The 125,327-nt window shown below is 41.8% G+C and overlaps 17 protein-coding genes, 1 long non-coding RNA gene and 1 pseudogene across 23 annotated transcripts; 7 read left to right on the top strand and 12 right to left on the bottom strand.

The window, feature by feature from the left end:
- Nucleotides 1-16,130: 16,130 nt before the first annotated feature.
- LOC102713546 (basic leucine zipper 23-like) lies at nt 16,131-18,215 on the top strand. The gene has a single exon (XM_006654527.2). The coding sequence runs from the start codon at nt 17,205-17,207 to the stop codon at nt 17,871-17,873; it is 669 nt and encodes a 222-aa protein (XP_006654590.1). The 5' UTR covers nt 16,131-17,204; the 3' UTR covers nt 17,874-18,215.
- Nucleotides 18,216-22,656: 4,441 nt separating this feature from the next.
- Nucleotides 22,657-27,328, bottom strand: LOC102709848 (zinc finger protein 830). Its single transcript, XM_006655381.3, has 7 exons — nt 27,131-27,328; nt 26,495-26,594; nt 25,682-25,835; nt 24,459-24,906; nt 23,829-23,904; nt 23,675-23,721; nt 22,657-23,576 (listed from the first exon to the last, which is right to left on the bottom strand). Exons 1-7 carry the CDS (start codon nt 27,220-27,222, stop codon nt 23,393-23,395), a joined length of 1,101 nt encoding a protein of 366 aa, XP_006655444.1. The 5' UTR covers nt 27,223-27,328; the 3' UTR covers nt 22,657-23,392.
- Nucleotides 27,329-28,525: 1,197 nt separating this feature from the next.
- LOC107304198 (E3 ubiquitin-protein ligase RZF1-like) lies at nt 28,526-30,114 on the top strand. The gene is made up of 2 exons (XM_040524231.1): nt 28,526-28,692; nt 29,047-30,114. The coding sequence occupies exon 2, from the start codon at nt 29,059-29,061 to the stop codon at nt 29,941-29,943; it is 885 nt and encodes a 294-aa protein (XP_040380165.1). The 5' UTR covers nt 28,526-28,692; nt 29,047-29,058; the 3' UTR covers nt 29,944-30,114.
- Nucleotides 29,973-38,721, bottom strand: LOC102713273 (transcription elongation factor SPT6 homolog). Of its 2 annotated transcripts, none has more exons than XM_015837579.2 (17): nt 38,310-38,721; nt 38,067-38,183; nt 37,600-37,729; nt 37,442-37,526; nt 37,220-37,361; nt 36,991-37,123; nt 36,617-36,884; nt 36,352-36,540; nt 36,150-36,275; nt 35,673-36,059; nt 35,405-35,515; nt 34,333-35,127; nt 33,301-33,442; nt 32,042-33,207; nt 31,740-31,949; nt 31,100-31,541; nt 29,973-30,642 (listed from the first exon to the last, which is right to left on the bottom strand). In XM_015837579.2, exons 1-17 carry the CDS (start codon nt 38,341-38,343, stop codon nt 30,215-30,217), a joined length of 4,905 nt encoding a protein of 1,634 aa, XP_015693065.1. In that variant the 5' UTR covers nt 38,344-38,721; the 3' UTR covers nt 29,973-30,214. The 2 variants fall into 2 exon arrangements, with proteins under 2 accessions (XP_015693065.1, XP_006654589.1); XM_006654526.3 differs by having other exon boundaries at nt 29,973-30,639.
- Nucleotides 38,722-41,354: 2,633 nt separating this feature from the next.
- On the bottom strand, nt 41,355-42,422 carry LOC121054522. Its single transcript, XM_040524510.1, has one exon. It carries the CDS (start codon nt 42,079-42,081, stop codon nt 41,548-41,550), a length of 534 nt encoding a protein of 177 aa, XP_040380444.1. The 5' UTR covers nt 42,082-42,422; the 3' UTR covers nt 41,355-41,547.
- A 2,710-nt stretch (nt 42,423-45,132) lies between these two features.
- On the top strand, nt 45,133-46,214 carry LOC121054547 (EID1-like F-box protein 3). The gene has a single exon (XM_040524586.1). It carries the CDS (start codon nt 45,149-45,151, stop codon nt 46,100-46,102), a length of 954 nt encoding a protein of 317 aa, XP_040380520.1. The 5' UTR covers nt 45,133-45,148; the 3' UTR covers nt 46,103-46,214.
- Nucleotides 46,215-50,146: 3,932 nt separating this feature from the next.
- Nucleotides 50,147-52,177, bottom strand: LOC102709568 (probable sugar phosphate/phosphate translocator At4g32390). Its single transcript, XM_015837160.2, has 2 exons — nt 50,946-52,177; nt 50,147-50,580 (listed from the first exon to the last, which is right to left on the bottom strand). Exon 1 carries the CDS (start codon nt 52,045-52,047, stop codon nt 50,980-50,982), a length of 1,068 nt encoding a protein of 355 aa, XP_015692646.2. The 5' UTR covers nt 52,048-52,177; the 3' UTR covers nt 50,147-50,580; nt 50,946-50,979.
- A 6,963-nt stretch (nt 52,178-59,140) lies between these two features.
- On the top strand, nt 59,141-60,294 carry LOC102712811 (cysteine proteinase inhibitor-like). Of its 2 annotated transcripts, none has more exons than XM_006654525.3 (3): nt 59,141-59,464; nt 59,590-59,790; nt 60,026-60,294. In XM_006654525.3, exons 1-2 carry the CDS (start codon nt 59,189-59,191, stop codon nt 59,782-59,784), a joined length of 471 nt encoding a protein of 156 aa, XP_006654588.2. In that variant the 5' UTR covers nt 59,141-59,188; the 3' UTR covers nt 59,785-59,790; nt 60,026-60,294. The 2 variants fall into 2 exon arrangements, with proteins under 2 accessions (XP_006654588.2, XP_015693172.2); XM_015837686.2 differs by having other exon boundaries at nt 59,158-59,464; nt 59,590-59,785.
- Nucleotides 60,295-60,374: 80 nt separating this feature from the next.
- LOC102712536 (dr1-associated corepressor-like) lies at nt 60,375-64,739 on the bottom strand. 2 transcript variants are annotated; one of them, XM_015837685.2, is made up of 7 exons: nt 64,495-64,739; nt 63,920-63,998; nt 63,058-63,130; nt 61,884-61,977; nt 61,463-61,576; nt 61,329-61,377; nt 60,375-61,134 (listed from the first exon to the last, which is right to left on the bottom strand). In XM_015837685.2, the coding sequence occupies exons 2-7, from the start codon at nt 63,923-63,925 to the stop codon at nt 60,634-60,636; spliced, it is 837 nt and encodes a 278-aa protein (XP_015693171.1). In that variant the 5' UTR covers nt 63,926-63,998; nt 64,495-64,739; the 3' UTR covers nt 60,375-60,633. The 2 variants fall into 2 exon arrangements, with proteins under 2 accessions (XP_015693171.1, XP_006654586.1); XM_006654523.3 differs by lacking the exon at nt 63,920-63,998.
- A 675-nt stretch (nt 64,740-65,414) lies between these two features.
- Nucleotides 65,415-69,795, bottom strand: LOC102712257 (cytochrome P450 98A1). Its single transcript, XM_040524094.1, has 3 exons — nt 69,231-69,795; nt 66,879-67,273; nt 65,415-66,302 (listed from the first exon to the last, which is right to left on the bottom strand). The coding sequence occupies exons 1-3, from the start codon at nt 69,724-69,726 to the stop codon at nt 65,655-65,657; spliced, it is 1,539 nt and encodes a 512-aa protein (XP_040380028.1). The 5' UTR covers nt 69,727-69,795; the 3' UTR covers nt 65,415-65,654.
- A 6,715-nt stretch (nt 69,796-76,510) lies between these two features.
- LOC102711976 (WAT1-related protein At5g07050-like) lies at nt 76,511-78,593 on the bottom strand. The gene is made up of 5 exons (XM_006654521.3): nt 78,304-78,593; nt 78,122-78,184; nt 77,879-77,995; nt 77,355-77,781; nt 76,511-77,244 (listed from the first exon to the last, which is right to left on the bottom strand). Exons 1-5 carry the CDS (start codon nt 78,498-78,500, stop codon nt 76,825-76,827), a joined length of 1,224 nt encoding a protein of 407 aa, XP_006654584.1. The 5' UTR covers nt 78,501-78,593; the 3' UTR covers nt 76,511-76,824.
- An 8,437-nt stretch (nt 78,594-87,030) lies between these two features.
- Nucleotides 87,031-88,569, top strand: LOC102709283 (UDP-glycosyltransferase 87A2-like). The gene is made up of 2 exons (XM_040524714.1): nt 87,031-87,511; nt 87,649-88,569. Exons 1-2 carry the CDS (start codon nt 87,031-87,033, stop codon nt 88,560-88,562), a joined length of 1,395 nt encoding a protein of 464 aa, XP_040380648.1. The 3' UTR covers nt 88,563-88,569.
- Nucleotides 88,570-88,853: 284 nt separating this feature from the next.
- Nucleotides 88,854-92,027, bottom strand: LOC102711700 (cyclin-B1-5). Of its 2 annotated transcripts, none has more exons than XM_015837458.1 (9): nt 91,762-92,027; nt 91,213-91,333; nt 91,015-91,120; nt 90,688-90,918; nt 90,467-90,592; nt 90,129-90,377; nt 89,876-90,034; nt 89,570-89,748; nt 88,854-89,359 (listed from the first exon to the last, which is right to left on the bottom strand). In XM_015837458.1, the coding sequence occupies exons 1-9, from the start codon at nt 91,811-91,813 to the stop codon at nt 89,227-89,229; spliced, it is 1,356 nt and encodes a 451-aa protein (XP_015692944.1). In that variant the 5' UTR covers nt 91,814-92,027; the 3' UTR covers nt 88,854-89,226. The 2 variants fall into 2 exon arrangements, with proteins under 2 accessions (XP_015692944.1, XP_006654583.1); XM_006654520.2 differs by having other exon boundaries at nt 91,021-91,120.
- A 2,844-nt stretch (nt 92,028-94,871) lies between these two features.
- LOC107303451 lies at nt 94,872-96,711 on the bottom strand. The gene is made up of 2 exons (XM_015837434.2): nt 96,109-96,711; nt 94,872-95,414 (listed from the first exon to the last, which is right to left on the bottom strand). The coding sequence occupies exons 1-2, from the start codon at nt 96,675-96,677 to the stop codon at nt 95,306-95,308; spliced, it is 678 nt and encodes a 225-aa protein (XP_015692920.1). The 5' UTR covers nt 96,678-96,711; the 3' UTR covers nt 94,872-95,305.
- Nucleotides 96,712-99,323: 2,612 nt separating this feature from the next.
- Nucleotides 99,324-104,994, bottom strand: LOC102709001 (annotated as a pseudogene).
- Nucleotides 104,995-109,392: 4,398 nt separating this feature from the next.
- Nucleotides 109,393-113,089, bottom strand: LOC102708722 (cysteine-rich receptor-like protein kinase 15). Its single transcript, XM_015837157.2, has 7 exons — nt 112,213-113,089; nt 111,736-111,882; nt 111,260-111,390; nt 110,907-111,117; nt 110,582-110,819; nt 109,814-109,955; nt 109,393-109,719 (listed from the first exon to the last, which is right to left on the bottom strand). Exons 1-7 carry the CDS (start codon nt 113,087-113,089, stop codon nt 109,393-109,395), a joined length of 2,073 nt encoding a protein of 690 aa, XP_015692643.2.
- Nucleotides 113,090-114,196: 1,107 nt separating this feature from the next.
- On the top strand, nt 114,197-115,595 carry LOC107304302. Its single transcript, XR_001550387.1, has 3 exons — nt 114,197-114,392; nt 114,935-115,188; nt 115,283-115,595. It is a non-coding gene; the product is annotated as an uncharacterized LOC107304302 (long non-coding RNA).
- A 358-nt stretch (nt 115,596-115,953) lies between these two features.
- LOC102708443 (transcription factor HBP-1b(c38)-like) lies at nt 115,954-119,590 on the bottom strand. Of its 2 annotated transcripts, none has more exons than XM_015837724.2 (9): nt 119,451-119,590; nt 118,470-118,661; nt 118,254-118,328; nt 118,124-118,183; nt 117,922-117,999; nt 117,796-117,847; nt 117,300-117,594; nt 117,005-117,200; nt 115,954-116,733 (listed from the first exon to the last, which is right to left on the bottom strand). In XM_015837724.2, exons 2-9 carry the CDS (start codon nt 118,533-118,535, stop codon nt 116,551-116,553), a joined length of 1,005 nt encoding a protein of 334 aa, XP_015693210.1. In that variant the 5' UTR covers nt 118,536-118,661; nt 119,451-119,590; the 3' UTR covers nt 115,954-116,550. The 2 variants fall into 2 exon arrangements, with proteins under 2 accessions (XP_015693210.1, XP_006655440.1); XM_006655377.3 differs by having other exon boundaries at nt 117,005-117,247; nt 117,323-117,594.
- Nucleotides 119,591-122,212: 2,622 nt separating this feature from the next.
- LOC102708159 (calcium-dependent protein kinase 14) lies at nt 122,213-124,974 on the top strand. The gene is made up of 8 exons (XM_006655376.3): nt 122,213-122,950; nt 123,030-123,173; nt 123,280-123,432; nt 123,575-123,690; nt 123,785-123,952; nt 124,049-124,176; nt 124,296-124,395; nt 124,491-124,974. The coding sequence occupies exons 1-8, from the start codon at nt 122,290-122,292 to the stop codon at nt 124,581-124,583; spliced, it is 1,563 nt and encodes a 520-aa protein (XP_006655439.3). The 5' UTR covers nt 122,213-122,289; the 3' UTR covers nt 124,584-124,974.
- The last annotated feature ends 353 nt before the right edge of the window (nt 124,975-125,327 follow it).

The raw sequence follows: 125,327 nt of genomic DNA, 5'->3' as shown, positions 1-125,327 counted from the left end.
GAGGAGCCCGTAAGTTAGCTAGACTATATATATATATATAACAAAATTAACATTGTTTAGGAAACGTGCACACAGATAAAAAGATGGAAAAGTTTGCCCAGGTTTCACTTACGAGCGCGCCCTTGTTCCCAAAGGCTTTATTTTCTATCTACTTCACATATACTTATACAAATATACACATATTAAAAATGATCTTTACTTTTTCAAATTTTAATGCGTTGTCATATTTTTTAAAATCTCAATACATTTATCTTCTATTTCACCAAACTCAAATACAATAATTAATTAAAAATAAAGCCATTCAGGAAGAAACAGTAGAATTCTTTTTACACTTAAGTAATACTCGCTCCTATCACTTTTATACGATGTTTACGATATAAAACTAATGAATAATTTAGTGTAACTTTGTTGTCTAAAACATAAAATAATATTGACTAGAGGGAGTAAGTGGCTACTTTTTTTAAAAAATAGGCAATAGTTAATAAAATTTGTGCCGTGTGTGTTGGTAAAACTAGCTAGTAAACGATAAAAGACGAAAGATCATCTATTGTTTTATACTATTTAATGATGTAAACGATAAAATTAGTTATTATAAAGTTAAAAATCTATTTAGAAAGGTGGAATGATGACCTTATGTATAGATTTTTTTAGAGAGAGATATACGGAAGATGGCCAGTAGATGAAGGGAAGAGAGATTTTAATATTTGTTTAGTTTTTATTGCTACTGCTGGATGACACTACTGTCCATCTTAATATCTACTTCCACAATGTAGAAAACTAGCTAATATGGCTCCTTACTACCCACTATTTTTTTCGCATTGTGGGTGCCATAAGATTCCGTTACATCGGTTTCACGTTATACATTTTTTGTCCTATCTGAATTCTTATACGTACTAATGAATTAAACATACTTATATCTATCTATATATATATATATATATATATATATATATATATATATATATATATATATATATATATATATATTGATGAATCTAAACAGAATCAGAAATTCGGAACATCTTATAACATTATAAAATAGAAGAAGTAATTCTAAACTAAAACCAAAGAATAACACTATGACTTTTTTTGAAGAAATGTACTTGAGGACTAATATAAATATTAAGGTTTACATCGTTTCACAGTTATAACTGCTTATAAGCCAAATTTATTTTAAAACTTGATTTTGTGGGTTTCCATCATGGTTTATTTCAAAGGTTTTTATGCTTTTAAGTTGCTATAGACATATTTATAAAAGTTTTACTTTCAAATTATTTTCGTTTGCAAAAACATGGTTTCTTTTTTTCCTTCTAAAAAGCGAAACAATGGGATATTGGAGAAATTTGGGAACCAATTTAAACTCCGAAGGGGATGTTCTCTCGTCTAATACATGTCATTTAATTAGTTATTAATTTTTTTTAAAAAAATAAAAATATAGATTAATATTAGATATATCCCTCTACAAAATACAAGTTTAAATATGACATCTGTAAATTATAAAAAATAACTAATATAGTTGTAAATATGTGTATACTATTCATAATTTAATTTGTTATTTTTGTTACAAATTGTAGAAGTCATATTTAAATTTTGTATGTTTATGGGGTGATATATCTCATATTAATACATCTTTACAAGTTTTTCAAACTTTATTATGTAATAAATAAAGTTATGTCCATTCGAGAGTTTAAAATCCATTCCTGATAAATATTCTCATGATTTTGAAGTTGCACACTCAGTGGTGAATCGCACATCAGACTTCTAGTTAAAAACTTCAAATTAAGATGTGTGTTTTATATGTTGCGCCAGTGAATCATGAGATAATTTCACTGTCAGGTCAAGTTCGCGAGCAATATAATGAGCTGACTTGCTCAGATTTTGGCGTTCTTTGTGTTACTGTTTTTCCTACTAAATTTACACGCTTCTAGCATATATGCTCAGATATATAAACTAGAAATGTCTAAATTTTAAAACATAATGAGTACATTGTTCTATGGTTACCATTGGTTTGGAATGAGATAACTAAGGCGTTAACGCTGTTTTTGAATTTTCTGATCGACTTGACCTGCTAATAGTTTTCATGACTTCTGCCATCGACTGGTCTTTCCTAATTCCTATATGTGCAGTACGCCATTTGAGCCTCTGAGGGTATTAAAAGGATATAAAAAGACACGGCGAGGAAACTTCATTTAAAGAAGCCGGTAATTATTTATAGTCCATATAAATATACCGATATAAAAAAGACAGAGAACCAAACACGTTCGTTTAAGGTCTTATTTAAAATGCTCCCTTCATCTTAGCTGGTTACTAGTCAGAAAGCACGAGGCTGCAGAGTCCTTCGATGCAAGTCAACCTGTGATTAGTCTTTAACATGCATATAAATAGCAGACGGGGCCTTAGCACCTTAAGTAATTAACTTCGGGGAGCTGCAACTTCTCTAAAAGTTATAGGTCCTTCCAAACTACTCTTAACTTATGTGGTTATTGAATTTGGAATGATAAACTTCAGAAAATGAAAAACAGAAGTCAATGTGAGAAGTTATCTTTCCATCGGTTGTTTCTTGAAATCTTAAACTTATTATGATATGTTGTTTCTGAGCGCCGCTATATGTACGATACTATTGTATGATCCGCGTACAATAACGTCCACATAGCACGGCGCGCGCTGCTTCCATCTGCGGCTCAGCGCCGTATGCGTTTGTACATGGTTCGTACGAATACCATCGTTGTATAGTTATTTTCGTTGTTTTTGAAGAACTTGGCCATACCACCGCCCTAGGAGCCTCACATGTTTTTCACGGGATCCTTTCCACACCTGGGTCATACTCATAGACAATTATCACTATTGTGATACTCTCCATTTCCTTTCATAATACTTATTGTTTTGTTTTAGACAACAATACGGTCTTATAAATATATTCTAGTTATGATTATTATAAAAATAATTGTTTGTTTATGTTAAAGTTCTTTTATTATATATATACATGTTATAGTTTTTTATTAAATGTTTTAGAATATATTAATATTTAAAGTTTTAAAAGTTATACCCATCCCAAAACGGTAAGAACTACATGAGTATTATTTTTCGCTGAAGTCCAATTCCTAACACACACCAATGCCAACCCAAGGCAACACCGCAGCAGCAACATCAAGCCGACTAATAATATAGCCAGTATTTAGCCGGTTTGGCCCAGTATTATACTTTCTCTCAATAGCTCTTTGATCCAACAACAAGCACAGTAAAATATACTTGCACCTATTTTTATCATATGCTTTATGTTTTAAGCCAAAATTTAAAATTTTAGCATTAAATTTGAAATTTGTTTTAGGGTTTTTTATTTTATTTTATTTTCTAGTCTTATTTTTTATATCGCTAAGAACACGTATATAAATTTTATTCATAAATTATTTTTATTTGTAAATATGTCCTTTCGCTTATTCGTGGAATAAGCGAAAGATGGACACCTCTCCATTGGTCCCATAAAATATCAAATTCTGGGATGAATCTAAATTCTCAGTTTTTCAACCAGAAGTTGATTTTTACTAGAATGGAGGGAATATTGCAGATAAATAAAACATACATAAGCATTTTGGTATAAACTACTCCATCTGTTATTAAATATAACCATTCTAATATTTAAATATTGTTCCATACAATAAACATTTCTTACACTAGTCATATTACTATTTTCAATGATCTTTCTATTTCATCCATGTATCATTTTATATTTATTTATTCATTACTTATTAAAATATATTATAGTCTTTTTCTTCTTTAACATTCATCCTCACTTAGACTTACTTATATTAGAAGCAAAACGGTACTAAACATGATAACACGTGGAGAAGAACAATGCCATCCTTCCTGTTCGTCGTAAGACCGCGGTGGTGGCTGGCGAGGAAAGCCGAAGCGGGCAGGAGGGAGCCACGATGGCCGACCTCATAAAGCTCCCCCATCAGCCGCGGCGGCCCAAAAGGCAAAAGGTAACATGTGGAGCTAGAGCTACGTCGCCACCATGATCTCTTGCATTCTTGGTCAACTACGGCTGTGGTCTATCATCGCATGCTATTGTCAGTTCATATTACATAAGAGCAACACTAGTAATATATAGTAAGTCGGCTATAAGGACAAGTACAATAAGGACTAATCAGCTTACTATAAGCCAGTCCAAGCCATCACAAGCTGAGCTGGAGGAAAGAGAAAAGAAGTGAGAGAAGGTAGTGGGCGCTCATGCAATTGACAGCCTAGCACGAGCAACAAGATGCATGGAGTAAGCATACAGCCGATGCAGTAGTCGATGCGGTCGATAAGCGAACCTTTTGTGGGGCCTTTTGCATCCCGTGCTCCATGTCTCTTTTTCCCATCTAAAAATCGCCAGGATGCCAAGCGTTGGCGGCAAATCCCCACTGCGCAGGAAGAAATCGCGCCAAAGCATATCCTCAAAACACTGAATCCTCTTTTGCATACTCCAAATCCCCTCCTTGTGTCAATCTGCTCGTAGCATGGGTCGGTCAAAACGAGAAGTTGCGCCGCCGCCTCAAGCCTTGCTGGGATCCTTCGCACCTGGTATGTGGTTGGCCACTCCGGCGATGCAGGCTTCCTTTGCCGTTGGTGCCTGGCGAGGTGCTGCGCCGCCGCAGCCAGCGCATGCAGCGTCGTCATATGCATACGACGCTAGTGCTTCTGCTCCTCACTTGGTCCAAATGAAGCAAGGTCTGGATCATAGTGCCATGGAGGATTCTTCGTCAGATCTACACGAGTGGTATGCCTTCGATTTTTGTCTGGTGTCGCATTATTATTTTTCTTTTTGGCAAGTTGCAAGCACCTCAGCGCTTATTGATTATTTGGTCGTTGCTTCCTTCTTGATTAGCAAACTAAACATTTTGACTAATTAAATTTGATTCTTGTCGTATTCTAATTCCCTCCCTGTAGATCTGACATGCTTTTAGCAATTTAGCACATCTCCTATTTTCTCAATATGTGTATATATGCTTTTAGGAATTTAGCACATCTCCTGCTATTTTCTCAATACGTATTTTAATTTCCCCATATTGATCTGATATGTTTTTATCAATTTTTTGTTAGCAAGAACTACGCATAGATATAGACTGAATATCAATAACTGTTACTACATAGGTTAGTGACCAATCAAATTAGCATACAGATACATAAGAGCTGTTTTTTGCAACAGAATTATTTGACGATAGGTTACTGTATGTATAGATTAAGAATAAAAATTGTGGAAAACATGATCGTTACTGGGGAGATGTTATCACTGAATATAATAGCACTACACTGAAAAATAGGACGAGGCAAGAAAAACAAATCAAAGATCGTTTTCATAAAATTAAGAAAAATGTTGGGCGTTTCTGTTGTGCTTGGGCGTTTCGTTGATGTACGGATCGCTGCAATGGACTGAGTTATTTTGTCAAACTATGGACTAGTTTATGTCAATCTTATTTTGTCAACCTAAATTATTCTCAAAGTTGATTGCTCGGTAATTACTTTATTATTTACATGGAAATGAATTGTGAGAATATTAGACATGTTGTTCATAAATTTTTCTGTCACGGGATGGTCGCTGGATTTGTTTGTTTATAGCAGTCTCTAACTGACCAGCTCACACCACAGGTGATCCTACATAAACTCCACGGTTATCTTTTAAGCATTAAATACATCATGCTTAGGAGACGGCATAGAGACAACCTATATTATCTTATTGTAAGGCTTGTTTTTAAGCTGGCTCTATACGACGTGGAGATTACTAATAGCTAGCTGTTTACTCTGTTATTGCACTTGCCCTAAGACTTTTCATAACTTTCTCTTCGTCAACTCATATAATAGTTAACTCTTCATCATTAATACATGACCCACTTGTTAATCTGACTGAGTCTCTTGGTTCTTATGTCCAAGTCGGTTGTAAGCTTAGAGCAAGTTAAATAGTATAGCCATCTACTAGCTTCAATTCATTTATAATCAATCTAATAGTCAATTCATACAATAGCTAGCTACAAAACATATACTATCATGTCGCATATGTCACACACATACTCTTGCAGTCCGTGCTGTAGCTGACTACAAATTTATAGTTCACTGCTCTTCTCTCTCATCTCCTACCTCCTTAAATATGTTTATAGCTCTTAAATATGTTTACATCTGACTTATAGCCTGCTATTATACTGCTCTTATGGGTTCGTTTCTCTTCTCATCTCTCCTCCTGCTATTATACTGCTCTTATAGTTCGTTTCTCTTCTCATCTCTTCTTCACCTTAACATTTTAGTCGACATACAACATGCTATTATACTTGCTCTAAGAGGGAGGGCGACGGTGAAGAAGAAAGAAATGGTCCCATTAGCATATAGGCCAACATATTTTTTTTATTGCCGATTAGATGCAATGTCAGTGAAACAACTACTTATTCTGCCGGAGAACCTAATTTAACCTGATTTTATAATTTAGAGTGTCAAGATTTTCGGTATTGAGATTCAGGGGTATGTCGTAGACTTCTCCATCAACAAAACAACATAGGTTACATAGCCAAAACGGACGAAAAGTAGCCCATCATCATGGCTACTAACTAGGCCGAGATAGACGTTCACTCCACCAGATGGGCCACCCAGTCTCAAGCCTTTCCGGGAGAATCGATTCCACCGCCCGCGGAACCGGTCCGTGTGACCGGGTCCCACGAGGCAAGGTTCCCGCAAGCTGTCACCCCCAGAAAACGTGCGGACCATATGATCCACGAGTGGTTTAACGGTCGGCAAATCAACCGCACCCACAAGGTACAGGCGAGGCGACCGGGCCCCCGCGCGAAACTCCCGTGAACCCGAGAAGTTTCTCGGTCCACGCCGCGACCGGATATCTCTCCGCGTCGGACTCTTGCCGTGGCCGACCCGAACACCGATTCCTCCCCCCGCTTTCCGCCGCCCACCCGTCCCGCTGTCCATGGGCCCCACACGGGTTGCTTAAACCGGCGGCCAAACAGATTCGAGGAGGAGGAGGAGCCGTGTCCGGTAAGGAAACCGAGAAGCCGAAGCCGAGTTGGCGCCAGGGTCGCGCTGCCCCCCACCGCCTCTCGCCCTCCCCTATATTAGGCGGCGCCCAGGCGACGCTTTCCCCCACCTCGCGTCCGCCCGGTCCTCTTCTCCGCGTTCTCGTCTCGTCTGGCCGGCGTGGCGCGTCGTCGCGTTTGCTTCTCTTCCCGATTCGGCGTTTTCTATGATCCTATCTCGATTCGATTCGAGTTGTTTTTTCTCTTGATTGATTCGTTCGTCGCGTTGATTTGGATCGTCGTCGTTTGTCTTTCCGCTTTGTGAGCCCGCAGATCTCCGATTAGCGCGAGTGGCGCGGGGAGGCCCATCTGTGTTCGGTTTTTCTCCCGGTGATTTCGATCTCCCGATCCTGGTTTCGATTCCTGTCTTCTACCCTTGCCCTTGTTCGTCCTCCCGGCGTGTTGATTGCAGGGTTTGTTTTGATCTGGATCCGGAACTGGAGGTTCCCGTGGCGTCGTGTTGACGAAGGGGGAAATCGAGGAAGGTCAGTGTCCCGTCCGTGGTCTGATTGTTTGATTTGTCACTTTGGGGGTTCAGTGGTTTCAGATTTGATTGGTTGCTAACCTTCAATCGATGGATGGATGGATGATCATCGGTTCTATCATTGCTGACGCGAGGTGGATTCGAGACCTTGGCTTGATTGTTATTTGTTACAACTGATCTGGCTTTTGCGGTATTGTATTTGCATCCTCTAGATGCAGGAGGGAGAGGGTTGCCGTTGAGATGAATTGGAGCGGTGGAGGTTTGCTTGTTCTGTTTCAGGGTTCATGGTTTCTTTGGTGGTTCATGATGAATCGGAGTGGTGGTGTTGGAGGTTTGCCTTTTAGTTTGGTTCATGGTTGCTCTGAATTACGCTGACGCAAAATTTGTGATGCCGTGACAACCCTTGTTGGATCTACTTTGGTCAGATCTCCCAAGACGTGCGGATTTCTTAGTGGTTTGCAGTACGGGAGATTTTAACCAGATGACAGTGCTTTGTTTAGATTTTGAACCTGTTCGATTTGATTTAGTTATGCGCATACTTCAATCTATGTCTGAAAAAGTCTGATATGGGCGGTTGGTTCTTCCTTCAGAAATTGGAGCTGAGCAGCTCACGACGAGTTATATTGCTGCATCCTACATCAATTGGAATTATAAAGGCCGCTGGCAGTTTGGTTTTGTGATAAAAGAGATCTTCCTGGCTTCTTTGCTAATTGAAGTTCTTATACCTGAGTTTTCCATGTTCGCCGTCAGTAATTCTTATTTCTTGCAGATATCCCAACGAATATGGAATTTACAATCTAGATCCGCTTCCGTCTATGCTTATCTGTGCAATAGCTCCAGACAGGCTTTACCCTTCCACCAAGTTTTTTAATGCATCAATTTTAATTTTAATTAATGCTCTCCTCCGAAATAAATAGTCTCTTCCTCACTGCAGGTCTATTATCCTATGGCCAATCTGACTCACTTCGAGTGAAATCTTTTGTCAACACCCTTTTATCTTTAATTCATATTTTTACAAGTTAAAATACTTGCAAATTTGAATTTCTTCTGGAATAAATGGTCTCTTGCTCATGCAGGTCTAGTTTTTTGCGAGGCCAATATGATGTAGAGTGAAAATCTTTAAACCACTACCTTTTTCTCTTCAATTAATCATTAGATGTTAAATCATCACAAATGTATAATTTGAGTATTCGGATTGATCTGCAGAGATGTTGCGTAGGAGTTCTGGAGCTTCATGATAGATGAAACTACGGGAGAATCCTACAACCAGAAAATATTTTCTTTGTTTTCTGTTTTGATCATCAGAATAGCTTCCTATGACGTGTAGCTTTGATTTTGTTCTTCTGTGCCTTTTGCTTTCCTGTGTTCGTCGCAGATTCCTTAATTTTCTCCCCCATCCAACGAGGGTGTTCTCTAGAGAGGCTGCTGATTTGTTCGGTTCGTATTCTCACTGTATTTAGATCGTTCAATGCCTATGTTCCTGCCTGCATGATGGTCGCAGGGTTGACCTGTTAATTGGAGCTCTGGATATCTTTGGAAGGGGCAGTAGTCTCATCGTGCAAGGTCTGGATTGATATGTAGAATTGTAGATTATGTTACCTGGTTTTGGTGAATTTCAGAGTATATGCATTCCTGTGTGATCTTCCTGGACCCATTGTCCCGTAAGGATGGATTCAAGACGCGGGTTGGTTCTTGTTTGTGGTAAAGTGTTTATGTTCTTGTTTAGATGATGCAGAAGGGTGACTCGTAGAGTAGGTTTGCTTGGTGTTGATGGTTATTTTGATGCTATGGTGATATATTTTGAAGTTTGCAATATAGCTATGGCAAACCCTGATTAGATGTTTTGTTCTGCTTGGTTCTGTGCAAGTTAGGGGCTGAAGCTTGACTGGGGTAATGATCATTCAACTGGAAAAAGATCCATGAAGCCAATAATACCTTGCCCGCTCATTTCATTTTAGTATGGACAGTACAGCTCACTTTCTTTTCAGTGATGCTTAATTTTCATTTGTTCTTCAGCAACTGGAGTTCTGCTTGTTGGAGTTGCTATTTCGGAGCCAAACACGGCACTGACAATCATCTGCAACTTTCCAGACATGGCTTTTGTATGCCTTATGCAATGGCATATATAGCTCAGTGCAAAATCCCTCTCTTCCCACCATGGCATAATCCATTTCGATGTTTAAGCAGCTCTTACCTGAATACACTGGCCTCAGAATATATATTCTGCTCATTTCAGGTCTAGTTTTGGTCATTTGCAAGGACAATCCAGTGCTGGATGAGATCTTCTGAACCACCAGCCTTTTCCCCTCTAACTCGTTATTAAAAGTTAGATACTCATAAAGACAGAACTTGAATACTCTAATCAACTGGCAGGGACGGGAGGGTCCTAGAGTGTTGTGGAGGTCCGAGATAAACAAGACTCTGGGAGATCCTACAACTAGATTTAGTGCTCTCTTGCCTTGCTTTCTTGCGTTACTCTTTTGGTTGACAAGGTAGCCTATGTCTATATTTGATTGTGTTGCTCCTTTTTGTACATGCAGATTTTTTTCCCATATGGGAGAGGGTATTTACTCGAGACAGTTGAATCATCTGGTCTGTGGCCATTTTGTGGTGTGGTCTGTTAGCTGTAGTTACGGTGCCTATGTTGTTCTTGTTCGCATGAATGCAGGGTTTGTCTCTGAGAAGGCACTAGGATCATCGGACAAGGTCTGGTCGCTACATAGATTCTGTCAACCTAGATTTTATTATGATTTCAGTTTTGGATTCTCTACATTGTCTTATGGCTAGCGTTTTGAGGGAGTCCTTTACCTAATGGCTAGCGATTAAGGCCATTAATATAAGGTGGATTCCATACCCTTGGTTTATTAATTTTTTTTTTTAAAAGCTGATCTTGCTTGTCGTATGTGTTTCCGTGCTCCTTTAGATGATGCAGAAGGGTGGATGTGGATTCGGATTGAGAGTGAGGTTTGCTTCTGGTTCAAGGTCCTTTTGATATCTCACTGGTTATGAAGTCTGTTCTTATCGAATAGTGGTGCCATCCTAGATTGGATTTTTTGTTCAAACGTCTGCAAGTTAAGGTTTGGAGTACATGGAAGTTTTGTTGGATTGAAGATTAAAAACAATGAACCTTTTATCTGGATTTCTACGTGTGCACGGTTTACTCTGTACAGCAATACTTATCCATTTGTTTACCAGCAATTAGAACTATATATGAATTGCCGGAGTAGCTATTTTGAACCACTCTTGGAGTTCCTTTGTGATTAACAAATTTTGTTAATTTGTTGATAGCCTTTGTTAGTTGATCCTTTTCGGACATCGGTTTTATATATGTCCTGTGTTGATTCAGTGCAGACATTTGGAGATACTGAGTGTAAAATCATTGTTTGTGTGGACATGTGTTGAGCTGCTAAATTCTAAACTCGGCCTATTCCTCTTATTGTTTATGCTTGTATGTGCAATTTAAGCATCTTTCTGCGCATCTTTATTTGATGACCTTGCAAGAAATCCTGCGGAGTAGAACCTGTTTGCAGATTGTTTACTATCTTGTATGTTGCAAACTTAAATCTTCAATTTGATCTGCAGAGGATAGAGGTCCAACATTCCTCCAAGGCTGTCCGGTAACTTGAAACTAGATGAAGTCGAGCATAGTGCGGCCTTCCTAAACTGAATGGAGATAAAATCTACTTTTTTGACACTCCTGATAACTTGAATTAATGCACTCCTGATTACCATTTAGATGGTTTCCACTTTCCAGCAGTTCAACCATCATAAAACACGAGGATATACAATTCTGGATAATTCCTTTTGCCGGTAATATTTTCATGGCTTATTTTCTAGCCATCTAAATGGTTTGAATAAATTCCTGAAAAGGTTCTTCGTGCTTTCTCAATCTAATGATCTTTCAACACTATAAGATTTGAAATCGTTGTCAGTAGCTTCCACGGTCTGAAACCCCAGGCTTAACATGTTTAACATAGAGATTGGTAGGGTAACAATCTGGCTAACTGCAACTCTTGGATTCAGTACTCAATACAACAATGGCATGTGATCCTCCCATTTATCTTGCTATTAACTTCTATATTACTTCTAGTCAGGCCATTGATTTTCTCTTGATGAATACCTACCTCTTGACAGTTGTGGCTACTTTCATTAGTTTCATTTTTGGGTATCAGTCATTTGACTTTCCTTATGGAAAAAGGATTCTATTTACTAGGTAATCTTCCTCTTCCAAGTTTATTTATCTATCTGATGGTTTCGGTTTTCTCTACCCAACTAATACCTTTGCAAATGGTCATTATCATGATTTGTTTTCTTCATCTTCATTGATTCTCTCTCTACCCTTCGATATGAAAAGCCTTTTGGAATGCAGTGAATTTCATTTGATTACATCCTATAACAGAACTAAATTAAATTGTAGTCCAGAATGGTCTCATCATACTTGAAGATGTCAATCTGGTACTCCTATAAGCTAAGGTCAGTATCGTACATATTGGATGATTTTGACAAATTACCTCCTAGTTCCAGCATTCCAACAGCCAGGATATTATGTTTGAAACAACTATCTAGAAAGTACAAATAGAAGTGCATTTATACTCAGTATTTCTGGATTTTTAGTTATGGAATTTATAGAAATCAAGCACATTTTGACAGCTTTGGCATCTGATCCAATAAGACAGGCTCCTAATAAACTAGGGATTAACTGAAATAATGGCATGTCGACCCAATTAACTTTTGGTACGTATTGTATTGATTCGTAGAGTTTGAAGATCTAGCTACCTGCTAATGGTTCGTGCTAACAATGTCAGATGGAGTATTGAGTCATTGTTATTAGTAGTATGGGTTTTCCTGCTTCAATCTTTGGGGAGCATGCAATTGTCGTCAATTGATTTTACCTGGCATTTGGACAAAAACACTGGTTCTTTGGCATCTTACAGCATTATTAAACTTTTTTACACTGGTGCTGGAAAAATTCTACCAATATCTTCTGATTCCTGAAGCATAGTCAAAGCTGATTTATAAACTATAATGCAGTCTGCTGAAGTCATTCTCTTCAATGTTCATATTTAGCAAGCAGCAAGCAACAATTTAGGAAATCCTTAATTAGTGGCCGATCAACGATCTTTTGATATGGGTCGTTAATTACCAAAATCTGATCACTAAGAAGCTTGGAAAGAATCTTTTGAACAATTTGTCTGGTTCACTCATCTTCAACTATCTCTGCATATATCAGCTGCCTGACAATAATCTTGTTGCTCGTTTGTTTGTGTTTCAACTTGTCCTAGTACAAAGTAATCGGTGTTTCCTTGGTTATATCGTCCCTTTGCTCAGTTGATACATGCAAGGTAAACTAACTGTTCATGAGTACTGCGATAGGAGACCCTTGAACTGAATGTGCCTCATGTTGGCCCTCGTTTCCCAAGTTGGCATATGTGTTTTGATTCGATTGCGTGATATATGGGAACACTTGATTGCATTTGCAGCCACTTCTTGCATATAATACTGCTTTTACAGTAGTTAAACGATGATCTGACTCAATTTTAGAGTGGAAGATGACAAAAAATGAGCATAAAACTTCTGTTCTCTTGGATATATGTTATAACTTTCCTGTGCCAACTTATGTTGTGAGCTGATACTTCTGAAACTGTGGTTTCTTTCATCACCGGAACTTCATTGATGTGGAACTAGATTATTTGATCTTTGCTGACATTCATTTTGTTAGCTTGTCAACTGTTTAACCAGCAACAAAATTCCTGGAGATTGCATATTTTCAAACTCTTCATTTTGGGTGGAACGAAGTGTGAGTTCCATGTTTCTTCCGAATGCCTCAACATCCTGGATCTTTTTACACACATCTACATCCTTAGGCCGTAAAAACTAAATGTTGATGCACCTCCAGTTGGTTCTCACTTTTGTCGTACACTGAGGTAGTGTATTTTCATCAATGATCATGCTATGGCTGGCTTATTTCTTAATGCAATTTGTGTTCATAAAAATAATTTACATTTTATTGTCGCGTTGATCTGTTTTGCGGTTGTGTTCTTTTCCTACTTTTTGTGTGGTTATGTGTTTTTTCCTACTTGATCGTTTGCTTGTTTTGTTTTGCTTTGCGTTGCTTTGCTTTTGCTTTTTTTTTTTTTTTTGCTGTTTAACACTGCCATTGCCGGTCCCAAGCCCGGATGAAAAAATGTGGAGGGGACTGCAAGTAGCTTGATTTGGTGTCAGATTTGAATTTCTGAACAGGTCGCAGTGGAATCCATACAATTTTTACAAACTGACTTTGCCATCTAAGTAGAGGTTGTTGACCTTTGAGAACTGATAATGTACAGCATGCTGCTGGGTTTTTGATCTTCTACTAGTGTAGAGGTTTCTAGTCTAATTCTGTGGATGTTTAGACAATAATTTAAAGTATTAAATATAGTCTAATAAAAAAACTAATTTTATAAATGAGAGCTAATCCACGAGATGAATTTTTTAAGTCTAATTAATTTATAATTAGTAAATGTTTACTGTAACATTACATAGGCTAATAATAGATTAATTAGGCTAATTAGATTTGTCTCGCGAATTAGTCCAAGATTATGAATGAGTTTTATTAATAGTCTGTATTTAATACTTTAAATTAGTATCCAACTATCTGATGTGATATGGGCTAAAAAGTTTAGCCCCATTTAAACCACCCATAGTTGGCTGCTATTTTCTTGACTGTTCATATCAGCTTCTATCGTTGGTTTGGTTTATTCGGGTGTAGTTAGATTGCTTTCAAGGACTTGTAATGTTAGGCGGCTGCAGGCTATGGTACAGGTAATTCTGATGAAACAGCTTATGATAGGAAAACTCAGGATTTTCGGTTGAGGTATCCTTCCATCGGTATTAACCTTCTGCACTTCTCCTAAACTAAATTGCACCATACAAGAATGGCTCCGTTTCAGAGCTAATTGTCTATTGACAGATCTGAAGACCCACAAGCCAAAATTTAAAATTTTAATCTTAAATTTAGAGTTGTTTTTAGGGTTTTATACTGTAAAATTTTTATATACATATACTTAATGATCTTATTTGTAAATATGCAGTTTGAATAAGCCAATCAATCACCCCGTATTGAGCTTGAGCAGCTGCTAATTCAGATGCAGGAATGGCTTTTTAAAGGAAACAGAGCTTTTGTGCCCTCATGGTTTCATAGCCTTTGATGAAATACAAATGTTTCTGTCTCATTAATTGCAGCATATTTGCAGGATTGATCCCTTTCTCCACGGTCAGAAATACATACGCGGGGCGATTGTTTCAAAAAATCAAACGATATATTTATAAATAAAAAAATAATTTTAAATAAACTTTTATATAGGTATTTTTAGCGATGTAAAAGGCAAAGTTGAAAAATAAACTTCAATAAAAATCCCTAAAATTAACTCTAAATTTAAGATTAAAAATTTAAATTTTGGTTTATAAGCATAGACGAAAACGAAAAAGACGTGTCAGAGAGCCAAAATACAGTATAGTTTAATTAACATTCCGTGCTACTCCATCCGATTTCAAATATAGCTAATCGGTTCTTTTCAAAATACAGCCAGGTTCTTTTATATGTGGACGGAGGTACTAATGTAAGTTGTTCAAAATTTATAGATATTTTCTAACCATAGTCTCCAATTTTGCTCTTACTAAATGCTATGTCCATTCTAAAATATAAACATTTCTAGTGTACTACTTATCTCCCAGTTATTCTTTGGTTTATTAAGGTTTTATTTGTTTCTACTTAGAAATTTTGTGATTATTAGAAGTAATTTGAGATAACCAAACATGTTTTTGACAGATTATTTTATTATAATGTAGAGATCAGATTACTAGATGCTCTTCAGATAATTAGGTTGATAAAAACTCACTCCTCTTTGGAACTTTAGAGTAATTATTCATCTTACCATTGATTACCTACTTTAGCTTAATACTACCCCGTTTTATATTGTAAGTCTTTATAGGCTTGTCTAAATTCATGTATTGATAAATATATATAATTTATATATGTGTCTAGATTTATTACTATCCTTATAAATTTAGGCAATACTCTAAGAGCACAGTAGTATTTTCTCTCACCTTAATCACTTCTAAATAAGCAAGAAACAATTTATATTTAGAATAGTAAATAATACCTCACTCTGTACATGTGCATCGCTAGAATCTTGCTATGATCTCTATATTTGTGAACCTCTCTATATTTGTGAACCAGTTTTGAGATTTCTACTATTCTTATCTTTTCGTTTATACTTATATTTATAAGTCAAAATTAAATTTTTAACCTTAAATTTAAAGTTGATTGGAGTTTTTCTACTAAAGTTTATTTTTTAACCTTGGCTTTAAATCGCTAAGGGTATATATATAAAATTTTAATTTATAAATTATTTTTCGTTTGTAAATATGTCGTTTGACTTTTTTTACGTAGAACACCCAAACAATCACTAGTTATTCTCCCATTTTGCCTTTTCAAATAAAGGGTTCATCCTTTTTCAAAATAAATTTGAGCCAAGGGCAGAGCCAGTCCCGTGACTCAATAGGAATTTAACGTTATTAGATGAAAAATACAATCTTTTTTAGGAAATACTTTGCGTCGTTAGATTTGTTTATGCTCAATTATCTAAGCTGATTCATGCACTCAAGTGTAAACCAACTTACAACATGTAGCGGTGGATAATTCAACTTTGAGTTGTCAGCAATTTTACTGCACACACGCAACCTTATAGTGTCATGGTCAACTAGGCAACAATATTGTAAGGGGCAGAAAGGTCCAAGTGGCAGTTGAGACAAACAACTGGTGCAATTACTTAAAAAATTAAAAAGAGAAGATCTAATAAGATGCAACTGTGCAGTACTTAAACTAGAAAAAGAAAAGTTCTAAAATAAGGGGAAACCAGGGTAATCAAACAAAACGAAACAAAACAAAACCCCTCCTCTCCCACCCCCAGTGGCAAAGAACTAGGATCCTCTCCCAACTTTGATCTCGCCCCACTCCCAACCATCCAATCAACGTCGCTATCCTCCTCTCTCACGGCTCCTTTCCAAGATTCTGCCCCCCAGATCGCCAGAGCAAAGATCGGTGGCGAGAAGAGGAGGGGGAGAAGAGGAAGAAAGGGGCGGAAAGGGAAGGAAAGCGAAGGGAGCAAAAGGAGAGCCTTTTCTTTCTCTTTCTTTCTTTACCCTCCCTGCAAGAGGCAGCTCGGCGTTGCGAATTGGTCGGATTCCGTCGCTCGCCGTCCTCAAGATGAGGTTTTGATGCCCCGATTCCGGCCTTTTTTTTTTCCTCTGGCTATTTCAGCACCCCGGAGCTCCCCTGATCAGGGCTTCACCTGTGCCATCTTTGCTGCTGCCTCCTCTTTGATCTTCGTTGCTGCGCCCACTCCTTTTCAGTTTTAGCTGGTAGCTCGCCAGTTTTTGCAGGGGTTTTGCAGATTTCTGTTGTTCAGTGGTGAGGTTTGCTGTCCAGATGGAGATTAGATTTCCTTAGTTGATCATGTAGCCTGCTTGCTCAATCCCCGTCAGTTAATCCAGTTTACCTCTAACTGGCATCCTTTGAATAAACAAGTTCTTGATTCCTTCTCTTCTCTTGCAATTGCAACTTTTTGTGTGCAAATTGTCCATTGACCATACAAAAGAAGAGATTGTTCTTGGCACATTCGGCGGCAATGGACGATGTGCCGAGCCAATTGCTCTTCTCCCATCCAGAGGTGCCTGACAGCTTCGATGACTTCTTGAACAACATCACAACCTGCACCCACACCCACACCTGCAACCCTGCCGGTCCATCGGCGGCAACGCACACCCACACCTGCCTGCACACGCACACGCAGCTCTATGCCAGCGGCGAAGAAGACATGAAAGAGGACCTGGCGAAGCCCCGGAGACCGTTGGGGAACAGGGAGGCAGTGCGCAAGTATCGGGAGAAGAAGAAGGCACATGCAGCTTTCTTGGAGGAGGAGGTCAAGAAGCTCCGTGCTACCAACCAGCAGCTACTGAGGCGGCTGCAGGGCCATGCTGCGCTCGAGGCTGAGGTGATCAGGCTAAGGAGCATCCTACTTGATGTCCGGGGCAAGATTGATATGGAGATCGGCACATTCCCTTTCCAGAAGCAGTGCAGTGTTGGCTCTGTGGCATGCACTGATCCAAGTATGTGCTTAAATGGAAATTCTGAGGCTGGAGGAATCTGGGAGGAGTGCTCTAGACCAGTGGGTGCAGATCGTATGATCGACAAAGATGGTAGCATGTCACAAGAAATTGATATCCCAGGACCAGTGCATTCCATTTCCATGGGTGTTGTCGGAAGCTTGGTGACTTCTGCTTCTCTGTCTGAGTGAATGCTTTCAAAGGCCTGTTTCAGTTGTTTGGCAATTTTTCAATCCATGCCATGCCAGGTTCTTCTTACTTCAGGGGTAAACAATTTTTGTCAGTCATACTCACAGGGAATAAAAGGGTAACAATGAGTAGGAACTGATCTGGTGCCTTTTATGTTCTAATGATACTCCTTGTGTAAGCTTTCTTTAGATAATGACTCCTCTTGTAAGTATTCACTCTGTATATACTACAGAATACTTGGATATATATAGCACTGCAAGAATCTGTGCTTGATAATGTTCTTGAAAATTGTAATACCAGTATGTAAATGAAGTATACTTCAGTTCTGATATGAATCTGTTAGTATTCAAATTGACTTGCTTTCTGATAAAATGTTTTGCTTCCTGTTAATTTCAGTCACTGTTACTGTTGATAACTTTACTATAGAACCAACTTTGTTTATCATTTTTTTCATGGTACTCATGTAATACTTGTATAATAGCACCAGAAGAAGCTAATATTTAGTTGTAATACCACATGTAAATGTAGTGTGCTTTGGCTTTTGATTCGGAATTGTTATTACTCAGCTGCTGACTATTACTGATAAAATGCGCTGCCTCAGTTAGTTGCAGATGCTGTTTGCTGAAATAGTTCAATGCAGAGATGATTCTGGCCAAACCAGTCCTCTCCACTGCAAGGTTTTTCTTTATTCAGTAATTGCTTTGCAACTATGGAAATATAGTTAAGAGTTTAATTATGCTGTTTATCCTGCAGAAGAATATAAAGGATGCGGTCACCCAATGGTGCTGAAATGCTGAGGACTGAGTGAAAGCCTTCTAATGACGTGGGAATATTTGCCATGGTTGTGGTTTGTACATCTGTACAAAGTGTTCATTATTCAATATTTATTTCTAGGTCAACTTGAATTTCACATCTAACAAAATTATGCTTCAACTAATCAGATAAGATATCAGTCTCAAGCAAAAGGCTTAATATTCTGTGCACTCATCTGCTTTTAGATTTACATGGAAAGAGCGAACATATTAGTCCTTAATACTTCAACACTTAGCTGCTACTCTCTCTCCAAACTGTAATCTGACTAGTCTAAGATGCGCACTTATTTTCAGCTATTTAATTCTGGATTTAGAATGCTAGATAGTTATTTGTGAAGATCCAGGTTAAACATTTGCAGAGCTGATAGCTTCAAGAGAATAACCAAGGAAATTAAATTCTATATTTTCTCATGTAAAAGATGCTCTGAAATTAATTCCATTGGTAGTTCATGTAATATTTGGTACAGATGAATCGTGCCATGTAGGAATAGTAGAGATATTGTTCAGGAATTTATCGAAAGAGGTAAATTCTGATATTAAAATTTGGAGGAACAAAACCATTTTTTTAGAAACAGGAAAGAGACTGGGAAGCTAGCATCTCAAGCTTTTTAGCTTTGCATGCTATTCTGACGGTGATGCAATAGATCATCGGGGAGAGGCACTATTCTGGTTTACTCTTTGCTAGTTAGCACAGGGACTGCATTTTGATTGGGCATCTTTCCCTGGCAGAAGCCAATACCAAAAGCAAGAGGGAATGATTTGACCTGAGAATTGGCACTGTAGTACTCTATTGAATGATGTTATATCAACAGTTGCTGGTACAAGATAATGATCTAATCATCTAGAATTATTGGCAATAGCTATTCCCTTCCATACATAGCATCCTTCCAACAGATGCTATTATTTCCTATTAAGTACTCTTATGTGGCAAAAAATATATATGTTTTGTTGTTGTCAGTTGTCATTACATCAGAAATATTTTTCAGAAGTAGCGTATTTCTGTTGTAGCAATTTCTTTTATTTCGGATCACCATCAAAAGACAATTTAATAAAGGAATTGTTTCGTGAAAGCAAAGTCTGAATTGGACATTTGTTTAATTGCTTTAGCATGTGTATCGTGATTAGCACAAACATTATGTTAATTGTCATCTCCATCATTGACGGTTTCGGAAATTGTAGATTGAATTGTTGGTTACCCACTCTCTTTGACCACGGACACAGAGGCACCACAAAAAAAAATGTATCTAACTTTCTACGGTTCACGCTTAGTTTTTATTTGTTCAACACAAGTCCTTTCATTCTCATTTGTGACCATAGTTTAATGCATGATTACCCCCCAAAAAATGCACATACCGTTTTCAGCTCCAATCATGATTTTTTTTTAAATTAAAGAAAACTATGTGCTATTCAGGCAATTGGCATATCCTGACGTAATTTTGTATGAACAAATCTCCAATAAATCACCCAGATAAATTCAAAATTGACTCCATATCCGAGCAAGGCCAGGGGAAGCAATTGCCGTTAAGTCATGATGCATGTTATCTCAAGGTGAATAGATCAACCTCTGTGTCATTACAGGATTGCATACCGAGTTACTGTACTAACCATTAAGAAGTGTTGAAATGAAAATAATCAGAGGCACAAATCTAACAAGAAACATGAACATTTTCAAAGGATTATTAAGCCATTGACTTCTAAGTCCAATTAATTATTGTTTTGGGAAATGAGCTTGGCATGTTATCATTTGGCCACGTTTCTTATCGTCTAGAGGTGAGCATGAGGCATCCAGAACGTCATCCTATGCACAATGCAAATGCTAATGTTCCTTTGGGGATCTCTGTTCCTACAGGAACTGGACTGTTTTCTGCGAAAAAAATCTTGTTGCAAACATTTATTTTGGGTGGCCTGTGGCTGTGAGCACTACCATGGGAAAATGAAGCCGGATAGCTCAGCCTTGTCAAATGCTTTGTTTTTTTTCTGAACATGTCAAACTGCTCTGCTGAATGCTGATGGGCCCTGTTTAGTTCTCGAATTTTTTTTCAAAAACATCACATTGAATCTTTGATATATAAATAAAGCATTAAATATATATTAATATTAAAACTAATTACGTAGTTATGGAGAAAATCACGAGACGAATCTATTGAGTCTAATTAGGACATGATTAGCCATAAGTGCTACAGTAACCAACATGTGTTAATGATGAATTAATTAGTCTCAAAGGATTTGTTTCGTAGTTTTCAAGCAAAATCTAAAATTTATTTTATAATTAGACTACGTTTAATACTTCAAATATGAGTTCATCACGATAGTCATCACCTGTGTTTTACACAGTGTTCTTGTTGTGAATAGTTAATTAAAACAGTGAAAAATACTACATGATGTACTTAGTATTGCTGGCCTATAAATAAACTAGACCCCAAGGCCGTGTTCTCCATCATCCGTAAGTTAAGTAACCTCACTTGTTTTTCACGCGTATATTTCTCGAACTGATAAGTGGTGTATTTTTGTAAAAAAATTATAGAAAAATTGTTTAAAAAATTATATTAATTTATTTTAAATAAACTAATTATGTAATAATCTATTACTACGTTTTTTCGCGCTAGGTAATTTAACTTACCACCTCCTTTATCGAACGCGGCCTAAGAGTGGTCCCAACGCATACCCCGTGAGCTAAAGTTTATCTTGTCCATATTATCAAAACACTACAATTTCACTTATGGGATCCTCTTTTTTGCTTTTTTTTGGAAAATGTCAAATGACATATATGCAAACGAAAAAATGTGAATAAAATTTTTATGTATATGTCCGTAGCAATCTAAAAGTTAAGGCTGAAAAATAAACTAACCCTAAAATCGAGGTTGAAAATTTAAATTTTGGCTTATAAGCATAAGCAATTGTTTTAGAGAATTATAAGTAATTGTTTTAGAGAAGGGTATTCTTTTACCTGGCCTCTGTATCCAATTGAATAAATGCAATGCTTTTTACATTGTTAAATTAGGAACTAATTCATGCTCCTATCAAGATTTGAACTCAGGACCTTGAGTGCTTTTTTAAATTGGGGACTAAAAAGATATTTGAACTTAGGACCTTATGTGCTACTTAGGTCTTAGGTCACTATAATCACCAGGCTAAATGTCATTTCGCAATCCATAGTGTTTATATTATATCCATCTTTCAGTATTCAACCCTATTTCAATCATTATAATGTGTGTCTTCGTTGAATGATGTTAAGGCTAGATTTCATACAAGACCACGTCTTGCACTCTCTCCATATTAATTGCAGGGTCCTTTATTTCTTTTCACATGACTTTTTTTTAGGATTAAGGATCCTTTGGATTTGCCACTATTCACACGTTGTTCAAAGGAATTATAGAGGGAAAGTGTTGCATTCCCATGAAAACACACGAATTTCATAGGATTTCAAACATCCAAATACAACCTCTTTTTTTTCCACTAGCTGAGCATAGGATGGATCCAGTTCACATGTAGTCTCATGTAAACCCAACGGTTAGATCATCCAAGATATTGTTCAACCAAAACCTACTGCACTTGTGCTATAGCTTAGGTACTGTAGCTTCATATCTGAACCATTTATTATAAAAAAAAATAGATGGCAAAGATTATATGCAATTCTTATCTTAGTATCTAGTGGTTCTATGTGATCTTAGTCCGGAGAGCATAGAGGATGAATCATGCAATATTGTTGTGTTTCCTATGTGCAATCCGATCTTATTCTTGCTTTTTTTTTTACCCTTAGATTTTTATCCTATGTAATATATTACTTTCTCCATTTTATAATATGAAATTATCTTAGATTTATATATATATTAATAAATTTATACATATATATATATATAGATTATATACATCTATTAATGAATAAATCTATACAGGAAAAAAATCTTACTGGTTACAATATGAATCAGAGGTAGACCAAATAGCACCTCATGTTTTATCTCATGTAGACTGTAGTATGTTATTTAATGTGATATGGGAGTGCCCTAACGGCCTAAACTGCCCAGATGGCCGTGATACTCTGCGGATAGGTCTCATACCTCATTAGTAAATCAGAGACAGAAAATTGCATGAGTATTGTTCTTGCTCATCTACTTTACTTCATGTGTTTTTACCTATAAAGATTGGCAACGGTATTTCTAGACTCAACATTTTGCTAGATTCTGTCGCCAACACAGGGCAAAGCACCAAGCAAACCACAGAACGTCGGCACACTAGTGCAGTGACTTGATTAAACTTTTGCAAAGGCCAGCACGTAGCAACGTTGGCCCTGTCCTTCACCATCACATAAAGATACAAACAACGTCGGCGCTGCCGGATGAGCAAAGGGGAGAAAAAGGGTAAGAAACCCTGTAGATATGTGTAGTAGTTGAAGCATGATGGAAGGCAGTCAATCTTCACAGCCAAAGGAGTCCAGCAGGGATGCAGTCCTTCGTAAGCATACACCTTCAGAAAAGATTGTGATAGATGACATTATACACATTGGCTTGTTCTCCAGAACTACTCTCATCGTGTTAGTCCATAATTAGCTCGAGCATTTCAGATAAAAGACAAGATGTAACTGAAAAAATCTTCTCCTCCAGCAGAAACATAAAGGGGCTGGGATCTCGTTGTCACTGATGCACAATGGTGGATGCTAACAGATCTATGTTAACATCGTCGGTGGGTAACCAATCACAGAAATCTTTACATCATTTCAAATGCTGTGCTCTCCAATCAACAGCAAAATCTGTGCTGTCGTCTTCCTCGTCACTAGATGAGTCGCTGCTTGACAACATGTCCATACCAACAGGTTTGCTGTTTGCTTTAGCGGTCCGTGCGGCTTTTGACTCGGTTAGCTGTTTCTTCAGCATATCCACCCGCTGCCTGTACTCCCTGTGTACAATATAAATGGACTTAGGAAATAAAAAAAAGAACTTCACTTCGCTAAGCATGAACGTTCAAAAATAGCAAGTTGTGGCAAAGGATCGTACTCTTGCTCTAAAGTCAAGTACTCCTCTCTCTCAGCAGCAGCATCAATCTACAGTTCACATGCTTATATCAGCAATGCAGAACTAATACTTGCACAAGATACGCAAAGATTTCTTTATGTGTAACTAGATAATAATAAATAGGTTGAAGTCTAACCTCCTCCTCTTCAAGGCGGTCATCAACTTCCTGTAGGTCCTCCTGAATTTCCTTCTCAAATTCTTTGTATGCATCGCTGAGAAACATATTTTTATAATGTATTTCATGCCAAAATTTCAGTTAACAAAATAAACTGAATAACATATTATCTTTAACTCATAATGTAATGCAACAATTTAGCAGGAAGAGTATGCTCTAAAAGGAAAACAACAAAAGTTCAGGAGTAATTGAGTTCACATAAACAGAAGCATATGACCATTACCCCTCTGAGCCTCATGCAGGTTTGAACCTGACAGGTGATAAGTGCATAAAGGGTGTGAAAGTAACAATGACAAGGCTATAAATCAGCTTTGGTCATTTTGTTAAATTCTGCTGACATTCTTTCATAAAATTGGTTCTCTGATAAGCTTGCCAAGATAATAACCATCACCCTTTACGTATTTAAAATAATATTCAGAAATTTTTATTATGAAAGAAATTCAAACTTGTCATTTTAAAAGGAATACTACTATTCTTCCTTAAGGGTATCATATGTGAAAATAATGATCATGTAAATGAGTGTCTGCAAGAGCTCTACGTAAGCATATACTCAATAAATGCAATGCATTTGCAAGCAGATGAAAACCTTACTTGATATCAATTTTCGGCGGTTCGATACCACGAGCACGGAGATCTGCATCTTTGTTATCGAAGAATCCTTCTGGCAGTGATCCTTTTACTTCAGAACTTTCCGTACTCTTTGCGGATTTAGACAATTGGCTAGGTTCACTGGGTTGCATGACATTGTTATTTTTGTTGCTATCAAAGAACCCAGCAGGTACACCTTTTGCCTGCATGTGATTTGAGATGGAAGCGTTCCCAGGTGCACTATTCAACTCAGTAGGAGCTGGATCTTCGTCTTCATCATTATAGTCAAAAAAGTTCCCTGGAAGAATTCCTTTGACATTGGCATTGGCTTGACTTTCTTTCTTTGGTATTTTCTCAAAATTGACAGATGGCTTAGTTTTGCTGGCTTCTTTGGTTTTCGGTTGAACATCAGCCACCTCCCGACGCACAGACCTTCCTTCCGAACCAGCACCTAGTCATATATGGTGTTACATTAAGGAATTCATGTACAGAAATATATTTTTGGATTGCTAAATGGATGCTTCAGTTGTTACTGTAACATATATAAATAGTGCTAGTATGAAGATCTTGATAAAATAGGCATCTAATAAATATTATGTACATTCAGGTAATATAGTACCCTACAGAGAGTCGCATGACATAGATATTTGTTTCTTTCCTCTTCAGATATTACAATATGCTGTGTATCGAACGAAAATGTACAATTTCAAATTCTAACACCGTTTCTCACACAAATAATAACATTTGACAGGTTTTAACCATTATCAGATGTACTAAGGAATGTAAAGTCTAAGGTGCAATCTTCTTTTCTTAGTTAACTGAAACAAATTAAGTAGTTTTATCGCAATTTGATGGAGTTAGATCTGTTCAAAATTTGCTCACAAAAACAAAGAACAACATGATAATACTATCCTCTTTGTTTAAGAATAAAAAAACCGAACTCATTGCATTAAATTAAAGTTTTAGAATACAAAGATCTAAACAACCAAATGGTATACGAGCATTGCACCAATCATTGACCAAAATGTTAAATCAGATTCATGATTAATACGGTTCTAGATCCTATAAAATGAGAATTCAATGATAGATCAGCATCCATAGAGAGATTGCAAATAACAGGATATAAGCAATGCCTACAAAGTATAAACAAGGTTGTTCCAGTTGCTTTGTCACTGTATCTTTAAATTTAACGCAGACAAATAGGAGGAAGTGTTCATTACTCTCACCATCACTATGCCTTTTCATTCCCTGGTTTTCAAAAAAGTTGGCAGGCAGTGTGGAAGATTTTGCTTTCTGAGACTCTGCAGGTTGCTCGTGATTGACCTTATTCCCACGAGATCCTGCACCTGCTGCAGCTTTAGCAGCGGCGGCAACTTTTGCCTGTACCATAAAAATGACAAAAATACAAGCTCAGGTAAGAAAATTTGCACCAGCATCTCAATAACGAAGATCCTTCAAATTCAGGGAATGGCCATTGATCTGAAAATAGGTATGAAGTCATAGAATATTCACTTTCCTTGGTTCAGTAAAACTAGACTCTCATGTCTGGAGTTTCAACAAAGAAATTCTGTATGAAACACCATGGTTGTCGGCAATATTAGTCACACACTGATTTGACCGTTTTGATAGTATCAAAAGGACCAGATTAAGCTAAACTTAGTAGAAGAAAAAAAAAAGCCACATAGGTATTATACTGCCATAACCACCAACAGACCACAACACGTATGAAATTAAGACCATCTTCCGTGCTAATAAAAAATTTTGTCCAACAGGTATTTCAACTCCATAGTTATTATATAAATATATACGGCAGCATACTCAACAGAAATGTATAAATCTGCAGTTACACTGTTGAATTTATATATGTATTTGTGTTTCCATTAGTATACACATTCATTATCCATTTTTTAAATAGATGAAATTTCATTTCACATGGGATAAGATAGTAAGTGAAGTGATGTATCATGTGTAACTTCCTTCAAATGTCCATCCAAGCATAGATTATTCAGAATGAACATGTTTTTGTGTCCTCTATTTACCTCATGATGTTTCCGTGAAACTTGGTGTGCGGGCCAAAGTGCTTCAGATTTCAGAGTTACGTTGCAGATTCTGCAGATGGGCTGATCAAATTCATTGTACCTGCAGCAATGATTCACCTGGCTATTAGAATTGTGCTTTAAAATCCGCATTTTCATTGTGTTGCTATCTACACTGCCTTTAGTCATTACCGTTCATGATATTCGGAATTGGATTAAACCTAGCAACAATGCTGTCGGGAACGTTCCAGCTGAACAAGATGTAAAGGTACTATGTAAATTGTGATTGGAGCCATAGTAAAACAAGTTTTTCCATGGCTCTCTGTAAATTGCCAATTCGACAGAAAACCGGAACACAATAGTTATGGTATACCAGCAATGTCCTTCCAATCTACTCGAGGATACGCAAACAGGTTGAAGCCATCAAATCTGTGCCGGGTATGTGAAAAGCATTCAAAATTTCAAAGGGTTACATCAAGCAATCGCGCGAGGTTTGGCAGTGGGAGCTTAGCGGTAGGATCCAGAGACAAAACTAGCACACAACTCTACAACCCGCGAGAGAGGAGCGGAGGTATACAGAGACGGGGAGAGCCGGAGAAGAGCGAGGCAAGGGAATGGGGGGAGATAGAGGGGAGATACCTGACGAGCGAGGGGTCGATGCGCCTCTCCTGCTTCTCCTTGGCCTCGCGCTCCCGCAGCTTCGCCCGGAACAACGCCTTCCTCTGATCCATGGCGGCGCGAGAAAGGATCCACCACGCCCCCCCCCCCAACCTCGAGCCCGCCGCCCTGCCTCCTGCCTGCGTCCGTGAAGGTCGCGGCGGCTTCTTCTACCCCCACCTCCGGCGGCCGCGAAGACGGCGTCTTCTTCCTTCTCCTCCTCTAGAACCTTCCTCCGAGCAACGACGGGAGAGACGAAGAGCGAGCGGGGCTCACGTCACGGCCTCGGCGGCGGTGGGCCTGCGAATGGCGGCGTGGCGACGCGGCCCACGTCGATTCACGCCCGAGTGGGCTACGCCGCGGCCCGCAACTCCGTGGACGAGGCCGCGGCTGCGTGAGCCGCCAGCCCAAGACCCCAAGAAACTCTGGGTAGGCCACGCGGGGAGGATCGATGGCCCTCCTATGTTTTTTTTTTCCTTCCTCTCTCAACTAAAAGCAATTGTTTTGCCTCTCGGCAGCTGCCAGTTGCGACGTGCCAATACGGTCTATACAATCAAGAAAAAGATGGTTTTCTGAAAGGACCACTTGTTTTTACCTGGTTTTTCTAAATACATGATTTTTGCGTGACGTGTGATGGATGGACGACACCATTTTAAGTAAAATATGAAAATAGTATGATCAAAATTGTTACTAACAAAAACTTGTAAAATAATGCTAGTTTAACTTTCATCGACAAGAAGCAATTTTCTAGAGAGGCATTTATCGAGAAGAATTTGATGATCAAAGATTTGTTTCGTTAACTTTTTTTAATAAAACAAGAGCCATCATATTCTTTGCAGAAGATAGAGCTATTTACTTACCACCTCCATCTTTAAAAAAATCATTTCTAGCTCCTCTTGTTTATCCAATGAATACTTCAAATTATTTCATTGGAGTTTTGGGATTTTAAAAAGTAAAGAACAATAATACCGGAGTTTGAAAAGACGAAAGACATTATAGTTTATAACTTTTGAGGCCACCTACGATTACACGTCCACTCAATGTGTGGCAGTACAAAATGATTAATTAGTCCGTAAGTAGGGGCGGATCCACACAAGATCCCACTTAAATTTAATACTTAGTGTATTACTAATATGTAATTAAAAAATTTAGCGCACTAACAATTAAAATAATAAGGTACTATTCGATTTTTGGACTGGGTCCGCCCCTGTCTGTAAGCACCCATGGAGCATGACACAGGACGCATAACAGAAGGCAATTCTCAAAGTATTTTGGTCTGGGAGGAGCCAATACGTCCCTCTTAAAGCATGGCCAGCGACAGTGAGCGCTGCTTAGCGACATGTTAACCACACGAGTAGTAGCGAGGGCCTAGAACGATCCGATCGGACTCCAAAAAAGAATGGACAGATATCAGCATCACGGTCACTGTCAGTCCCACATCGGCCGCTTTCAGCGGGCAACCACGCCACACCATTCATTCTCCCAAACCTCCCAACCCATCCTTGATTCCTTTCCCCCCCAGTTTATCCCCCCTCCTCCTCAAGGTACGCTCGGGTTCTTGATTCTTTTTTACTACTCAGTTTAGTTGATTGCTACTAAATCGCTGTTGGCTGATGAGAGATTTTTAGTTTGATTTTCGAATCAGTTTTTCTGAATTTTTTTCCTAGTTTGGGCTTGCTCGGTTAATCCCTGTCCCTGTGGGAGGTTTAGAAGATGATAAGATGAAACAGACAAATGCAAGGAGTGATCAAATATACTTCTTTTTTTTTGCTTTTTTGCTGATTTGCTGGGTTAACTAAAGCTACTGCGTTAGTAGCTTGTATTTGTCGGTGAAACTACGGCAAATCATGAGCTTTTGCTGCTGCCTTGTGCTAAGATTCGTCTAAGTTTTGTCGCAGGAATCAAGCGAGATGTCGAACAGAGCCACCCACTGGTGCTACGTGTGCCGGCGGCCGGTTCGCATCGGCGGCGCCGGCCAAGGCGTCGTCACCTGCCCAAGCTGCAACGACGGCTTCGTCCAAGAGATGAGCGAGACGGGTCGGAGGGCGACGAGCAGCACGCTCGGGTTCGTCGGCGGGCCAGAGGACGACGTCGTCGACTTCCTCGGCCGGCGAGCCCGGATGATGGAGGCGATCTCCACCTTCATGGCAACGATGGGCGAGCACGACGTCCATGGCGGGCACGGCGGCGCCGGTCCCGTCGTGATACTCGGCGGCGGCGGCGGCGGCGGCGTCGTGCTGCCTACGCACGCGGGACTCGGCGCCCTCTTCAGGGGAGGCCGCCGTCCCAGCCTGGAGGCACTCCTCGAGCGGCTGCATCAGCAGCAGCAGCTGGGGAACAGCAGCCATGGCCCTCCTCCGGCCTCGCCGTCGGCGATCGACGCCATGCCCGCGGTGACGATCAGCCGCCGGCACCTCCACGCCGAGCCGCGGTGCCCGGTTTGCCAGGACGTGTTCGAGCTCGGCGCCGAGGCGCGGGAGATGCCTTGCAGCCACCTCTACCACGCCGCCTGCATCGTGCCATGGCTGGTCCAGCACAACTCCTGCCCCGTCTGCCGCCACCCGCTGCCGGCGCCGTCGCCGTCAGGTTCAACGACGGCGACCGCTTCTGACGGAGCTACCGGCGGCGAGAGGCGAACCAGGCGTGGGTCGCGGACGTTGCTCCGGCCATTTGGACCGTCTAGCTCTAGCTCTAGCAGGTCCCACTCTCACGAGTGCGAGGAGAGCTCGAGCGACATGACGGTCTATGAAGATCCTGGTCAAGTTAGCCGCATCCGATGGCATTACAACCACTGAGCCGATTCCAGTCTGAGTGGGGCTCTGGGTGGATGTGAATTTGTGATAGAAATGAAGCAACAAAAGTGTGAAACTTACGCTGTACATGCATTCAAAAATAAGGCCGTCCAAAAGTGTTAAGAAAGCAGCGGCATGTAGTGGCAGGATTACTGGTTTACTACGGTACCCAAATAGTGACAATTTTCTCCCCGTGAGGCGCAGTTAGCAGATAAGGAACAGGGTCCAGAAAACCAAAAACAACATTTCATCTTAACTGTTCTTGGGCTAACGTTCATGCAGCCCAGCCACCGCCGCCGCCGGAAGATCCCCACCCGCTTCCACCGTCCGGCGCTGGGACAGTCTTTTTACCACCGCCCCATCCTGATGCGTCGTTGGAGCCACCGGCAGGTGTTCCCCAGCCTGCACCGCCGCCACTATCACGGTTGTTGTCACCACCCCACCCAGCAGCATCCCCACCTCCAGATCCTCCATCCCCGCCGCCACCGCCTCCCCATGAGGAACCACCACCTGTGCCACCTGAGCCCCATCCACCTCCGCCACTCCCAATGTTATCAGTCCATCCCCCACTGTTGCCGCCACCGCCACCGTCGCTGCTCCAACCTCCACCACCATCATCACCGCCAAAGTTGCCTCGACCACGACCACCACGACCACGTCCACGACCACCAGAGTTGTTCCTTGAATCAAACCTGCCTCCTGCTTTAGAGAAAATATACCCAAAGGGAGATCGTGACTACTTTAAGGATCCATCAACATATAAGTAACAAATCATAGCCCATGCGGCCATGCCATGGATTAATAAATCTATGATCCAATGGTAACTGGACGTTGTTTAGTAGCCTCAAGGTTATTTTTTTTCAGATTTTGTGCAAAGCTCACTGACATTAACGATTTGAGAATAACAAAGAGTCTCAAACAAAACATGAAATAAATTCACCTCAAAACCACGTAAACAAACAGGAGCAACCCCCCCTAAAAAAGCCCAAATAAAACTAGTGCTTCCTTTTTTTTATCTTTTGAAGTAAATGGTTTTAATAATACTGGCGCATGCAACAGAGCGTGAATAGTATCCCACCCTAAAGATGCATAATGATGACCTGCCAATAGCATGCAGTAAAACTGGATAATAACATGGCAAAGTACGTTAAAAACTAACCTGATCTTCCAGAGAAAGGTCTATCCCTGTCGTTACCATCTCCAGCTCCACCACCAGAACCCCAACCTGAACTTTTCATAGGTACCATTGCAGCAACATTTCGCATTGATGGACCAGAATCAGGTGGTGGTTTGTCAATATGCTTCTGGAAATAGGACACTAGACGATCAATATTGTCAAAGTCCCTCTTCCGAAATCTATAGCCCTTTGGGTATAGCCCAACATACTCATGATGTGGATTTGTACTCCTAATGTAAGACAAAATAAATGTGCCTGGATGCTCATGAGATATGCCAAAACAATACACTATTCTCATAGGATTCTCTGCTTTCTCTGCCCTTAACAAATCATCAACCTCACTTTTTAAACCCTTCCTGAATTTGCGGTACGAGAGCATGCTCTTCAGGTGCCCTACCAAAGGATCCACGTACCTATCTATAACCTACACATATGCCAAAAGAAAATATCAGTAGTTAGCTAAAAGTAAAAGAATGACTACTTAAATGCTAATAACAAACATAAAAAAACACAGGGTAACCATGCCGACATGCAAAACAAGTACAGGAAGAATCACCATTTATAGATATTGAATAAGACCATAATAACAATGATAATAATAATAAATATCATGTGCACCAACCTCATCAAGATCTTCAAAAGTTTCATTATCAATTGTCAATGTTTTTCCAAGCCGAAGCAAGCTTGTAATATCTTTATGATCCTTCCCACCTTCAGTTATCTCCTTGTGCGCAAAGACGCCATCAAAAATTTTCAGAGTAAGTGTCAGAAATGACGGCCCCCTAGAACTAGGCCGAATGACCTTCTCACCAGGTTCTTTGTCAGATAAGAACTGTTTCAAGAGAGTTGATATAAGATCTTATGACAGAGCAAATGAAATAAACAGAGGGGGAACATGATGTGATTGATAAGAACATGACTAACCTGCATAGCTTCTTCGGCTGTCAAGTTCTGAAAGTGAGGATGGACAATCATTCGGGGCTTGAAATGTTTCTTTGCCAGTTCTTTTTGTTTCCGAATCTTATCTTGTTCATTCTGAGAACTCATGTCTTGTTCATGATAGTATGGATCATGGTTACCTCTGGAAAATGGTCTTCTCCTCATTTCACTGGCCTTGCATGTTAAGTAAACCATGAACCTGTTTTTATTCACATTCTTAATTTTGCCCGTTAATACATCACCTTCATGTAACTGCAGCGTTTCTAGATCAAAGCCCTCATCAGAATAGTTGTCAGCCATAACTATGGCTTTCAGACCAGAGTCGAAGGTGCAAATGATTCGGTTATCTTGTATACTACGAACAGTGACTTGAACAATCCTTCCATCTGATATGGTGTCCTCAGTTTCCCCAGAAAGCATCCAGAATTCCTCATCTGGAGTTGGTTCTGCATAGGGGGTCCTCCAATCAGAAAAACCGCACCGCAGTTCCAACTTTATATCTTTCAGTGTTTCCTCTTTATGGAACTCTTCTGGCATACTCTTCATGTACTCACGAATGTCGAGCGATTCCAGCATACGTGGATTTTCTCTTACATGCTCAATTGCCATCTCTTGTTCATCATCATCCATCTCATTTGCTTCATGTGGTGCTTCCTCAGCATAGACATCCTTTGCCAAAGTTTTCGCTAATGCATATGACTCAGGATGTATCCTTGTATCCTCAAGTAGATCAATGATTTGAGCACTAGCTGCAGCTCCACCACTACGGCGAACACGTAAAAAGCCAGATGCATTCATGAATACTTTCCTGCCCAGAGGTTTTACAAGATCTTTGCGACTAAAAATGGATCCTTCACGTAGCAATTCTTTCTGTAAAGCTGAAGCTTTACGTGGCCCCAAACCAGCAACAAATTGTAGAGTTGAAAAATGCCACTCATGGCTAGCAGCAAGATTAACATCGAAGCCTATTTGATTTGTTGCATCAACCATAACTTGCTCAACAACTTCATATTTCTCATCAGGAGTAAGGAACTGTTCAAGGGGGTGCAGTTTCCATGAAAGTATCTCTTTTCCAGGTCCACAGAGTGTTGCAACCATAGCCAATGGATTCTGCAGGTACCGACCAAGTGCCACAGCCCGTTTCACAATACCTATAAATATTTAATACAAACCACGAGTGTTGAGTATTCATAAGGTACCTGACCAGAAAACACTAACAGTAAATCAACATATTGCTACTGTACCTGACTGGCCAGGTAGTTGATCTGAAGATATCCGTGAGTTCTCGTACAAACGAGGCACAGACTCGTCGCCATAAACAATGCTAAAGTTCTCCATTTGTGGGTTCACATCTCTTGGATGATCTTCCACGATTTTAAAAATAACCTATGCAATGATGGATATTAGTTTAAAACCAAGCAATCAGGTTATCGCACTACATCATTAACTTATAAAAAGTACTATTGTCCTCATGAATGGCCAGTGGGCATAACTAAAGACTCAACCAATCACAAGCATTTGGATGTCATTAACCACAATGGCTGATCTCATGAGTAGGGGTGGCCATTTGGCCATTTTGGTTAATTCGATTTTGGTCTTCTATCTTCAACTAAATTTCGGTCATTCAAAACTCTTAAGAAAAATTGAGGACCAAAAAATTCGGTATCGGTCATGGATGAAAATCAGTAAGAGGTTTCATATATGGAAAAAAACCATAGAAATATTCAACGATTTTATAGCACAAAAATCACAAAAATTGCAAGCATGCCCTAATGAAGACTCATATTGGGTTGCATGCCTAGGAGTAGGGTTGTGAAAATTAGAGTTTAATACTATTGGATCTAGTGGATTTGAGGTTGCATTTGGGCAATTTTGGTTAACTCAGCGAAGGGGACTAACCGCAATGACTGAACAAAATTCAGTCCTTCAGTATCTAAGACCGAATTGATGACTGAATTCAGAGTCTCAGTCCCAGTCTTATTGGTTCGGTCTTTTTTCTGATCACACCTACTCATGAGACAGCATCCAACAGCAAGGTGAGCTTGCGGCGTTCTAGTTATAGCAAAGGCTGAAAAAATTCTCTGCAGATGGTCATGAATGTTGCTCCTAGTGACATACCAACCAACCAATATAAAAAGGTTAAAACAACACATTTTGCTGGGCCGGTGGGCCCTAATTAGAAACTTTATGAGCATATAACTCTGTAGATGACAATTAAACTTATGACCTGATTTGGAAAAAGAAATTGCAAAATGAACAGAATCAAAAAAAAATACCTCATAAATGTCATCCTTGAGTTGCCTGCAATTATAGTTTGATGCTCCTACACATACGACATGAGGCTGATGATCAGTCATAAACTTCAAAACTCGCTGCTGGTCATTCTTCTTCCGTTGCTGCTCGGCAACACCTTGAGATCTAACACTGATAGAACCCGCATATAGAACATCAACCAATTCTCCAGATGCGTCTAACATTACAAAAGTGGTTGCTGGCTTCCCAGGACCCCAGCAACAGGCCATAACCCTCAACTCCGATTCATCATCCAGATCAATGTCAGAATCCTTCTTGTCCGCATCCTTTTTCTTCCAAGGAGCCACAGAGACCTTGTCCCACAATTGCTTCCCATATTCCATATTAAGCCAAATTTTGGCTTTCGCTGTCAACAGAGATCGAGCTTCTTTTTCCATTGATGGAAGAAGGAAATTGAAGAATGCATCATCCAGTATCATCTTCCGTTGCTCATCCCATAATTGTGCAGATTTGCTGACACAGTCACTTAAGTAATTTTCACGAGCCTCAGACATGAGCTCTTTCTTTGCACTTTCTGGCAGTTTTATCGTAACTTTGAGGAGCTTTTCTTCCTCTGCTTTCTGAATAAGAAGCCATTGTGCATCAACAAACTTGTTTAATGGCTTGTCACGCAGCCATTTAACACCTGATAGTTGATGATAGGGATCTATGATCAAATTGCCTTCAGGTGTAGGGCATGTTGAGACCACAGCTTTGTTCATGAAGATGCTCCGGATATGCTTTCTTACAATAGGCTCACACCCAATCTCAACTGCTGCCTGGTAAGACGGAGATAAAAGGTAGAACAGTTCATATTGGTGAGATGAAATGAAGTAGCTAACTTAAATGAGGTTTCTACCCTGATAATTTATTAGGGATAAAGTAATGTTATAAAATATACTCCCTCCGTTTCGCAATGTAAGACTTTCTAGCATTGTCTAGATTCATATGGATGCCAACAAATCTAGACATATATATGAATAATATGCATTCATCAATAAATGAATTTAGACAAGGCTAGAAAGTCTTACAATATGAAACAGAGGTAGTACATACCATGTGTCTGGCACCCCTAAGAACATCTTGTGGTGTTTCAAACATTGCACATGTGAAATTTGCAGCAACCTCTTCAGGAGATTCTTTCCCACTATCAAGTTCTCCTGCTTCCTGAAAGACAGATGGAGATAATGTGTGAAAAATTCTACCTTTTAGTACTATAATTTTATCAGTGCATAAAGATATGAACAACAATGGATTGCTTGCACTGTCCACATGTCAGAAGTTTAAAGAAAGGCAATGCAAGGTGCCAGCTTAGTGAACTTACAGGTATCTTCGTTAATGTGAGATGGTGACCTAACTGCTCAGCACTCCGACCAAATTGATTTGCAACCTCCCATAACCCTGCCTTGTGACAAATACTGTACAATGATTTCCTTTTTGGCCGCTTAAATTGGCCTTCTTCTTCAATTTCTCCAGGAGGGAAATGCAGATTGAATTTTGCATCAACATCTTCCACCTCTTTCTCAGATTTTGCGTCCTTCAATGCTTCAATAATGGAGCTATAAAGTTGCTGGTTTAGTGTCTGCCGTGTCACATCATCTATTCTTTGATTCTCATCATCGAATCTTTTTTCATAGTACATCTCCAAAGCATTCTTGCGCTTCTGAAGCAGCAGCCACTTTTTGTCTAAAGTCTGAACAGCCCAAAGCAACTAAAAGGAAGGCATCAGTGGAGTCAATACCTATATAACGTTTATAAATTAATGGTCAGGAACAACCTATGCTTAGTAATAGATACTTACCTTGTGCCACCTCATTTTGCGAGCATATTCTTCATCACCCTGTTCTTCATTGCCATGTTCATTGCCATCAAGATCTTTTAACAGACTTGGGCAAGTTTCCTTCCTATACATAGCGATGAAGGGAATCTGGCAGGTAACAATAGTTATGTAAGAAAAAATAAGCATAAAAAACCAAGCAGAGAACTTGTATACATTTACATACTTCAAATTTGTTGACATGTAACATGGTCAAGACACTTGCAATGTCCTTCTGATCAATGTCCTTGTTCACATGCTCATTGCTAAAAAATGACAAAAACCCTTCACCAGTTAGTTGGCTATGTATCCATACACTTTCTTCCTCTACCATTGTGGTGTCTGTTGGAGGAAACCCAGTTAGCTCTTCAGACAGCTGCCAAGAGGAGCAACAAATCAGACATGCACTACAACTAAATCGAGGATGCCAATGAAGAGTCTCAAATTGGTACCTGCATCCTCTCAGGTACATCGTTCTCTCTTATTTGTTCATCTTTTGGTGTCATATACTTCTCAGCAAGAATAAATGGCTCAAACTCGTCTTCAAGCCTGTTTCCTCTCAACTCACCAGAATTAGCAGCATCCCTCTCGAGCTCTTGCTTTCTCAGTGCTAATAGTTCATCAACATCACCAAATATATCATGAGCCTCTTGCAAGGCAGATGATGATACCCCTGAAGCTGAAGCTGGTCGTCGTGGTTTTCCTTTACCCTTCTTCCTTCTACAATTCCAAACAGTACTTGTATGTAACACTAACAAACAAAATCCAGTATAATTCCAGAGAGATATAGAACAATTTGGCACAAATGTGAAAAATAAGTCCATACTTTACAACTTGACCATTTGCGTCAATTTCATCTTCATCCACAATGAAGCCGGCCATTTCATCTTCAGGATCACCATCCTCATCTTCATCTGCCTGCTGATCATCCTCAACAATGTCTTCCTCGATAGGCGTGTCTGAGGAAATTGCATAGCAGCAAATAAGAAAATTAGATATTTTGTTCCTGCAGTCTCACATAAGCCATAGAGAAGTATATTTTCAGATGCAGATACCTTGATGGTCACCAAATAAGGAGTACTGAACTCTTTCCTCAGCAGTACGCCTTTTTCCTGAGCCATCATCATCAGAGAAGCCAGAGCGCTCATCCATTTCAGATTCTCTTCCTGCCTTCTTCAGGCGCTTAAATTTGTTTCCCTGCAGTAAATTAAAAGATCCATAATTCAGAAGCATGCTAAGAAAAGCTCATGACAGGACCAACATATCTTTGAGCATACAGGCTTGGGACGTTGAATGCCAGTGATGTTATTATCCTGAAGCAACTCATAGTCATCCTCATCAAGCATGAACCCTTCTGATTCCCTGGGCACAGAAAATGTGTTTCAGTAACTTCTAAATAAGACAAGATAATTTCCACTGAGAAATCAAAATTAACCTTTTCTTCTTCTTTTTTCTTTTCTTTTTCCGTCTCTCATCATCACTTTCCCTCTCTTCATCCTCCTCCTCCTCCTCATCTGCATCATCAACTATGAAGCCATCCTTCTCATATTCGTCCTGACCTTCATCTGCACCGAAGCAGTTTTAACCCATTACCACCTAGCTAGCTCGAACCATCACAAGGTACTCAAACAGAAAAGAGCTACATAAAAAAAATAAACTACCCTGTCACGAAATTTTAATCCATTACTTAAGCGCACAAACAGGAATAGGATATTGAAATAGACCATTTCTGTAAACATGATGCAATGATAAAACATGTGCAGCATTCAATACATGAAAGTAGCGATCCAAATCAGTGGGGGGAAAGCACTGCAGTACAGCAGAATACATATATCCGAAATAGTAGCTGCCAGCTAGTAGGGATGAAAACTATCGTAATGAAGAACGTAGGAAAAATCTAACCTTCTTCATCCTCCTCGTCATCATCGTCGTCCCGATCGTCCATATCGTCCCTTCCCCTCCGCGAAGGCCGCGGATTCTCCTCCTCCTCCTCCTCCTCCTCCTCGACCTCGATTTCATCTGCCAGCGTTCGAACAGACGACCAATTTCTCCATTAGCAAACGCACACGAACCTCCGCTGGGAGAACCAATCAAACCGAAACCTCAAACCGAAACCGCAGAAAGCAGGTGAAGAGATCGCAATACCTTCCTCGTCAGAGAGCACCGTGCGACCAGCCATTGTACTCGAGGCGGCGGAAACCCTAGAACGCGAGAGCGGTTATGCCGAGGGTCTATCACAGCTGAGGGGGGCGCCTCCTTATATAGGCATAGCGGGACGCCAGGAGCCGCAAGGTCGCACCACGCGTGGGGGCGGCGAAATCTAGGGTTCCGCGGACGATCCTGCCGGCCCCCGAGCCGACGCCGCCGGCGACGACGAGGGAGGTAGGGTGGGCGATGCGGTGCTCCCCGGCGCTCCCTGCGGCCGCCTCCACCCGCCGGCGAGGAGGCGAATCCGGCGGCCTGTGAGGGAAGCCGCGGCGAACCCTAGGCTGGGACGGCGGCGACGGTGGGTCGTCGGGAACTTGGGGATGGCGGCGAGGAGTGTGTGCTGTGTCTGTGTGAGTGCGAATGAGGAGCTGCTGGTATAAGAAGAGATTTAGGTTTTTTTTACTTAACTCCCTAACAGTTTTCATATTTGTGTAGGTAAGTAGAAGTTTCCTTCAATAACGGTACACTCAAGGGTCAGATAAACATTTTGCATTCCACTGGGGTGGAAATATAGAATACGTGAAAATTGTGATTTTTTTTCCATCTGAAACGAAACAACTGGAGTAATTGCTTTCGCGACCAAAAAAAGATGTTTAACTAGCGTTTAGACATTGGCATGAATTTTAGAACAGAGATCGGGTGCTGAATTATACATTTTGGTTTATGGATTAAGTGAGATGGGTTGTACCATCCTTATTTTGCAGGATGGGTTACTTTCATGGTTACAGAGATGGGTTAAATTTGATTTTTTTTTGAAGGGGATGAGATAGGATAAAGTGAACTTATCACTTGTTTGATTCGATGGATAAATATGGAATGGTTGGATATAATTATCTCTCTATATTGAGTTGGTGAGGCTATCTCTCATATCCAAAATGAAATATTGAATACTATGATTAATATATGAATAATTTAAAATAATGAAATGTATAGTTATATATTTAAAATATTTTAAATAATATTAATAAAATAAAATAAACATTTCATAATACATATCACATCTGCATATGCGGTGTAATAAGTTTGATCTCAATTTGTAAGATATATTCGTCCCACCGTTTTGGTGCTGAGAGGAATATTTTTCTTCTAGATCCAACCATCCCGCTCATTCACCAACCAAACAGGGTCAGGGTTTGGTTTTTTCATGGAAAATACCAAATGTTATATTTAAAAACAGAAACAATTTACGAATAAAACTTGTATATACATATTTTTAGTTATCTAAAAAGCAAGATTGGAAAATAATTTTTGATGAAAAAAACCTAAAAATCAACTTCAAATTTAAAGTTAAAAATTTAAATTTGTTTATAAGTATAAGTAGAAACGAAAAGAAAAGATGGAAGTCATGGTTATTCTGCATATTCCTCTTATCTATGATTAAGTATATTTATGATAGTACCTTATTGCTAAGAGTATCTCAAATAAATGTTTAAAGTTGACTCTTAAAACTGAATTTTGGCAATTATGCTAGAGCACACGTCTTCAATAGAAAAATTAACTTTTTGGCATTTTTACATGTTAGTGACAACAAATTTGATACTTTCTTTTCACGAGCGTTGTAAAACGGATTAAACTCTTTTCGTAAAGAGTGTTAAAAATTTAAATGCCCTGTCCCCGACAGATTCACAAGTCTACTCCTAATATCTACACATATATAAAATTAAATCTTTCGTATTCTAGATTTATATATTCTCAATACACTTTATTTAGATTTGGGGAGGACATATTGGCAATATCTATGACTGATATTGAGGATACATGCGGAACAACCACCGCTAACATCTTAAAATTTAAAATTTTAACCTTATATTTAGAGTTGATTTTGATGTTTTTCACCATATGTATTTTTAGCCTTTGTTTTTAAATCAATAAAAATATATATAAATTTTTATTCATAAATTATTTTTATTTATAGATATATATGTTGACAATAGACCCTTGCACACAAGGGCCAAGACGAGTTCCGAGAGGCCTGCTGGACCTACCCGCGTGTTAGCGCAAGCCACGCTACCCGTGGCCCTGGGCCGTGGCCATCTCTCGACCGGTGCGCGCGAGCCGCTAGGCACATGTCCTACATGATTTCCCAGCCACAAACCAAAGCCTACACAGCTCCCTGTTATGAGAACCTATAGGTTGTACCTCCGAGAGCAAGTTCAAGCGGTACACCTATCTAATAGTTTTAATCTATCTACAGTTAGTCTAATAATTAATTTATATAATAGTTGCTTATAAAACATATACTATCATGTCTCACATATTATGTCTTAGAGTCTATGCTGCAGCTGCCTACAAATCTGTAGCTCACTGCTTTTTTTCTCATTTCTTATATATTTAAAATATGTTTATATACTATTGTACATGTTTTAAGCTGCATTCGGCATGAGTAGTATTGGGGTTAGTTATATGACGCGGAAAACATAATAATATATTACACATGATTAATTAATTATTAGTTATAAAAATATAAAATAGATTAATATATATTTTTAAATATTTTTTTATAGATTTTTTAAAGAAACATTTTTTAGCAGTTAGGAAACGTGGATGTGAAAATCGAGCGAATATGAGGATAGGGAGAGAAGAGTCGAACTCTGCCTACATTGTATATAAAGAGGAGAGGAAGAGAAAACATGGATCGATCAACCGTCCTACCCTCCGTCCGTATTGCATTCGTTATCGTCGTGAATTGTGCGTTCACATTCAATGATCGTATGACTCCACCAGAGAAGAGTCGTTTATGAGATGAGGAGAGAGGAGCACAGAGAAAGCTAGAGGGTGTGGAGTGAGGGTGCAGGGCGTTTTGTATGCATTTTTAGCACAGTGAGATCTCTCATACGTCGATTTTTTATTCCAAATTACCTTCCAAGTTCCCAGCTGCATATAAAGTTAGTGCTATATATTTTCCCGAGAAGAAACCTTTGTGGCTGCAAGTTGCAGAAATGAACCGCTGTTATCTAAGTACTCATTGCTAGTTTACACCAGCAAAAAAATCACTTTTATTTGCTAATCTTGTCATGATGAACGAATTACGAATTGTACAACACAACACTAATATGAATCATATGATGAGATACAAAACAAAGCTTTTTATATAGATAAAAAAAAACAAACCCCTATCAAATTACGATTACAGCGTGAAACGATGAAGCGAAGTCGCACCGAGTCAAAGCCAAAGTCACTCGATTGGCTTTGCTTCGCTTGGGTACAATCCAAGCAAGTGTGAATTCCCGTCGCTGCCCTCCTCCTCAGCTGTTGTTTCGTCCCCATCGCCGTCGCCGGCGGCTACCTCCACCACATCCTTCGACGGAGCGTCCACCGGAGGAGCGGGAGGCTTCGGCTGGAAGACCGCGAGGTCGTCGGCGGGGTTGAAGGACCCGAATCTGGGCGTCGTCTCCACCCCGGAGAAGCTGCGCGCGTGGAACGAGAACCTGAACGGCGACGACCCTCCGTCGCGCCCGCCGCCCGCGCCGGCGGCGTCGCCCTCTTCGCTGCCGCCGCCCGCCTCCGCGGACGCGCGTTGCACGCCCTCGAGCGCCGCCACGCACGCGCGCCGCCGCTTCGGCTCCGGCTGCGGCTCCTCCTCCTCCTCCTCCTCCTCGTCTGCTGGCGCGCGCTTCTCGGCCTGCGCGGAAGGCCTCGCCGGCGCCGAGGCAGGGGCGGGCTCCTCAGCCTGCGCCACCGCCACCGCCTCCTCCGCCGCCGTCGCCATCTCCAGGGATCCGATCGCCTCCCTCGCGGATCGGGGGACTAGTAGCAGCTCCCCAGAAATTGCGCGCCTCGCCTCCTTCCTCCTAGTGGGGGGCCAACACACAAGCTCGCTCACATGGCCTACTGGCCTCCGCCTCTCCTCTCGTCTCGTGGGGTGGTGGTGGTGGCTTGGCTGACGTCAAGGCAAGACGTCACGCACGAGCTCGCCTCGCCGCCGACTCGCCGTGCGTGCGCTGCCGTCAACACCGCACGCCCGCGCCGCTATCACGATGGCCGATGGGTTTGCCATGTGCTGCGTCCTTGTCCCATTGAATCCAACGATAGCACTGCTCCTTGGCTTGGACAACGCAAAGCTTCTGCTTAATTGGCCAAATAACTGGGCCGTATTCACAGTGGACTATGAAGTTGGCCTACTTCCAGTTTCAGGCCGGAAAAGATGAGCTGTTCACGCACGCGAGCATCAGAGTACTATTATCATACCAGATAATACAAGTTTAACCCTTGTTCGAATAACTTGAATTTTCCATCTTGCTGATGCTGCGACAGTTGAATTTCGAATTCTATACGTATCACGCGAGAGGCGAGACAAACTCAGGAGAAAGACAAGAAAAATCAACTCCATCTTTTTACTCTGTTTATTCTTATAAGATAAAATTTAAATCTTTCAACCTTAAATTTAAATTTTATTTTAGGAATTTCACTAAAATTTGTTTTCCTAATATTATCTTTTAAATCACTAAATACGTATATAAATTTTTTATTTATAATATGTCGTGTGGTAATCATTCCACTACCAGTAAATACATGCGGGCTCAAGTGCTCAACCTTCCCTGTTCGGTTGCGCTTACACGGTCTCTCCGCACACTTCCTCGCAACAAACTCAGGCCCTGTTTACTTCCTAAATCCCCCCCCCCCCCTTCCAAAGATCACATCGAAGATTTTTACATCTAAATAAAACATTAAATATACATAAATATTAAAACTAATTACTCAGTTATAGGAGAAATTGTCTGACGAATATTTTAAGCCTAATTGGAACATAATTAACCATAAGTGCTATATTAACCAACGTGTGTTAATGGTGGATTAATTAGACTCAGAAAGATTCGTCTCGCGGTTTTCAGACAAAATCTAAAATTTATTTTATAATTAGACTACGTTTAATATTTCAAATGTGTGTCAAAAACTTCATGTGATATTTTTGCTAAAAATTTTTGCAAATCTCATCGAAAGGTTTGTTCTCTATCCTGGTGGCCAAGCATGTGCACCATCTGAGCCTGATGGCAACCTGCACGCTGTAGCTACCGGCAGGCCGGCAGCACATCGCATTACCACTTTGGGAAGCGTGGCGTCCGGCATGTCCGAACACCAGCGACACGTTCAGGATCAGGAACCTTTTCCTAGCGTGCCAATCGCCCAACGCAACGTGTTTTTGTCCTCCAGTGTCACATTTTTCGCTTAAAATAAATATAAGTAAAATACTTTATTAATAACTATTTTTTAAAAACTTATATATATACTTATTGATCTAAAATTAATGTAAAAAATAAATTACGATAAAAATCTATAAATTAACTCTAAAGTTAATTTAATTTTCAACGTATAAGCATAACCAAAATCATGATATCATCTCTCCCGGTAACTCATCACTTCGTAAGATGTCAGCTTTAATTTGTGTTTGACCAATTCAAAATCGAGAGAGATTTTGACATGAAAATAACCTCACAAAAATTCGAGATTAGTTAGACATTTTTTTCAGAACAGTTCAATCAAACTTCTAAACTATTAGGTTAAGAGAAAACGTTTAAACTTTTTTCGCAGACATGCCCATCAAAGTGACGACTGCTCCAAAGTGCAGGATGAGATTAGCCGAAAAAGATAAAGGCAAATCACACATTAAGCAAACGCTACACACAACACGTGTTCGGCCCGGATCTCCCCATGCCCCGTCACAACGGCCCATCAGGGCCCCTCAAATCTCTCCCCACTCGCGGGGGCACTCCACGTGTCCCGCAACCGACGCCAGCCCGCCACGTTCCCCGGAGATATTTCCGCCGGAGCGGGTCCCACTCCTGCTCCGCCGGAGCACACGTGTCGGCCTCGCCGGCGCGCCTGACCGTTCGGAAACCGGAACAGCACCGGTCGGTCAGAGAGAGAGAGAGACCGAGAAAACCCGAAACGACCCGAATTATTACCGGCCACGCGACACGTGTCCCCGAGACCGAGCCACGTGGCGCGGCGCCGGGCGACGCGAGCGGCCGTAGTGCGGGGCGCCGCGGCTAGCCGGACCGCACCTAGGGACACGTGTCCACCTTCCCCGTCGTCGAAGGGCGGCATCGTTTTTGTAGTAACAACAGATGCGTCGAAGCAAACCACGCGTGACGCAACACGGATCGGATGGATAGACGCTGGTGAGAAGATATTTTTGTGCCGGACCAGTGTACTACCCACCTGCCAGCAGCACTGCAGCGGCAGCGGCTTTGAGCCCCATCACTTTAAACCAGATTTTAAATTTGACATAGATTTGGAGGTTTAATTGTATTTTGTTTCCAGGCTCTGCTTTTGGATCACCAATATATATATTTTATTTGTTAAGGTATCCCTTGACTTTTCTCTGGCTACCATTTTGATTCCTCTTGGTGGCAGGATTAGCGACTGATTAGAGTTTAAATTTTAAATTTAAAGTTGACTTTAGGGTTTTCGCCGTAGTTTATTATTTCTCTTACTATCCGATAATCAGATTGTTACGAACAATATAAAATATTTATTTATAAATTATTTTTACAAACATACTGCTACTTGTTTTTTCACCCAAAAAAGCGCAACAACAACCCCCTTGGTCTTGGGGAGTTGCTAATTATTGGGGATTGGCTCCGAGTGGTCCATTTGGCGCGTGGGCGGCGCGACACGACGGCCGGGTCAGGGGACCGGGTGCGTGCGCCCGAGCCGACCGCGACGCCGCACGAGGATAAAACCGGTTCGTCTTTGGGTAGTCGCAGGCCGGGAACGCCGTCTCGTGTCGAGCCGGGTACGCAAAATTGTTGGCCACGCGCCGCGGGAGAGGAGTGATGAGGCGGCTGAGCGGGAGCTGCAATGCGGGGGAGGAGGCGGCGGTGGCCGGAGAGTGGGGTGGCGGCGGTGGTGGAGGTGGTGGCAATGCGGGGAGGGCGAGGGGGGTGAACGCCGGGATCATGGACGAGAAGGTGCTGGTGCTGGTGTTCCGGGCGATCAACTGGGACCCGCAGGCGCTGTGCGCGGTGGCGAGGGTGAGCCGGCGGCTGAGGGCGGTGGCAGAGCGGGTGCTGTGGCGGGAGCTCTGCGCGTCGAGGGCGCCGAGGGTGGTGGCGGCGCTGTCGGGGCCCACCGCGGCGGTGGCGGCGGCGGCGGGGCGCATCGGGGGAGGGTGGCCGGCGCTGGCGAAGCTGCTCTTCTTCTGCTGCGGCGCGGCGGGGGCGGCGGCTGTGCCGGTGCCGGGGCACTTCGCGCCCGTGTCCCGCTTCTCCAAGACGTCCGGCCGGAGCTTCCTGTCGCGGCGGTGCGCGGGGGACCTGCTGTACGTGTCCGACCCGTGCGAGCACGCGGTGGCCGGCGCCGGCGCCGGCGCCGACGACGACGTCGTGGTGGGCGCGTACCGCGGCGTGTTCCGCGGGTTCATGCGGTCGCGGACGCGCGCGTTCCTCGTCGGCCACCGCGCCCCGCTCGAGCCGCGCGTCCGCTGCCCCTACTGCGGCGCCCGCGTCTGGAGCATGACCGCCGCGGGCCTCGCCCCGCGCAGCGCCTGCCGCCGCCTCGGCGCCGACGACGGCCGCCTCGAGTACTTCGTCTGCGTCAGCGGCCACCTCCACGGCAGCTGCTGGCTCGCCCGCCTCTCCTCCTCCAGCGACGACTCCGACTCCGACTCCAACCACAGCGACGACGAGACATTCGCCGCCGCCGACGTGAGCCTGCAACTCCCGACGGCCGGCCACGTCTCAGCCCGCCGGTTCCGAGGCAGGCCGGCGGCCGGCCATGTAAATAATTAGCCGTAGCTTTTTTCTAATCTCATTTTTTGCACTAGTGACACTGTTCACGCAGCTCAGCTGCGCTGTGGCTCGCGCCTTTTCTTTGCGCCTTTCGCTGCTTCACTTCACATGCCGGAGCGCAGATGCAACTCAAAACTGTTGATTAGTCCCTAATCGCGTAGTGGGCTCGGCGTGCGAGCGGATGGGGGGGCATCGGCTTTTGCCCGAGACGATCTGACCATCTATCTGATCCCCCGCGTGATGCCGGCATGGCGCAGCAGCGTGGATGGGAGACGACGTGCCTGCACGGCTGCGCAATGCTTCAGCCTTCGATGCAGACGAGTCCCACTCGATCGGTGATAGTTTTGTTTTCCTTGGAAAAAATTAAGTAATTAAATTTTATACCTGTAAATAAAAATAGTATATATATATATATATTTTAGCGATTTAAAAGGCAAGACTGTTAAATAAACTCCGGTAAAAAAACTCTAAAATCATTACTAAATAAGATTTAACATTTAAATTTTAGCTTATAAGAAGGACGGCAAATGGCATTTCGGAAGGTCCGTTGGAGGCTAAATTTTCACCCCAATCGTTAAAATTTGGTTTGGAGATTTAAGTAGTCATTTTTGTTGGGCATGCTGGGATTGGCACATCAATTTGGCTCGAGATTTGTCGGTCGGGCCACATGAATGGATTGGGATGGTGTTATGGAAAGGGATTAAGGATGCAGGCCACTCCTTCCAAAAAAAGAGATGTCACGTCTGATAAAGCTACATTCCTCACAGTGCACAGTGTCTTAGGTGGGTTTCATAAAAATATATTTTTTTTCTGTCACTTGACCGTCCCTCCCGACCTCCCCTCTCTCTTTTCCTCGGCGGCGGGGCGAGCTCGGCAGCGGCGGCGCGAGCTCCTCGGCGGCGGGCGAGCTCTGCAGCGGTGGCGGAATCCTCGGGCAGGGCGCGGCGGTTGGGGGCGCCGGATCTCGGTGGCGATGACGCTCTCGGGCGAGGCGCGGGAGCTCAGCAGTGAGGGATCTCGGTGGGCGGGACGCGGCGGAGCTCGCGGGCGCAGCAGTCGGGGGCGCTGGATCTCGGCGGCGACGGCGCTCTCGGGCGGGGCGGGGCACGGCGGAGCTCGCCGGCACCGGATCTCGACAGCGCGGCGCCCTCCGGCATCTTGCTCTCGTCGTCGAGCTTGGTGTCGGTGGATCCGAGCTCGAGCGGCGGCGGCACAACCTCGGTGACGATCTCGAGGCATTTCTCTTCTCCCTTCTACTTTTTTGGTTTCACTGAGAAAGTCTGACAGAGCCACCAGCTCCTGCAGAGGGGACGCGCCCCTCCCAAGGCCACAGTCCACAGCCATCTGTCATGCGTGCTCCGATATGATGGGCTAGAGCCACACGGCACGTCGGAGCATAGTGCATGCTCTACCACGCTCTGTACTTGGCATTACTGTGGGTCTGTGATGATTGATGACACAGCTTTAAGTAATTTGTCCACTTGTCTAGTACTAGCCGTGCTGCACATTTGCACCAAGGTGGTTGCGCAGGTACCCGACCGTCTGTATGCCTCTCAACAACGAGCAGCTGCTGCCAATACGGAAATGATATGTGCTGCTACTCCACACTGCAAGTGTTGGAACCATGCAGGAACGCTGAGGGTCAAGGCTATCGCTCATTTAGGCCTTGTTTGTTTCTATTTTTTTTTTCAAAAGCATCACATTAAATCTTTGGACACCTAAATAAAACATTAAATATAGATAAACCAAAAAACTAATTGTATAGTTACGGAAGAAATCTTGAGACGAATCTTTTGAGCCTAATTAAAAAGTGATTAGCCATAAGTGCTACAGTAATCAATATGTGCTAATGACGGATTAATTAGGCTCAAAAATTTCGTCTCGCGGCTTTCAGCCGGAATCTGAAATTTGTTTTGTAATTAGACTACGTTTAATACTTTAAATTTGTATCTGAAAACTTGATGTGATGTTTTTTCAAATTGTTTTTGCAAACTAAACACCACCTTAGCATAAGACAAGAATTTGACTCGCACAACGATTTGTAACGGTAAAACTAGTTCGCTGACTGAATAAAGTATCGGTCGATTTGCCTTGTGTTCAGAGGGATTATTGAAAAAAGTTTTAGAATATAATCGCTCCGTTTCGTATTATACTTTTAACTTTGACTTTTAGTAACTAAAAACCTGTATATAAAAGTTTTATTTATAAATTATTTTTATTTGTAATATATCTTTTCGCTTATTTACTTTCAAAAGCCAAGAGATGAACATGTATGTTTGATTCGTTAGAATCCATATTAACTTAGAGAAACTAGAAAGTCTTTATTTTATAAAATGAATGTAACACTTAATTTTATTTTCCTTATGCTTTGAATAAATATGTACTACCTCCATCTCACAGAAACTTTATTTTTTAATTATGTGTTCAACGTTTGACCATCCGTCATATTAAAAAATATAGAAAACTTTAACAAATTAGTCACGCATAAAGTATTATTTATGTTTTATCATCTAATAATAATAAAAACATTAATCACAAAAAAATTTAAATAAGACGAAGAGTCAAACATTATATTCAAAAAACTAAAAAATAAACCTATTTTGACACGGAAGAAGTATTAGATAAATTTAAAGAATACACATATTCCACGACACAAAAATAATGCTCTGTGTCTGAGGATTCGATGACACAAAAATAATGCTCTGTGTCCGAGGATTCGATATGATAGGTGAACGCGAAAATTTTTAGAAACTAAACAGGGCCTCTGTCAAATTAGCCACTCATCTGCATGAGTAAAGAATTCACTCTGTCAAATTAGCCACTCATCTGCATGAGTAAAGAATTCACTCGTGTAACAATTTAACAGTAAAACTAGCTCACGTACGAATAACTTTTCTGTCGCTTACATTCTGCTCGAAGGGATAGAGCATAGAGTAGCACAACCTAGCTTGCACATGCCATTCCATATGGTCCCGTCCACAGGCATGACAAAAATCACAGCAATTGCGTAGTGTCCAAACAAGAATACAAGAGATTTGCCGCTAAACAATCTCGTGTGCTTTGGAAACAACAAACATGATCAAACAAATGACCAGCAGTTCACTGTTCATTCTCGCTGTCTCACGCAACCCGAATTATCAATAGCTGTGTTGCTTCAGGTAACCATGGTTTCACAAAATTACACGACTCCTAAACTAGGAAATAAAGAAACAAGTAAACGACATTACAGATCCCCATGATTGTATTTACTACAAGCATTGAGTTAGCAACACACAACCAAACATGCTTCCACAGTTGACGCACCAAATCAAGGTCAATGTCCAAGACAAGCATGTGCCAGAATCCCAACACTCTTAAAAATGTCAAAACACATTTGATCGTCATTCTAAACCAAGCAACAAAGTATTTGTGAATATGGAGAGCAACTGGCTTCATTTATGAAGACAAGATCCCACCATCACACCAAATTGCGGCAAGAATTTATTAGCTCAGAAGTGATTTAAACCATGGCACAGCATACAATCAATGCAACAACGCTTAATATGTTCACAAACCTGTCTATATGTTCGTGGGTCAAATATACTGAAAGGTACAATAATGGAAGATACTAAGATTTCATTATTCCCAGAGCTATTGTAGGTTGTAATGAATGAGGAACTACAGCACAGTTAATCAGTGTAGCTTATACAGTTGCTACAATGCTCAAGTAACAAGCAAATGACAATGTGACCCTATTCTTCCAATGATATGGTTCTGAACGTAAGTATACCGTGAGTGATGATGAATACTAATCAATAAGACCACCAATCGTCTAGTGACACTATCAACACGCTAACAACATACTAACGAAAGCCATCTATGAAACGATCAAGAAATACTCCCTCCTTCCGTTTTAGTTTATAAGATATTTTGGTTTCCCTAGATTCATCTATTAATCAATGTATATGTTCTATATATATGTCTAGATTCATTAATATCCATATGAATCTAAGAAAAGACAAAACATCTTATAACCTAAAACTGAGGTAATAGTTTTGACTCATTGATGCATCAAGTTGATAAACCATTCAAATTTAGAAGGTAGAAGTACACAGCAGAGGATTAAACTATAACAGTAAGCTCATTATATATAGAAGATAACCACCAAACTAACAATATGTAGAAGTACACTTTTAGTTCCCTAGGCTACTCGAACAAATAAATTTTAGGCAATGAGCGAGAGAGGCAACAAGGCTGCCTTTCTGTGGAACAAAAATAGCTGAATAAATATAAATAATAACAGGGTAACATGAAAGTTTCCTCTAGTCCTCCAGGAAGTAGGTGCAAGTGCAAGTATTTCCTAAACCAATAAATTCTCCTGATTTGCCCTTCCGATCCAACTAAAGTTAAATAAGTGAAAGAACAAACTCGCGTCCACCTCCACGAAAGCAACCGTAGACCAACCAAACTACAGTCTTTTGCACTTTGCACCAGATACCCTGCACAACATCCAACATAATTAGAACAAAGCATACATACTGAGGGAAGTGAACAAAAGTCGAGTACTTTAGCAATGTCTCACGCAACATTACACCATCCGGGCCCTAGCCATCTCAGTTGAAACAAAGTGGATATAGTGATAATATGGACTAGAAGGGCTAACGCAACAAAGTATTTCAGATAGTAGATGCTTACACTTCTCTAGCAGGTCGATAAATTATAAAGATGGCACATTTTCATCTATTAAATGTAAATATCACTATTTTCTCCGAAATCTATTGCTCTCCTACCACGAATCAAGGTAAAGAACGAACGCATTCTGAATACAATTGACAAAGATGATACAATGGGATATCAAACCAACCAATTTGTGTGTGCCAGGATCAGATCTGGTGGCTCTATGCCTGGTTGTCGCTCTTGCGATCACCGTGGCCATCGCGTTCCTGCAACAGCGAGCCAGCCTCCTCATCAGCCTGGATAATCTTCTTCTGCGCCTCCTTTGCCTTGAGCGCCTGCAGCTTGACGTGGTTGTAGTATGCCACACCCAAGAAGGCGATCCCATAGCCGAAAAGGTTGATCGGGGTGACCGTGTCCCGGATCACGGACCATGAGAAGGCAATCAGCAACCAGTCCTTGACCACTCCGGCGACGTTCATGGTGAGCGCGGAGGTCTTGCCGACGAGCAAGAAAACCGCGAGATTCAGAGCGAAGGCGCAGAGCGAGTTGGTCCCGAACACGAAGAAGTCCGGGCGGAACGTGCCGACGGCGCGCAGCCTGGGCAGCTCGACGAACACCCATGGCACGAGCAGGAAGCCGAGGCAGCAGGGCGCGACGTAGTAGAGCGAGGTGATGGGGTTGAGCGAGATGCCCTTGGAGGTGAGCAGGATCTGGATGAGCACGAGCCGCGTGGCCTCGAAGGCGACGGCGGCGAGCTGCAGCGCGACGCCCCGCACGTCGAAGCGCGCCTCCCCGTAGGCGGCGATGGCGACGCCGAAGGAGATGGACAGCATGTTGAGCATGGAGGAGGACCGGAAGGTCTCCTTCTTGAAGAGCACCCCGATGGAGTACACCGCGACGGGCATGAGCGCCTTGAGCATCTGGATGAAGGACACCGAGAGGTAGATGTAGGCCGAGTTGGAGAACCACAGCGACATGGCGTAGAGCGCCCCGATGGGGACGACGGACGACGTGTACAGCTGCGGCGTCATGGCCGGCGACGACGGCGGCTCCACGACGCGCAGCACGCGGACCAGCCCCACGGCGAGCGAGGAGCAGAACGCCATGTGCACCATGGTGAGGGAGATCGGGAAGGGCCAGTTGTACATCTTGGGGTCGAGGATGTACTTGTTGTAGACGATGACGGCGAAGGACAGGAAGATCCACACCCCGACGTAGCAGTACGACAGGAGCACCTTCCGCAGCACCGACTCCGACATGCCGCCGCCGCCGCCCCCGCCGCCGGCCATGGCTGCTGCTGCTGCTCCCCCGCCGCCGCGCGGTGTGGCCGTGGATCTGGATCCGGAGGCGGCGAGGCGAGGCGAGGCGCGGGTGCGGGAGGAGGAGGGGGAGGCGCAGGCGGATCTGATGATTTGGGGGAAGGGAGGGAGGAGGTGGGGATGGGGTGCGTGCGGGGTTTAGGTGTGGGGGTGGACTGGGTGCGGTGGCCACGTGGAAAACCGACTGGTTTTCCTTGGGATTTTTTTTAGTTCGGCTTGACGGGGACGCTTTTGACTTGTCTTTTGTTCTTTCTTTTTATTTTTTCCCCTTGAAATCGCTTAACTCGTTGTTGTGTGGCTTGTGTCAATAGATTGCGCCGTGAATGTGCAACCTAATTTTAATTTTTTTTGTTTATTATTTTTAATCTTAAATTTATAGTTGATTTTGAGTTTTTTATTAAAGTTTATTTTCTAATATTGCTGATCGCTATGAATATATATATATATATAATTTATAAATTATTTTTTGCTTGTAAATATGTCATTTGGTTTTTGCACGATCACCCCACCAACTATGCTTTCTTTCCGTATACTTGCTTATATATATAATATATAGAGAGAGACATTTTAAAATATATATATATTATTTAACCGTTCGAAAAGTAGAAAAAATTAATAAATAATCCGGCTTAAAACAATACAGTAAATCATGGCATGTTACTACGTTTTTTATAACTATCTTACCATGGGCACACGTCGGCCTACAGTTAATCGGTAGTCGATTCTAGTTTTATTTTTGAGGTACTCGGCAACAGATGTACACGGACCAACCCGTATCCATGACCGTCCATCTTACATGATTTTTAGAAAATAACGTTGCAAAATGTATTATATCCATGTAAGTTTTTTTTGGAAGATTTTTGGAAGATTTCTATTTTTAGAAAATCACACGAAGCAGTTTAACTTTCACGGGCATTTGAGCCCATCTTTTCATTTTTTTATACTTATAAACCAAAATTTAAATTCTCAACTTTAAATTTAAAGTTGATATTGAAGTTTTTATTATAATTTATTTTTCTAATCTTGATTTTTAGACTACTAAGAAAATACATATAAAATATTTATTTATAAATTATTTTTTTATTTATAAATATACCGTTTTGAATCACAGCTTTTTCTGCATCGTAAACTTGGCATTGTGCATTTAGGATGGCTTCGCATGTACTGTTACACATCAACAGCTCATATCAGGTTACTGTTACACGTGAGCAACTCATAATAGGTTATACATAAATGTGTGGTAAGTACAAACCAATAAGCATGCTTTGGCAGCATGCAAACAAGCTGGCTTGTGCCAAATTGGTATGAACAGATCATTGAAAAAATGGCAGCAATACAAGTGGTAACAAAATAATTTCCTACTTTGGTTAAACCAGAAGATTTCGGTTGTTGGTCAAGCCCCTAGAGAAACAATGCCATGATGAATTGTGATTATGGATGCATTCTTTTCCTCATTTATTCTGAGATCTTTTTTCTACACCCACATCTTCCGAACTGTTAAATGTACACTGTTTTCTACACAAAATTTTTATATATAGAAATTTATCATCTCATATTTTTAGAATAGTTTGTTAGCATAGTAGTAGCTATTTTTTTTACATCATTAAATAACTAACACAAAAATCAGATAATATTTCTTTTTTATCTTCAGCTGAAAAATAACACAACCTATATGTATTACTCCCATTCTTGTTTGATGGCATCTTGCCATAACCAAGTAATATACATGGCTTTATTTCCAAAGAAAAATGCTGCTTAATTAAGAAGGCTGTCCATTTTGCCTCTATTTTTTTAAAAAAAACACTGATTAACTTGACGGCGTTAGTCAATGGGACTAAGCGTGTAATAGTTGTAAAACCATGAAGTTTCATATCTGGACCTAAAAATGTTGCAACTAAAGCAACCAAGCACCACTTCGGCACAATAATGATGTTTTCCTTCAACCTCACGGTCTTTTCACCTAATATCAATTTCAGTGTGTGTGTGTGTCAATATTTATATTCACAAGATATAAACAGCGAAGTTATTACTAGTAAATGGTATAGTCAACGTAGGGTTAAAACCTCAAGTAAAATATAGTACCAAACTAACGATTCTCTTTGATCGCATTCATATGAATGGTTGATGAGAGCATTTAGTATTGTCATATTCGTATTCTGCAGGAGAATCTTGTGTTGTAAACTTCCAAAAATTCTATCGGCCTTGTAGGCCGAGAAAAACTGAACAAATACTCGTAACATGTATAAATATTTCGGCAGTATAGATTATTTTACCCCTGCAAGTCAATATTACAGATAGATGTTTGTTTCAGTCCAACAAAAAATAACAAAAAGTATCTCGAGATACCAGTAACTCGCGGTACCAAATTTTTTCTGATCGTTCGATCTAACCGTGCACATTCTACTCAACTAGATTCAATGGTGAGAAATGATTTGGTACCTCGAGAATACTGATATCTCGAGGTACTTTTTGTTGGATCAGAGCAAATCTCCTACCGATAACATTGTAGTGTATGAAAAGTCAAAACAACATCAGTTTTCACGACGAATCGGTCAGTCATTCACGAGTCGGTGGATCTCTGCTTAGTTTTTTAAGCTTTTAGGCCCTGATTAACTGTAGAATATGTCAAAGGTTCAGAACACAATGGTATGGTTGTGTCTGAATGTAGTGATAGCAACCAGTAGTAGCTCACACACACTACTCTTACCAGTAATTGGAGCAAAAAGAAAAATATTCTCATGTACTCTACTAACTACACTATTAGGCCTAACTCTTATCAACCAATGAATTGCTAACTACTAACTTTCATACAGCTTGGTTTCATTTACATCTCCAAAAACTCTCCTTTTTTTTGGAAGAGTCCAAAAACTCTCCTTCATTCGAGTAAGAACAAAGCAGTAAGGACAACTCTTTCTCTGTCACGAGAACGACTCAAATGAGAGCTGCACCAATGATCAAGAAGCTGATTGGTGAACAGTTTAATTAACTAACGTGCTTATAGCAGTTTATTGTAACTACTGCGTTGAAACATTATCATGCTAGTAGTTTGCTGCTGCTAGCTGCCGGGAGGGAAAAAAAGGACAGAAATCAGGGCGAAATTCTGCACCGACTCGTTACGCTAGCGGTTTGGCATTGATGGAGATGTATCCCTTGCTTGGAGTTGGAGCTGTTTTCGTGGGCTCTCTGCCTGGTTATCCGGGCAAAAAGTGATATAATACGTAAACGATAAAAATTACGTGTTTTTATAGTGATATAATAAGTAAACGATAAAATTAATTAATAAAAATTTAAAATATAGTTTATAAATACGAGACAACAAAGTTATATACATATAATGTTTTAAAAATACATCGTTTAGTATTTTCTGAAAAACCGGTCACAAAAATCAATGAATAATCGAGCTAACGAAAACACACGCTTTGACGCGTTCGGGGGAGGCTAGGACAGCCTGACACGATGGTTTCCGGGCAGAGTGGTATTGCCGCACCTAACCCTTTTCCAGCAAATGGCAAGGTTCCTACAGTATGTAGAGAGGGACTATCTACCCGCCCTGTGAATATGAATATGATCGCTCCTCTTCTTTCTTATGATGGTGAGATTAGCTATCTTCTCAAAACCATCCTCTTCAGCGGCCCCGGCCGTTATATACTGTGGTTTATACATGGCTCCTTAAACACGTTGTTTCCATGTTCCATTTCATCACCATGTGCACGCTACCTCTAACAGTGTCACATTCACCGGTTGGCCAGCCATCCCGCTGAGCCCTGAAAATTAAGATGCGGATGGAATAATCATATGCGGAACAGAGTCAGAGGACTCGTTTGCAAGTGACCACGGACGAAAAATTTTTCATCTTTTTTCCGGTGCATGCTTCCCGTATAGCTAAATAGTATATTTTTTTAAAAAATATATGAAAGTTATTAAAAAATCAGATTAATTCATTTTTATGTTTATAAAAGCTAATACTTAATTAATCATACGCTAATAACTTTTTTTAAGATGCGCTGATTAGATAAGATGGTACCATCCAGTGCAAATGAGCTTATAGAGTCTATATAAAAAAGATTGTCATTGGTAGCATCCAGAGACAAAAAATACTTTGCTTGTAGAAGCCCCCAAATCTTGTATACAGTATCACAATATTATGGCTTTGCGGAAAACTGAAAGATTATCTACTTTCATAAGAGCTATTTAATAATATAAATGATAAAATTAACTATTACCAAGTTAAAAATCTACTCTATCAAGATCAAATGATGAACTTTTCTATATAACTTTTTCAAAGAAAATATACAACTTAATTGTTTAGGAAGTACGCGTAAAAGAAGAGGAAAAATCTAAGGTGTATATATATATATATATATGTTCCTAGCAATCTTAAATATAATTCTAGAAATAAAGTACGATGGAAAAAATCCAAAGTTAATTTTAAATTTAAGGTTAAAATTTTAAATTTTAGTTTATAAGTATAAGGTAAAGAAAAAAAGTAGACGTAAAGAAAATCCAGTGGAAGTATGCTGCCTATTAACTCCATCCCAAAATAAGATCATTTTTGTTTTTCCGTGTCCAATATTTGACCATTTGTCTTATTTGAAAAAAATTTACGATTAATATTTTTGTTCTTACTAAATAATAAAACATAAATAGTATTTTATGCGTGGCTATTTTAAAAGTTTTTATACAAATTTTTTAAATAAAATGAATGGTCAAATGTTGGATACGAAAAAACGAAAAATAATCTATTTCAGGACGAAGGTAGTACGCAATATGTGCCACATCATGGTCCATTCGTCGCAAAAAGCCGTAAACTGAAGCCAAAAGCCGCTCGAACCAATTCCGCCGGAGTGCGTGCTATGGTTGGTGCCGAGTCAAAGCGATTTCCTCCTCCCAGCCAGCTACACACACTTGCCGTGCCCAACCCTGCAACTCAAAGCGGAAGAGGCCGCACAAGACCCGCGTTTCTAGCTGGAGCTTTCCATAAACACGTAAAACAAAAAAAACATAATTTATATATACTTAATCAAATATAATTTTCATAATCTTGAACTATGAATTTAGTTATTTATTAACTATCTTATATATATTTTTTTCCCATCAAATATACCGTTTAACTTAGTGGAGAAGACTTTAGAATACGACCGTTCTCACTTGTCACACCCATATTTTCGTTTCTACCTATATTTGTAAGGAAAAAATTAAAATTTTAACCTTATATTTTGAGTCTTACATTTTAAATTAATTTTGATATTTTTATCCCAAAATTTATTATTCATTATGATTTTTTAGATCGTTAATAATATATATATATATTTTATTGATAAATATATAGTTTGACTTTTTTTTTTCCGGGTAATCTTCCCCTCTGCTTGCTCCCGCGAGAGGGCAGTGCAATGCTGCAAGACGCGTGCCGTTGTCCCGGAGGCAGAACAGAATCGAAGGGGAGGGAACCCACGCCACGACGCGGTTTGGTGGGATGGCCCGGTCGAGACCTGCGACCCGGAGTAGTAGTAGTAGTAGTAGTAGTGGTGCCCGGGCGCGTGATGGCGACGTCGTCGTCTGCTCCACGCGACGCGAAGCCGGAAATGGTTGGTGAGCAGTAGCAGCAGCCGCAGCCAAGTGGGGACGGCGTGGTGGCAATTCACAAGAGAGAGAGAGAGAGAGAGAGAGAGAGAGAGAGGTCGACGTGACGACGTCGTCGTGGGCATCCACTTCCCACCCTTGACTAGCAGCAGCACATGATGATGAGATGGCGTCGTGCGTGCGCTCGCTGAATGAATCGTTGGTGTTTGGGTCCACGAACCACTCTATGCGAGTCTGGTATACGGGCTGGGCCAAGCTGCCTCGCGGGCTCGCTCGCAGCTCGTACGTAAAGGGGGGCCGGCCTGGCTGGGCCTGCCGCTTGCTTGTTGGGCTCGATTGACCGCATTCAGTCGATGCTCAACCCGAACGATACGCTCAACATGGTTACTGCTGCAAAGCAAGGAAATGGAAACTACACCTGAAATCCAACTAACCTTGCACTCGAGAGAGGCTGGATGGCAACGATGGAGACAAAGCATTACCAACTTCAGCTGGATGTTATGGCTGGCATTTGACAAGATGGTGGCCTCATCGGCGCCGTGCACGAGGTCACCAGTTTTTCATGCGCCAACCCTCCTTCAAGATTTGCTTCACGTCGATGAAGACATTATTGGCGAAGGCAACATATGGCTTGCCAGCGTCATAAGCTTCCATGAGCATGAGCATGAGAGTGAAGGCGAGCTTGCCCTCGTTGGTTGCAACGCAGTTCAGAACGTCATGGAGGGAGAACATGACGGCGAGGAAGGGTGCGATGATTGCCAACGAAAACCAGCGAGATCAACCTCCAGTGATGACAGCTAGATTCGTCAAATTCAAGCGGCATTAAGTAATCAGATAATATTTCACCCATTGTCATCGTCAATTACGCAGACAGGTAGTCTGGTAGTACAATGCTCTACCTGTAGCGCGCCTGTCCCAATTTAGGCCCTGTTTAGTTTAAAAAAATTTTCGCCCAAAAACATTACATTAGATTTTTGGACATCTAAATAGAGTATCAAACATAAATAAATCGAAAAACTAATTGTACAGTTATGTGAGGAATCATGAGACGAATCTTTTGAGCCTAATTAGTAGTCTAAATAGAGTATCAAACATAGATAAATCGAAAAACTAATTATACAGTTATGTGAGAAATCATGAGACGAATCTTTTGAGTCTAATTAGTACATGATTAGCCATAAGTGCTATAGTAACCTATATGTACTAATGACGGATTAATTAGGCTCAAAAGATTCGTCTTGTGGTTTCCATGCCAACCGTAAAATTCATTTTTTCATTCTTATCAAAAAATTTCTTTCGACGTCAGATCGAATGTCTGATATGACACATAAAAATTTCCATTTCACCTGCTAAACGCAGCTAGATTCGTCGGCACCCTGCCTTCCATGTTAAGCATCCGACGCATCGTCGTCAAAGCGACGTGGCGAGATCAATGCGGAGAGGAAAGGAAAAGAAACCCAATGTCCCAATCCTCCTCTCTGCCCGTTCGCTATAAAGAAAGGGTCTCGCTCGTCGCCCACTTGATTAGCATATGCGCGCATCTCGTGTCGCGGAATCGGTGCTCGCTGCTGCTGGTGTCGGTCGTCGTCGTCCCTCGCCTCGTCTCCCCGCCGTCTCCGCCGGTCGCGGCTCAGCGACCGCCCGCCGGACCGTCGCGGCGATGTCCGAGGAGGCTGGCCAGCCGCAGCACGAGCGGCCGCACGGGCCGATGGTGGGCGGCATCTTCGACGCCCCCGCCGGGCACGAGAACGACCTCCGCACCATCGACCTCGCCCGCTTCGCCGTCGACGAGCACAACAGCAAGGCCGTAAGACCGCCAAACCTAAAAAACCTTTTGAAAATTGTGAAGATTAGCCATCATACCCAGATCGCCTCGTGAAAGAAATTGTGACGGATGATTTGAATCTCTCCCCTCCGTGCGTGAATGCGCAGAACGCGGCGCTGGAGTTCGAGAGGGTGGTGAAGGTGAGGCAGCAGGTGGTGGGCGGATTCATGCACTACTTCACCATCGAGGCGAAGGAGGCCGGCGGCGCCAAGAAGCTGTACGAGGCCAAGGTGTGGGAGAGGGCGTGGGAGAACTTCAAGCAGCTCCAGGATTTCAAGCCCGTCGAACACACCGACGCCTAATGTAGTGTAAAACAAAAACACCAAATCAACACACTTCCTTCTCGACCATTTCTTGTTTCCCAGAAGCGACGAAATCGCAAAACCGCACAGCATAATCACTCTGCCTTTTTGCAAATTGCAGTGGCTCATCATCACTGTCAGGAGACCGATCATTTACACTTCTTTTCGACCATTTCTTGTTCTTGTAGTGGCTCATCATCATTGTCAGGAGACTGATCATTCCAGTGCTCATGATTTTCAGGTGCATATACCGTCGTCTGGTTACTGAAGCATGTGGCTTGCGATCTAGTATTGGCCTCGCTGGATAGGTGTGATATGATGAATAAGACATGCTGCTTACTACCAGATGTAATACACATGATTCCAGTTATGTAATGCACTGTGTTACTAGTATTTTTGCGTTCTGGTTGGTGCCCCTTGGCAATTGCTTGCTTCAATGTTGTAATCAGCGCTTGCATCTGTATCTTTCACCTTTGTGAGAATGAAAGAAACTGGCTGCAAGTTCACTGTCACGGTTAAATACATACAGCATCCTGAGAAAAATCGCACCGGGAATTCAGCAATACAATACCAAACAGGTAGACAATAGCCAATGAAACAGAAGCATTGCAACCTATCATAAACTGGGGATCAGATTGGATGTACAACTGATGAATCTATCAACATAGTTGCTAGCTATCGATCGATAAACTTCTGTAACATCCTAAACTACTGCAGCTTCAACAGGCACACATATTATACAAGAGCAGCTACAGAGTTAACCTGGGCTAACATGATGTACAATAGACAAAAAGAGTCATGTCTACCTTTCAGCTTCTTATCCTAAAAGGGAAGCTAGCTTGCAGGTTATCATTCTTCATTGTCATAATCCTCATCCTCCTCTAACCTATGGTTTGAGGACAAGGCAAACTGAACAGGGTCCATGTTTATCTCAGGCAGCTGCCATCCCAGTAAATCTTTGGTCTTTGCCTCTTCCTTCACCTCTGAAACAGGTGGTCCTGAAGAGGCTGTAAGGACACCCACTGCCGGAGCTGAAGGTTGGACCTCTGGTGGCGCTGAATCCTCATCATCATAGTCAGTTAGATCTATATTTAAGTCAATGTTCCTTAGAGAAGCCCTTGCATTGCTTAATGGGGTAACCTCCTTTGCTTCATTTGCTTCTGTACCATCAACTGAAACATCTACCTTAAGCTCGACAGGCTTACTAAATTCGCCTGGAGGAAACTCATGATTCTCCTCAAATTTTTCATAAGCGGATAGAATCTCCCTCTCAGATCCACGCCCACCACGGCGGCCTCTTCCCCGACCCCTTCCACGCCCTCTACCATTATTTGTGTGGTTTGCTGCCTCCTACATGCACACACAGCATTATTAGCAAATGAGATGAAAATCAAAGGTGATCATGTTTTAATTATATATGAACTGAATGACCGCGGCAAAGAATTCTTTAAATTCTTGATACAAATACTAAGCATGCAAAAGGGGCATAGGAATCGAGAAATGCGCAAAATCCACATTAAGGTAAAGAGAATGGAGAAACTAACATTTCTTGTCCGCTTTGATTCCTCCTCACTGTCATCTTCAGCAGTTTTCCTGATGAAATACACTCATTAAAGTTCAATGAATAAAAGTTTGTTTGAATATATTAGACACTAATAAACCAAAGTTTTTACTTTACCTCCTTTTGCCAAGTTTATCATCAACACCAGCATCAGATGTACCCATGTCTGGAACTTTGCTGACGACATCCCTCAGGAAATCATAAACATTATAACTATGTATACATTGTTTCCTGAAAATGCCAAAAAATACTGAATTAATATTGTATCTCCTATAGCTCCATTGGTTCAGCAAAAAAATCCATTCTAGGATTTCTAGACTACACGATGTACAGGAATAACAGACTATATGATTAATGACAGTAGCACATAACTCAGAAAACTTGCAAAAGCACTTCACGAGAATGATACTTCCAAAGAAAGAAGAGAAGTGGATAATTTGAAATAACAATGTATGATTAACAAAAAGAAAAACTAATGACATGGAAATATAGCTCCATTGGTTCAGCAAAAAAAACATGGAAGGTAAAGGGAACTTACAAATGAGAAGAACTCACAGTCTTGACCCCTCTTTGCACTGTAATGCCATATGTCCTATTACACAAGTCTTGCAGAAACAGCTCCAATGCTTTCGCTGCAATAGTGAACATCAAAGACATATGTGAAAGTCTGAAAGATCAATGCATGCATTGATAAAACAAATCATATAATAGATCAAATCGAATCAGATAGAAAACATGTTTGTCAACATGTCAAAGTGAAGAATATACTTAGCTACAGATCAAGCCAAATCTTATGGCAATGTTTAAAAGGCACAATCAATTGAAGAAAACAAAAGCATACATAGCAGAAGAGAAAATAAAGCTCTCAATTGCAAATAAGTAAAATAAGTCTATACCTTCCAATGGACATATCCATATCATTTTACTTAATCTATGCCTTGCCATAAAGGCAAGTATCTGTAATTTCTCCACTGGTTTTACTGTTCTTTAATGGTGCACATCTCCCACTCCTAGTTTTCTGCCAAATCTCTCACCCCGGCCATACCTTACCAAATTTAACCCCCATCTTATCTAACTGTGATTCTTAATCCAACGAACAATGCTAACCCAGTTGGTCCCCAACTTCTACCACCATGACTAACCAAAAGATTGCCAGATGCAATCAGGGGATAAAAGAAAAAAAACGTCCACGCACACATTAGTATAGCCTCTGGTCGATTCTAATAGGGCAGAGATGTAGACTAATAGTGCACCTGACATGGAATGTGAGATTAAAAGGAGAATAGGCTTACATGATTAATGATGATGCACAGGGCATAAGGCTGTTTAAAACATCTACAAATGCACTCAGTTTCAGTATGTTATTTCACCAGCCCAAAGGTTTCACGTTCACAATCCAGATTTAACATCCCTTGCAGTATTAATCAACACTAATGGCCAGTTTTGATCTGTCTTTCCTGACAGTATAATAAATAAATGGTGCTTTGCAGTCAGCATGTTTTTAAGTTTCAAACTGAAAAGATGTTCTGTTACGTAGACTCCCAAGGCGCATATGTTTTGGCCTTTAAAATATAAGCTAATAACTCTTAATGGAAGAAAGGAGTGCAGTCTGTAGTGAAAATAACTATGATCCTCTCAACTGAACACTCATAAGTTACAGAAAGCTAAATAGCTATACATAAGAAAATACTCTAAAGAGAAGGAAAACTCACACACTAGAACAGGTACAGCTAAAGCAATCTTGCCAACATCTTCATCCGCTTGCATGATTTTCTTTATCCGAGGCTGCAACAATGACAGATTACACAAAAGAACAATGTCGTCAGAAAGAACACTTGTAGTAATACAGAATCTGATCCATGCAATTTTTAAAGTTATAACAAAAATATATTTAGACCATGTCAACCTTAAAGGTTTGTTATATAAGATTATAAGGATTGGTCCTAGTATATTTTAAAAAGGATTCTGCATGCCCTTGTAAGAGCAAAGGTTAATTAAGAAGGCATCTCCTCATGAAAGAATTTAAGGCCTTAAGCATACAGAGATTTAGCTACCACTTGTTGTACAGCAAAACTGCAGTGGTATAGTTGTTCATGATAACACTATGCAATAATGCAATACACCATGAACATAAACAGTGTACGATTATTCTTTATTTATAGTAGAAAGTCCTACATTCGTCATAGACAAAATGAGGGAACAGCCACCTAAGGAAAAATATAATGCATCAAATATCTGAATGTAAGCAATTAATTTAGATTGTCATATCAAGTGTGAAACAAGAGTTACATGATTGGTGGTCCGTACTAATAGCAGAACCGCAAAACACGCATTGAAATTTCTTTACTAATAACAGTGACGATTAGATTGGCAATAATAAATCATGAATAATGTATTATTTGGTAAACTGTTAATGCATATCGGCAACTAAACAAATTTTACCTATTAAGCTCAGGAGCATAACCTAGATATTTAATCATCACAGGTGGAACCACATGCAACAGACTCTATTAGAACCCATGCAAATATGCAACAAATTAACCGAAAATTTCTCAGGATAAGCAAATCAGGCACCCTCATCCATGAGGACTAGTACAAGTACTGGATCCAGGAATCTTCAGATACCCAGTAGCTACCTCTACATCATACTTTTCTGCATCATAGTTACCAATAAGGCATTAATCAGAGCACAGAATTTAAATATGTGCATCGGACAATCCAATTTCATTACAAAATCACACCTACCCCAATCCGCAGTTTCATTACCTTCCTCACTAAAGCTATTGTTGAAACAAAATAATCTAATCATGCTCACAAACACACAGGGAAAAACTGGCAAAATTCAACAGCAACAAAAAAAATCCTGATACGTGGATGGGCGAGGCCCACCAAAAGAGATAAAATGCCAGACATGAATCGTAATTACATTGCGCATCAAATTATTAGCAAAACCTATCCACCGAAAACACAGGCATGCATGCATCAAACACATGATATCAGGCACACAAAATAAAAACAGAAAAATAAAAAAATTAAAGAAAAAACATACCAATCATGCCCGCAAAATCTATACGCGCATGCAGGATCTACGCCCGAGCAACAATACAGTAACTTCCAGGAAAAAAAATCGCACAAAGCATGAACCCTACCGCGGGGAAGCGGGTGTCCAGCTTCTTCCTCATGGCGTCGACCCAGCGCCGGAATCACCACCCAACGGCGAACAAGAGCCTCCCCCGGTGGGGGAACACCACCGCGCGCGGATGCGAGCTCGATCGATGCGGGGGCCGGAGCGGGGGAGGGACATCGGATCGGAGAAGAAAACCACGCCACATTAAATAGCGAATCGAATCGATTTCTCATTTTGGGGATTAGGGTTTCCGTTACTAGGATTTTTAACCCTTTTTTACGCAAATAAAATAAATAAATAAATAAAAGAAACACAAGTTTTTTTTCGACCCTCCCTGAATCGCTCGGCCAGTGACGGAACCCCGGCCGAATCGGGCAAAGCGACGGAACCCCACCCACCCACCCAGAGTCGGTCTAGCCTAGACCCGGTGCATGCACCGAGGCCGCCCCGCCCGACGGTCTACACCGGCCTATGCCGATGGACCGGGTCCACGGACGCGTCGTGCGGTGACCTCAGCGCGCGGATCTAAAAGGGGAGGGTGTGGGCCCCACGTAAGTTAGACTTCCCGAACCCCCCCCCTCCCCCGCGTTGCGCGTTCCGGTACACGTCAGCCGTCGGTTCTATCTATCCGGAGAGGGTGTGGGTCCCACGTTCTGGGCTATTCCCGTTTGGTGTGAGGGGAGAGAGGGGGAGAGGCGTGAGGGCGTTGGCGTCTCTATCCGCCGTCCGTTTCCCCGGGGCTCCGGATGGATCCGACGGCTGGGAGCGCGTCGCGGGGCGTGCCTGCCTCTTTGGGGGCTTTTGCTTTATCTGGGGGAGTTTTTGGTGTAACAACCGCGGACGATTTGGGCGTGCCTTGAGATAAGGTCGCCCCCACGTCACATTATCATCATAATTTTATTTATCTTTGTTTCTAACGAAAAAATGGAAAGGAAAATAGAATGCAGATTAAATCAAAGTGATTATTGCTGTGTTAACTGTGTAAGAGAATTCTATCTGGACAAGACACCTTAAGTACGTGGGCATATTGTACAAATTACAAAACGATATGCTCGTTGACAACTTTACGCAGTTAACTCCTCAAATTTTACAACAATAACATGAGCTATAGTGGGGGTGAAAGCAGCAGGTCTGTAACCGTATAACCAGCAGAAGCAGCAAGTGATGTGCTACTGTTTCACTTCAAATGTCGGCGGGGAACCTCTTGTACAGCTGCGGGTTGTCGAGGCGAGGCTTGGCGATGGTCTGCAGCGGCGTGTTCATGAACGTGACGACGCCGGCGGACTCCATAATGTCGACGTCCACCGGCCGGGTGCCCGCCGGGAGGGACCAGTCGAACTGGTGGACGAGGTGGCCGACCATGGAGGCGACGAGGTTGATGCCGAGCTGCGCGCCGGGGCAGACGCGGCGGCCGGCGCCGAACGGCAGCACCCGGAAGTCGTTGCCCTTGATATCGACGGTCTCCTCCAGGAAGCGCTCCGGCCTGAACTCCAGCGGGTTGCTCCACAGCTTGGGGTCCCGGGCGATCGCCCACACGTTCACCATCACGTTGGCGCCCCTGGGGATGTTGTAGCCGCCGATCTTGACGTCCGTGCCGGCCTTGTGGGGGAGCATGAGCGGCGTCGGCGGGTGCAGCCGGAGCGACTCCTTGACGACGGCGTTCAGGTAGGGGAGGCTCTGGAAGTCGGTCTCCGACATGACGCGGTCGCGCCCCACGACACGGTCCAGCTCCTCCTGCAGCTTCTTCTGCGCCCTGGGGTTCCTGACCAGCTCCGCCATCGTCCACTCGACCGATATCACTGTTGTGTCCATTCCAGCAGTGATCATGTCCTGAACATGAGGAACGAATCAGAGGTGGTGAGAATTCACGAACACAATTACACAATCGAGTTAGCAGGACTGGAATTTCAGGTACAGCGCAATTATTAGACAGTGAGTTTTTCCACTCCTTTTGTGGTCTTCATTTCCTAGTCTGAATAAACTTGAAAAGAAAATTATCCACGTGGAATGGAAGATAGGGAAATGCACTACTCAATGAAAGCTTCTAGTTGTCGCCACTAGCTAAGTGGTCTTGAGCTTTCCAATTTTCTCGCGTTTTTAGTAGGTGGGTGATTGCAACCATAAAACACAACCAAACTTCCAACTAGAAAGTAAACATTAACTTTTCTAAATCCCACCAGATTTCACCAACTTTAAGATAATGACATGCCACACAAACTATGTACCAAATCTGGCTAGAGTAAAAATAATATTCTATGACCTTGAAATATGATATCTAACATGTGTGCAAAGAATGCAAGAACTGGGAGGGCATCGATATTAACAGGATATCTTATCTGAAAAAGGATAACAAAAGGAACTTAAGAAGATAGATAATAATCAGCGAGAAAGGAACATCCAACATACCCATAGAAGTCCAATAACTGTGTCGTCACTAAGGTCATACTGTTCTCTGAGAGTGAACAGAGCATCCACGAAGTGCTGCTTGGCACCGCTCTCTTTGAGGGCCTTCGCATGCTCTTCTATGATCTTCTTGGTCAGCCGATCCCTTCTCTCATTGTGGGTCTTGTAAAGCTCCTCATTAAGTGGACACAACCATCTCAAATACCAAATGTACTCAGAAACAGAAAGAGATGCACCAATCTTGATTCCATTGTTGACAATAGTCTTAAACTCACGCCCTTGTTCATTAATTTCACCATTTGCATTCATGAACCGCTTACCAAAAGCTAGCCTTGTTATATTGTTGAAGGCCACCATAGCAAGGTGATTCTTCACTAAGATTGGCTTATTTTCACTCCCTGAAAATAGCATATGATAAATGACTAATTAGTTAAAATTTTCATTCCATTGCGAAATGATTCTAAATGTGGTTAGGTAACTACTGTTCTGTTATTGTATGCCATGCACAGTATACTTTTTCCCCCCTTTTTCTTGAGTTCGACCACCATGGCTTTTGGACAAGAGGATAAAAATTGAATAGCTTTGCTAACTTATGTTAATATGCTGTAACACATCAGCTAGTGGATTGATCTGCAATTGACATATATAGAAAATATGGGTACATAAACCACGGATTCTTCTATGAAAACAGCAGAACATAAAACAAACAAACAACAGAATACAGTGTCCACTCAATGAAGAACAGAGTTTGTTGGTACCCATGTAAAGCAGTGCATTTATTTTTCTAAACATTCTAGCTTAATTCTCCTAAACTAAATTCAAAAACACAAGAGGACTACATTGAAACAGCAACACAAGTTGAACATAAAATTGAATGCGAAGTCAGATATAAATTGGAAAAAGTCGCTGATAGGCTGTGTCACTGCAGTTGAGACAGAGGGGTGTAGCACATAAGGAAAGCTTATTAATTTTAGTCCGTGAAACTCCAATGCTATAAAAATTGATGAATATTTCAAAAGAAAAGAAAAAACTAATATTGTCAACCGGTTCAAGCAAGGTTGTTGCCAAACAGGTTCTTGTGTTTGTCAAACTGGTAAAACATAAAAGCAAAAGAGAATGCTTGCCATACCAGTAAGAAGCCTAAATAGCATAGTATTGTTTCAACTAGCAAGATGTCACATTACTGCAAATACAGTACTTCATATGAGGGGCTAAACTAGCATGCTAACAATAGCAGAGAACAGAGCAAACATATGTAGAAAAAAGAAAATCACATGGTTTAAGTCCACTAGGGCTGCGTTCGGTTCCTCCCAATAAGTTAACTTATCCGTCTCGTTTTCCGCGTGCACGCTTCCCGAACTGCTAAACGGTGTATTTTTTGCAAATGATTTCTATAGGAAAGTTATTTTAAAAATCATATTAATATATTTTATATTTTTTAATATTTAATAATTAATTAATCATGTACTAATCAATTATTACGTTTTCCGCGCCAGGGTAAGTTAACTTACCGGCCATCCAAACGAACGCGGCCTAGGGAGATTAGAAATGCCTTAATGAACAATAATGCAGAAAACACTAAACTATCTTCACGTAAAGCTTAAATGGCATGGGAAATCAAGATTACCAACCCCGCGTATAATGAAATTCATAGAAACCCACATTACTAGTATAGCTTTACCAATTACCAAGATATGTTGACATGAACTATGGCTCATAAAAAATAAACCCCATGGACAATGTCTCTCAGCAGTCAGTGTTACAAATGACCAGACGTGATCACTATTGGTTTCATGGTACCGACATTTCAGTTTAGCTTTCCTGGCTCTCTAGCAACGTGCTCACCATGTGGTCCGTCTCAGAGAAATGCACCCACTCGAGGCAATTCAACTCATCTTATTAGTTTATTCTTCCACCAGATCGGCAAAGAGCTAGCCTACCATACCAGTAATGTGACATTTTCTCTGGATCCACTACCAAAGTGCCCAATCCACACAGCCTACGAAATGGCAGACCACAAATTGGCATTACCCTCAAGGACCGATGCAAACTGAACACATGACACCGGCAAACAACTATGCATTGCTGATGATCCAGGCAAGTAGGCAACACAGGTTAGCTGAGGGAGTCAACACACGAGAGAACAATTCGTCACCGGAGACAACCCACCAAACACAAGGACACCACAACCACCACCAACCAAACTGATACCTTAGGAACAAAAATACCACCCGTTTGCACCAAGCACCCTCTCCTTGCTTAGAATTACGGAACCCTAAATTCCTAGTGGCCAGGGAGTGAAACATGTGAAAGGGGGGGGGGGGGGGGGGGCGATCTCGCTGTGAGCTTGCTTACCTGGCTCGGTGACGGCGCGGTGGACGGACTCGACCATGGCGGTGACCTCGTCCTCGCGGATGGGGCGCAGGGCCTCGAGGCGCTTGGGGGAGAAGAGCTCGAGGTTGCAGAGCTTGCGCACCTTGATGTAGTGCGGGCCGTAGTCCGCCCAGATCAGGTCCATCCCGTTGCGGCTGAAGCGCTGCGTGGAGCGGTTCCGGGGACGGTTGGCGAGCTGCTGGTCGTTCTCCTTGAGCACCTCCTTGGCCAGCTCCAACGTCGACACCACCACGTTGAGCGACGACCCGAACCACACCGACACGATGGGGCCGTACCTCTCCGCCCACTCCTGGAAGCACCGGCACCGCACGGGCTTGATCTGCCGCAGGTTCCCCACCATGGGCCACGGCCGCGGCCCCGGCGGGATGCGCCCCAGCCGCAGCCGGTCCAGCAGCGCCAGCGAGATCGGGATCGCCACCAGCGCCAGCGCGAACGGCAGCAGCGACACGACGTCCATGGCGGCGACGGCGGCGCTGACGGTGATGCTCCGGCGAGCCCGCCTCCCTCTGCTCTTTGCGGGGGTTGGTGGTGGAAGCGGCGTCGCGAGCTCCGCCAAATTTATACTCGCCGGAAAGCTACGGATTTCGGGAGGGGGGCAAGTTGGCGGTAGGTGGGTGGGCCCCACACACTGACCTTTCCCATTCTCTTCTCTCTCGTTTCCACTGCGATTTTTCTCCCGTTTCTTTTTTTTTTCTTATTGAGAATTATAAATGGGTGGATTACTAGCGGTGTCAGAGAAAAACAATGTGTTTGGGGCATACTTTAATATTATTTAGTGTTTACTAGTGTTATTTTTTAAATAAAACATGGGGTTAGTTGTGTGTTAGTGACTTAGTGCAAAGTGCTTGGGTGAAGTGGGGAGCCAGGTCCAGACTGTTCAAGCTGTTATTGCTTAAATTCTAACAAGACCAAGGAAGGGTTCACCAACCACTGGGGGTTGATACCAGGTGCTGCTGCTGGTTTGGAAGCTTGGAGTGGACTTGAATCTCAAATACTGTTGACCAAAGCCATTTTTTCACTCCAAAATGCCAAAATTTTGCAAAATAAATAAATAAAATCGAATGACTACTTTTTTGTGGAGAGAGAAGGATTATTTTTCCTCAATCTTGGTATCAACCCAATATATCCAATATTTTTTAATTAGAAGCTTAGCTCAACTTAAAAAACTTAATATCTCAAATAACCTAATCTAAAATTCCCGCTCACGGGCTACGTGTCCTTATACTGGAACGACTCCTTTACAAGATTTGTGTTGATTTGCGTGAAATAACTAGTTTAGTACTCTAATTGGAAGTAGAAACCATGCAAATTTTGCAGAAGTTTGGATCATACTCTACCGTAAAACTTCCATAGTTTAAACTGTGTTTTTTTCCATTGCATACAGTTGGTACGTTGGTTTGGTGTTTGGTGAGAGATGGGTCGTGGTGCGGTACTGTGGGCCTGATTCCTGTGGGGCCACCGGATCTACGGCCTGGTTTCCCAGTTGGTGCATGGTCTGTACTCTCCTTTTGATCGCATGGTATTCGAAACACAAACAAAGATAGAAAAAAGAGCTAGGATTAAGTGTCTTGCATCCTGAAATTCTATAGATAAAAATACATAAAAAACCGTAGAGATAGCTATTTTAATAGAGCACAGGAAAAATATATGAAAACGATTTTTTCCCCAAGAGGATGAATATCTTGTTAGATATCATCTGGATTGCTGTGATTTAAGTTAATCCTAAAATCCTTCAAAGAAATTAAAAGAGCCATTTCTTTGTTTTAGCAAACTTGTATAGGAATTGTTTTTTTTAAGGAATATAATTCTCCAAAATTTCTCATCTGGAGGGTCGCAAGGACACGTGGCGTCTTGTTTGACCTTACCCTGTTCGTGGACGTACGGTATCGCACGATGACACACGTGCAAGACAACCAGAGACACCACGAGGACACACACGTGTAATTTACGACGAAGAAAGTTTTTTTTATAGGAGTTTGTTACTTTTTTGGGATTATTATCTAGGAGTTTATTGTAAAAATCGCCGGATTTCGCGCAGAAGCTTCTGAATTTGAAACTGGGCCCCTCCAAAAACCGGGTTTCCAGTCTCCTGGCCCACTTGTGGATTCAAACGGTAGCATTAACCATGGGCCACTTATGTGGCCCAAACAAAACATGGGCCTCCGATCTTCTTGGCCACTTCTGTGGATTCAAAGGTAATATTAACCATGGGCCACTTAAGTGGCCTAGTCACAACCTAGAGATCCTAACAATCAAGAAAATGTTTGAAAATTTTCCATTAGTATTTTTCAATTGTAGTATCAATGTTATTTATCAGTACCGAGGACTGGGTGCCTCTTGAGAGTTACTGCTTGGTGAACGATATGTTAATGATGTTTGTTTATGTCACTTTAGATAATAAATGATTTATACAATAAAATTTATAAGTAAAACAATATATAATTCAAGAATCTATACCAATAAATTTGACTAGGGTTCTCAAAATTATCAGCCTAGTGAGCCTACCGTGCTTCTAGGTGTGCATGCTACGTATTGATTACGTGTAAGTCAAGAGTGATTGTCCATCTTTTTTATGGAAAAATCTAAATAGCATATTTGTAAATGAAATATAATTTATGAATAAATTCTTATATATGTATTCTTATCAATTTAAAATGTAAGACTGAAAAATAAACTTCGATAAAAATACCTAAAATTAACTCTAAATTTAAGATTAAAAATTTAAAATATAATTTTTAAGGATAAGCAGAAACGAAAAAACTGATAGACTATGTGTCGTGCACATGTTGACGTTAACCGGTGCCAACAAGAGAGAATCCAACCCCAAATTCTGATCGAACTTTAACAGTTGGTAGCTGGTGTTCTTCGTAGAGTTAATGGGGCATGCGTATTTAAGTTTTTGTCCACGACATTTAATAATTTATCATTCACTTGTTGTTTAGGACCTAACTAACTATAAAGTGATAATTTTGTTAAACGTTATACTAAGTTCAGTCTCGATGCATGTTTCATAAGATATCATACATATTAAATAAGGTGTCACATCAGTAACATTGCTGATTTGGCAGGATCATTAAATGAGTGAGTTTTATGAGATGAGAAACTCATCTGGCTCGATTATCTAGTTTACAGTCTTGATAATCATAATATAAAACTATGTATTGAAACTGATCTAAGAGTAGCAAATCTTTCGTGTCTTTTTCTTTTCACCGGGACGGTGGGAGAGTTTTGAGATGCTCATTTCATATCTACAACAACAAACATATCTAACTCTGGCTTCAGACCCCATAATCGACACGATACCTTATCTGCCAAACCCAAATTAACCCCGGAGCCATGACATCACAGCCCCTTCCCAAGATTCCATGCTAACTGCTATGCTCTGAATTTTAAGCCTTGAGGGGATGTTCCTTATCTATTCCCTGCTATTTAAATAATTATTAAAAGAATTAGTTTTTCAAAGATAGATTAATGTAAAATATATCACTATACAAACATGTAAGCTTAAATATGACTTTTACAATCCATAACAGAAATAACAAATATGATTGCGAGTATACGTATATTATTCAGAGTTCAATTTATTATCTTTGTTATGAATTATAGAAGTCATATTTGAACTTGCATGTTTTTTATGATATATCTTTATAATTTTTTTAAAATTTTTTGATAACTATTTAAATAGTATGTATTAGATGAGAAGACATCCTCTCGAAGGTTTAGAATACTTTTCCATCCATCTAGGTCACTTGCATGAACTCTTGCCGCCATTGGCCTAGGCTAGCCACCACTCACTAGCTGCAAGCTGCTTTCCATACTACTCGTTGCCTTTTCCTCCACTGCAATTGAATCTGCAAGATGTCAATGCCAAAGTTTGCAACCCCAACTCACACGGTCACAGCCTTAATCCTTTTTGTTATTATTATGTTTTAAGTTTTTGATAAATATTGTTTTACCATTTGAATCTCTTCTATCATGTCACCTCTCCTGACGTGATAAAAGATTATCACGTCAAGCTAGCTTGTCTTGCACACCAACTACTTCGTGTGGCTGCGTTGCCCTGTCACGCCAGACGGAGTGACATCGTCAAAAGATTTAGACGGTGAAAACATTTACCAAGAAGGTTTAGTAATAAAATTATTTACTAAAAAATTTAAAAAATAAAAAATCCCACGGTCTCACGCTCACTCACTCATTGCCAGCAAAAGAAGAGAGCAATCTGGCGCCTTGCTGCCGTAACGGCATCTCATTCTCCCACACAAATATACACTTCGCTTTTTGTATTTTTAGGCAGAAAAAAAGGCATAAAGCTGGCTTTTAGTACCTGTGCCAAGCTAAATGCTGTGTTGTCTCGGTGCTGTCTGAGTAGGGAGACCTGAATAAGCAGCAACTTGCCGTCGTCGAGCGAGCAATTCTTGCCCAGTTGCCACACACGGCATAAATAATTTTTCGGGCTTCTTTTTTCTAGAAAAAAGTACTGATCGGTGATGTGGGGATCGATCATTAGTTCATTACTCAGGTGTCATCGGCGTGATTATTTGGCTTATTCAAAAAAAAACATATATCATATTTATAAATAAAAAATAATTTATGAATATATTTTTTATATATGTAATCTTAGCGATCTAAAAGTCCAAAGCTAAAAAAATACAATAAACCCCAAAATCGACTTAAATTTAAAGTAAAAAAATTAAATTTTAGCTTATAAGTATAAAAAGAAACGAAAAGACATGCTGGTTGCACGCACACCTCGCTACTAAAGCGATGTTCTTCTCATCGTCTCAGATAAGTATGCAGTTCGATGCTGTGTTGAACTGATGATATGGGGAGGCATGCATATCTACCTGATGCAGGTTGTAGCAGATGCAGCCGTGTAGATTCGTCGTGCAAAAGGAGTTTTTAGGATTTGGTGAAAAGCTTTCATCGCTGACAAACGGATGCATTGCTTTTGCTATGTGCGCCTGCCAGGAAACCACTAATTGCGCATGAAAACACCCTAATCCCTTGGATTTCGTTTATGCTTATAAGCTAAAATTTAAATTTTCAGTCTTAAATTTAAAATTAATTTTAAGGTTGTTTCATCGTAGTTTAATTTTTAGGCTTACTTTTAGATCACTTAGAACACATACATAAAAAATTATTTATTTATTATTTTTCATTCGTAAATATATCTCGTTTGTTTTTTTCTTCAAAAAGCAAAAGGACGAGGCCATTTCTCCAGATTCTGTAAAGTTGGTTAGTGGTTTCCCTGCAGGTGCTTTGTTCATCAGCAAACATGTCATGGTGGGAGAGGGATTTTACATTTTGGAATGCAAAAATGGGACAAACATTTAGGACGTGTAGAACGAAAAATTGTGAGATTTGAAGTGGTTTTCACTGAACTTGAACAGAATTTTGCTTGCTTGAAACGGACTCCAAATTTTCGGCCATAGGGATACCTTACAAAGACCCACTGGTAGACATGAAATTTGATGAATTTTGTAATTCCTAATTTGGCATGTTGATCACTTCAACATGTTGAGAGATGATTAATCTAGTGATATAGTGCTTATGATCTTCTCATTATAAGAGTTGGCAACTTGCGTATTTCTCCCTCTCAGACTCATGATAGAGTTCGAGGGCCATTTTGATTTTGCACAGAAATTAGTATGAATAGTACAATTTTTTTTTCTAATTGTGCTTAGTGTGATCCAATACAGAAGGGGTGAAAATTCACTGCGTCATGTCACTTTATAGTTTATACTAGTACATGCATATCAGGAAGTCAGCAACAAGCTATTGGCAATGTGGCATGAGTCACTAGAAAGAGAACTAATAATGCATTTTTAGCTAAAGAAGTATGCAAGTGTTGTTAGAAAGAGTGAGCAAAAGGATAACTAGATGGAGTTATGTGTGCTAAAGAGGTAGCATATCAGGAAGAAAAATACATCTCTTGGCAATAACAATAGAAAAAATTGCTAAGAAGGGGTATCATACTGTTCAATTATTTTGCCACAACTTTCTTCTTGCTACAAGATAAGGGCAGTATTCTAATCACATTTTTTATTTGAAGATTTTATTATTTGAGCTAGCTTGAGTCTTTTAGAAGCAGATAGTCTAGTCCTTACTTATCCATGAACATCATCATATGATCTTTTCTTCAGTAGTTGTTCACAAGTCGTTCTATCCCTTTGATGGACAAGTCAATTCATGCCATCTAGGGTTGTATTCGATCCTATCGTATTAGTATTCACTCCGTATTTATTTTTGAAAATATTCGATTTCGTTTTCATATCCGAGTTTCTGTTTTCAATTTCGATTCCAAAAAATATAAAAACGAACATGATATAGCTAGTTTTCGATCTGTTTTTATCCCTAATACCATCTATCTCATGATTAGCTAATCAATAATGGTGGTAAGTCCTTAAAAACTTCTTTTTGTAAATCCTTTAATAAAAGATGTGGTAAACAATATTTCTGTCCTTTTACTACCCTTTATCTAACCTCACAAGTAGTCCTAGTGTCCTACATCCATGGTTCTCTGATTAATTGTTCTAGCCTTCAAGCTATAAAGTGATTGCTCAAGTTACCAGAAAGCAACAATTTGGCACTAAATTCTTAGTGGAATCTGAATCTAAGCCCATCAGACAAATTCCTGGGTGACGCCATGCGTGCATTTGTACAAGCAGTATGGTAACAGTGATGTGGAGATGTTTAAAGGATCTTTCAGTTAGTGAATATTTTGTGGCAAGTATGGGCTTTTTGCAGTGCACTTATATAACTGCGGCACTCAAACTCTGCCTTATTTGTACAATAATGATTAGCCATTCAGTCTTATCCAGTTGGGTGCAGCAATGAAACCACCAAACAGATATAGACACAAGAGTTGGAACTGCAAAGACCCAAAGGCAAACATTAGAAATCATGTCTATATCCAAAGAAAAATTTATAGTCCTTAAGTAAGTATAGAGTGGTGTGAAATCATGTCTATATCTTAAAGAAATATAATTATGTCATCTTCAAAAAAGTATCTCTAAATATTAAAATTCATACTCAAAATTACTGAGTTCCTGTATATGAGGATGCGAGCCAAGCCTATGCTGGCTACCAAATATGCCTATGGTATCTCTCGGTAGTTTAGGTATAGAAGATATCAAATTTTACATGAAAAAATCCTGAAGGACTCTTGCATCCAAACAAATGCATTTGCGAGCAGAAAGAGTAAAGAAAAAGTGTTGACAACAAAACACACTCCTGATGAACAGATGATGAAGCTAGCATAGCAGCTTTGATCAAACATGATACAAAAAGCAGAGATGTCACCATTCTGAACAAGTGACAAGGTGACAAATACTTATGTTTTTTTTTTCAGGGAATCAAACAGTAACAAGTCCTCAAAAATTTCCTACCAAAAAGCTCCATTTCCAAACGAGTCCTTAGTGCCACCGTCCTCCTAGTGCGCGCGCAGTAGACGAACAGTTCAGATATATCTTAAGGCGGAGACGGCGCTGCATGGCGACGGCGACGTCGACGTCGCGACGACGGCCGCAGCCAAGTTATTGGGAGTTGGTGTCCATCAAACCGCACTAGCTCCACGGCCATTGGAGGATGATGACCTCACGCCACTGGAGTGGCGGTTCTTGCGCTCCGCGTCGTCATCGTCTCCGGCGCCGACGTCGGCGATCTGCGTCGTCGTCGTCGTCTCAGGAGTTGCGGCTCCGACGTTGTCGCCTTTGGACGTTGGCAGTGATAGTTTGGCGTCCGCCTCCTTCTCCTGCGTCTCCTTGTGCTTGCCCCAGAGGACGGAGTAGAGCCCGACGACGATGAGCACGGCGCCGACGACGCCACCGAGGTATATCTGCTCGGAGAGGATGAAGGAGCCCATGACGGCGACGATGATCATCATGAGCGGGCTGAACGCCGACGCGAACACCGGCCCCGTCCTCTGGATCACCAGGCCCTGGACGTAGTACGCGATGCTCGACGTCACGATGCCCTGCGCAAGTACAAGCCAAGAACGATCGAGCTCGCCGCCGTCAGAAATCTAGCTAGCCAGCTATCGCCGGAGATGCATGGAGAGGGCGAGACGATCGAGCTACTACTTACGGCGTAGGCGGCGGCGAGGAGGTTCATGTCGAAGCCGATGGTCCAGACGGAGGGGCGGCGCTCCATGACGAAGGTGACGACGACGGCCTGGAGCGTGCCGACGAAGCAGATGAGGGTGGTGAGCGAGAGCTGCGCCGAGTACTGCTTGATGGTGTGGGTCTGGAGGATGAAGAGGGAGGCCCAGGCGAGGGTGGCGACGATGACGAACATCGAGCCGAGGAACCAGTCCCTGCCGGAGAGGTCGGCGGCGGCGGCGGCTGGAGCCTCCGCGGCGCCGCCGTGGACGGCGCCGGCGGCGTGCCTGCTCCACGCCATCTCCATGAGCGGGCCCTTGTACAGCGTCATCAGCATCGCCCCGGCCACCGTCACCAGCGTTCCGGCGATCTTGGCCTGGCACCTCACCTTCTTCAGGTCCAGCTTCTCCATCCTGGCCACCATGCAATAAACGTTAACCAACTCCATGCAGCTCTCTCCATGGATTCATGGCTATGTCTAACGCAAGGTCGACGTCGCGGAAACCAAACCTGAAGATGACCGCCATGACGAAGGTCATGGCCGGCAGGATGTTGCTCATGGCGCAGGCGAAGGTCGGGCCGGTGAACTTGAGCCCGGCGTAGTAGAAGTTCTGGTCTATCACCGGTCTGCAGCAACAAAAGATGAAACAAATAAATAAGCTATATGCCTCTGCCTCCTAATCATTTTTGCAAATCTTTGCTCTTTTCTTTTGCAGATCAATGGAGTTAATCTGCAGGTTGCACTAAACGTACCCGAGCAGCGCCAAGACGAAGATTTGGAAGAAGATTGACCACGTCATCTTGGGCCTCACCTTCCTACCATTTTTGCACCGACACGTCAGCCCTCCGTCACCGACCGACCGACCAGTTCCACCCAAAAGCCTTAACGTGAACGAGAAAAACGCACGTAGAACAATAGCGGATATCGCAATTACCTCTCGAGGATGAGCGCGAAGGGAGCAATGGAGATGGTGGCGAAGGCGTGGCGGTACACGACGAGGACGTAGTGGCTCATGCCATGGTTGAGGGAGACCTTGGTGATGACGTTCATGCCGGCGTAGCCGAACTGCAGGCAGATCATGGCGAAGTAGGGCTTGGCCCTGTCCATGAAGCCGCTGCAGCAGGAAGCCATGGCTGCTGTCACTATACTGTTCTTGCCTTTCTGAGATTGTAGCTGTTGATTTCGATTCAGAATTTCACTCAGGAGATCGAGGGAGGACAAGATGATGCTTCTGAGCTGAGCTGAGCTGAAATGGCCATGGCTGATCTCTCCGTTTTATAGGGCTATGGGCAGGGGCTTTTCGGTCATTTTTCTGATATATTTGGTGTGAGTAAGGTGGGGCCCACTGGGCCAGTTGCAACGCTGGATTCGTATATTCCCCAAAATGTTTTTTCTGGGTACTCCTGCTCAATGGCCATTAGTGGATTCCGAGTAGAAATCCGCCGGATCAACCAGTTTTTTAGGGGAAAAGGAGCAGCACAATTCAGTTTTTTTTTTTGGAAAGAAAAATGATCATCACAGTTGTATGTGTTCTTGCAATGCGTTTATACGTGGAGCACAGCGGCAGACACAGAGAACCAGCATGTGACGCCGTGCAGCTTGCTGGAGCTCGACACTGCTGAGACTCTTGCTTAATTAGTATTTTATCCTTATTTTAATAAATAACATCTTTAATTTTTTAAGTACTTTATTTAAAAATTATATAAAGATATAAAAAGGTAAGTTATCTTCCAGGGGCAAGCTAGACTCGCAGGGCTAGGAACGTCTCGCCGGCAAGGGCTAGCCAAATTGGCTCTTTTTAAATGGCAAAAGTCCATTCATGCGTGATAACTATAGTTAGCAAACCAACCAAACATATGGAGTACGGGAAATCTAGCCGTGGAAATAGGTTTAAGTTTTTCTATACAAAATTTATGGGTTAGACTCTAAAATAGGGTGAGCCAAAGTTTTATAGGTTTTAAATTAAAAAATATTTAAGAGTTTAGTAAGGTTATGAAATGACCCAAGAGCCTTGGTCATTATCACTCCTAGGCAAAGCTAGCTAGCAAAGAATTGGTTTGCCTTTGCTAGGCTAGGTCACTTAGGCAATACAACCAAATGTGCCCTAAGCTTCGAGTTTATGTTGCCAGATGAGTCATGCTGGCTGCCATGTCACAATAAAAAAAAACTAAGCCACTCTGCATCCCATCTTTTGGCAGCATTGGATTTAATTTTTTATTATAGTTTATTTTTCAACTTTAGCTTTTCGATCGTTATGAATCCGCGTATAAAGTTTTTTCGTAAATTATTTTATGTTTACAAATATGCAACTTGACCTTTTCTTTTAAAGATTCAGAAGATGACCCCTTGACGTGTGGCCTGAGCTCCTGCACCTCACGTCCACGTTCTAATCACCTATGATAGGTTAATTTTCTTTCTCATTTATTTGCGTTAGGCTGTGAGCATGTATGTATCTTCGCGATGAGAAGCATGCAGCAAGTGGTCACTACATATCTTTCCAAAAGAAGTGTAATAATTCTTAAGCAGCTTTAGACGGTTAACGTTTCTCTTCGTCTTACATTATAAAACTGATCTTATATAGGTTTATATATATGTTAATAAATATATATATATATAATATACATTGATATATAGATAAATTTAAAAAATCTTATAATATAGAACGGATGGAACACGTTATTATCAGAAAATCGAGGCTTGAGCAAGCAGGCCTAAAGTCCAGATTAGCCCTATTCACGTACAAGGCTGGAAGCAAGAGAACTTACCGACCACTTATAGGTTATTTATGGGGTGATGTGATATTATATGTGAAATATACATCCCTCCTCACATAATTTATAACAGATTAATTTTCTATCACAATTAATAAATAACAATACCGAATAGTTCGGCGGGTATGATGTCCATAGGCTACAGGGTATACAAGCCAATATAAGATGCAAACTTTCTGTCATGATCTCCTCTGTGTATTATGCATGTAATTAAGCTTCTTTGAGATGAGAACCACTGAACCAGCAAGTGGCCACTAGTTCACTTTCCAAAAGAATAGTGTAATATTCTTCAGCGGCTTCGTAGAGCTACATCTCCAAACGCAACAGAAGAAAATGTTGTTTTTTCTTTGAGTGGCTTCCATGGCAGAAAGCTGCTACTTCTCCAAAGTCCACACTCCTTTGATGAGATCATGGCACTGGCTAGAGAACATATGAATGATCTAGCAGTTCTATGCATATTGTTCCAACCAAAGTCCAATCCAGCTTCGTAACTAAAACAAGCAAAAGAGATATTATTCCTTCATCTTAGTAGACTTTTCTCCCCATTTTTCTGCATATATTTATATTTATATATATATATGTCAAAATTTGAATTTTCAACATTAAATTCAGAGTTGATTTGAGAGTTTTTTTTATTGTGGTTTATTTTTCAGTCTTTGCTTTTAGATCGCTTAGAACACATTTATAAAAGTTTTATTTGTGAATTATTTTCGTTTACAAATATATCTTTTGGCTTTTTCCCCCAAACAGCAAAAAGATGACCTCTTTTATTTTTTTTCCTTCTAAAAGTTGGTGTGCCTATATTTGTAAAGGGGATTGTACTAATCGTTGACACAACCACCAAATCTCGGTAGTGTCATTTTGTTCTAAGCACGTTTTATTTATTTGTATCGCAACACAAACGTTCAAGTAGTTCTTGAAATGGAATAAACATTCACCTTATAAATAACTATATACAAATCATGTTAAAGGTGTTTCTGTTACAAAAAAATATTACACAATTGGTATGGAGTTAAGCATCTCTTTTGAATTTTGCTGTCTGTGTCATCCACGCACTCACATTAATTCGTATCTTCTGTAATCTGGACACGGCCTGAAGCATACTGAAGCAGTACTTGTCCTCAACTCCTCATCCATGAGTACAGTATCAATTGCAGATTGTTTTTTAAGTAATCTGGAAACGGCATGGTTTCATTAGCATTCTTAACTTTGGAGTTCCACGAGATCACTCTTCTGTTCTCTTTTATACTATTTATTATTTACGAACAAATTTTGAACTTCTGTCCTTTTTAATTATTTCTCATAAATATTGAAAAATTATATCGTATTAACAAAATACTTTGCATGTTTAATATAACTACACTAATTGTGTTCATTGAAACATCATTGTTTGAAAGTTTATTTAAAGATAAAACCATGCTCAGCGCAACTGCTGACCCACAGATCCCACTTCAATGAAATTAATCATAAGCAAAACACCTTATCGATGGTTAAACTAGGTTGTCTTAGATAGCATTCTGAATAAGTAACACTAATAGATTTACTTTTTTTTTTCCTTAAACGCGTAAAAGGTTTGCATGTCGGTATATTAGACTGACAGATTCATCTCACCGAGTGGAGTCTCGTGTCATGTAGTATGTCACAGCATGTTTGGACATCAAAGGAGCAAACCGGCAAATCACTGCTTGACATGCTACCATGCGTGCACTCAGCACAGATCATCAAGTGACGACGCGAAAAGGCAGAGAGAATTCTCTTTCGGAACATGCATTTCCATGCGTCACGTAGGTCGAATTTAATCCACCGAATCGGAGCTTCCGATTTAACTGCCCTGTGGGAAATGGAGTAAGATGCAGCAGAAAAAGTATCTCTGCGCCTTCATAATTTATGTTGTTTTGGATTAAAATATGATCAAATTTTTAATACTTTGATTACTACTAACTTTTACAGTATTTAGTTGAGAAACACCAAAATAGCGTGTTTAAATGAGTACATTTAGTTTTTCAATATATTTTAATATATAATTATAGTTATATATATATATTGAAAATTATATCGTAGTTTAATATGATAAGAATTATGGAACATGAATGAGGCTGCATTCTTTTGAGGGTGGTAAATTAACTTACCCCGGTACGAAAAAAACATAATAATAAATTACTACATGATTAATTAATTATTAAAAATATAAAATATATTAATATGATTTTTAAAACAACTTTTCTATAGAAAATCCGTTCGGAAAACGTACGCGAAAAAAAAAACGAGAAAGATAGTGCAGCACGAGAGAGTAGTAGTTGCATCTGGATGCAGATAGGCGCGCACAAACGGCAGTGGCGAGTGACTGGTTCTCTCACTCTCTAGTTCGGATTTTTAGGTGTGGAGAATGATGCGCTGACGCGTGCTACAGCAAGTATAATAACAGGCTATATATGTTTATGTGAAGGAGAGAGGAGATGAGATAGAGTGTAAGTAGATTGTTAGCTTGTACCCAGTTTGAAAAACTTTATGAGAGTGACATGTGGATCATGCATTAATGATGAAGAGCTAATTAGTACTCCCTCTGTCTAAAAAACGAATTCTCCGGTTTTCGTGTCCAACGTTTGACCATCCGTCTTATTTAAAAAATTTTCAGGAAATTAGAAAAAAATTAGTCACACGTAAAATACTATTCATGATTTATCATTTAATAAAAATAAAAATATCAATCGTAAAAAAAATTTGAATAAAACGAAGAGTCAAAAATTGAAAGTAAAAAAATTAGTTTATTTTGGAACGGAGGGAGTATATGGGTGGGCTAAGAGAATGCTATAAGAAATCTTATAGCCGGCTTGTTGGTTATATTATTAGCCTTACTCTTAATTGCAGCTTTCCTGGCCTAAGAGCAAGTATAATAGGGCTATAAGGCAGCTAAATATTGATGCGGAAGAGAGAAAGGAGGAGAGAGAGGAGAAGCTGACTAAAAACTTATAGCCAGCTCAAGCACAAGAACCAAGACACCATGTGAGACAGATATGTGGTCCTGCATTAAAGATAAAAAGCTAACCATTATATGAGTGGGTTATAAGAGGACTAAAAAAATTTTATAGCTAGCATGTTAACTATATTATTAGCTTCCTTTAGTCACGCTTGTTTAATTGCGCGGTGCATGGTCGGAAATCGTTCCAGCACGTCGATCAAGTTGGTCGAGTTGGGTGTCGCATCACCTGCATGGCTCTGCGAGCGATCGATGATGCGGTTCGTAAAATGAGCACATATTCCTTGATGGTTCGATTTTTAGCACGCATTTAGTTGGCAAAAAAAAAATCGCGAGGGGCCTTTAGTATTCTGTACCACCTAAAACTATTTTATGTTTTCACTCGTCCCACACTTACAGGTCTAAAAGTTTGAATATAAGTCTGTTTTATTAAACTTTAATATAATTATTGCTCACTTTATTTAGCTTTAATTTATGTGTTCCACATTTTCACAAACTCTATTACGATGATTATTTGGAGATAAACTTATTTTGAAACACGTAATACAAAGATGATTTTTGGGATGTTGTGTTAGGCAGCAAAGGAAAACGAAGAAAAGGAGATGCTCACTATGCACGGAGAGCAGAGGTGTAAACACTGTATTTCATCAGAGCTTTTTACCATTGTCGAAAAAAAATATATTTTGAGGTAATCATATTTTTCAGTGTAAAAATTTAGTAACTTAAGGTACAATATACTAAAATTTTATATTAAAATTTTTAGTACCTCAAAATACTTTTTAATGACTGTGAAACGCCCATTTCATTATCTTAAAAATGATGCCCACGATGTGATAGTTTTTATGTTAAGGGTTCATTTGAATAATAGGATTGAGAAAATTAAGTAATAGAAAAAACTATAGGTAAACAGAGAATGTACACAGAGGAAATAATTATAAATCATTGTTTGAATATACCATAGAAAAAAAAGACAGAAATCAGACGAGAGGGGTAGAGTCAACTTTTATTTTCCAAGAGGTAGGAACTTCTGCTAACTTTCATTCAAAATATATATGCATTCAACCGTTAAAATGTTTTGGAAAGCTTAAATCCTTTGTTTGAAAAAACCAGATAGAAAATATCAGATATAAATCGAACTCTATAAAGTTTCTCCATAAATCCTATTCTTCAAAGATAGTGGGTATAGTGACTTGGTCACTGGCAGGTGTGTTTATAGATAGAGGGATCCATATGTGATTGACCACATCCATCTGACTTATGTTGGAGGATCTTAGTTCAAATCAATAGCGTGCCTCTTTGTTCTTTTAATTTTATATTAGAGAGCGAAACTTGAGATTTACATGTATTTTTTTAACCAAACTTGAGATTTCTATTCAATTTGAGTCATCATTGATAAAGAGCAACTAAACTACTCCAATATTTAATGGCATTACTTCTACGTCAATCTATACTATATTAACTTTTTATATAAATATTTGGATAACAAATTCATCAAACAGCTGAAATTCCACATATTGTTTTGGTTTATTTTGGGATGAAAAATTAATAAACTTAAAGTGTATGTACGTTAAATCATAAATATTCTTGTACTGTTATGGTGCTCCATTTTGTATAGGGTGTCAATAGTGGTATGGGACTAAACTCAGAAGAAGTTGAGGTTCGTGGCCCGGGGACGAGGTTGGATTCAAAGATGTACATGATAGACGAATCTTGTACGAAGAAAGAGTTCGCAAAGAAAATAGCAAAAAAAAAAAAAAGGAGGAGCAGCACATGTGCATGGCTGCATTGACACGTACGTTCATACCGCCACATGCATGGACAATCATACTAGCTAGCTGGTTGTGCTTTTTTGGTGCTGCCTTTGTAATAAAATAAGTTTATTTTTGATTTATGTTGTTTAATATTTGAGCATTCGTTTTATTTAAAAAAATTATAGAAAAATAGTCACATGTAAAGTACTATTTATATTTTATCATCCAGTATCATGAAAGTTTTAATCAAAAATTTTTTAGATAAGACAAAGAATTAAATAATATATTTAAAAACTGAAGCTTGGCAGGCCAGCGCTGGACGCACATGGCGGCGGCCCGGCAGCCTGTGACGAAGCAGGAGCGGTTTCTGGTTTGGCGCGCGGGAGGGGATCCAGGTGGCTGCCGAGGTTTGGCGAACTCGTCCTCCCGTGCGCGGGTTTTTCAACCATTTGCCACTAAATACCATTCTTCCGGTTAACTTTTACTTTTACTACTGAAACGTAAGAATTGCTAATATAATGCTATTTTCATTGTATTTTTGCCACTACGTCAGCACCACATCATCTGGGCAAGTTGGCAGCAGTGATGAAAGGACATTGCTATCCCTAAGGCCCTAACCCTTTTTAGAGCTTATTTAACAACATGAAGAGATACTTTCCATAAAAAATGAGCACATGCATTCACAAACTTAACATTTACCAGAGATAAGATAAACATGGTTGTCATAACATGGTCCTTATCATCAGCATAAATGTCCAGGCATACCAAATTCCTAGTACATACAACATAAGTAAAATAGATTTCCACAATTACATGATAATAATGCTTAACATGTTTTTGACCTCAAAACACAACTAAGATCACCGTGTGTATCAGTGATTTCTCCCTTTTTACAATCATATAAGGATAGAGAAGAGATTTAGCATTGGTCTGCCATATAACCATCTAACGTGGAGGCAAAAGAATGGTCAGAATAGAATTGAATCAACTATTGATGAGCTCATATGGCAAAAAAAATAAAGATAACGAGGAGAGTGACATTTAGGAATACGGCAACGAACAAAGTGGCAAATAGTTGAAAACCCCCGTGTGCATGCTGGGAAGCTCGTATTTTCTGCGGACCAAGCGATAGGATGCGGCAAGCCTCATGGCTCTTTTTTTAAGCATTTGTTATGGATCACTTTTAAGGGCTACGTTTTAAGGGTTGTTTGGTCTTTTCTAAGGATGGAACCAGCCATTCTAGGTTTAGAGGTGCACCTTGAGAAATAGAGAAAGGAATTTGCGACAGATGTTTTTGCTCTAGCAATTTTAGGAGTTGTAGTGAATTATGAGATAAATCTAGGAGAGCTTTTGTGTTGATTTTTAGACTCGTAATTCATGGTATGTAAACTTCATTTCAATTCAATGAAATGCGAAGTTTATTCTTGACAACTAAGATTTTTAGATTTATTCTCTGCATTTAAATTCAAATTTTATTTTTCGCATTTAAATTTAGTTTGAATATTTTGATGATCTTGATGCCATATGAATTTGGTTTTGAAAATCTATTTTATTTTTGACGTCTCTCTTTCTTCCTTTCTACTCTCAAAGAGACTTATTTTAGATCTTTTCTTTTGACTTAGCATTTCTATATTCTTATGATCTAAGAGATGAAAAGATTTACGAGTATTATTACGTCTATATTCACCTCCCTTCTCTTATAGGTTCAACTATCCTACAACAACGTACTACATCCGTCTCGAAATAAGATTATTTTTTAATTTTTGTGTTTAAAGTTTGACCATTCGTCTTATTTGAAAAATTTACATAAAAATTAATCCTGCATAAAGTATTATTCATGTTTTATCACCTAGTAACAATAAAAATATTAATTTAAAAAAATTCAAATAAAATAAAAAATCAAAATGTTATATATAAAAACTAAAAAATAATCTTATTTCGTTACGAGGTAGCACACTATCTCCTCCCCAAAAATTCCAGAGTAGAAGCATCCCGAGGTGGCGAGGTTGCTGACTTCAATAGTTCAATGGCGGATCCTGTGTCTTCTCAGAGTTCACAAGCTCGCTTCTTCCATTGACTTCGTGTTGCGATCGAGAGCCTGGACAGCTCGGAGATTGTTGGTGGCCGCAGTGCCGCTGCAGCAACCGCGCCGAGCGATTGGGATGGGTTCCGCGGCCGCGCCGCTGTGCCACGTCGTGGCGGTGCCGTACCCGGGCCGCGGCCACGTCAACGCGATGCTGAACCTGTGCCGCCTCCTCGCCGCGCGCGACGGCGTCACCGCCACCGTCGTCGTCACTGAGGAGTGGCTCGGCCTGCTCGGCGGCGCGGCCGAGGAGGAGTGGGGCGCCGGCGTCCGCCTCGAGGCCATCCCCAACGTCGTGCCCTCCGAGCACGGCCGCGCCGGCGACATGCTCGGGTTCGTGGAGGCCGTGTACACCAGGATGGAGGCGCCGTTCGAGCGCCTCCTCGACCGGCTCGGCGCGACGGCGGCGGCGCCGTCGGCCATCGTGGCCGACACGTTCGTGCTGCCGTGGGCGGTCGGCGTCGGCAACCGGAGGGGCGTGCCGGTGTGCGTCCTCTCCGCGCTCGGCGCCACCATGTTCTCTGTGCACTACCACTTCCACCGGTTGCCTGCCGCCGCCGGCGGCAGCGCCACTCCGGCCGCCGACATCGCCGGTACGTACGTACGAGCTCTGAACATCAAATTCTTCCCTGCTACTTAAGCATGAAAATCTACAAACTTGCTAGCAAATGAAAATTTGTTTCTTGATCTGATGCAGATGGCGCCGATCCTTGCTTGATTGGAAGCTACATCCCCGGGCTGAAATCAATCAGGTTAAGCGATCTTAAGCCCACTCACTCCAACAAGAACATGTTAGAACGCATAATGGAAGCCTACTCCTGCGTCAGAAAAGCACAGTGTGTCATCTTCACCTCCTTCTACGAGCTGGAGAGCAATGCCGTGGACGCTCTCCGGCAAGAGCTGCCATACCCGGTGTTCTCGGTTGGCCCTTGCATCCCCTACATATCACTCGAAGCCGAACACCACCACGCCGGAGCGGAGGAAGAAGCAGCCTACATGGCATGGCTCGACTCGCAGCCGGCGGGCTCGGTGCTGTACGTCTCCCTCGGCAGCTTCCTCTCGGTGTCACCCGCTCAGCTCGACGCGATCGCCACCGGCCTCGCCGAGAGCAAGGTCAGGTTCTTGTGGGTGCTCCGCGGAAGCGACGCCGCGCGCTCCGGCGTGCGAGACCTGCTCCGCGAAGGCGACGCCGCCACCGCCGGCATGGTCGTGCCGTGGTCGGACCAGCTCAAGGTGCTGTGCCACCCTTCCGTCGGCGGGTTCCTCACCCACTGCGGCATGAACTCGACGCTGGAGGCGGTGCACGCCGGCGTGCCGATGCTGACCCTCCCCATCGCGTTCGACCAGCCGGTGGTTAGCCGGCTAATCTCCGACGAGTGGAAGGTTGGGTACGGCCTCAGGGAGAAGGCCGGCGACGTCGTCGTCGGACAGGAGGAGATCGCCGCGGCGGTGAGGAGGCTGATGGGTTCTGACGCGGCAGAAGAGGCGAAGGAGACGAGGAGGAGAGCTTCGCTGATGCGAGAGGCTTCTCGCGCAGCGGCTCAAGTGGGTGGTTCTTCCTACAGAGGCATCACGTCTTTGATCGACTATCTCTCAGAGTTCAAGAACTGAAACTAAATCTACAGTTTGGTCTCTTGTCACTTTTATTTTTATTTGAAATAAACTGAATGCAGATTGTTACTTCTGATCCAGTGACCAGAAAAATATATTCTGAAAGACATTTGGCTGTGCAGTTTCAGAAAAGAAGACAAAATATACAGAACTCTTGTTACTGTCCTATGGAAAATCTACCATGGCAACTTCAAAGATTTAAACCTTCCAAAGTTAACACATTTGCAACAATTTGCAGATACCATCCATAATTCCATAGTCAACACATTTGCAACAATTAGCAGAGGGCAACTTGAGGTCATTTGGTTTACCTTTTGTATCCATCTTAATAGTTGGTTGCAGAAGAGTTGTACACATCTTAATGCTGCGCATTTTTCCTTCCTTTTTGTAACAAAATTGGCAGACAGAGAGAAATATCCAAAAAAAAAGTAGTACTACGTAGTACTTTTCATTCATTTCATACTTGTGAAAAGAACAGTTATGAAGACCTGTTACACCAAGGTGTATCAAAGTACTGAATAGTAACTCCAGAGGTCAGAGTAATCCCCCACGGAAAAAGGATAACAGTCGTTTTCAAGCTGTCTTGATCCAAACATCTAACCCAGGAAAAAGAATCTTTAAATAATGTCAAGAATGACATTCCATCGTACTCTGAACTGAAATCCTAGACTTGACCAGCTGCTGGAGGGCGCAGAGCGACACGCCCGAACTGCTCAGCTGAGTACTTCTTGTACGCCGACTTCAGCTTGTTCTCAGGAGCGGCAGCGTGAGCGTTCACAAGGACCTTTGCACACTCCCTGCAATCAGACGAGTAGTGTTTTAGTTTACAGATCATCAAGAAGATCATAACTTCAGATTTAGGAAAATAAAATCCAGTGACTTCAGGTTAAGGAAAAATAAAAATTCAGAACTTCAGGTTCAGGAACATTGAAGTTCAGAAGGTTCAGGCTAAGGAGAGCATAGTAGGTTCAGAATGTTCAGGTTCAGGGAATGTTCAGAGAACATACATAAGCTGTGATTCGCTGAAGCCGGTGTGGTGCTTGAGCGTGTCCGTCCAGAGGGGACTCCTCTTCAGCGTGCACTGCGCTGCGTACACCGCGGACGCGGCCACCAGCGACGGGCACAGCGACGCCATGCCGTACTCCGTCAGTGCCATTTCTGCGAAGAAGAACACCATGTGCTCCAGCTGCATTCGCAGAGAGCAAGAAAACGTCTGATCAGAATTCAACTCCATGGCACACACACACACCTAGATGGAGAGAAGAGAACTACTACTAACTAGCAGAGTGAAATCATTCAGGCTCTTTCTTTACCTCCTTGTCGCCTCCGGCGGCTTTGACGAACCGGACAAGGAAGACGTAAGGCGTGGGAACGGTGAGGTTCCACTGCAGCCTGTTCAAGATGTTCTTCTCCATGGCAAGAATCTGGTGCCGCAGGTAGGCGTTGTCAGCGATGCAGATGAAATCGTTAACCTGCAACAGCAACAGAGCAGTACAGTGCACCAGTCATGAGCTAGGAACGAGCAGTGAAGCAGCAGCAAAAAAGATGGAATGGTCCGTCGCCTACCTCCGGCGCCCAGATCTCCTCGTACTTGCAGGCGATCAGCATGGCGGCGATGCCGACGAGCTGCAGCTCCCTGCGCAGCACTGGCTGCAGCGAGAGGTACCGGTCGATGACGTACATGGTGAGGTAGAGGGTCTCCGGCATCAGCTCGAACTTGTAGTGCACCTCGATGATCCAGTCCGCCAGGATGGCCCTCATCTTGGGGTTCACCTCGAGCTGGCTGCTCATGTAGTCAGTCGGCCGGCACTCGTGCTGCAGACCACCACACCGTCAGGACAAGCCGGCCACGAGAAGAGGAGGAGCTCGAGATTGCTGAAGAGGAGGAAGAAAGCTGCAGTTACCTGGGCAGTCCTGTAGAACTTGTAGATGTCCTCGATGTAGTCCACCACGGCGAGCTGGTTGTCGCCGTCGAGCTTGTCGATGTCCTCGACGACTTCTCTTGGCCTCTCAGTAATGCCACAGGCGTGCTGCCATCAACGAAGAGAGCAAGATTCAGCTACGATGCAGGAGAGGAAAGTAGTGTTTTGATGATGCTATATTTGACCGATCGATCGTCACTCACCTTGGAACGAGCAGTGAGCACAGATGTAAGCGTGTTCACGACCTTCTTCCTGGAGTGCTTGTGGGCAGAGCCGCCACCGCCGGCGCCCTCCGACTTCAACGGCTTCTTGTCCTCGACGGGTTTCTTGTTCTCGTTGCCGGAGGTGACCTTGGGGGCATTGTCAGGACGGGGCACGAGCTTCTTTGCCGGCTTCGGAGCAGGCTCTTTCCTGGCCGGGTTCTGCACAACAATCTGCGACCAAAGAAGGTTTTGGGATCAAATCAAACGCTCTGAATGCGGCAAGAACAAAGATGACGAACAGGAGGAGGCTCAGCTGCAGTGGCTCACCCGTACCTTGTTTGCCGCGACGGCGTTCTCCTGGGCTTTCTTCAAGAGCTGGGCGCCGAAGCTCCTGGTGATTGGGCGGTTGATCCCCTCCGGCAGCTGGATCTTGCTGTTGCAGAAGACGAAGAAGAAGAGGATTCAGAGAGGGGACGGGAGGAGGAAGAATGAATCGGAAGGTTGCGAGGATGTCCTGTTCCTTACCCGTCGACCACATGGGCGTTCAAGACGTTGCCGATATCACCCAGGGCCTGCCGGTTTCTTGCATCAGGGCGGCCGGCGGCGGCGGTGGCGGCCTTCTGCTTTCCCGGTGCGACTGCAGCACCTGGTCATCGCCGGAGAAGAAAATTAGGGACAGGATTGCCATTACTACTCGGAATAAATCGAAGCAGCAAGAAACTGAATCAAAAGGGCTGGGCCACATCAAAATTCGTTCTTGAATGCATGAATCGGCCAAGAACGGCTCGGAAAAAAGATGAAGAACTTGCATCGGATGGCCCATGAAAACACGAATCCGTTCTTGGAGAACTCGAATAGCCCTGGAACTCTCTTCGAACCACCCAAAAAAATCCAGTTTTTTTTCTCACATGAACCGTTCAGATCGGAGTATCAAACAGATCATCCGAAGCTTGAACCCCCCAAAAGAACAAGCACCTCCCAAGAACCCAAATCAAGAACACAGAAGCAAGCCATCCATCCCAGATTCCCACGCAAACGCCGGGGAGTCGAGCCCAAGAATCCGCCGCCGCTCACCTCTGTTCGCCGGCTGCTGAGCGGCAGCCGCGCGGTGGTGCCTTGTAGCCATGCGTACGGCCCCTCCTGTTGCTGCTCCTCCTCCCCCTCCTCCGGGCTCCAAGAACGCCGGGCGCCAACAGCTCCGGCGAGCTCCCGAACAGCAGCAGCAAGAACGGATTCGACAGCTCCGGCGCCAACACAGAAGCAGGCAGGCAGGTGGCCGTCTACTACTTCTCTATCCCTCTACTACTACTTCTTCTTCCTTGCTTGGAATCGGAGGGACGGAGGAGATACGCTGGCTGTGGGAGGAGCGGCGCGGTGGGGGCTCGAGCTTTATCTGGGAGCGAAGGCGGCGGCTCCAACGGTCGAGAGGGATCGACGGCCAGGACGGGGCGGCGCGAATCCGACGGCTGGGATTGGACGCGGCGATGGGAACGGGTGAAAGTAGCCGTTGGGGGGCTATTCATGGCAAGTGCTCTCGTAGTCGTAGCTTGCAAGGCTCAGGCTGTGTTTTTAAGCTTTGTTTGTTTTGTGCCTGCATGACAGTCACAGCCTAGGATAATTAGTTAATTATCTCTGCGATTACTGTGTGCCCGTGTGAATGTGACCGAGTTGCAGACATAAGTTTAAAAATTGGGAATGCAAAAACTTTGTGGGCAAAAACAACTCACTGGAAATGAGTGAATATGATGAGAGGTATATTTGGTATTTTTTTAAAAAAATAATCATTTAATTAAAACAATCACGGCAAGCATTAAAAATTACAAAAATAAGACATTAGGAACAAGGTAGGGTTGACCTGTTAACATCTATCTGTTTGATAGGAGCTATCGACACAACTCGCCCAGTTTAACATGACTTCTTGAGGTGGAGAAACAACCCGTCCAAGTACCATCATTTGATAGGTTTGGTGTAGAGGAAGCCTATCGAATTGGAGTAGTTTAGACCCTGTCAAACTCTCTCGATATAGTTCGTCTTGTGTTCAATAGGGGGACGGTTGACCACGTGAAGTTCTATAGGTTCTATTTTTCTTTTTTTCTCACACGACATTATTTTGGGAATTTTTCATTTAATAATACTATTTAAAAAAGATACTTATTTGAAATATCGTTATTCTTAACTTTACAAAATAATTTAACAAGCTAACGGTCAAGTGGAATATTTGGATTAATACTTTTAGCGATACAGGAACTACGGCTCTCTCACTCCCATGCTTCTTGGGTCGAACATAGAAGGGGTTCATTAATCTCCTGCTGCTTCTGTTTGAGAAGTTCACGCTTCACAAACACAAGAACGTTGGCAAATTTAGTTCAAAAGCACGACATAATTCTTTGGCGAGAATAATAGAATATTGATATTGACAACCATTTTGCAACAAACAAAATGAACCCACAGGGACCAATTTTTATGGCTCGTTTAAGTTCATTCTAAAAAGCTGAAAAGGATTAGGCGCACATCGGATCTGTTAGCACGTTTTTCTAAACATTATCTCTCGTATAAGAACTTTATACATAAAAAGTTGATTTAAAAATCAAATGAGCAATTTTTAATTCATTTTTAAGCTTTTATAACAAATAGTTAATTAATATACTAATCATATTTCTCGTTTTCTCGTTTGATGGGTTGCAAATTAGCCAGAATTCACGCAGCAAAAGAACGGGGCCTGAAACATCGAAACAAACGCCTTTCTCAAGAATTGCTGCATTGCATTCTCCGGCGCAGGGAATAATTATCTTTTTGCCACTCTTAGAAATGACACTAACATATTTATTACTAGACCCATATGTCATAGACACACGAAGACCCACATGTTATAGACAGCGAGTGACAAGATATATTATCTTAGGTGTCGTGGCAAAAAGTTAAATGCCGCGGCGCAGGGACACAACGGCAGCGTCCGCTGGTGCACCGCACGGTCCGCACCGCACCGTAGCTTTGCTGGGCTTGTACTTGTACGGCGGCGCGGCGTCATTACTCGTTACGCCTTACGCAGGCCGTGCTGGGTTTGGGTTTGCCTTTTTCACGGGCCGTTTTTTCATCCGTGAGGCCCATTCCGTCGGGCCCAACTCCGCGCGGCGCCGGCCACACACGGGAAGGGCCCATGGCGTGGTTTCGGCCCGATTAGACGGGCCTGCTATCCGCTGGGCCATGGACTACGCCGGCACTGGCCCGTGGGCCTGTATCCAGAAGAATCCACGTGGATGGCGCCGATTGGACGTGGCTGTCCCTGAAAAGCCGGGCCCATATATTTGGGCGGCGACAGCGACGGTGATCGTTCGTGTCGTGCCAGCTTTAAACTCAGTCCCACCCGCGTGGACCGTTTGCTCTGCCGTCCAATTCTTTTTAGAAACACAATATAACATAGACGTTCATAACATATGTACACCCTTTAATTGTATCCCTCGACGGTTACGTCGCCGATCACTGAAAGCACAACCTCAAATGCTACTGATACCTTTGTAAACACTAGGCTACAGACTCTTTCGCTCTAACATCCAATTTTGAACGCATGACACAAATCAGACGTAAAACTTGAAAGCTCCTCTTTTGTACCCTAGGGATGGGACCGTCTTGTAGAATTTTGGAGACCCATAAACAAAATGCAAATAAAGATCCTAAAATTATATAAAACCATGTCTAATGAAAACAAGTTTACCGGTGCTTTGCGTCCAGCGTGGTGACGGCAGGTGGCTTAATCACAAATGATACATATGTAGTGGCGAGATACGTGGTGATACGACAGCATAGGCGAATGATGGAGTATGTTTTATGTCAAAGCAATCGTTGGGACGCGTTGTTTTAGTTGTCACTAGCCGGATTGAATCTTATGAATCTGAACCGGACCTTCTTCGTTGTAGAATTTGGGGACTCAAGCAGTTGCTTAACCTGCTATTGGGCTTCGACGGGCCTGAGTAGGGTCACCCAACCCTAACGACCCTGGTGAAATTTGTGCTCAAACAGTTTGGACAAGGACAGCACTGATATAAAATTAGTGTATCCTAACGCCGGTAACACACTAACACCAATGAACAAATTTTAGGGTACTCCTAATAATTAAATGTTTGAAAATTTTAATTTTATCGATCAAATCCGATCACTGCTACAGTGCAAATTTTATGGTTAACGATCTTTTCTTCCAAACTTTTTCTAGGGCAGGTGCAGGCGACCTTGCCTTGTGTTTTTCTTTTCCGAACTCTGTACTATCATTCACTCACTCACTCACTTGTGCCATACACCAAGGGGAAAACGTGTGGGAAGAAGGCGTGAATCCAGGCACAAATCCGTACGCCTGCCGTTCGTTGCTGTGTCGTGATCTTCGCAATAAAAACTTCAACTCACCATCCAATGTCCATTTGTCCACATACATGCACAGGCCAACCCCAAGCCTTCAAAAAAAAAAAAAACTAGAGGACTATATTTACAGGAGGAAAGAAACGTCCCAACTAATTAAAAGCCATGGATGAAAGCAGGCCTAAGCTCCTGCTCTGCTGCTGCTGCTCGTCTCCGGGCGCCGGCGATGGCGGTGGCAGATTGATCGATCGTCGTCGATGTGCTGCTTGTCTCATGCTGCTGGCACTCTGGTGTCACGTCCTCCGGCTGCACGTTTCGCCGGCTTGCGGCCGCCGCCCCACAACGCCGGCCAGCATCCGACGGCCAGAGGCGCGCCTATCCTGAAAGATCAGACAGCATTCAGGTTTCAGTTTCAGGATTCAGATTGTTTTTGTGAATTGTGATGCATGCTACTGACTAACACACATAGATTACTAGAGTGATGCTCAATCAGTCCAAGAATCTGCATTGGTTGGAATTAGGAGATAATGCTGTGTACTTTGACCAGATTGTCATTACCCTGTTCCATTGGTTTCCTGGTCACGAGCTGTTCAGTTTCTTTGACCCGTAAAGTTGGCTATGTCAAAAGGGGTGGAAGAATCATGTGGTTTAAAGGGGTTTGTAGTACTTGAAATCGTCAAAGAAAATGATGCAGGAGGAAAAATACATGCACTGATCACTACTTTTTAGTGCCGTTTTACTGAAAAAGAATGTTGCTAACCATGCACTGATATGCTTTTTGGCTGTAGACGTGTGGGCTGGAAAGAACATGGTGACTATATAGCACATAATATTTCACAAAGAATGTAATCGTCTTAAAATATAGTAGGATCTAATGAAGTTGTAGTAAAGTGGTATTAACAGACTAGTCACAAAATCAACAGCTACTACTTCATGATTAATCTCATAATTGGAGAAGATTTTAAGATGTTTAAGAGCTAATATGAGCATGCATGTTTGATTCTGTTAACTGAAAGGGATGAGATCAAATTATGTTTTCAAATTTCGCTGTGTGGTACAGTGTAAGCCACCCACCTAGCTTTGGCGGCAGCCGCCGGCGCGGCGGCGGCGGGGGCGGCGGGAGGAAGCGTTCCTCTGGCGGGTCGCGGCGTCGTCATGCTCCTGGTGAGCAGCCCCGGCACGTAGAAGTTGAGCAGCACGCCGTCGCCGCTGCCCCCGCAGCTTCCCCTGCTGTCGCTCCGCCGTCTCCGCAGCCTCCTCTCCCTCGCCGCCGCCGCAGCAGCCGCCTCCGCCTGCTGCTTCGATGCCGCCGCCGCTCCCTGCTGCTGCTCGGACGACGGCGTCGTCCTCCTCCCCTGACCTTTCTCCGCCGCCGCCGGCGTCGTCGTCATCGCGACTGTCCCGATTCTCTCACCACCACCACCATCCCTTCGCGGGCTGAGCTTCGCCGTGTCGACCACGACGAAGTCACTGAAGGACAGCTCGCGGTCGGACTCATCGCCGCCGCCGCCGCCGCCGGAGAAGTCGGCGAGGAGGCCGAGCAGCTCCTCCCTGCTCAGCGCGGCCTGCCGCGCCCTGCCGCCGGCAAGCACCTCCATCGTCGTCGTCGTCGTCGCAACCTCGTAATGGCAGAGCAGATGCATGCACCGGTAAGCAGCAAGCGAGCGAGCGCGCGGCGAGACAACGACCGATGCGCTTCCCGCGCGCGCTCTGCTTTTTGTAGAGAGCGGGAAGGGGACGGGCACGACACGACGTGTGTGCTCGGGTGGTTTCGTTGGCTGTGTGTTTTTTTCTTTTTAGCTCTCCTTTTCATCGAGTCATTATGTCAACACGCTATTCTAGAAGGCTATTTAATTTGCTTTACTTCGTCTCAACATGTTTTTTTACTTATTGCATGTATTATGTTTACTAATTGAAAATAGAGTCATGCCTTCTCTTTCTCACCTCATGTCACATGAAAAACCACATCTCCAAAAAAAGAAAAAATCAAGTAAACCGTTTCTAGTTTATCAAGACATGGTGTAATGCACAGACATATTACCAGTATTAATATAAAAAATAGACTAGAATATACTTCACTTTACCCAATCTCATTGCAATCGTCCCTCGTTTATCTAGATTCAATGCAATTGTTCTTTATTTTTACTAACTCCAATACAATAATCGCTAAAGAAATAGTTTAGTTTGAGAGAAACAAGATAATGTCAAAATGATTTAATTAACTCATCCATTGTTTAAAATATAATTATTTCTAAAATTTAAATCAAAATATAAATATTTTTAACACTACTTACGGTATTATTTGTTTCATCAATTACTTTTCATTTATAAATTCTCATTTTGTCTCCATTCACCCTTTCACCCCGTGACACTGGTTAACCTTAATATCTACTCAATAACTTAAAAATACTTATATTTAAGATGAAGGCCAGAGATTGGGAGAATAAAGAAAGGGATTCTCCCTTTGTTTACGTCTGCTGCTAGTAATCGGTGCTACGGGGAGTAGCTTAGCTGGCTGGAGTAGCTAGCTAGCTTGGCGCGCATGATTGGCTGTCAGTTTCCTTTTCGCTTACAAGAGACTACGAACCCGAAGACACGCGCAAATTGGGTGCAAAATCGCTTAAACGGACGAGAAAATCCAAGCGTTACGTACGAATGACCGAGAGCAGAAAAAGGCAACAATTCTGGACAAAGATAACGAACTCGTCACTTGAAGGAAACGTACGTACACTGTCTCTACGTCGATCAAGACAGGAAAAATGTATGTATGGCTCATCCATAGTGGGAGTTTGAAACCGTGGTTTGATCGACCAAAAAGCGTCTAGATTAACAGCAGCGAAGAACAAGCATGGATCGATGGGACCAATTCTTCTCTGTATCTCGACGTCTGGAACCCCCCTCGTCGTCGGTCCAACGTACGGCGGCTAGATAAAGGAAAGGAAAATCACCGGATGGACTTTATCATATTTATTATATATTGACATATGAATTCTATCCATGTATCAATAACTAATTATATACTTTTATTAAAAAAAAGTTAGAGGTGGTGAGTGATAGTGAATCTACTATTTATCTTATCACTAACTCGATCCCTTATGTTTTTGAAAAGAAAAATAACTAAAGCATATATATGAAACCACTTTTATTAGCTCTAATTTTAATAACCTGGTAATGACATTTTCTAATAAAATTTTGTTGCACCAATACGCAGCCACCGTGAGACAGGAACGTCACGCCGGCAGAACGCCTCCGACGAGCACAGTGCACAGTTCGATCTGCTGGGCACGGCAGCAGGTTTTCTAGAGATCGACCTGGTCCTGGGGTCGTCGTCGCCGTCAGGATAGCTGACGCTTTTCTTCAGCTTCCAAGAGGACATAAGAGGCCGTGTCAGTGTTTCGGATTTTGGAACTTTCGTCTCGTATTCTCGCTTTTATTTATGCTTATAAAATAAAATTTAAATTTATAGTTAATTTTAAGATTTTTTATCATATTTTTATTTTCAGACTTACTTTTACATCGTTAAGAACACCTAAAAACATTATTTATAATTTTTTACTTATAAATTTGATATTTCATTTATTCGTCAGATAAGCAAAAAGACGCACACTTAATATTAGGTAGGAAGCACGGACGGTTGCATCTGTCAGACTTTCAGTGATCGTTCAATTTTGACATAAGAGCAAGTTGAATAGCATTAATAGCCAATCTATAGTCAATCTAATAGCCAATTTATACTATACCTAGTCTCACATGTCATACACACATTAGGTCTTGAAGCTCGTGCTACAGATAGCTACAAATCTATAGCCCACTCCTGTTCTCTCTTCTCTATTGTCTCTTCAAAATATATTTATAGCTGATTTATAGTCTAGTATTGTACTATACTGTACTTGTTCTATACTTGAGAGAGAAAAAATTAAATTCAAAACCAACAAGGCAACAACCAATCTATGCTACTTTAAAAAAAGTATTACACTCATTTCATATTATAAAATTTTATAGTTATTATAATATTTTATAGTCATCATATAGATACTAAACAGAACATATCCCATCCATGAAAGTCAAAATATCTTATAATATGGTGTAAATGAATCGGCTATAACATGTACTGTGATTTTAATTTGTTTAATGCAAAATATTATTTGAAGCAATATATTTCTTGCAAAATATATTTGTACTTATTTTAAGCAATATTATGACATATCTTTTTTGTCGGTGATAAAAACACGGCGGCTTAGCTAGTTTTCGAAACATAACAATAAGCACGGCGTCACCGGGGCTCGAGGTCAGAAACAGAAGCGCCGTTGATGGACGGGTCCCGAGCAGCCGCAGGAGCCTCGCGATCCGCGGCGTTGCCGCCGATCCGACGACCCGCGGAAACGAACGCCGGCGGCGAGGGCGCCGGCAGGCTGACGGAGCGGCTGTTGAGCATGACGACGAGCGCCGCCATGGCGGGGCGGAGCTGCGGGTCCTCCTGCACGCAGAGCAACCCCAGGTGGATGCACCGCAGGACCTCCTGCGGCCGGCGGCCGGCGGCTGTGCAGCTGTCCAGCAGTTGCGCCGCGGCCCCTTCGCTCCATTGCCGCCACACCTGCATGTCACCGAGCAGAATCAGGTTTGCGTTCTTTCTCGGTGGAAGGCAAAAGATTATTTGAGATTTTCACGATAGCTACGTGATATAAACAATAAAATTTACTATTATAAAATTAAAAATATAATTTAAAAATATAAGATGAGGAACTTTTATATAGAAAAATATTTAAAAAATGCATCATTTAGCGGTTCGAAAAACATACGTACAAAAGTGCGAACAAAAATTGAAAATAATGTTGGAAAAGAACGTAGCCAGCAGTTCATGAATTGCAGTGCGAGAATTTTTGTAGATGGATTTGTGTAGAGGATTTACAAATGACAGCAGATCCTCGGAGTGATTGATGAGGGTGTTGCGCCGGCCGGTGACGATCTCCAGGAGGAGCACGCCATAGCTGAAGATGTCCGATTTGGCCGAGAAGATGCCGCGCAGCGCGTATTCCGGCGCCATGTATCCGCTGCAGTTACCGGAATGTGTTACCTAGGTGAATAAGAGCTTTTTTTTATATTTAACCTTTAATTTTATTTAAAAAACATATAATTAAAATCTATTTTAATGTGATTGAATTTATTACTAATGCATTTTAAGTATAACTTATAATTTTACACAAATTTTTTAAATAAGATAAATAGTTAAATTTGTAAAAAAAATCAACGTCGTCATCTATTTAGAAGGGGTACTACTCTCACTTAAAAAATATGTCAAAAGATAGTGATGTAAAATGTAGCAGAGTTTAACTACCAACAAATACATATAGAGTGGTTAAAAGAGCTAAACAAAATTGAGCAATATGAACATAGTCCAAAATTTATTATTTTGTTTCTTCTTATGTGCTGCATTTCAGTTAAGATTTTGTAGGATACTCATCAAACATATCGTAGACTGACGCACTAGCTATATCGAAGACTTACTAGGTCCCAGCAATCCTGCCCGTCATCTCTGCGCTAGCTTCCATGTTAAATAACTTTGCAAGGCCAAAATCTGATATCTTGGGGTTCATGTCTGCATCTAACAAGATGTTGCTTGCTTTCAGATCGCGGTGGATGATCTTGAGCCTCGAGTCTTCGTGAAGATAAAGAAGCCCTCGTCCGATCCCTTCAATGATCTTGAATCTTTGCTCCCAGGTAAGGTCTTGCTGCCTTGCAGGATCTGCATTTTCTCCATGTAAATTCTGTTAATTGACCTAACCAGATAATAGTACCTCAAATGAAACTGTGCCAGATTATATGAACCAAGTACCGAAAAGGATTGTGTCAAGGCTTTTGTTGCAGAGGAACTCATAGACAAGGATCTTCTCATGTTCTTCGATGCAGCATCCTAGCAGCCTGACCAGATTCTTGTGCTGAAGCTTTGCAACCAAGACTATCTCATTCTTCATCTCTAGTTGTCCTTGATGAGAAGTTGCTGACAATCTCTTCACTGCAATCTCCTGGCCATTTTGCAGTGTACCCTGAACTCAAAAAAAACATCAAAATCGGTTCTTTAAAGCAAACCAGATCACATTGCTTGAATAACTGAATTTGTGAGATATACTTGTCATGTTCCAGACTTAAACTTACTTTGTATACTGGCCCAAATCCACCTTCTCCGAGCCTATTTTCTTCTTAGAAGTTGCCAGGGGCAGCTCTTTGCTCAAATCATACAAGAGAGACTCCGAGCTTCTCATTTCATCTTCATCTCCGTGATGTATTATTTATTACAAGAAAACACTAGCGAGTTAAGCCCGGATATTTTACCACTACATCACCTAAATTCAGATAAATGAGGAGTATAATTGATTCAAGCTTTTTAAGGACTTACTGATGCTACCAATCATCATATGCTTGTGTCGTTTTCTGCTCCTCTTGCACAGATAAAGAGAAACTAACAGCGGGATTACCACCAGTAACGAAGCAATTGCCACAGTAACTGGGATAATGACAGCCTTACTGACCGTGTGATTGTTTCCTGCATCGACATATTTTACCATGGTCAGAAATTCAGAACACAGAAACGTTTTTTAACATCTTTAGTCATCGTTCCAACTTTGAGCCTTTCGAACAAGCACATGTTACCTCTCTCAACTATATCATTAACTCCAAATATTACGTTGAAAATTCAAATTTTAACTTATAATTATAGGTAAAAGAGAAAATATCTATGATCAGTTGCCATCTATTGGGCTTATATCCAACATGCTGAAAATATTGTCTTCTCTCATATTTTCATTTCTGTTTATGCTTATAATCCAAAATATTAAAAATATTGTCTTCTCTCGTAATTTCATTTCTGTTTATGCTTATAATCCAAAATTTAAATTTTTCAACATTAAATTTCGAGTTGATTTTGAGGTTTTTTCACCATAGTTTGTATTTTAGCTTTTGTTTTTAAATCGCTGAAAATACATATAAAAAAATTATTTATAAATTATTCTTCATTTGTAAATATACCGCTCTTTCCTTAAAAAAGCCAAACAACAACCCTCGTAGATGTGACTTGACATGTCCTTTTCTCTTTCTCCAAAGCTTGGTAAGCAACGAAGAAATGAACACCGCTATACGTACGATACCATCGTACAATCCGTGTACGATGACATTCGCATACCACGCCGCGCGCTCCTGCCGTCTGCGGCTCCGTACTAGCGCCGTGTGCGTTCGTACACGGATCATATGAATACCATCCGTCGTACGTATAGCTATTTCCTGAAGGAATTCATGTCCTTGGTGACACATCCAGTGCCTTCTCCGACAAGGCGCAGCTAGATGACGACGGCGACCCGTAGGATTCGGGGTTGGGGTGGAAGTGGAAGTGAGCTTAGGGGGAGCATGTGATCTTGGGGAGCTTAGAGAGATGGTCAGCTAGGTCAGCGGTGCCTCACTGGTGAGTAGTGGATGGATGCCTATCGAGTGGTTTAGCGAGGCAGCGATGCTGTTGCTAGGGTTTATTTATTATTTTGGTATGCATAAAATCTATGGGAGGAGAAAACTTTTAGGAATTTCAAAATGGGAAATTATGATTTTTTTGGTCAGATAGACAATATTTTGACTGCTCTACATAGCAAAGTGGGGGTTGATGGTATAAAAGAGCATATTTTATAGCAACAGATTTTGGAGGAATCATTTGTCGACTAGTCTTTGGTAGCTTACTAAGGACATGTTCGATGTAGGCAGTTTTGGGACAAGTTATCTGGCGCGAAAAACACACTAATAGATTAGTGCATGATTAATTAATTATTAAATATAAAAAGAGTTAAAAATAGATTAATATATAGTATTTAAAGCAACTTTTCTATAGAAAATTTTCACAAAAAACACGCCGTTTAGAAGTTTGGAAAGGGTGCGTATGGAAAAAGAGGGGAATCTGGGTTATTAGCCATACCACCGAACGGGACCTAATTCGAGTGGTTAAAGTTTATGCATAGAAGTTTATCATCTTCACTGTTTTAAATAAAATTTTAACTTTGCACTGACAATTCTATTGTTTATATTATTAAATAGCTTTCACGAAAATTAGATAATCTTAAAAAGAATGCAACCATTATAATGGTAGGATATATGTATGCGTTCATAAGGATATATAGGTGTGCACACGTTATCATTATATGTATTTATACTATATATGTTTCATATAAAAGTCTCTCTATCCATCCTAAAATATAGCTACCTCCTGTTATGATTAGACTATCTAACTATGATATGAGATAGTTATATTTGAGAAGCGAAATAATACCGGATGAGACACGATTTTGTGGATGTTTTTTTTTTACAAAGACAACACTGCCCTACTTTTTCATTAAAGCAACAGTAAGCGTAACAGTTTGGGGCACCGGGGTTACCGGTTATACAGAGGAATGCATACATCCAACAAGAGTCAACTCAAGCAAAACACAAACCTCCGAAAGAAACACCACACAGCCTACATGCTAGAACAAAAGCAAACTAAGGCTAGAAATGAAAAAAGACAACGATCCTTTTTTGCAGCATCAGGTAGAACTAAATCTTGCACCCTGAAGATTTTGCGGGTGTTCTGACATTGAGTGAACACCGCACAGCTCATAATATTCTCCGGACCTCCGGCTGTCCCAGCATTAGGTTATTCTACAACACCTCCTCCCATCTTCTAATTTCTTAGGGTTTTTTTTCACATATTTTATAAACTATTCATCTTTTAAAAGCTATTATATATAAAAAGTTGCTTTAAAAATCATATTAATCTATTTTTAAAGTCTCTGTTTAAATTTTAAATTAATTGCGCGCTAATCCATAACTCTGTTTTACGTACATGGTTGAGAAAAAGTCCCAAACCCCACGGCATAACACAGCCGGCTTTGTACCATGCGAACCGAGCAACGCTCGGGTGGCTAGCTGCGCGGGCGTGAGCAGCTCACGCAAGTTCAATCCCTGAGATCGCAACTCGCATGTTTCACTAGGGGATTTTTCCGTCACACGCGTGCGCACCCCAAAATCTTAAACGTGTGATAGGGACGCGCACGCGTGTGTGCGTGTGTTGTGATATGAGTGTGGTGTATGTTCGTGTACGTCCCGAGTCGTATCCTTCCAAAAGAAGGAAAAAAAACACAGCCGGCTTTGTACCATGCGGACGGCAAAGAAAGACCTTGACTTACCGGTGCTTGCTTGCCCCGTGTGGTCGCTGCCGTTGACTCCGCTGGGCGTCGTCGCCGGCGCTGGAGACATGGCCGGCTTGGCGGCCTGCGTGTCGAAGAACGGGTATACCTCGTACCGGATGGAGCAGCTCCTTGTGATTACCTGCCCGCCCTGCCTCCCGTCGCAGCACGTCGGGATGTTCGAGACGGCGGTGACGAGGCAGCGGTCGCAGTCGCCGCCGGCGAGGTCGCGGGTGCACTGGGCCATGCCGTAGATCTTGGTGGAGGGCGGGAGGTCGGCCTCGCCGACCGCGAACATAAGCGGGGACGCGTGCGCCGCCGTTCCGGTGAGGTTGCGCATCAGCGCGCCCAGCGTCAGGTTGAACCTCTCCGGCTGCGCCGTGCTCTCCGGGCTCCACCACAGGCGCACCGTCCGGTCGTCGGCGGCGCCGGCGAAGCTCGCGTTGGAGTACCGCACGAGGCAGTAGTCGGAGATGACCACGGCGGATCTCTGGCCGGCGCAAACGTTGGCCGCGTCCCGCACCGAGTCGTAGAGGCAGCCGGTGCAGTTGCTGCTGCCGACGACGTCCGCGCGGCATTGCGCCAGGCCGTACGCCCTGTCCGGCCCCCCGCCGGTCGCGTTGTCGGCGAACCCGGAGGGCGACGCCGCCGCGGTTGCGGAGAGGGAGGAGAGGAGGGCTCGGAGGTTGGCCTGGAAGGCACCGCCGCCGACGTCGGTGCTGTTCGTGTTGCTTGGGCAGTCGGTGATGCTTGCGTTGGCCATGGTGGCGATCGCCAGGAGGAGCGAGGAGCACAGAAGAAGATAGCACGGGACAGGGAGGAGGAGGAGAAGGGCGTGCTCGGGCTCGCCTCGCCGGCGGCGACGCGGCGGTGGCGCCATTAGAGGTCGCGTCGCGCTGCTTCGTCACCGGCCGCTGCAATCCATAAAGGCACAATCGATTATACTCCGACTAGCTGTCAACCCCATGCATTGCACGTCATATTATTATTAAGGTTATAGAAATAAATATCCAATTATATGATGGCTACATTAATTTTTACTATTTTCATCCCAGATAATTTTATTGTTTACCCATTGTACGTATACCAACGTAAAGCAAAAGGACTAAAATGCCTTTCGCTTTATAAAACTGAATATAATTGATCCTTGGTTCCAAATGTATTTGTTTTATATTTTCATAAACTTTAATACAATGATTACTTAAAAATAAAATATTTTGAGAAAAATAAGAGGGGCAAGGGTGATTTTATTGTTGGACGGAGGAAGTGTTCAAATTGTAGTAACCCAAATTAAAATAAAAGTTTTTATATATAAGATACAAAGTATTAATAATTATGATACTAAATAAATAAAACTGCATAACCTCATATTTATCAATTTTAAATTCTGGAATTATTAAAATGTAGAATAAAAATAAATAATCTATATTATTTCCAATTGCATGTTTTATTTAGTTTTGATGGGAAGTAAAGTAAAAAAAATCGACGGTATTTTGAATGATACATTTTAATTTTGTTTAGAAATGGTACGTTTCATTCAACACAAATTCCGAGTATGAATTATGGTCATGATAATGCAATGCACACAATAAATGATCAAATCCAGCCTTTTAGCTTCATCAGTGTAAATAGTATTTAGATTTGATTAGTAAATAATACTTCATTTGATTTTTAATATTTTATGCAGTTGACTTTTAAATATTTATTTGATCACTCATCTTATTCAGATTTGTGTGTAAATATAAAAAAATTATAAATCATGCTTAAGGTTGCTTTAATGATTTAAAAATCATAAAAATAGTAATTGAGTAATTTTTTAAATATAGTCAAATATACATTCAAAAGTGAAACGCTTCAAATATTGAAGGGGTTAGCAATTCAGCAGAGTTTGTCACTCTTCTATATGCGTATTTGTAGTCATATCCGTCATTTAAGAAGTCAATGCAGGCTAAGAGTAGCTCATCTACCGGTATCAACTAGAACGAGCGTTGACTCAATCGCCCAAACGGAGTATTTTTTTTTATGCCATAGCCGCCGCTGAGATTAATTAAGGACATAATCCTTATGTTATTGTTATAGGAAGGTTTTATTTTTGGTTTTAACTTTTAAATATTATTGTGTCATCAAAACATAATGAAGTGATCGAATGAAATAAGCTATCTTCGCGCAAAATTTCACGTCAATGTTTATGGCTAACATATCACTTAAGTGTTATGTCCAAGTGACCAATAAAATTAATTAAATCTATGTAGATGAAACGAATTGCTTTTAATAAAGGTTTTAATACAATCAAATTTTATGGTCTAGTTAACGGTGTACATCAGGTTTTATTCTTATAAAGGTAAACTCCCATCTCTCATCAAATTCTATACCGCACCATTGTTTTTCACTGTGTGACATCAATTTAGGGGTGTTTGTTTCCCCCTAAATTTTTTTAGTCCCTGTCATATCGAATGTTTAGATACTAATTAGAAGTATAAAATATAGATTATTAATAAACTATTTCGCGATACGAATCTATTGAGGCTAATTAGTCCATGATTAGCGAATGTGATGCTCCAGTAAACATTTGCTAATGTGAATTAATTAGACTTAAAAAATTGTCTAATGAAATAGCCTTTATTTATGTAATTAGTTTTGTTATCAGTCTATATTTAATATTTCTAATTAACGTCCAAACATCCAATGTGACAAAGGAAAAAAAAATACTGATCCAAATAGCCTCTTAATAATATTGGACCCTAAAAATTTTGTACTGAGAATAACATTATATATAGACCTAGCATCATAATACTACGTACTATACTGTAAACAAAGATTTGCCTTTGCTGCCATTGGCTGACTCTACAGTCTACACGCCATGGTTGCCGCCGCGGGGCTTTCATACGAACATGTGCAGGTCTCTTCTGTTAAGAGAGTTTCTCAATTCATATGTACGTAACATGATTGGATAACATTCTAAAAAAGGCCTGTGACGTTTTAAACGCCGATTGGTGGGATTTAGAAAAGGGCCATGGACGTAAACACACAGATGAATTTAATAGTCTATGGTTAAAATTATATAATCCAACTAATTCATAGATTTTTTTTCCCAGTTTTACGTGGGAGTTTATATTAAACAATGGCTAGATTTTTAAAACACTCTACGCGCTCGATTTTCATAAAAGATAGGGAGGGGGGCGAAGAGGGGAGAAAGAATAAGAATGGTGGTGGAGGAACAAGAAAGTAAATAGCCTCGCTCTACTTTATATCTAAATCTGCTACTGATATAATATATTTAAATCGGTACATACATATATAGATAGATAAATAGACATACCACTTAAAAGTTATTCCAATAGTTTCTCTAAATTTAATAATTTTACTGGACAAGTTTTTCTTTTTTAAAACACAGTATAGGTAGGCACTCAGAGCAGGTATAATAGCAGACTATAAGTCAGCTATAAATATATTTTAGGGAGATAAGAGAGAAGAGCAGCTTCTATAGTCAGCTGCATCACGAACTTCAAGACACAATGTGTATATAACAGGTAAGATAAGATAGTAAATGATTTTGTAGATAACTATTGTATGAATTGACTATGAATGATTTAAAGTTAATAGTTGGCTATCAAACTTGCTCTTACAACACTCATTCCATACACGCTATCTATCTATCTATCTATTATAATATAAAGATAGCCCGAAAAGGAGGCTCCACGTTCGCTCTGGAGGCTAGAAATTACCACGTTAATCGAAGAAAAATATGCATCATTAGATCATGGTGGATCCAGATTATAACGGTGTATATTGATATGTAAGAAGTAAAATCTATTATCTATATACCTCTCGTAAAATCGAAAAGTCCACCAAACAGTCCGGAACTGGAGGATTTGAGTTCGATTCCAACTAGAAGCAACGCAGAACATTACTAATTTTTGCCATCATGCTAGCTAACATGGTCCGGGGCAGACTAATAATTAATTAAAATTTATATTTAAGTCTTAATTTAAAGTGTTGTTTTCTATATTTTTATTATGAAATATATCAAACAATAGATTGCAAATTTAAATAAATTCTCAAATTAAATCATCAAGAATCCATGTACAGATACAATTTATACATATTTTAATTCTGATTAAGAAATAAAATTTAAAAGTGGAGAGCAACAAACTATTATGTTCTTAAAACGATAAAACACGGTAGCTCTAAAAGGTCTGGAAATTCCTATTTTTATTGGAGAAATAAAAGTATACTAAATATTGCCAATAATTCAATATTATAAGATATTTTAGTTATAACTAGATTCATAAGTAGATCGATAAATATATTTTATAAATGTGTCCAAATTCATCAGTATCCATATGAATCTTTTAATAACCACAGTATCCTATAACATGAAGTAGTTCTAATATTAACTATAAAGGGTTTGCCATCTACGTCACACAAATATGAAAATTAAGTGAACAATAAATAAAACAAAAACGAGGCAATCTGTACACTTTAATGAAAGAAAAGGAGAAAAACTACACCATTAGATTATAATAGATATATTTTAGCGGTTGAGATTTAATGAAAACTATATAAAGTTTTGATTCGGTTTTCTCCTTTCTAATTTGGAAAGTTATATAACTTGACTCGGACACCCCTAAAACTTTTGAGCATAGCAATAAAATCTGACAAGTGGACATTTACCATCATGACAACATAGCCTAATCAAAAGCAAGCTGTGAAATTTAACTGTCCAGACGAGGCAAAGGCTAAAGTCATGTCTATATAGTAATAGAGATCATTAATGTACATGTTTGCTCTGGAGATATAAAAAGATAAATATGAGTAAAATATACAAATAGAATCATTCTATTTGTAAGCATGTAGATGTAGAATAGATAAACAAAACTCACGTATACGTATATTAGTCTGTTATCATTTCGTTTATCAGATAAATATGAGTAAAACATACAAATAGATCTCACATGTAGCTATGAATGTGACACATCATAGCAAGATTAATATGTTTAAAGAATCAATACAAATAGATAAAATATTCAATAGAATTATACTGAAATAGGCAATGCCGTGCATTGTTTCTAGTGAATCATAAATCTACGAGAAATTTTTTAATTCAAAACCAGCTACCGAATTTCAATATAGACATAAGCGCAGGACGCAGGGTCGGCCGTCACCGGAGTTCGATGCCGGAAACAGAAGCGCCGCCGTTGATCGGCGTTTCCCGAGCGGCTGCGGCCGTCGCTGGGCCGCCGCCGCCGCCGATCCCACGTCCCGCGGATACGAACGCCGGCGCGGAGGGCGCCGGCAGGGTGACCGAGCGGCTGTTGAGCATGACGACGACCGCCGCCATGCCGGGCCGGAGCTGCGGGTCCTCCTGCACGCAGAGCAGCCCCACGTGGATGCACCGCAGCAGCTCCTGCGGCCGGCGGCCGGCGGCGGGGCAGCCGTCCAGGTCCAGCAGCTGCGCGGCGGCCCCGCGGCTCCAGTGCCTCCAGACCTGTACACGCGAGCGCGACGCCGTCGGTCGAGCAGAGTTAGGCTCTTGTGACGCGTGATCTTAAAGATGGATTTGTGCGTGGGGGAGGGATTACGAATGCCAGGAGATCCTCGGAGCCATGGATGCAGGTGTTGCGGCGGCCGGCGACGATCTCCAGGAGGAGCACGCCGTAGCTGAAGACGTCGGATTTGGCAGAGAAGATGCCGTGCAGGGCGTATTCCGGCGCCATGTATCCACTGAACAAGATATAGTAATTTAGTAGCATTCAAGTTTAAAAAGTATAAAGGGATTAAAGAACACACCCCTCAAAAAAAAAGAACAAAAAAAAAACTGAGCAAACTGAATAGCCCGGCACAAAAAAAGGTCAAAAATATATATTTTTTAGTTTCTTGTTGTATGTTACATTTTATAGTTAAAAAAATTTACTTAATACTAGCCTCTAACTCGGGCATTACACATTGTAGTGTTATTGGTGTCATAACTATGTTAAATCTATTGATGTTATTTTTGAAATATTGTGGCTTGGATTAATAGACAGTCCATTTAAATTGCAGCTTTCTCAATTATTAGTTTTAAAATATATTTTAGTGGTTTAGATTAAATAAGAGTCCGCGCCAGTTACAACTTCTTACTATTAACTTCAAATTCAAAGTTAAATTAATAATATATTAAATTCTGAATTCAAGATGAACATCATTTCATAATTATTAATTCCGAATTCTTAAAGTATGACTATATTTTAGACAAACCTAAAAGAAATAAAATGTGGTGTGGTGTGATGTCATGTCATTCATGTGAATGTATCAGCCAGAATAATGTACAAGTATTTATGAATGAAGAACTGCAGGGAGCAAACACTTACTAGGTTCCAGCAATCCTGCTTGTGTTTGCTACGCTGGCTTCCATGTTAAATAACTTTGCAAGGCCAAAGTCTGATATCTTGGGGTTCATGTCTGCATCTAACAAGATGTTGCTGGCTTTAAGATCACGGTGGATGATCTTGAGCCTTGAATCTTCGTGAAGATAAAGAAGCCCTCGTCCAATCCCTTCGATGATCCTGAATCTTTGCTCCCAGGTAAGCTCTTGCTGCCTTGCAGGATCTGCATTTTCTCCATGTAAATTGTGTTGATTATATCAATAAAGAAGAGTATTCAAAATTGAATTTGACGTAGGCTAGAACGAAGTACCGAAAAGGATCGTGTCGAGGCTTTTGTTGCAGAGGAACTCATAGACAAGGATCTTCTCCTGTTCTTCGATGCAGCATCCTAGCAGCCTTACCAGATTCTTGTGCTGAAGCTTTGCAACCAAAACTGTCTCATTCTTCATCTCCAATTGTCCTTGATGGGAAGTAGCTGACAATCTCTTCACTGCAATCTCCTGACCATTTTGCAGTGTACCCTGAACACAACAACATCAGAATCGATTCTTTGAAGGAATGCAGATCACATTGCTTCCATAACTGAATGTCTGAATCTTTGAGCTACTTCATTGGCTAATTATAACTGAACTTGTGACTTGTCAGGCTCCAGAAATAACTTACTTTGTATACTGGCCCAAATCCACCTTCTCCGAGCTTATTTTCTTCTGAAAAGTTATCAGTGGCAGCTCTTAGAGTACTTAAATCGTACAAGAGTGATTCCGAGCTTCTCATTTCGTCTTCATCACCAAGATCTGTTCATAGGAAAACACTGAAGAGTTAAGCTCGGAAATTTCACCACTACGGCCGCGTTCGTTGTGAGGGTTGAGGGTTGGTAAGTTAACTTACCTGACACGGAAAACGTAGTAATAGATTAATATATAATTAATTAATTATTAATTATTAAAAAATATAAAATAGATTAATAAGAAACTTTTTTATAGAAAATTTTTGCAAAAAATACACCGTTTAGCGGTTCGGAAAGTGTGCGTGTGGAAAACGAGAGAGGTAAGTTAACTTACATGGGGCATCGAACGCGGCCTACATCTTCTTCAGGAAAGAAAAAACAACTGTAATTGGTTCAAGCATTAAGAACTTACTGACACTACCAATCAGCACATGCTCATGTGGTTTTCTGTTCTTCTTGCACAAATAAAGAGCAGTTAACAGCAGTATCACCACTAGTAACAACGCAACTGCCGCAGTAACTGGGATAATGACAGCCTTACTGACTGTGTGATTACTTCCTGCATCAACATGTTTTACCATTGTCAATAGACAGAAATTCAGAGCACAAATAATTCAGTCATTGGTCCAAGTTCCAACTCTGCGCTACTTTCTGTTGCAGCTTGCAAGAATCTATGGATGCAAATTGTCACTCTGTTCTGTCCGCCCAACACGGTTGAATGGAAAATTCAAAAAGAGAGGGAAAGAAATGACAACAGCATCACAGAAGCCACTTGCAAGAAGAATTCAGAGTTCATTATTCAGAAAGAAAGTTGCGACCAGCTAGGACTCTACTCGCTATAAACGCGTACGAGAAAGAGACGACCTTGACCTACCGGTGCTTTCGCTGCCATTGACTCCGGTGGGCGTCGTCGCCGGCGGTGGTGCCGGCGAAGGCGACATTGCTGCCTTGGCGGCCTGCATGTCGAAGAAAGGGTATACCTCGAACCGGATGGAGCAGCTCCTCCCGATGACCTGGCCACCCTGCTTCCCGTCGCAGCATCTCGGGATGTTGGAGACGGCGCCGACGAGGCAGCGGTAGCAGTCGCCGCCGGCGAGGTCGCGGGTGCACTGGGCCATGCCGTAGATCTTGGTGAAGGGCGGGAGGTCAGCCTCGCCGGCCGCGAACATCCGCGGGGACGCGTGCGCCGCCGCGTCAGTGATGTTGCTCATCAGCTTGCCCAGCAGCGCCTTGAACTGCTCCGGCTCCGTCGTGTTCTGCGGGTTCCACAGGAAGTACAGCGGCCTGTCGTCGGAGGCGGCGAAGAAGCTCTCGTTGGAGTGCCGCAGGATGCAGGCGTCGTAGAAGATCACGGCGGATTTCTGGCCGGGGCACGTCTTGGCGATGTCCCGCGCCGAGTCGTCGAGGCAGGCGCGGCAGGCGGGCTGGCCGACGACGTCCGCGCGGCACTGGGCGAGGCCGTACGCCCTGCCCTCCGGCGAGGCGCCGGTGACGTTCTCCGCGAACCCGGACGAAGACGCGGCGGCGGGGAGGGAGGCCAGGAGGGCGTCGAGGCTAGCCTCGAAGGCGCCGCCGCGGCTGTAGTTGGTGTTGCTCGGGCAGTCCGTGTACACCGGGCCGGCGTTGGCCGTGGTGGCGATCAGGACGAGGGAGTAGCACAGGAGAGGAGGAAGGCGAGGGGCTGGGAGGAGCAGACGAATCAGGGCGTGCTCGGGCCTGTCTCGCCGTCGTCGCGGGCGGCACGGTGGCGGCAGCGCCGACGCCATTGTCGCAGGGGTGGGTGGCGGCGTCGCGCTGCCTCGTCGCCGGAGGGAGGCAGCAAAGCTAGCTAAGCTAGCCAGGTATCGATGCCGCGTGCTCTTTTCGAGAAGCGAGAAAACTACAGATTTAGGTCCTGTTTAGTTCTCAATTTTTTTAAAAAATATCGCATCGAATTTTTAGACATCTAAATAAAGTTTTTAAATATAGATAAACCAAAAAACTAATTATATAGTTATAGAAAAAATCTTGAGACGAATCTTTTGAGCCTAATTGGTCCATGATTAGCCATAAATGCTACAGTAACCAATATGTGCTAATGACGGATTAATTAGACTCAAAAGATTCGTCTCGCGATTTCTATGCTAGCCGTGAAATTCGTTTTTTTATTCGTGTATAAAAACCCCTTCCAATATCCGATCAAACATTTGATGTGACACTTTTTCCAAACATTTTCTCAATCTAAAGATCAGCTCAGCTTAGTATAGATGCAATATACAAGTAGGAGTAGCAAGCAATTCTGGTTTGACGAGGGTGGTAGCAAGGTAGCTTTAGTCCACGGAAATGTCGGGGCCGTTTGACCTGTACGAGCCAAAAATACTGGTATGGATCACTCTTTGTCGCAGGTTTAGTCGTTTATTTATTAAAAATTATGTAAACACGTAAAAGTTGAATTTATAATTAAATATATTTGTCAGTGAAGTCATCCGTAACAAAATAAATGATAATCATATATTTTTTTTTAATTACAATGAATAGTTAAACATGTGCCAAAAAATCAAAGACAGTGTAAAATACGGAGGTAGTATGTTGTTTTTGGTTCGATGGATAAAATATAATACTACATTCGTTCTAAGCATTTTTAGATTTTTATAGCATATTATAAGCATTACTGCATATAATCATTCGCTTTATTAAAATTACGTTTAATAATTCGCTTTATTAAAAATGTATACAATTATTTTAAAATGCAGATTATCAGTTCAGGGCCCAGGCCATAAAGCCCACAAGGGTGGGCCTTGCATCTAGCCCAGATAGAGATCAAATCATCACCTTAAATTTGGGCTTCATCAGTCTACTGCTTTCTGAAAAATTCTCGCCTTTGCGGCGGCGGCTTCGTCGGATTCCCACCGGCGGCGGCGCACCGCGACCACAACGGCGGCGCATACCCGGAGTGTCGCGGCTGCTGCTGCCGCTGCCGCCCGGCGCGCTCTACCGCTGGTTTGCACCGCCGCAGACGGGAGACGCGTCCAGGTGCAGAGTAGTAGAGAACGGAGCGAATCTGCAAGGTTTCCTCCGTTTCTTCAGGCAGTAAGTTCGCGGATTTTTACTCGTCGCGATTTTCTATTTGTTTCACCCGAATGCCTTTGATTTTTTTTACAGCGTATGTTTTTTTTCATTTATACTATGCTTTATTTTTTTCTCTTTTAGGGAAAATGGCGCCACAGTAATTTACATTCGCCTGCCTATGTGCTTACTGCTTAGTAAAAAAAAAAACGAATTCTTCGGTTTCCATGCCCAACGTTTGAATATTCGTCTTATTTAAAAAAAATTTAGAAAATTAGAAAAAAAATTAGTCACACGTAAAGTACTATTCATGATTCATCATCTAATAAAAATAAAAATATCAATCGCAAAAAAATTTAAATAAGACGAAGAGTCAAAAATTGAAAATAAAAAAATGAAAAATTGGTTTATTTTAGGACGGAGGGAGTAGTTAGGTTGTCTAGAATATTACTAATACATTTTCCATGGCAGTAAAATTCGCAATAGCTTTCTTCTCGAGATAATAATAGGTGTTTCACTCAGATATGTTGACTGATCACCAGAACTTACTCCGGTGTCTTGTACAGTTAAATTGCCGAAGGAAACAAGCAGTCAATTTCCTCAATGTTATGCACAATGTTCTTCCATGCTGAACTCAGGTTAAAAGGAATCCAAGCTTGGGAATTTCCTGGAAAGACCAACGAAGGGAGACCTGTTTGAAAGAGAAAGGCACAGCTGCTGCAGGACTGCAGCTTAGCTACAGTCTCAGAAATAATCATGTGTGTATCAATATCACATCCTTTCTCTTGTGATTAGTCCAACCATGGTCCATGGCTGCCAGGTATGAATGGAAGATTTTGAAAAGAACCATTCAGAATCTCTCTTTCCACCAGATAGCATTGATTAAGTTCGGTGTGTCTGCATATTTGATGAAGGTGCGAGCTTTACGTGGCAATCCTTGAAGAAAAATAAAAACATGTATGGTTGATGAAGGCGTGCGATTTTTTTTTCCTTCTATGGGTGATACGAAGGTGCGTGATTTCTCCTGGTTTCGTCTTGATGTGCGGTGTTTCACACTTTGATAGTGTAATCCCTTTTCTTAATGTCTACTAGGTAGCTTAGCTTGTTTGACACGTGCTATTCCTGAGAGTTTCGAGTTCTTTAGCAGCAGTCAAGGAAGGACGACGAATTATCCTGCTTTGATTATAATTTTACTTTAGCTGAAGTATTAGATTTTACAAACTTATTATAACACAAATTTATCAAAATTTTAGAAGTTTAACCAAATATAGTCCTAAACAACAATTTTTTTTTATTTTTGACTGGAATGAGTACTGTTCTATTTACATACACAGTTTATGACTCCATGGTGGAGAGCCCTAGGCCTCACCTTTTCGCTTCTACAAGCCAAGATTTAAATTTTTAACCTTAATTTTAAGTGTGAAGTTAATTTTGAGATTTTTTTAATCATGATTTATTTTTCAGTCTTAGGTTTTATATCAATAACACGCATATAAAAGTTTTATCTAGAAATTATTTTTTGTTTGGAAATATGACATACATTCACCCACTAGGGTTAAACAAAAAGAATTTTATCAGAAATAAAAAAAATATTTTTTGAACCATTTCGGGTACATCATTATTTATGTACATTCTGTGTGCATGTACATTTTACAAGTACAGCACACATTGTTTACAAACAACACAAGTGCCCCCAGAGAGGCGAACTGTTGGGCTTAAGCCCAGCTTTTGAACTACCACGGCAAATCTAGGCGAACCGATACGGTACTAAAGTACACGCAGCGCACGTATGTACACTCTCGCGACTCGTGATCGCGTACAGTTGGGCCGAAATGTTATGGCCCAATGAAACCAAGCCCATCTGATATTAGAACTTCCAACGGTGGAGCTAATACTCTGGGCCCATTATTTTGGGCCTTGGTGACGGCCCAATTAGGTCTAATTTGGTCTTATTCTCCCAATTAGCTGAGCACCTGCATGTTGTCAAAGAAAAAAAAGGCTTTTGAATTTTTTTTATGATCTCTCCACACTTGATAGGATGTTGGATCTTTTTCAAGGCAAGGTGACATGAACAATATCAGTTTTCCATTCTAGGTTCCTCTGAACGCAACAAACTGTGGAGGAATCACAGGAACATTTGCATCGATTCCTGTGAGCAAAACAAGAGGCTAGAAAGAACGCACTACGGGTCAGTGACAACCGTGTCGATGTCAACACATTTGCTGTGTGGACGTGAAATCCAGAGAGAACTCAGAGCGCGAAGCCGGGAGAAGTAGTCGCTGACTAAGAGCAGCGCCCTTGCAGATTGCCGGGTGGTCAGCACACGCTGCATTTGCTGAAGACTCTGCAGCCGCAGATCATCAGCCTGCAAATCAGCAAATGGATTAGTGAGTGAAACGCACAGCTATGCCATTGTTCATGTGAACCGAGTAGGGCATATTTGCAAACGAAAAATAATTTGTGAATGACAATCTTATATAAGTATTCTTAGCGATCTAAAAGTTAAGGCTGGAAAATAAACTTTGATAAAATAAACTCAAAACAACTCCATTTAAAGATGAAAATTCAAATTTTAACTTATAAGCATAAGCGAAAAGATGGGAGGGTAGGCAAGCAGCAGTTGCAGAAATCACTACCTGCTGCAGCAAGCTTTCCATGGTGCCGATCTTTCTCAGTGCCGCAGCCGTGTGATCTGCGGCATTACCAGAAGAACCTGCACCTGCTCGGCCAAGCTGGGATGCAATGGTTTCCGCAAGCGAATGCTGTATTATTTCCATCCGTTGAGAGAGAGCTTCTTCTGCCTCTTGGGAGGATTGCTGCCGGTTGCATAGGCTGGCAAGCTGCTGCTCAGTAAGTGGCTCTAGTTGATTTGCAAGCAACTGCAGCAAGAGCATAAGTGTAAGAAAGTTGAACAGCTAGTTGATTTCTCACCGAGCTTGAGAGGACGAGGAGACCTTAAGAAGCTCTGATGGTCGGAATCCACCCAACCAAAGGAAGCACCTCTCAAGAGGGGTCCTCCAGGTTCCTGATAGTACATGGAGAGCATCTGCCTTGGCTGCTACACCCTTGAGCCTGAAAAATTCTTCATTGTGCACCATGATGGTATTTACAATGCTCTGAAGATCATCATCACCAGCATGAGAGTGGACTGCAGCCCTCAGCTCATTTATCAGCTTGTTCTGCTCACCCAGCCAGCGCGTATACTCCATGTTAAAAATCAGAGCTCCTAGAATTTAAAGATAATGCAACAATGGTGATAAAAGCATAAGGGAAAAAAATGCTAAGGACAACAGACAGCCGACAACCAACAATTCTTGCATTACAAAGGAACTCATGCAAAAACTTAGCATAATCGGAAATACAGGGGTGCTTCTTAAAGATCAAACTGCATACTGCAACCTAACTATTTTAGAGGATAGCTCATTACCATTTTCACTCGTTGAACGACACTGGTCATCGGATGTTGAAATGATAATACCCTGGACAGTAAGAAGGGAAAGATCAAATAATCAGTGACTAGTATGTTCTGAAGATAGAAAGGTGAAGCACATACCTGTTGACGAGCGTGCTGAAGTTCCTGCTCCAATTGATTAAGTTTCAGCCTGCTATTCTCAAGCTGTTGGACATATGCCTGGGGAGAAAAGGATAAATATGTCATGAGTTACAGAGCAATCCTTGTGAACAGTCTAAGTTGCATACGCACAAGGGAAAGGTTAATGGAATGCCCATACAACAGGTTTGGCTCATGAACATACCTTCTTTCTTAAACGGCTTTTCCTAGCAGCTTCACGATTTTGGGCAAGACGACGTAGAGTCTGTCAAAATGAGGATATTTGTAACAGATGAATCATGAACCAATGCATTGAAGGTGTAGTGATCAGATACCTTTTGACCTAATTTGCCCTTTGATTTGTCACTAGAGTCAGAAGCTATTGGGTTAGGGAGATGCCCTTGTTCAAACTGATGAGTGGATGAGATCAGTAAACATATATGCAAATGGCAACAGTCTATTGCAAAGGATGAAAGGTAACAGGTTGTCAACGTCTAACATGATACCACATCAGATTTTGACAAAACATGTAAATTGAACATATTAAATACCATTCGGATATTCTTGTCAATGTCTGGATCTGTTGATGCATCTGTCCCAGGGCTTGCATAAACCATATTAAACTCTTCCTGGATATGAATATTACATGCACTCAATAGTTAATGCTATTGTTTCCTTTTGCTTTGCTGTTTACTGAGATCCGGAGGCAGATGCTGCAGCAGTTTTACAACTGAAGGAACAGACTGCAGTGGACAGAAAACATATGCATCATTCACCCAGATGACAGCACAAAATTGGCTTCAGATTGAAACGAGGAAAAAAAAAACAGCCAAGCTGCTGATTCAACTTAAATTCAGTTAAACAATGTACCTCCACGGTTTATCATGAGAAAAAACATAGAAATTACGAAGAACACACATGTCATACTGAAAAACTGAACCTCTTTTGGCCAACATAAGTTGAAAACTAAGTTGTATGGAAACCATGCTACTGCTTAACAAAACAGATAGTAAACAGAGAACACATCAGCATGCTTGCCTTCACCAAAATAAGAGGCTCACATTCCCTTCTCCTCTGTGCATCTGAAAAAGAGTTTGTTCACCACTTCACTACACCCTAGCAGAACACAATGGACAGAAGCCAACGATGCAACAGGGCCTAATTTATCAGAACCATATCTTCTGGAATAATCCCATCACAAGAAGGGCTCACACACACATTTGTACTGCCAAAATTGTAGCAGATATATCCTGAGCTAGGCCAGTTCGGTGTATCCACACCCAACACGCACTCAGCGAGCCAATTGATTTGGCACATCACTGATGGATGCAGCGTAGCTATCATCTGTGCCTGAAACTCTGAATCCTGATTGTTTGTGCTCGGAGCACAGGAGAGCGCAAGTGGTGTATCTCGGCGTTAATGTCTAATCACCAGAGTGGAATGTGGGCGGCAGGATTGGGGGACCATTCTGACCAGGCCCGACGAATCAATCGAAAAGATCTTTGGGTTTCGTGCGCCTAACCGTGGTTTACCTGAGGCTGAGCTGAGATTGGAGGTCTCGAGAAATCCGGGTTGAAAAGCTGACAGGAGGAGGAGCCCGCCGCCGTCGGCGACGCGATGTGGCCCGCCGCGGCTGCGCCGGGCGGGCGATCCACCATCGCCACCTCAGCTCTTTGCTGGGGCGCGCGGCGCAGCAACAGAAACGCCATGCGATGCGCGACTGGGATGGTCAGGCCTCCCGGCGGCGCTAGCCGGGGAGGTTTACCCAATCCTGGCAGGCGGCGGCGGCGGCGGCGGCATTTGATCGAACAGATGGCGGGCGCGGAGAGAGGTAGAGATCAGAGAGGTAGTTTTGGGATAACGGTGATCATCAGCAACCGTCCATCTTTCCTATCATCTGACGAAAGGTAAAGATTAAATTCCATCAGAACATCTATCTCATACTCTATTTTTAGATGTCAGACAGAGAACATGAAATTATTTTAGATGATACTCTATTTTTAGATGTCAGATAGAGAAAGTTTTAAATGATAGAGTACTCTCGGGGAAAGGTTTGGTGTAATGTGATCATGGACATTTGATCATTTTTGGCCATTGCCTTTTTTTTGGTGGGGAGGGGGGAGGGGGGATAAAAGTTGGTTTGTTTCTTTTTTGGTTTGCTGCGTCTTGACATGCAATTAAGCCAATAATTTTTTCAAGCCAAACTATATTAAGCTACAAGCACCGAATAAATGACGCTTTATTGAGATTTGGTTGTAACCCAAACACACCCATAATGCCAACTTCATATTGTTTTTTATATCAATCGTGAAAAAATTTAATTAAAGATGAACAACATGGGAGTGTTATCCAGTTGAGAGGGCACTTATGAGAATATACACAAAGTTTCTTTTACAAAAGAGTGATACCAGAAAATAGACGATGTTGTTGTTTTTTTTATCAACGTTTGATCATTTTTTTATTTAAAACTTTTATATAAATTTATAAAAATATAAGTTATAAATCAAATAGTAATAAATCCAACAACAACAAAATAAATTATAATTGTGTAATTTTTTATTACAAAATGATCAAACACATACACATGTCAAATAAATATGTTCTGTTATTTATTGAAATGCAAGAGAGTATTGGTGTTCCCGAAATTAATATTGGCGTAACTTATTCTTCTCTTATTCTCAAACCACATATAAAAGCTGATTGGCGATGGCAATTACTACGTCCGTCGCAATATAAACGCATTTTTTTTAGATTTGTGTCCAACGCTAGCTAGTTCGTCCTATTTGAAAAAAAAAATTTAAAAAAACTAAAGGAATAACCACACATAAAATATTATTTATGTTTTATCATCTAATAATAATAAAATACTAATCATAATTTTTTAATAGACAAATAATTAAACGTTGAATATAAATAGTGTAATTTTCTAAAAAATAGTTTTAAGAAAAATCCCTGCACAAAAACTACCAACCTCTCTGTTCTCGTGGTGGCACGTTGCAGCGCCTGAACAGGAGCAGAGATGGCATCGAGTCGAGGTGGTGCTCCATCTAAGGTATTCTCGTAGCTACCAATCCGATGATTGTCTGCTCCTTTTTAAAATAGTCGGACAGTATATTTGTAAATGATAAATAATTTATAGATAAAATTTGTGTACATCTATTCGTATCGATCTATAAAATAAAACTCGATAAAAAATCAAAATCAACTTTAAATTAAAAATTAATTTTAGCTTATAAGTATAAAAGAAACGAAAGAAAAAAGTGCAAGCCGCGTATGGTGCCTTCATCCCCTGCAAAGGCCAAGTCATCGGAAAAATCATCTGAGTGACTTCGCTATACCGATATAATATATTTGGGTAGAGGTTTTAGATTATTGTTTTTACCCCCCAAAATAAGGCTAGTCCTGCCCCTGGGTTACGACGCCACCATTGGCATCATTTTAAGCTCTCGAGAGGGCATCCACTAATTAACTTCTCGTCTATTGTATGCTATCTAAAAATTATAAAAAAATTTTGTGAAGATAAATTAATATGTAATACATCGCTACACAAACATGTGTAAGTTAAAGTATGACTTCTGCAATCCATAAAAAACAATAAATTAAACTGTGAATATTAAACACATACTCGCAATCGTATATTTGTTACTTTTGCTATGGATCGTTGCATGTTTGTATAGTTATATATCACATATTAATCTATCTTAATAATTCTTTTTATATTTTTATGACTATTTAAATAGCATGTAATAGACGATAGCATGTAATAGACGAGTGAACGTCCCCTCGAGAGCTTAAAACAATTTTCCATCTCAAGCGAGCTCTAAACAAGCTTAACAGTTTATAAAGTTTATTGTTTTTTAAAATTATTAGAGCAAATATGTTATTCATATGGATACTTTAGCATCATATATTTATTTTATTTTATTTTTCATCTTTTATTCCGTGTTTAACTAAAATTATGCATACAACCATCTGAATGAATGAATGATAACGAGCCGGGATATTAAACAATCGAACTTGATAATTTATTATGCAGTGTCAAAGAAATTAGCTACAAAAGGTGAAGCGATCGTGCTGAGTTCATGCCAGGATTGGGCAGGACCGAAGCATCAGTTATTTTTCTCTCTTGAGCAAAAGCGCGGGAACCGAAGGCGGAGCACCGAGCCGTTACCCTTCCCGCCATTTCCTCCCCGCCTTCCCTTTAACGCACCCAACCAGCCCCCCGGAATCGCCAACGCCACCGCCATCGGCCCGCGATTCGACCTCTCGCCGTACAAATCGCGCCCTCCGATCCCCTCCCCGCCTCTTGGTCTCGGCGTCCTCCCCGACGAGGCCGCGCGCGCGTCCTCCCCCTCGCCGCCGGCGCCGGCCATGGGCAACTGCTGCCCGGGCTCCTCCGCGGCGGAGCCCGAGCCGGCGGCGTACTCCGGCTCCTCCCGCCCCGCCGGCAGCGCCACCGTCCCGCCGCCGGCGACGCTGGCTCCCTCCGCCGCGCCGGCGCCGGCGAAGCCGCCCGCGCCCATCGGCCCCGTCCTCGGCCGGCCCATGGAGGACGTGAAGAGCATCTACACCGTGGGGAAGGAGCTCGGCCGGGGCCAGTTCGGCGTCACGTCGCTGTGCACCCACAAGGCGACGGGGCAGCGGTTCGCGTGCAAGACGATCAGCAAGCGGAAGCTGTCGACCAAGGAGGACGTGGAGGACGTCCGGCGGGAGGTGCAGATCATGTACCACCTCGCCGGGCAGCCCGGGGTGGTGGAGCTCAAGGGCGCCTACGAGGACAAGCACGCCGTCCACCTCGTCATGGAGCTCTGCGCCGGCGGCGAGCTCTTCGACCGGATCATCGCCAAGGGCCACTACACCGAGCGCGCCGCCGCGTCGCTCCTCCGCACCATCGTCGAGATCATCCACACCTGCCACTCCATGGGCGTCATCCACCGCGACCTCAAGCCGGAGAACTTCCTCCTCCTCAGCAAGGACGAGCACGCCCCTCTCAAGGCCACCGACTTTGGCCTCTCCGTCTTCTTCAAAGAAGGTCTCTACTTCCCTCCCGATCACTACACTACTCCTAAATGCCGCCCTCCTCGAAGCTCACCAATGGCGTTCCCACGCAGGGGAGGTGTTCAGGGACATCGTCGGAAGCGCGTACTACATCGCGCCGGAGGTGTTGAAGAGGAGCTACGGCCCGGAGGCGGACATCTGGAGCGTCGGCGTGATGCTCTACATCCTGCTCTGTGGAGTCCCTCCCTTCTGGGCAGGCAAGCTGCTCGTCGCCATGATTTTTTGTCTGAGCAGAACGGTTGACGATTCTGCCTGCATTTGCCTGAAAACGATTGACGATGAGCAAAAGTTTCGCCGGGACAGAGTCGGAGCACGGCATCTTCAACTCCATCCTGCGAGGGCAGGTCGACTTCACCAGCGACCCGTGGCCGCGCATCTCCCATGGCGCCAAAGACCTTGTCAGGAGGATGCTCCATTCTGACCCCAGGCAGAGGATTTCTCCGTATGACGTGCTCAGTGAGTGCCTCCTCCACTTCCACTGAACATTGCAAAAAAATTTCAATTTTCATCACCTTGCGTACGTTTTGCACATGAATGAGAACTGAATGCTGTTTCTTTCAGTATAAAGAATGATTTTTGCTTCTAATTTTCTCTTCAGATCATCCATGGATCAAGGAAGATGGCGAGGCGCCCGACACGCCTCTCGACAACGCTGTTCTTGGCAGGCTCAAGCAGTTCAGAGCCATGAACCAGTTCAAGAAGGCTGCTCTAAGGGTGAGTAATGTTCATTGTTCAGTCAGTCTAGAAACAGATGATACAAAAAGGAAAAAAAAATCATGATTTCCATAATAATAATGTTCATGTGCAGGTTATCGCCGGATGCTTGTCGGAGGAGGAGATCAGAGGTCTGAAGGAGATGTTCAAGAGCATGGACTCCGACAACAGCGGCACGATCACCGTCGACGAGCTGAGGAAAGGGCTGGCCAAGAAGGGAACCAAGCTCAGCGAAGCTGAAGTCCAGCAGCTCATGGAAGCTGTAAGGAAAAAAAAAATTCCCACTTTGAGCTGATTACATTCAAAATTTCAGACTGACAAAATGTCTCTGAAAACTCAAACGAACAAAAAAAAACAGGCCGATGCAGACGGTAACGGGACGATCGATTACGAGGAGTTCATCACCGCGACAATGCACATGAACAGGATGGACAGGGAGGAGCACCTCTACACCGCGTTCCAGTACTTCGACAAGGACAACAGCGGGTACATTTTCCCGGGACTTTTTTTACCATTCCTACGAACCATCATAAGTTATCAAAAATTTTAGTATAAAATTTTGGTAACTTGAGATACTAAACTTTTACGCATGACGCTGTTCACAGGTACATCACGATCGAGGAGCTTGAGCAAGCGCTGCGAGAGAAAGGGTTGCTGGACGGCAGGGACATCAAGGACATCATATCCGAAGTCGACGCCGACAACGTAGGGACGCAAACACTCTCTTTCTGCTTCATCCTTCTTTCTGCTTCATCCTGGTTTCTGCCATTGCTGAATTTGGAGATCTTTCGTGAGTGCAGGACGGAAGGATCAACTACACCGAGTTCGTGGCCATGATGAGGAAAGGGGACCCGGAGGCGAACCCCAAGAAGCGGCGGGACGTCGTGCTGTAGGCAGCTAGAGGCGAGTCCGATCGAGCTCGAGCAGCGGCCATGGCTGGCAGGGATTCGGATTCGGGTGGACGGAGAATGCATGCACGCACGGCGGTTCAGAGGCATGGATTTCTTGAAAGGTGGCCGGCGATCGAGAAGACGGCAGGCGCACGAGACAAGCGTTTCGCATCATATCGCATGGGCGATCCTGTACATCAACGATGTGAATCGGGTGCTGCGTGCTCTTGTGTCAGCTCAGCTGTATAATAGAAACTGTTCATACCCTTTTACTGAAGATGCGTTGTAAACTCTGGTTTGTCTAATTGGGCTACAAGACACAGGTTAAAGGATTTTGAGATTGATGTACATATTTTCGACCATGGTGTGAATTAAGGAGCAGATTTCGAAGGCAGCACTGCATGTGCTCATGAAGAAATAAGGTAGCAGTGAAATATGGAATTAGCTGATTTTAATTTTATGATTACTATTTAATAGTGTAAAGGATATAATTATCTACTACGAAGTTAAAAATAAAAAAAATAAGGTAATGAACTTTATGAGCAATTTTACGGTCTTTAAGAAGTCACCATGAGGTACAAAATTTCAGTGTAAAATTTTAGTACCTTTTGTACCTAGGTACTATAAGTTACCAAATTTTATACTAAAATTTTGGTACATCTCAGTGCCTAGGCTGCGTTCGGCCCTCCCTCTTAGATAACTTATATATCTTGTTTTCCGCACGTACGTTTCCCGAACTGTTAAACG

The sequence above is a fragment of the Oryza brachyantha genome, chromosome 5 (genome assembly GCF_000231095.2).
Source record: "Oryza brachyantha chromosome 5, ObraRS2, whole genome shotgun sequence".
Lineage (NCBI taxonomy): Eukaryota > Viridiplantae > Streptophyta > Magnoliopsida > Poales > Poaceae > Oryza > Oryza brachyantha.
Note: the sequence above shows the minus strand (reverse complement) of the source record. Positions and strands in the feature narration are given on the sequence as shown.

Excerpts from the sequence above, each read along its gene's own strand:
- LOC102708159 (XM_006655376.3), top strand. The coding sequence starts at position 122,290 with ATGGGCAACTGCTGCCCGGGCTCCTCCGCGGCGGAGCCCGAGCCGGCG. Across the intron at positions 122,951-123,029 it reads CTCCGTCTTCTTCAAAGAAG|GGGAGGTGTTCAGGGACATC; the intron begins GTCTCTACTTCC and ends GTTCCCACGCAG. Across the intron at positions 123,174-123,279 it reads AGTCCCTCCCTTCTGGGCAG|AGTCGGAGCACGGCATCTTC; the intron begins GCAAGCTGCTCG and ends TCGCCGGGACAG.
- LOC102709283 (XM_040524714.1), top strand. The coding sequence starts at position 87,031 with ATGGGTTCCGCGGCCGCGCCGCTGTGCCACGTCGTGGCGGTGCCGTAC. Across the intron at positions 87,512-87,648 it reads CCGGTTGCCTGCCGCCGCCG|ATGGCGCCGATCCTTGCTTG; the intron begins GCGGCAGCGCCA and ends GATCTGATGCAG.
- LOC102712811 (XM_006654525.3), top strand. The coding sequence starts at position 59,189 with ATGCGCGCATCTCGTGTCGCGGAATCGGTGCTCGCTGCTGCTGGTGTC. Across the intron at positions 59,465-59,589 it reads ACGAGCACAACAGCAAGGCC|AACGCGGCGCTGGAGTTCGA; the intron begins GTAAGACCGCCA and ends GTGAATGCGCAG.
- LOC102709848 (XM_006655381.3), bottom strand. The coding sequence starts at position 27,222 with ATGGATCAGAGGAAGGCGTTGTTCCGGGCGAAGCTGCGGGAGCGCGAG. Across the intron at positions 25,836-26,494 it reads TTTCACGGAAACATCATGAG|GCAAAAGTTGCCGCCGCTGC; the intron begins GTAAATAGAGGA and ends TTTATGGTACAG. Across the intron at positions 24,907-25,681 it reads AATGAAAAGGCATAGTGATG|GTGCTGGTTCGGAAGGAAGG; the intron begins GTGAGAGTAATG and ends ATATATGACTAG.
- LOC121054547 (XM_040524586.1), top strand. The coding sequence starts at position 45,149 with ATGAGGCGGCTGAGCGGGAGCTGCAATGCGGGGGAGGAGGCGGCGGTG.
- LOC102711976 (XM_006654521.3), bottom strand. The coding sequence starts at position 78,500 with ATGGCTTCCTGCTGCAGCGGCTTCATGGACAGGGCCAAGCCCTACTTC. Across the intron at positions 77,996-78,121 it reads TTCGTCTTGGCGCTGCTCGG|ACCGGTGATAGACCAGAACT; the intron begins GTACGTTTAGTG and ends TTGTTGCTGCAG. Across the intron at positions 77,245-77,354 it reads TCCTCGCCGCCGCCTACGCC|GGCATCGTGACGTCGAGCAT; the intron begins GTAAGTAGTAGC and ends GTACTTGCGCAG.
- LOC102712257 (XM_040524094.1), bottom strand. The coding sequence starts at position 69,726 with ATGGACGTCGTGTCGCTGCTGCCGTTCGCGCTGGCGCTGGTGGCGATC. Across the intron at positions 67,274-69,230 it reads CCGCGCCGTCACCGAGCCAG|GGAGTGAAAATAAGCCAATC; the intron begins GTAAGCAAGCTC and ends TGCTATTTTCAG. Across the intron at positions 66,303-66,878 it reads CAGTTATTGGACTTCTATGG|GACATGATCACTGCTGGAAT; the intron begins GTATGTTGGATG and ends CCTCATGTTCAG.
- LOC102713273 (XM_015837579.2), bottom strand. The coding sequence starts at position 38,343 with ATGGCTGGTCGCACGGTGCTCTCTGACGAGGAAG. Across the intron at positions 36,885-36,990 it reads GCAAATGGTCAAGTTGTAAA|AAGGAAGAAGGGTAAAGGAA; the intron begins GTATGGACTTAT and ends TTGGAATTGTAG. Across the intron at positions 31,542-31,739 it reads CTTTTGAAGATCTTGATGAG|GTTATAGATAGGTACGTGGA; the intron begins GTTGGTGCACAT and ends GCATATGTGTAG.
- LOC121054522 (XM_040524510.1), bottom strand. The coding sequence starts at position 42,081 with ATGGCGACGGCGGCGGAGGAGGCGGTGGCGGTGGCGCAGGCTGAGGAG.
- LOC102713546 (XM_006654527.2), top strand. The coding sequence starts at position 17,205 with ATGGACGATGTGCCGAGCCAATTGCTCTTCTCCCATCCAGAGGTGCCT.
- LOC102708443 (XM_006655377.3), bottom strand. The coding sequence starts at position 118,535 with ATGGTTTATGCAAGCCCTGGGACAGATGCATCAACAGATCCAGACATT. Across the intron at positions 118,329-118,469 it reads TTGACAAGAATATCCGAATG|TTTGAACAAGGGCATCTCCC; the intron begins GTATTTAATATG and ends TCCACTCATCAG. Across the intron at positions 117,848-117,921 it reads TTCAGCACGCTCGTCAACAG|GGTATTATCATTTCAACATC; the intron begins GTATGTGCTTCA and ends CTTACTGTCCAG.
- LOC102712536 (XM_006654523.3), bottom strand. The coding sequence starts at position 64,527 with ATGAGGAAGAAGCTGGACACCCGCTTCCCCGCG. Across the intron at positions 61,978-63,057 it reads AGCTGTACCTGTTCTAGTGT|CGAAAGCATTGGAGCTGTTT; the intron begins GTGAGTTTTCCT and ends TCACTATTGCAG. Across the intron at positions 61,135-61,328 it reads AATCAAAGCGGACAAGAAAT|GAGGCAGCAAACCACACAAA; the intron begins GTTAGTTTCTCC and ends GTGTGCATGTAG.
- LOC107304198 (XM_040524231.1), top strand. The coding sequence starts at position 29,059 with ATGTCGAACAGAGCCACCCACTGGTGCTACGTGTGCCGGCGGCCGGTT.
- LOC102709568 (XM_015837160.2), bottom strand. The coding sequence starts at position 52,047 with ATGGCCGGCGGCGGGGGCGGCGGCGGCGGCATGTCGGAGTCGGTGCTG.
- LOC107303451 (XM_015837434.2), bottom strand. The coding sequence starts at position 96,677 with ATGCATCTGCTCTGCCATTACGAGGTTGCGACGACGACGACGACGATG. Across the intron at positions 95,415-96,108 it reads GCGGCTGCCGCCAAAGCTAG|GATAGGCGCGCCTCTGGCCG; the intron begins GTGGGTGGCTTA and ends CTGATCTTTCAG.
- LOC102711700 (XM_015837458.1), bottom strand. The coding sequence starts at position 91,813 with ATGGCTACAAGGCACCACCGCGCGGCTGCCGCTCAGCAGCCGGCGAAC. Across the intron at positions 90,378-90,466 it reads AGTTCTACAGGACTGCCCAG|CACGAGTGCCGGCCGACTGA; the intron begins GTAACTGCAGCT and ends GGTGGTCTGCAG. Across the intron at positions 89,749-89,875 it reads CCGCCGGAGGCGACAAGGAG|CTGGAGCACATGGTGTTCTT; the intron begins GTAAAGAAAGAG and ends CTGCGAATGCAG.
- LOC102708722 (XM_015837157.2), bottom strand. The coding sequence starts at position 113,089 with ATGGCGTCGGCGCTGCCGCCACCGTGCCGCCCGCGACGACGGCGAGAC. Across the intron at positions 111,391-111,735 it reads TGTGCTGATTGGTAGTGTCA|ATCTTGGTGATGAAGACGAA; the intron begins GTAAGTTCTTAA and ends TCCTATGAACAG. Across the intron at positions 110,820-110,906 it reads CCTCGACACGATCCTTTTCG|ATCCTGCAAGGCAGCAAGAG; the intron begins GTACTTCGTTCT and ends GAGAAAATGCAG.